This window comes from Lithobates pipiens, unplaced genomic scaffold, assembly GCF_037356315.1.
Source record: "Lithobates pipiens isolate NorthernLeopardFrog02 unplaced genomic scaffold, aLitPip1_a1.2 Scaffold_19, whole genome shotgun sequence".
NCBI lineage: Eukaryota > Metazoa > Chordata > Amphibia > Anura > Ranidae > Lithobates > Lithobates pipiens.
This window is the reverse complement of record NW_027507764.1, coordinates 535,477,916-535,622,094: the sequence shown is the minus strand read 5'-3', so window position 1 is coordinate 535,622,094 and position 144,179 is coordinate 535,477,916. Positions and strand designations below refer to the sequence as shown.

The following is a 144,179-nucleotide window of genomic DNA, read 5'->3' as shown; positions in this document are numbered from 1 at the left end:
CTGAGGGTTGTGATCTGGTTCTAGCACACACCGAAACCCATCTCCACCATCAGGAGCTCTGGTGAAGACTGGTTCATGCTTAGACCCCTTGCCTCAGGTAAGCCTGTGTCATCCACCAGGGGCACCTGCTTTTGCATTTAACCTTCTGGTTTTTATGTGAACCTTTCCATTGCTATACTGGTACTGGCCTCCAAGACTGACTCCTAAACATAACATATGGAACAGATTGATTCTCACTTTTCAGCGTTGTCACTTTGACAAAAAAAGCAATCTGGTCTTTGCTGGAAGTGCAGGTGTAAAGGAAGGAGAAAGGAAATTTCAAATCTGCCAACCTCTGGATTGGATACAGGATGCTGACAGCTCAGCAACCCCAAAGGTACAGCAAGTACAGCAGGGTCTGGTGGTTATTCACCTTTATATATTTTTCGGTAAAGATGAACACTTTAAAGGACATAATAGTGAGATGGAGATTGGTGAGAGGGGCCAGTAAGTACAGAAGGGGACAAAGGAGGTCAAAGCTTCCAGAAAGCTGTGAAGGGTTCCCAGTGGACTTCAGCAGGAGATTTTTCAAAATGGAGGAACATTATGGGGGCATGACCAGTGGGAGAGGTAAATATTAATTTGCATCTTTTGCAGGTATGTCAATATCCCATTAATATAATTTATTTCTCTATTTAATTTCAGGGATATTAACATTCAGTGATGATCTCTTTTTCCATATATATATATATATATATATATATATATATATATATATATATATAAAATCACTGAAAAGTTATTACTTTGAAAGGCTTTGCTGATTCCACATCTTTCTACATCATCAGCAATATGCCACAACAGATCTTAGGAACTCTATCCAAGTTATAATATGATTTTTTGAACAATGTCTTTCCATCTCAGGGCATAAAGTAATGTAAGCCGTAAGGGACTTCATCTAGCTTATAATGCAGACCTTGGGCAGTCACTGTTTTGTCATTTTGTGTCTGTCTCATTCTTCTGATGCAGTAAATGTCTGGGGGACAGAAAAGAGTAAATCTGCCTGTTATATAGTTTATAAAGATGGATTCAGCTGGCCAGTCTTCAGCCTTGTTGGAGATGACCCATAACTGCCCCCTAAACCACTGAAGCATTGAGTTATAAAATAGAATCAGGATGAAGGAAAAAGGCAATCAATAAATAAACATAGATTTGAACTACTAGAGCAGGGGTAGTGAATTAAAATTCACGGGCATCTGGTCAAAAAAAATTCTTATAGAGGAGGTCCGAGTTTCATATCGGTGCTATGACGCCACATGATATCCTCCACATCGCCTATCACGCCTCCAACTAATCTTCTACCACTTCAATCAGCTCATTCCCCACAGTTACAACCTTTTGTACCACCTGCCCCACCCTATTAGATTATGAGCGCTTTCCTAGCAGGGCCCTCTTAATACTCCTGTATTTTATTGTATTACAACTATATTGTCTCCTTTTTATATTGTAAAGCGATGCGTAAACTGTTGGCGCTATATAAATCCTTTATAATGATAATAATAACATTGCAGCTTCCTGTGCATGTCGCAGACTGGCCCCCCATCACAGGCTGACCCCCCCGATCACAGACTGACCCCCATCACAGACTGACCCCGCCATTGCAGACTGACCCCCCAATCACAGGCTGACCCCCCCCCATTACAGACAACCCTCGATAGTAGACTCCAGTCCTGCACAGCACTCCCCCCTCCCCACAGAGTCCTACCTTATTAACCCAAGATGCAGCAGCCTTGGACAATGGGTGTGACTTTTCACATTAAAGTGATTGATTGCTGGGACCACCCGCTGTGTAGCAACCAATCACCCGCTTTTAACTTAAAAAGTCCCACCCTGTTCGACCATGTCCTTGAGGGTAATACCTTCCCGGAGGACATGCTGTTAGCGAATATGTCTCTGATCCCTAAGCCTAATAAGGATCACACTCTCCCACAGAATTATAGGCCGATTTCGGTTATAAACACTGACCTTAAGATTTTTGGGCGCATTTTAGCCGACAGGCTCTCTAAAATAATCACCTCTCTAGTCTCCCCAGACCAAACGGGATTTATACCGACCAGACAGATCATGGATAATATCTGGCTTGCCTCTAATGTCATACAGGATGCTGATCTATTTTCCCGTAGAGTTTTACTGTTGGGCCTTGATATCCACAAGGCGTTCGATAGTGTGTTATGGTCCTATCTAGAAATGGCTTTGGAGAAATTTGGCTTTTCTGGAGCCTTTGTTCACGGTTTCAGGGCACTTTACCACCACCCTCGCACCAGAATTAAGCTGCCAGGCTGTAACTCAGACTATTTTACTCTGGGTCGTGGAACCAGGCAGGGGTGCCCATTATCGCCCTTTCTATTTGCCCTGGCCATAGAACCTCTGGCCCGGGCGATTAACCTCAACCCCAATATTAGGGGCTATGTTAAGGGGGATCAGGAGTTTAAGCTGAGCATGTACGCGGACGATGTGCTCCTGTTTCTGACGGACCCCATTGTCTCCATACCTAACCTAGTTTCCATCCTGCATTATTTTCCGGGGTCTGTCTGGTCTGGGTGTTAACCTCGCGAAATGTTCGGCTCTACCGATTAATTTTCACCAACAGACTGCAGCACAGATTCAAGCGAATTTTGGCTTTCCTATGGATGGTCAGACCTTCTCCTATTTGGGGATTAAACCAGCAGCTTCTAGCCATAAAATATACCTCACTAATTACCCGGCTATGTTTTCCCGCGTTAGACAACTGTTACACACCTGGGACTCTTACCATATTTCATTTCTGGGCAGGGTTCAGGCAGTTAAGATGTCGATCCTCCCTAAACTTTTATTTCTATTCAGATCCCTACCCAACTATATCTCCCGCCTGACCCTGGAATCCTTACAAAGTGATATTAATAAGTTCGTCTGGCACAACAAAAAGCCCCGTTTAGGCAAGCATATGGTATACAGGAGCAGAGACAGGGGGGGTCTGAGTCTGCCGAACATCTGGTTATATTACCTTTCAGCCAGATTCCTCCAACTAGCCCAATGGCACTATTCCCCGAGGACAGTACCCTGGTTGCGCTTCGAGCGCTCCTCGGTGGCCCCCTATTACCTCCCCGGCCTTCTTTGGAATAAATCTCTACACATAAAAGAGATCTCGGCCCTGAACTCAGTTGTGAGTCAGTCACTTCGCCTGTGGTCCTTGTACAGTGGGAAATTCTCACTTCGTCCCCCCAACCCGAAGATGGCCTCATTTATCGGGAATCCTGAGTTCCCGGCTGCCCTCCATGATCACAATGGTTTTGCATTATGGACTAGGGGGGATCTTTTAACCTACGGTTCCCTGCATGTCAGGGGGACTTTTCGGTCTTTCGGATCTCTCCGGTCCTCCCACGCCCTGCCTAATTCAGAATTTTTTCGCTACCTGCAAATTAGACATTTTTATAATACTTACTTCCCAAAGGCCACCTAGGGGGCAGACACCTTTTTTGAGAGACTCTGTGGCCCAGAGTCTAGAGATGGGGGCGGTATCTCAATTATATACTTATCCCTTGCAGACGTGGGCCTCTCTGAGAAATCTGCGGCCATACTTAAGTGGGAGCTAGAGACTGGAGAGGAGGTCTCCCCGGAGGAGTGGACTCGTAGGATTTCTAATATGCATAAGTGCACCAGGTCCGAGGCGGTGAAGGAAACGGTGATGAAGCTACATACCAGGTGGTATTACACCCCTGCGAAAATACATACCTTCTTCCCCACCGTTTCTGGATCTTGTTTTCGGGGTTGCCCTGACTCAGGTACTCATCTCCATATATTTTGGAGCTGCCCGGCTCTCAGGACCCTCTGGCAGAAAGTACAGGATAGGGTATCGGGGATCATTGGCACTCCTATCACGCTTACCTTCCAAATGTGCCTCTTCTTTGCTGATATCCCTGGTTCTACCCCCCCTGAACAAAAACTTTCCCATACCCTCTTTAGTGCAGTACACTGGTCGATAGCCTTATTCTGGCGATCGCCTATGGTTGCATGGGATCAGGTGCTTAAGAGGATGGCTGCAATACAGTTAATGGAGAGGATTTCCCATACAATTTTGGACACCATGCAGGTATACGACCTTAAGTGGAAGTCTTGGACCCCCTGAGGCCTTGTGCCTTTGGGCTGGGACAGTCTGGGAGTCTGCTCGCCCCTAAACAGGGTACCGACCTAGTTCGAGGATCTTTGAGTCCCGTACCTTTTGGAGCACTTATTTAGTTATTACAGTTTAGTTTATGTTTTGTGCTATTTTTCTTGTCTTTCTTAGGTTTTCAATGGCATATCCATACTTATTCTTATTTGGCGTTACAGTCGCTACTCCAGTGCTTGGTATAGTGGGGGATGCTCTGACCCTGATTGATTCCTTGCTTTCCATACCCCCCACGAGCGATGACTAATAGGTTGGGTGGCAGGTACTTTTCAGACAATCTTCTGTTATGCAATAGAAAGCCTGTTACTCCATTAACGCAATCATTGTACTGTTGTCACTCTGTTTCTTGTGATATGATGCTCATGTTCAGGAGCAATCAGTCGCTTAATGTATGTGTCTATTTTTTTCTTTCTGTCTCAATAAAAGTTCGTATTAAAAAAAATAAAGTCCTTTCTTTTATTTTTTTAACCAAAACTTGTTGGATGTTATGCCACATCAACAAAATGTGCTTCACTCAGTATTGCAAGAGGAATATATTCTGGAGGAGTTGAAGTTTTGGCAAACTGCTGCAGCTTGGTTATTTATTTTCATGCACTGAGACATTCTGTATAAGGAAGCCCCTTCACACTACTCACATTGTGCTACCACAATATTGGAGGTGTGAAGAAGGCCTTGGGGGAGCCCCTTTGTGCTGCATCTGAGCTTAGTACATTAATGATGTGTGGACCTGGAGGACGCACAGGACATTATCAGCTGACAAGAACTCTGGAAGAGTCAACAGGTATTTCTGAGCACTTACCAAACAGATACCCCAGAAAGCTTTCAATGGTGTGCTGGATTTAACAGGCCAAAATAGATCAAATAGGAGAAGTGTATTGGCAAGGTTTACATTTCCTTCAAGTGGCTCAGCATTTTGGCAAAGCCATAAACAAAGCCGTCCCTGTTGGGAGAAGACCGTGATTATTGCTAGTGGTTACACCATCTCGGACGATTGATTCAAACCTTCTATTGCTGGTCTTAAAATTTTTTTATGTTCCCTGAGGTGCTCTGTATCTTTGAGAGCATGTAAGGGAACCATGGCTTATGCTCTAAAACGTACAGTCTTCTGCTGGACACGCTCATATTGTTGCTTTCCATATATTCTCTGCTGTAACTGTTCTACACAATATAGTACTTATATGTGGCTGTTTAAATGTTAGAATGGGCTGGAACAACAGGAAGAACAGAATTTCACCACTTTACCTAACTGGAACACCATAGCTCAACAGTCTATGTTCAGCTAGTGTAAATTTTACTTAACAGTGGATTCTGAAGGTCCTAAACGTGTGCTCCAAATGACCAATGACCACGAAAGTGATCGGAAGCTGACTTGAAAATGTTTGACTTGATTGTGAAAGTCTAGCCTGGTTCTCATCTAAGCCATCCTCTTGGTCAACAAGACTACACTTTTCGTTAAAGGACTAAAAGGGTGGGATAAAAACTAGGGGAGTGAAGAAGAGTAAACTCATCCAAGTTTGTAATATTTTGCTTCCTTGTGTGGGTTTTGGATTTGAGTTTGCTAAATACACTATATTATCAAAAGTATTGAGACACCTGCCTACACGCATATGAACTTTAATGGCACCCCAGTCTTAGTCCGTGGGGTTCAATGTTGAGTTGGCCCACCTTTTGCAGCTATAACAGCTTCAACTTTTCTGGGAAGGCTGTCCACAAGTTCTAGGAGTGTGTCTATGGGAATGTTTGACCATTCTCCCAGAAGTGCATTTGTGAGGTCAGGCACTGATGTGGACAAGAATGCCTGGCCTCGCAGTATACACTCTAATTCATCAGAAGATGTTCTATTGGGTTGAGGTCAGGACTCTGTGCAGGCCAGCAAAGTTCCTTCACCCCAAACTCACTCATCCATGTCTTTATGGAGCTTGCTTTGTGAACTGGTCCAAATCATTTAGTGGAGGGGGGGATTATGGTGTGGGTTTGTTTTTCAAGGGTTGGGCTTGGCCCCTTAGTTCCACTGAAGGGAACTTTTAAGGCGTCAGCATACCAAGAGAATTTGGACAATTTCAACTTACCAACTTTGTCGGAACAGTTTGGGGAAGGCTCCTTCCTGTTCCAACATGGCTGTGCACCAGTACACAAAGCAATGTCTATAAAGACATGGATGAGTGAGTTTGGGGGGGAGGAACTTGACTGGCCTGCATAGAGTCCTGACCTCAACCTGATAGAACACCTATGAGTTGATTTAGAGCAGAGACTGTGAGCTAGGCCTTCTTCTTGTCAATATCAGTGCCTGACCTTACAAATGCGCTTCTGGAAAATGCTCAAATATTCCCATAGACACCCATCTAAAACTTATAGACACCCTGCCCAGAAGAGTTGAAGCTGTTATAGCTGCAATGGGTGGGCAAACTCAATATTGATCCCCACGGATGTCATTAAAGTTCATGTACCTGTAAAGGCAGGCATCCCAATACTTTTGGTAATATAGTGTATGTTGTTTGTAGGCAGCTAAAGTCCATTTTTACATCTGCCCAATATACTGTCTGTTTTTTTTTCCCATTAACTTTTTGTATTCAGTAATGATTCTGTAGGCAGTTATGGGTTATTGACTTGATAATTACTCTAATTAGCCAATTGTGGTTAAGAAAAGCGCAATTTAAATGAATCCTTAGGTTAGTAATAATTGGAGAGAAGCCATGCAGTTCTAGAGGAGGGCAGGAAGTGTGATCACATGGACTACACACCAGAGAGAGAAAAAAACAGCAGAGAACTTGTGTTCAATTTATTAGAAAGAAAATACATACTTTCAGCTATGACTGGACTAAAGTTTTTAACGAGCAAAATGACAAGCAAGGAAATCTATTAGAGTCAGTACAAAAACAGTTTAAATAATCAAGGTAATCTGAATTGAAAAAGCTGTGTGGTTCAGTTCACAGTCATCACTAACAATGCAAATCTGCAAGACTTATTTACAGGCCAAATCCAACCAGCATTAATTTTGTTGGCTAGAATGTGGCATGGCTCAGCTCCTTTTCACAATTGTATAATATCCTAGTTGGTGAGATGGACAATTACGTATATTGGGAACTAATGGACCAGTACATCACGCAAAATAGAAGTATTGTTTGAGTGGTAGTGTGTTTCTTTGGTGGAGGTGATGAGAGGTATTCATCTACAATGGGTGTCACAATATTTGTGTATTTTCAATAAAGATCATCTTGGGTGTAATAATAAATAGTTGTGTTGAAAATGTTTTAGACATTTACACTATGGAAGTCTTAAAAATGTGCAGAATCTCTCGTATAAACCATTAAGTTAGCTTCTATTGACCTTGCAAAAATTCAGTTATGAATTTAGCAATTGAAGAAGAACTTCTAAGGCATTGTTGTAGAAAAAAATCTATGCAAACATTGTACAATTGTTCATAGGCAGATCAAATTTGTGTCCCTACCACCAAGGATGCCTCCACCACTTCATAAAAAAAAAAAAAATCTCGCTATATATTATTGCGCAGCTTTATCATATGTATTCCAGACTCAACTCTTCAGTAGGTTTTTAGTACAATTGCAAATATATTTGATTATAGAACCTAACATTAGTTTTATCAGAAAGCATATACTATATTTATTGGTATATAACGCTCGCTCACTTTTTCAAATAGTGTGTGCATGTTATACGCCGATACTTGCATTTGGACTGCCTTGGAGGGGACGGGGGGATGTGGGGGGGGGGGCTTTAAGAGCGCCATCAGATTACATAGAGCGAGAATCTCCTGTTTACTCAGCAGTAGCTGTAATACGTAGTCACATCTCTTGGACTAGTGTTCTGTCAAAATAGCCAATTCATCGAGATCTCCAATTACATCAGTTCCAGTTACTGTATGCCATCAATAATTGGAGATTTCAATAAATTGCTGTTTTTACACAATACCGGCAACTGTGTACACTCAGGCACACGATATGAGCGGACATTGTTAGTGCGCTCTGATACAAACCAACAAAATGGCCGCCTCTGATGCTATGACAACTTTTTTCTCCTTACCCACTATTCTGTCAAAATGCTAAATCTTCGTGTGCACCGTTGCCGGTGTTGCGTAAAAACCGAAATTAATTGAAATCTCCAATTTCTGATGGTTTACAGTAACCGGAAGTGACGTGGTTGGAGATCTCGATGAATTGGCTATTTTGATAGAACACCAGCATTGTACCAGTGTTCTGTCTATCATAGGAGGTGGGACTTCGTATTAAAGAGGCCGCTGAGTAAAGAGTAGATCCTCGCTCTATGTAATCTGATGGCGCTCATCCCACCCCCTCGCGCCTTCCTCCCCGTTCCCTCCGAGGTAGCAGTAATCTGACGTGAGGCTGCAGATGGGCAATGGTGAGGCTACAGATGGGCACTGAGAAAGAGAAAACAAACTGTTCCTTAAGCTAAGGAACCTAGTAGGCTAAAATAGTGACAGAACAGTGTGGACAGCAAGTGCAAGATATTGTAATTTGTTTATTCAAGGTCAAGAACATACCAACTAAAACCATCAAAGTGCAAAACACCAAGGTTGGGTAGACCTAAAACCGCTATTGCATGGCATGACAAGCATGATCTAGGGACAAAAACATAGACAGATACACAAAACACATAAGAGACAGGTCGTCCGCATGCCAAGTCTACTGACCCATGTCTCAGGCATTTGCATAGCTTTGTCAGGACATCAGGTGGTTATTCAAGGGCTCCTTTTCCATGTATTAATAATGCATTCATAATTACAGATATACAGTACATCCATTTGTGTCTTTCAAATCTGCCTAGAATTTAGCTGCATTATAAATGTTATAGAAATGCAAGATACGCATTATTCCCATTTACAAAAAGGTGGACTTACAGATGTTTATTTTCCTTTCCTTTGTGATTTACTTGCTCTAAACTTCTACTGTGAACCAAAAATATAATCATATTGTTGCACTTCTAAAGGTAATGAATTGACTAGTTGTGCTTAGACATACATATAATACTGAAAGCAATTTCAATATAAATCTCGTTTACTTACAACGAAGTGACAGTGTGTTGACAAGTCTCAACTGTGTTGATTTTTATATTCAGAATCTGTGCAGGGGGAAAATAGGCAGAAAATCCTGCTTTTATTCTGAAAAATAACACATTATGACCTAGCGTGTTAATGTTTCCCGGGGTTAGGTTTGACATCATCTGAAAACTAGAACAGTTCCTTCAATCCAGGCTTTTTTCTTTTCATCTTTTTCATAAATGTATTCAACGTGATTTTTTTTTTTTTGTTTGGTTTGCGCTGCTTTACAATATTATTCAAGATATTTTATTTTAGCAGAAACTCAATTATATCTTGTTAGAGAAGTCATTATGGTGCGGTCTCTCTTTAAGCTCATTCTTCATTTTGCTGTTTATAGCATAGCACATGGTAGTTGGGCAATATGTGGCTGAAAAGGCCTCATAGGTGTATGTAAATATATTAGGGGTTGCTGACAAAAAAATGGAAGATTACGGGGCCCAAAAATCCATTTTTATTTAGAAACACTCAAACAATCCACAAAACAATTTCCAGATCTGTGTGGTCCCTAAAGGGTTGTAGTCCATAGTGGTTTTCACTAAATATGGGGGGTTATTTACGAAAGGATAATCCACTTTGCACTACAAGTGCACTTGGAAGTGCAGTCGCTGTAGATCCGAGGGGGGCATGCAAGGAAAATAAAAAAAACTCAATTTTAGCTTGCACGTGATTGGATGATAAAATCAGCAGAGCTTCCCCTCATTTCAGATCTACCCCTCAGATTTACAGCGACTGCACTTTCATTGCACTTGTAGTGCAAAGTGGACTTGCCTTTTGTAAATAACCCCCATAGTGTTTCACAACATTTCAGGAGCTATCGCAATAAGGACCCTAGTGGTCTATGGTTCAGAGGGAGGCATTGTAAAGTGGAGTTACCCTTTAACTTTTTTATCAGTGATTTATAGGGGAATTACCGTATATTTAATTCAATAGAAAATATATTATATTTATATATTTTTCCATATAGTTTTTTTATTGTACTTGAGATACAGATTTATGTGTTTCTTTGGTATTTTCTGCCATTTCCTTTTCATATATTTGTTTAATATATATACTTTTTTTTACATGTACTGTATGTGAGTTTTTACATATATGTATTTTTTATTTAGTTTTACTACGGGAACGGTTGCAGGTCCATATATTCCCATTTTTTTGTATTTTATTATGTAATGTATTTTCTTATTTTATTGTACTGGTTAAATATGAATAAATTATAGGTGTTAGGTATTCATTCAATAATGAAATCCGCAATAATATAGCCAGAAATGCATAATGTACATACACACACACACACATATATAATAACTCTTGAAATTTTCCACATTTTGTCATGTTACAACCAAATATCTAAATGTATTTTATTAGGCGAAGCCAGGGACAACACCACCAAGACCATACACCTTTTAGCTTATGCTCGACGTGATGCAGAGTGATGCAGAGAAGGCCTTTGACAGGGTCAGCTGGCCCTTTCTCCAAACCACCATCTGCCAGATTGGAGTAGGTCCAAACATGTTCTCACGTATTATGTCCCTGTACTCCAAACCCTCTGTTACAATCTTAGTAAACAGAACCCAATAAGAAAAGCTCATGACCACCAACGGCACCAGGAAGGGTTGCTCCCTCTCACCGCTTTTGTTCTCCCTGGTAATTGAACACCTAGACCAAGCCATTAGAGCACATCCAAACATCCATGGTATACAAACCCCCCTCTGCTCAATGTAAACTCTCCCTGTACGCAGATGACCTTCTCCTCTACCTGACTCAACCCCATATTAGCATTCCATCCATACTTGCAGAGATTCACTGGTTCGGCCATTTCAGCAATTATAAGCTGAACATCTCCAAAACGGAAACATCGAACCTCTCTTTAACACAATCTACCCCCTCCTCTCTAAAAACCAATTTCTCTTTTCAATGGCAAACGAAATCCATATCATACCTTGGAACAGCTATCCCAATGCATACAACAGATATATATGCACTTAACTTTAGCCCTTTACTCACAAAACTTAGACGCCTCTCAGAAGGCAGAATGGACCTTCCAATGTCATGGTTTGGTCGCTAAAAACGGACATACTCCCCAAACTGTTGTATTCATTTCAAGTCCTACCGATTGATTTCCCATCTGCTTTCTTCCGCACTCTTCGGTCCATGGCCATCAAATTTGGATGGAAGGGTAACCACCCAAGACTGAAACATAAGCTCTTATTCACTCCCACTTCTAAAGGCGGGATTGGCCTTCCAGATTTTGAGCTCTATCCCACATCGGCAGTAGTCTCCCGAGTCCTGGAGTGGTTCCCCCGTCCTCTGATCAAAGCCACCACCTTGTTGGAACAAGATTTGTCATCAGTCGACCTTCGAGCATCTCTCTGGGGTCACAACTGCATCTACAAATCTATTCCAATGCTGCCCCCCCACGAAAGATGCCTTAGCAATCTGGTACCACAAAAAAAGAGAACTAGTCGTTATCCACAGAACCCGAGGCCACTCACTCCTCTATTTGAAAACCCAGCTCTCCCAGAGGGTAGGTCAACCCAAACTATATACAATTATAACAGATTCTCCTGGCCTACAGCACAACAATTTGTTCACGATACCCTGGGTACATATGTGACGAACCACACTACTACACCCTTCAACATAACATGGCTTACTCGTTTACATTTGTCCCTAAATTGTAAGAAACTTCATGACTCCAAACAGATTCACAGACCCCTGACTAGCTTTGAGAAATTATGCACAATCCCAGAAACCCCTAGACACACTCTTTCACTGATTTACAAAATGATACTAGACCACACTCATAGTACTCTACCCAAATACACAAAAGTTTGGTCGGAGGAGCTGGGGAGAGACATATCAGAGACGGAATGGAGTAAATCCTTTCTCTTTACGCACAAATCATCTATCTCGAGTTACACTCGGGAAAAAAACTACAAACTGGTAGATTGTATTGTGTGCCAACCAACCTCAAGATCATGTTCCCATCGGTCACCGACATCTGTTGGAGATGTAATTCTACACCACATCTGGTAGGAATGCGATAAGATCCAACCGTTTTGGGCGCAAATCTTCCAAGTTTATACTAAAATATACAACAAACCACTCATTCCCTCTCCTTGCATTGCCCTCCTATCCTTACTACCTGGTACTGTAAAATCTCAAAAGCACAACCTCTTAAAATGTTTCCTCAGTGCACGTCGGCATTACTCTACCTCTGATAAACTGAAGCACAGACTCTCAATGGCAAGCACCCCTTGAGACACTAACTAACCTCAAAAATGTGTTCCCATTCCCTGGACTGGCAAAACCTCAGTAGAATGAAGCTTGCTGTCTCCCTACTCCCCCCTCCCTCCCCTCCTACCTCTACAACCTTCCTTTTCCTTAACTAATATGCCCCCCCCCCCCTTCTTCTATCACTTCTATCCTTTACCTACAGGTATATTTACAGCTATGAATAGCCATATTACAAAATCACTTGTATTCAGGCTCTCAAATATGAGCACTTAAATTGGTCATGAGACTTGAAAGTACACATGCGGCTTTGTACAGACAAACTCCCAATGTTCCTCTCAAACACTTTGATTTCCTAGGCCTCTGGGTGCAGCAGGCTCCCATAGGGGCACCCAAGCCAATGGAAATCACACTTACACGAATGTCAGTACACTGTTTAATATCCTACTTCAATGATGCATCTTCAGGTTACCTATATAAATTACATATATATATATATATTTTGTATAATTCAAATATGTTATACCAGAACACCTTATGTTAAGTACCTGGCCCTGTTCTTGTTTCTTTCTGTTTAAATTTATGCTGAAAACAATAAAAAATTATTTAACCTAAAAAATATCCCAAGCTTTGAACATCTCATGGAGCACTCTTCAATCCATCATCTGAAAATGGAGAGAGTATGGCACAACTGCAAACCTACCAAGACATGGCCGTCCACCTAAACTGACAGGCCAGGCAAGGAGAGCATTAATCAGGCAAGCAGCCAAGAGGCCCATGGTAACTCTGGAGGGGCTGCAGAGATCCACAGCTCAGGTGGGAGAATCTGTCCACAGGACAACTATTAGTCGTGTACTCCACAAAGTTGGCCTTAATAGAAGAGTGGCAAGAAGGAAGCCACTGGTGAAAGAAAGCCATAAGGAGTTCCGTTTGCAGTTTGTAAGAAGCCATGTGGGGGACACAGCAAACATGTGGAAGAAGGTGCTCTGGTCAGATGAGACCAAAATTGAACTTTTATGTTTAAAAGCAAAACGCTATGTGTGGCAGAAAACTAACACTGTACATCTCCCTGACCACACAGAAAACCTGTTAGAATCTGCAAAAGACTTGAGACTGAGGCAGAGGTTCACCTTCCAGCAGGACAACATACAGCCAGAGCTACAATGGAATGGTTTAGATCAAAGCATATTCATGTGTTAGAATTGCCCAGTCAAAGTACAGACCTAAATGCAATTGAAAATCCATGGCAAGACTTGCTGTTACAGAAGCTCTCCATCCAATCTGACAGAGCTTGAGCTATTTTGCAAAGAATGGGCAAAAATGTCAATCTCTAGATGTGCAAAGCTAGAAGAGACATCCCAAAAAAAGACTTGCAGCTGTAATTGTAGCAAAAGGTGGTTATACAAAGTATTGACTCAGGGGGCTGAACAGGGGCGTAACTATAGGGGGTGCAGCAGTCGCGACCGCAACTGGGCCCTGTGATGCAGGGGGCCCATGCAGCCCCCTCTACATATGGCCGGCAGCAGCATAGGCAGCTAGGGGTACCAGTGCACCATGCACACGGGTGACTGGAGGTGGAGGGTGACTAGCAGAGCTCCATGCTCGACTATCGCACTGGCTGCTCTTTAGTTGTGCATTCCTCGCATGACCTGTGTCCTCAGCCGACTCCTCAGAGTACCCTTCTCCTGCTCCATGCATTGCCGCTCAGTCCGATGTCTGTTCTCCCCAGCCAGAGTCCCGCCCCCCCCCTGAGTCCGGCCCACACTGCACTGCATACTTCTCCCGGGTAAACAAACTTTAAGCACACAGATGCAGTGCAGCCCTATGAGAGCTCCCCGGAGGACACTGCAGGCTTGTCTGCCAGCCCCCCTCCTCCCCCGTCATACACAGATGATGAAAGGTCTTTCTGGGAGATATGCTGATCGCCCATCCAGCACACTGGATGGAGCCCAGGCCAACATGGATGAGTGCGCGGCCTGCAGCTTGGTCATGGTGAGTGAGAGAACCCCATCCCCCACACACCATTGCATACCCCCTCCATCTCCCCCTGGGGACAGGGACTCCCACCTCCCCTGGGGACAGGGACCCCTTCTCACCTGGGGGCAGTAACTTCATCTGCCCTGGAGAAAAGGACCTCATCTCTTCTGGGGACAGGGACCCCATCCTGCTTAGGGGCAGGAATGGGGCACCATAAAAAATAAAAATAAAAAAAAATACTGACACCAGTGGTGGAACTACGGGGCTCACAATGGTCATACCTGTCACCACGCCCAGGAGTTCCACCGCCGGACTCGGAGGGAAGGGCCCTGGCCGGGGTTAAGGGGGGCCCTTCATGGTTTCTTGCATCGGGGCCCTGAAGGTTCTAGTTACGCCACTGGGGCTGAATACAAATGCCCCCCACACTTTTCACATATTTATTTGTAAAACGTTTTGAAAACCATTTATAATTTTCCTTCCACTTCACAATTATGTGCCACTTTGTGTTGGTCTATCACATAAAATAAATTTACGTTTTTGGCTGTAACATGACATAATGTGGAAAATTTTAAAGGGTATGAACACTTATTCAAGGCACTGTGTGTGTGTGTATATATATATATATATATATATATATATATATATATATATATATATAAATCTAGTATTAGAGATAGACAAGCCGCGAGTAGAGGAGAGCCGATCAGCTGCTCTCCTGACAGGGGGGGTTTGCACTGATAATCAGCACATTGATTAGCAGCACAGAACAATCAAGGGTGCCCACTAGAGTCCACAAGGGATGCCAATCAGTGCCCACTAGAAAGACCAGTCTATGCCCATCAGTGAAGACTGTCTGTCAGTGCCTGCTCATGCCGCCTATGAGTGCCCATCAGTGCTGCATATCAATGCCAACTGTCAGTGCTACCTATCAGCACCCATCAGTGCTGCATATAACTGCCTCATCATCAGTGTCCATCAGTGAAGGAGAAAATGTACTTATTTACAAAGTTTTATAACCAAAACAAAGAACATTTTTGTTTTTTTATTTGTAGCTCAAAAAATAAAAAACCCAGTGGTGATCAAATACCACCAAAAGAAAGCTCTATTTGTGGGGAAAAACATGCCAAATATTTAATTTGGGTAGTGTGTTGCATAACTGAGCAATTATCATTCAAAATGAGACAGCGCAATCCAGTCTTGATAATACACAAAAAGATACGATTCTGATACTTTCTCACGTTAACTCCCTTTCTTCAAGAATAGAGGAAATGAACTATAAATTGCTTGTTAGGTGGTACTGTACACCTGTTAAGTTGCAATACTTTTCTAATTCTCCTTTATGTTGGAGAGAATGTGGAGGCTGCGATGCCCACAGTCATATTTGGTGGTCCTGCCTTTTTATTCAAAAATACTGGCAGACAGTTATTAATATGGCGTCTATAATAAAAAACATATAATCCAGTTTGATCCTTGGATTTTTTTTTTTCACCTTATTTCAAAAACCCTGCATTTGTTCAACACGGCAAAATCCTTAATACCTATGTATTGGAAGCAAAAGTCTATACTGAACTATGCTCAATGGTTACGAAACCATTTTATTATATTATTATATGATATTAGATCCCTGATATTATAGTATTTTAATGATATATAGTTGGGATTAGACGATTTAATATATGTTATTTGGATAGATATGGTGCAATAGAAGTTCAATACTGATGTTATTTGTATCCCAGGTCCCAGGTCTGGAATTAGGCGCAGTGCAGTGCATTTTTTATTTTTTTTCCCTTCTCTCCCTTCCTCCTTCCTCCTTCCTTATTCCTATTCTTTTCCCTTCTTTTTCTTTTCCCTTCTTCCCCTTGTTTTTGTTTTTGTTGTTTTGGTAAAAATGAAAAATTGCTCTATAAACAGAGATATTAATATTTAAATAACATATTTGTTGTTTGTTTAAATTGTTCAATTTCTTACCCTTTTTTCTAAGAGCTAAAATGCCTGATTATATTTTATGTTCTTTTTGTATTGGTGTTTGAAATGGCAAGAAAAAGTAATTAAATACAAAAAAAAAAAGAGAGAGAGTGCTGAAACCTAAAAATTGGCTCTGGACAGGAAGGGGTGAAATAATAAAATATTAACTTGTGCTCCACTTGTTATTTTTCTTTTACTTCTCTCTCTTGTTTGGCTTTTTTTTTTCCCTCTGGTGATTCTATTCAGTTCCTTAACTTTCTGTTCTGGGGCAACAATGCTCCTTGAGCTGCTATCTTAGTGGAAACAATGATAAAACCCTAGAATGGGCTGTAATTCTCATGTACAGGTTGATTGCTTTCTTGGAGCTTTAGTGCCACCTACAACCCTGGTGATCAACAGGCAATCCCGAGGTTCTATTTGCTGCACACGGCTAACCACATCAAGAAGCAGTCATAACAAGGGTGTCCAAACTTTCTAAACAAAGGGTCAGTTTATTGTCCTTCAGACTTTAGGGGGGCCAAAATAGGGCCATTGGGAGTAGAAAATGTCCAGGTGTCCTGTGGGAGTAAACAATACCATATCTTTGGTGTCAGTGGGAGGACTAGTGCCCCATCATTGGTGTCAATGGAAGTAATTTTGCCCTTTTGATGGTGTCAGTTGGAGGAATAGTGCCCCATTGTTGGTTTCAGCAACAAGACTGATTCCCCATGGTTGGTGTCAGTGGATGGAATAGTGTCCCGAGGGCCAGATAAAGGCAAGCTAAGGGCCCCATCTGGCCCCAGGACCAATTTGGAGACCCCTGTCATAGAAGGCAGAAGTGGTAGGAGGGAATGAGGTGGAGGTGCACATGGAATTTACAAGAGAAAAAGGAAAGTTAAAAAAACACATCTATATATAATTTTACTAGTTGCCACTGCATAAATCTCCAAGAGAAAATAGGCCTCAATGCTCAGCAAAGCATGAAGTACAGGCATACTCCACTTTTAAGTACACAATGGGGTTTATATACTAAAGCTGGAAAGTGCAAAATCAGGCTCACTTCTGCATAAAAACCAATGAGCTTCCAGATTTTATTACCAAAGCTTAATTGAACAAGCTGGGGTTAGAAGCTCATTGGTTTCTATGCAGAAGTGAGCCTGGTTTTGAACTATTCAGCTTTAGTAAATGTAGCACTAACCCCCGAAGGAGCTGCTGGTTATTTTTGGGCTTACCGTTACCTTCCACTTCTTCTTGTTGCACTTCTAGGGGATGTCCCGTGGTAGATGGCCCAGTAACTCAAGACTGACAATAGATCCAATTGAATGGATTTTATTTGCAAACGTCAACCATTGAACAGTCTTTTAACTTGGGATCAGAGGGTTGGAAAGGAAAGTTCAGGTACTCTCAATGTCAAAGTCTATAAACGTTAAGGAACTTGCTTATTTTGACTGCATCCAGAGAATAGCCATTCGCAGCTGGATGAGCATTCAAGTTGGACAGTCCCTCTCTCACAAGGCCTAGCAGCCAACAAGGTGCTTACTCAGGAACAAAGTCTTTTATCACTGACGTTGTTGCAGAACACGTAGGGAAACTAAGCGGTAGAACACTTGTAGGATACCTGGATCTTTCAGCCCACTTGGCGATATCCCCAAGACCGGATTCTCTTGGTTACTTCAGCCCTTCCAGGCTCTTGTTAAGAAAACCAACCTCACGCGTGGTGTTCTTCTAAAGGGCCCACCCCTGGAATGCTTGAAGTACACTGGGTCTCTCCCAGACCGGAGACGGCACCCATCCACCTTGGAATCTTTCCTTAGTTCCCTTGCCTTGGGCTAGCCAGCCCAGAGGCATCAAAGTCAGATGGAACCACACCCCAGGCCATAGCCTTCCCCGGGGCTGGTCAGGAGGACCAGGACCATATACTCAGCACAGCAAACTGGACCGGAACCCAGAACCACGTGACGTCCATGTCTCAAATACCCTCTCCCAGAGGGCACAGCAGGAGGGCCACTCCCACTGACCTGACTCCAAGAGGGAATAATTCAAGCGCCTAACCAGACCATAGTTCCACGCCTGCCAACAGAGACGATGCCCCCTGTGGCCAGGCTGAACACCTCACAGTCCAGTCAGACTGACACAGAAGCCAAATTTAGTCAAATAGGCCCAAACCAAACTGTAGTTTGGGTAAAGCTTTTAATTTTGAAAAACATAGTGTGTTCTCTTCAAGAGCCAGCCGCTACACAAATAAACCCTATTGTGTACTTAAAAGTGGGGTATGTCTGTAAATATGATCCAAAAAAGAAAAGGAGGCATTCACATGGCTTAAGGCTGGGTTCACACATATGCATATTGGATGTGGGTTTCCCTGCATCCAATTTGCATGAAAGGCAAGTGTGACTGGCTCTCAATGAAGCCGGTTCACACATGTCTGTGGCGGCTGCGATCCAGATTGAAAAAGGGCCCGGTGCATGTTTGGGTCTGTTTCAGGTGCGAATTTAGGAACAAATTTGGACCTAAATCGCACCTGAACTGGTGAACAGACACGCACCTGACCCCAGGAACAAAAATGCGTGAACCCGGCCTAAAAGGTGTGCACTGGGTCATGAAGTTTATTTTAATGCGTCAACTAGGCATACGCTTGAGGAAGAAGGGACTAATCAAGATGGGTTTAACTTAACAGGGTCGTTATAGCTCAGGGCTCCCAGATCTCACCCAGGGATTAGAGGTGCCCTGGCCAGGAGTCGAGAGACAGGAGGTCTCACCCAGGGGTCAGAGTTGCCCAAGCTAGTAGCCAAGAGATAGGAGGACTCACCCAGGGGTCAGAGGTGCCCCAGCCAGCACCCAGAAGACGAGGAGGTCTCATTCCAGGAGTCAGATGGGCTCCTACCGGGGTTTCAAGAGAACCCTTATCCAGAGGCTGATTGGTCTGTGTTAGGTCACTGAGACTAAAGGCTAAGTGAGCCAAGTGAACCAGTAGAGCTGGGCAACACAGTCATAGGGACTGGTAAGATGAGCAGAAGTGCTGCCAACAAGGGAGCCAGGTGGCTTTGTATTTTTGTTTGACTGTTCATATTGATATGGAAGAACCCCTGCATGGGCAACTGATGTCTATATTAACTTTTTGTTTTATTTAAAAAATAGTGGGCTGGCATGCCCTAAAATACAGTTTGATCTCATCGACGCATTGTTAATATCTAAATAATTGTACCAATGTGTTTTTTAAAACCTTGTTCCTATGTATATTTTGCAATTGCAGTCAAATTTACCTATTCTATACATTGCTTCTGCCTTATGCTTTGCAGTGCTCCACAATTTATGTGCTTTACTGTTCCTCATCACACAGCAAATCTAACAGTAAGCTGAATTATTCAAAACAATTCACTTCCTTTGGTGGCTGATGGGTTATCTAAACCTCTGAGCCATTGAGAACTTCCTCTTCTGACCGATTTACAAATCTCAATATCTAAAACAGTAAAACTAATATGGAAGAGCATGATTGCCAAAATCATAGTAAAATTACTTCTAGGTACACTCACTGAAAATACGGTACATCATATTTCCCTTTTTTTTAAATGCCCAAAGAGTCCTTGAAACCTGTACTTGCTTGTGTGCACCAGCTTTCCACACATTTGGTCAATAAGGTATCCGATTATAATGATTGGTTGGTAGCCCTGGCATTTGGATGTAGAAGGGACAATTGAAGCCATTGTAGGTACAGTCGGTGCATGCACACTTTGGATACAATATTTTTTTGATAAGCCAAGCATTTGAATGCAAATACAGTCCACCTTTAAAGTGGAACCTAGAACCAGCTTAAAAAAAGTTTGCCATGGTTCCACCAGCATGGCATATCACTGCACTTAAAGTGGTTGTAAACCCACATGAAAAAAAAAAAGACCTGCAAGACAAAGGCGTAATGAGCTATATGCATAGCATACTAGCTCATTATGTAATACACACCTGAGATCGAAGCCCCCGCTGCAGTGCCTGTACACAGCACCAGCCGGCGACATTTATCCCTGGAGTTACTTCCTGGTATTGGCCGCATTCGTACAGGATCCGCCGGTAACGGCACACTCACTGAAGCAAAAGGCACGTACGCGTTGTTGCTTCAGTGTTCATGTGCCGATGACATCTGGGGTAGCTACAGGTAAGCCCTATTATAGGCTTACCTGTAGCAAAAAGTGGATTGTAAGGGTTTACAACCACTTTAACACCTGCCTCTCCTGCTCTATGGGAGACCAGAAATTCTCCCATGACCACATTCCCCCATGACCACACAGTAAAATGGCCAGTGTTAAAATCCAGTTTACCCTAAACAGTTAAGTTGTTTAGGGTAAAGTGTTAATATTATGATGTTGAATTAGAGGGAATTAACACTATTTGTGTAAGCATTGCTCTCTATCCAGTGAAAATACAGTGTTAAACAACTTTTGTGTTAATATACAGTGGTGTGAAAAAGTGTTTGCCCCCTTCCTCATTTCCTGTTCCTTTGCATGTTTGTCACACTTAAGTGTTTCGAAACATCAAACCAATTTAAACAATAGTCAAGGACAACACAAGTAAACACAAAATGCAATTTGTAAATGAAGGTGCTTATTATTAAAGGTGAAAAAAAATCCAAACCATCATGGCCCTGTGTGAAAAAGTGATTGCCCCCTAAACCTAATAACTGGTTGGGCCACCCTTAGCAGCAACAACTGCAACCAAGCGTTTGCGATAACGTGCAATGAGGCTTTTACAGTGTCCTGGAGGAATTTTGGCCCACTCATCTTTGCAGAATTGTCCTAATTCAGTTACATTAGAGGGTTTTCGAGCATGAACGGCCTTTTTAAGGTCATACCACAACATCTCAATAGGATTCAGGTCAGGACTTTGGCTAGGCCACTCCAAAGTCTTCATTTTGTTTTTCTTCAGCCATTCGGTGGTGGACTTGCTGGTGTGTTTAGGATCATTGTCCTGCTGCAGAACCCAAGTTCGTTTCAGCTTGAGTACACGAACAGATGGTCGGACATTCTCCTTCAGGATCTCTTGGTAGACAGCAGAATTCATAGTTCCTTTTATCACGGCAAGTCTTCCAGGTCCTGAAGCAGCAAAACAGCCCCAGACCATCACACTACCACCACCATATTTTACTGTTGGTATAATGTTCTTTTTGTGAAATGCAGTGTTCCTTCTACGCCAGATATACTTGGACACACACCTTCCAAAGAGTTCCACTTTTGTCTCATCGGTCCACAGAATGTTGTCCCAAAAGTCTTGGGGATCATCAAGATGTGTTGTGGAGAAATTGAGACGAGCTTTGATGTTCTTTTTGCTCAGCAGTGGTTTTCTCCTTGGAACTCTGCCATGCAGGCCATTTTTGCCCAGTCTTTTCCTGATGGTGGAGACATGAACGCTGACCTTAACTGAGGCAAGTGAGACCTGCAGTTCCTTGGACGTTGTTGTGGGGTCTTTTGTGACCTCTTGGATGAGTCGTCGCTGCGCTCTTGGGGTAATTTTGGGCGGCCGGCCACTCCTGGGAAGGTTCACCACTGTTCCATGTCTTCGCCATTTGTGGATAATGGCTCTCACTGTGGTTCGCTGGATTCCCAAAGCTTTGGAAATGGCTTTATAACCCTTTGCAGACTGATAGATCTCAATTACTTTCTTTCTCAATTGTTCCTGAATTTCTTTGGGTCTCGGCATGATGTGTAGCTTTTAAGGATTTTCTGGTGGACCTTACTGTGTCAAGCAGCTCCTATTTAAGTGATGCCTTGATTGTGAACAGGTGTGGCAATAATCAGGCCTGGGTGTGGCTAGAGAAATTGAACTCAGGTGTGGACAACCACAGTTATAATATGTTTTAACAAGGGGGGCAATCACTTTTTCACACAGGACCATGATGGTTTGGATTTTTTTTCACCTTTAATAATAAACACCTTCATTTACAAATTGCATTTTGTGTTTACTTGTGTTGTCCTTGACTATTGTTTAAATTGGTTTGATGTTCCGAAACACTAAAGTGTGACAAACATGCAAAGGAACAGGAAATGAGGAAGGGGGCAAACACTTTTTCACACCACTGTAAGTCTGAACAGTGGGGATTATATAAACACCAGGAAAGTGTTTATATAATCCCACAAAGTTCAATTTAACACTGCCGATTGTACTGTGCACCTAATCCCGACTCACCCCTTACATTTATATGGCATAGCTTTACTTACATAGTTAGGTTGAAAAAAAGACACAAGTCCATCTAGTTAAATCCCAAAAAATAAAATAAAATCATACAGTCCCATATAAACAATCCTTCATCCACAGTTGATCCAGAGGAAGGTGAAAAACCCTAGCAAAGCATGATCCAATTTGCTACAGCGTGGGAAAAAAATTCCTTCCTGATCCCCTGAGAAGCAATTGGATTTTCTTCGGATCAACTTTACCTATAAATGTCAGTACCCAGTTATATTATGTACATTTAGGAAATGCACAAAAAAGGTGTTATTTGTATTATATTTTTTATTTTTACTTTAAATAATTAGGCGGGTTTGCCCGCAAATTCAATTAATAACAGGTGAGCGCCGTAACTACCACCCTAGCATCTATTTACATTTAGGAAATAATCCAGGCCTTTCCTAAAGCAATCTACTGAGCTGGCCAGAACCACCTCTGCAGGGAGTCTATTCCACATTTTCACAGCTCTTACTGTGAAGAAACCTTTCTGTGCTTGGAGATTAAATCTATTTTGCTCTAAATGTAGAGTGCCCCCTTGTCCTCTGTGATGACCTTAAAGTGAATAACTCAACACCAAGATCACAATATGGACCACTTATGTATTTGTACATGTTGATCATATACCCCCTTATGCCGCGTACACATGATCGGTTTTCCCGTCAGAATAAACTCTGAAGGTTTTTCCGACGGAGTTCCGACGAAACTGTCTTGCGTACACATGATCACACCAAAGTCCGATCATCAAGAACACGGTGACATACAACACGTACGACGGGATTAGAAAATGGAAGTTCAATAGCCAGTAGCCAGTAGCTTCCATCTCGTACTTGCTTCAGAGCATGCGTCATTTTTACGATGAAACGCTTCTGTCTGACTTTTTCTGTCTGAAATTCCGCTCACGTGTACATGGCATTAATCTCTTTTTCTCGAGAGGGAATAGATTCAGTTCCTCTTATCTTTCCTCGTAGCTGAACATCTGGTCAAGACATTTCCCAAAGTAAAAGTAATATATTTTTAGGATCAACTTTAGCTTGCCATTGAATTCACTCATGTAAGAAGTGGGAACCTTTTAGTTACATAATGCAGCCTATTTTTAGTGTAATTGAGATGTTCCTTTGCATTGATGAGTAATTTCTGGTATATATAATGATTTACAATTGAACTATTAATATCGTTGATGTTCCTCTATAAAGTTCTTCCCAGAAACATTTTTTCTGTCCTTTATACAATTTTCTAACATACAAAACACAGCAGACAGGAACTGCCCTTATTGTAAAAGATAATGGATGACTCCCATTAGCCTGTGATCTTTTCATGTAGCGAGTAAAGCCCTGTACACACGGTATGATTGTTGGCCAACCATGCGTCTGATTTTTGTCAAAAGGGTGTATGCCAGAATCTTGACTTGCATACTAACAGTATACAATTGTCATGCAACAAACACAAATGTATTGATGTACTATGAGGAATTTCAGCTCTTGAGCGCCACCCTTTGGGCCTCTTCTGCTAATTCTGTGTTTGGTGATCATTAGGGATGAGCCGAACACCCCCCTTGTTCGGATCGCATCCAGAACATGCGAACAGACGAAAAATTTGTTCGAACATGCGGACATCGTTAAAGTCTATGGGACACCCACATGAATAATCAAAAGTGATCATTTTAAAGGCTTATATGCATGGTATTGTCATAAAAAAGTGTTTGGGGATCCGGGTCCTGCCCCAAGGGACATGTATCAATGCAAAAAAAGTATTAAAAACAGTTGTTTTTTCAGGAGCCGTGATTTTAATAATGCTTAAAGTGAAACAATAAACGTGTAATATTCCTTTAAATTTCATACCTGGGGGTGTCTATAGTATACCTGTAAAGGGGCGCATGTTTCCCGTTTTTAGAACAGTTTGACAGCAAAATGACATTTCTAAAGGAAAAAAAGTAATTTAAATCTACTTGCGGCTACAATGAATTGTCGGTCCACAATACACATAAATGTTCATTAATAAAAACGGCATGGGGATTTCCCCACAGGGGAACCTCAAACCAAAATTTAAAAAAAAAAATGCATGGGGGTCCCCCTAAATTCCATACCAGGCCCTTGAGGTCTGGTATGGATATTAAGGGGGACCCGCACCAATTTTTTTTTTTTAAATGGCGTGGTGGTCCTCCTCAAAATCCATACCAGACCCTTCAGGTCTGGTATGGATTTTAAGGGGAACACCACACCAAAATTTAAAAATAAATGGCATTGGGTCCGCCCCAAAAATCCATACCAGACCCTTATCCAAGCATGCAACTTGGCAGGCCGCAGGAAAAGAACGGGGAATGAGAGAGCGCCCCCCCTCCTGAACCGTACCGGGCCACATGCCCTCAACATTGGGAGGGTGCTTTGGGGTAGCGGCCCCTCCAAAGCACCTTGTCCCCATGTTGATGGGAGAAGGGCCTTATCCCCACAACCCTTGCCCGATGGTTGTGGGGGTCTGTGGGCGGGGGCTTATCGGAAACTGGAAGCCTCCTTTAACAAAGGGACCCCCAGATCCCGCCCCCTGTGTGAATTGGTAATGTGGTACAAATGTACCCCTACCATTTCACAAAAAAGTGCCAAAAGGGTTAAAAAACACAATAGACAGTTTTTGACAAGTCCTTTATTAATTTCTTCTTCTTTCCTCTTCTTCATCCATCTTCTTTCTTCTGGTCTTCCTTCGGTGTTCTTCTTTCCGGGTGTGATAGTGGTCTGTGAGCCTGTGGAACACAGCTGGAGCGCACGCTGCAAATGAGACATACCATGGGTCTGAAGCTGTAATTTCTCCCATAGTTGTAGGACTTTGTGAGGAGTTTCCATAGTATGGAACATTTGTTTTTATGTTTTACTTTTTTTGTCTCTCTTTTTTTACGGTTTTAATTTTGGAATAAAAACATTTCCTTATTTAAATACTACACTATGGGAGCCCATATCTAATTTTTTGCATGAAAACCTTATCTATATGGGATATTGGAGAGAGCATTAGGAGAGGAGCACAGTTGGTTGATCTGGGCTTGGAGAGAGAGATCTTTTGCACACTTAATTCGGTCCAGCTGCAGGATATCCTTGGAAAGTTCATAGGAGCTGGATACTCGTTGGAAAGGTTGGAGCCTGGCTGCATGATCTATCTTGGGTAACAGTATCGGTACATCAAGCCTATATGCTATGCAAGATAACCCTGTAGGGATTATTGGAGCTGGTGAGTGGGGACCCAAGAGGGGGAGCACTTAAAAGTCACCTGGATTTTGTGCCTGTGTTTATCATCACCAAGCACTTAATTATCACATAAGACTTTGGTTGGATTGATTTTTTTTATGTATTTTTTGACTTGGCACGCTAATTTTTCATTTTTTGGGGGGGTCGTTTTATATAATTTCAACTATTTTTTATCATTTAATATTTGTCTTACACTTTTGGGACTATTTTTATATATACATTTATTTTTTATATACTTGCATTTTTGTTATTGGAGTATCACAGTTTATGTATCAATTTTAAACATTTTATTTATATCAAGTTCATATTTATTTCACAACTTATTGAGGTTTGCACCACTGGTATATGCACATTGGTAATTTATTAGGATTGCACTATTGGTATATGTACTTTTATTAATCACTATAGAGGCACATAGCACCTAACAAGTAAACAGGGTATGTCACCTTTCATTATTTAGGTAGCGCCATTTACCCTTATACTTGCACTATTATCATTCTAGTCCCCTATTGGGGACCAAGCAGGGTAGGCTGCACACCTTATTTCCCCTTTGGCCTAAGCGCGGATACATTATTTTATTTATCATTGATTCTAAAAGCTGCAAGGACACCTTGAGATATTTATCACAGCAAATGACATCTATAAACAAAGTGCTGCGCTACCACAATTAATAAAAAAAAGTCTTTAAAATAAAAGACTTCTACAACCAGTTTTTTGTGCTTTAGAATAACACTCACATTACTTACAAACACGCATTCACAGTATGAATTCCCGTGCTTGCGTCATTGCCTCAACCGGAAGTGATGGTAAACGCCATTGTTACCAGCTGGAAATTCATACTGTGAATGTGCATTTGTTTTTAACTACTTCCAGTCTGGGCTTTTCCTGGCACTTTTTGTTCACATCTAACAATTAGTATTTTTTACTAGAAAATTGGGTTGGGTTTTGCAATTTTTTATGTCACACATTATCTGTGCAGTGGTTTTTCAAACGCAATTTTTTGGGAAAAAATACACTTTTTTTAAAGTCTAATGCAAAAAAAAAAAAAAAAAAAAAACACAATACATAACCCATTTAAAAAAATAAAAATAAATAAAAGATAAAGTTACGCTGAGTAAATAGATACCAAGCATGTCATGCTTTAAAATTGCGCACCCCTGAGCAATGGTGACAAACAACGTACATTTTACAATCCATAGCAATGCTTTAAAAGCCTTCACAGGTTTTTACTTTAGATTTACAGAGGAGGTCTAGTGCTAGAATTACTGCCCATGATCTGTCGTTCGCAGTGATACCTTATGTGTGTTGGATGATAGCTGTTTGCGTGCGTACTGGACCTAAGCATGCATTTGCCTTCGTGCGCAAGCATGGGAGGACAGGAGCACTTTAGTTGTTTTTTTAGATATTTTATCACTTTTATTGCTGTCACAAAGAAGGTAAACATCCTTGTGACGGCAATAGGCACGTGACAGGTCATCTTTATGGAGAGATCTTGTGTCTATAAGACCCTAAATCCCTCCTCTGTAATTAAAAGCATTCATAAACACCAAGATCAGTGTTTCTGAATGCTTTAGATTTTTAAGAAATGGCGCCAATGGTTTCCGAATAAACTGGAAGTGATGTCATGTCATCGCCTCTGGGTTTCTAATACGACCAGCTGATCAAAGCCAATTCTGGCTCTGAAAAAACGATACTGGGGGTGATGTCTGCAGATGCAGGCATCTTCCCCGTATAACCACAGACGGGACAGGAAGTGGCGAAGTAATTTAAGTGTTATTTTAAATCACAATAAAGTGGTTTTAAAAAGTTTCACACTATATAGCGTGTCTTTCCCTATATGCATATATTTGATTATACAGAATAATCCATTGTCTACCTGATGTCGATTAGGAACACGGAGGGTTTGGAGAATCATGTGTAAAATGGCCTGTTTTACCTTTCATTTATAAGTAGGTCCTTGCCATAAGGTAAGCGCACATCTCTCCTTTTCGGTGGTGGTCTGTTTCAAGAGGTGCCGGCTTTGATTTATCACATTTCCATCTGCTCAAATGAAAACGTGGGACTTTCTTCATTTGAAAATAATTTTTCACACATGGATGGCTTTATTTTAATAACTTTATTTATTAATTGTGGTAGGGCAGTACTTTGTTTCTAGAAAAATAAATTTAAAAGGACTATAAATTCCAAGGTGATGTTGGAAATCCTGCAAGGTAAACAGCGGTCAGTGAACATTTCCAATGTCACATGGGTCTTTCATGAACACACCACCATTTCCCTAGCTGCCTATAACATGCAATACATAGTGTACGGAGGATACACCAAACCGGTAATGTAATAGATTTTTTTACGTAAAAGTCAAGGATGTAAGTGATGTATCTTGGAAGCTCTAAAAGTAGCATAGTTCCTAGGTCACGACTCCGGATTATTTGATTATCCAGTACATCTAGTCATTTAGCTCTGTTTATTGTCAATGGAGAGATCACTTGGTGACATGTGAATGGACACTTAAGGACTACTGAGAGCTTTTCAGAACCAGAAAAATATGAAACCAGTCACAGCTAGCATCTGTGGTTCTTTAGTAAATTCCCTGAAGAAAACAGACGTGTTTTCCTTAATTACATTTAACAATCAGAGCTCTCCAACTTCTGCCACTTCAGAAAGGCACTTTACTTACAATCAGTGATACAGATGAAAACTGGGAACACATAGTCTGCCTTTATTAGGCTACATACACAATCAGTGCATCAATGCATTAATCAGGCTATAATTACAGATTGGGCAGTTACCAGGACAATAATCTGACCACAAACATAGGACTGCAAGAGGCACCCCTCGTGTAGCATGGCTATCATTACCTGCATTCAGAAGACACTGTGTAGCATCCCTGCTGTGAAGCTATTTTTTCATAGTGTTCATCCTGGACTCTGCTTTTTCACTTCCTGGATATAGAGTGACTGAGCTCCAAGACTAAAGCAAAGCATCTTGGGATGTATAGTCCAGGGAGTCAAGATTTGCTTTCAGCTGAACTGTTTTGAACTGCAAATACCAGCCAACTGGGTGAGAAGAATAGGATGCTGGGAGAGGAGATAAAAGGCTTGTGAGCGGGCAGGATCTCTCTCTTGCGACCCCGGTCTGGATCTGCAAGCAAGGACTCTGTATCGGCAGTGCTGTGGCTGTGTTGCAGTCTGTGCAAGAGAGAGAGAGGGTCATAGCATGTGCATTCAGGGGGCATTCATTGCCAGCTTAATCTGGTTGCTCGGCAGCAGCCTGTTCCATCCAAACCAGATCCAGCTGGGCCACGGCGCAACACAGGGTCGAGCACCATCCCCTGAGCCAGGACCCTGAGGGAGTCTCTGTAAAGCCTTCACACCTTGTCTTCAACACCACCAGTCACAGGGATCGATGAGTGGGCACCTGCCCATCCTCTCCTGATAGAGACACTGCATGCACACCTGCAGAACTCTGTACCACACTTACTGTACACATGGTCAAGCAGCTACAGTGTTCATCTTGTGTCAGAATATCACAGACATCCCCTGCCTGCTTGGATATATCAGCCTAAGTTTCTTTACTCTGCTGTTCAGGACATCCTCAGACATAAATCACCTCAAGTGCTAGCTGAAGATTCAAGGATTTCACTTCTTCAAAGGGACTACACCTAACCTCACTTACAAGGGAATGATAGTTGTAGTGCCAGAAAGGCGGTGTTTTATCTGGTATCTACCTCTTAAAGGAACAGGTAAAATTTTTACAAGTTGAGCTGTTTGGGTTGGATTGCATACAATATTATATTTTATCTGGACCCATGAGTTGAGGTACAGGAGGGAGTGGTCTGACATAGCTAAAGGTCATTCCTCTGCCCTCCTTCTGCCTGTTCCCGTAGGTTTAATTTGTCTAATCAGGGTTTTGACTATATATCTAATTGCTCTTTATATTCTGCCGTCCGTTATTTTTTGCTGCTATTATTGTCTTTGTCCTCAGCAGTACTTTTCAAGAGGTACTGTTATAAGAAACAAGCTTATGTCATTTAACTTTAATGTCTTCATTGCTTCAGTAAACAAAGTTCAACTGTTTTACCTGATTTGTGTGTGTGCTTCTAATTTTCTTGGTTACTGCTAAAAATGTCTGAACCCAGTGTGTCAGAGGTGTTGGAGGACTTGCAAGTTTGGGGTAATCAGTTGGGTACTGATTCAACAAGTGGCCCTCATGGGTCGGGTAGCGCTACACTTGTGAATAGGGTGCAGTTCCACTCAAAATTGGTATTGTTTTTGACAGCTACCATTCCCCACTCTTGTGCCTTGGCCCCGTATCCTGGAAGTTCGGCCTCTCCTCCTTCCTCCGCCGCTGGACCAGTTAGAAAGTGCAGCACGCTTCGCACATGTGTAGTAGGGTACCTGCTGTGAAGCTGAAAGACTTCACTGCCTAGTTCCCTTACCAGGAATGGCGGCGGCTGCCGCCGATCCGAAGATCAGCCGGGGTACCGACATCGCAGTCTCCTTGGACAGGTAAGTGTCCATATATTAAAAGTCAGCAGCTACAGTATTTGTAGCTGCTGGCTTTAAATTTTGTGTGTGTGTGGAGGGGTCTGGACCGTCTCTTTAACTAAGCTCTGAGGGAAATTCCCTTGCAAAGTGCAACTCCCCCTACAAAGTGAACAGCCTATTTGCCTTTATTAACTCAACCCCATATAGTTTCTCCTAGAGAAGAATCAATTATTATATTGGTTCTCATACAGTATACATTTTTACAGAATTAAATACAACCCAAAACAATGGTGTTTCTATATTTTATTACACAGCACAAACATAAAAATTCCAGGCCTCATGAAAGAGAAGTATAAGCATCGGCTCTGTAGATTGTAGAATCGCATCAAGTCACAACTCTGTATGTTACAATATAGAGGAACAATTTATATGGAACATCACAGATTATCACCTTTGAACAGTTTCTCCACCCAGACATGTATATTTTTTGATGTGACAAGATCATACATACATACAGTACAAAGGAGGTGCAGATACCATTCAGAATGAATCTTTGTTTGTTCAAGCTGCTCTAAACTCATAAAACGTGACATCTGATTGGCTGCTATAGTTTACTTCATATACTGTAGGTTTATGTTCTTTGCATCATTAAAGCATTAAATGAGCCATTTATTATAGAATAAACAGGAGCAGCAGGTAATGTATTCAGTATGCAATTACATTTTAATTTACAGCATGGTTCTCTTCATTGACATTACAGTGGAAGAGGCTAGGAATTCAACCTTAATGTGTTTTATTACTTTTATATTGGTATTTACTCAGTTCCTTGGTTTCCCTATCATTGTTTGTGCCACCCATCATTGTAATTGTTGGGGGCAGTTCTAGAGGTGAGATTAGAAAAACTAATGAGGAACCATACAACATAATATCTCAAGCCCCTAATGCTGCGTACACGCGATCGGAAAATTCTCGTCGGAAAAAGCTCTGATGGTTTTCCAGTTGGAATTCTGACGGAATTTCGCTCATACTGTCTTGCCTACATACGGTCACACCAAATTCCGACAGTCAATAACACTGCAACGTACAACACATTCAACGGCACTATAAAAAGGGAAGTTTAATGCTTCCGAGCATGTGTCAAATTGTTTACGAGCATGCGTTGGAATTTTGCGTGTCGGAATTGCATATACATGATCGAAAATCCGATAGAAAGGTTTTCCATCTGGAAAAATTTAAGAGCAGGCTCTCAATCTAAAGTCCATCAGAAATGCCAACAGAAAAAGACCGATGGGCATACACATGGTCGGAAAATCTGATGAAAAGCTCCCATCGAACTGCTTCCATTAGAAATTCCAGCCGTGTGTATGCAGCATTACTGCTACGTTACCAAAATTTGGCAAATAGCAAGTTTCTGTTTTACACTTAAAGAGACCCTGCCACAGAATTAAATATTGGAAGGAAAGGCTACAATTTAAAGATACAGTCTACACTCTCTTTATGAGCTGTGGTGCTCTTCTTCTGAAAAACTTCAATAAATATCAGATTCCAGGTCAAGTGCTGGGGTTCCACCTGCCAGCCCCAAGTCACTATTGTTTTTTTTTTACATTTATATAGGGGCCCTTGGAAGCATCCACAGTGCTCAGCAGAGGACCAGGCATCCAACACACTCAGGGGTGCTTCACATGAAGTGGTTTTAGCACATACTGCATCAGGGTCGCTTTAAGCATTTTGAAAATGAAGCACTAATTGCTAATTCACATGCATCTTCATCTCCGTTTTCTCTACATTTCCAGTAAACTTATTGCGCTTTAGAGACAGGGTTACAGACCGCAAATATTTAATCCCTCTTGGTAAGGTAAAGTGTCAGTAAATTTTTTTTAATGAAAATACTTACTTAATTGCCAGCCTGAGATTTATTTTATTTGCTACCTGAAAACCTTCCTCTGTCCTAGCAGTAGCTCTGACCCAGCATGGTGGGTGAGGTAAATTCATGATGGCAATGTCCCATTCTGACAGATTGATGCCCAGGCCCCCTAAATGAGTTATGCTTCTCCTATTCTGATGGAGGCTCATGGCAGGACCCTACCTTAATAGCTTAGTGGACACGGCACATTAGTGGGGAGAACATTTGTATGGGACAGCTCTAATGTGCTTGAGGCGATTTGAGCCATATTAGTGCACTTGCAACAAAAATAATTGAGTACCGTCCATGATTTTTTTTTTTTTTTTGCACTAACTTCCAGATTTTCAAGACAAGCTTTCAGGCTGTACCCCCTTCTTCAAGGTCCCATCACTACTCAACATGAGTAATTAAGTACTGCTTTGACCTTAACCTCTTCCGGACCACCCACCGTCGTTATAGGGTGGCTGTTTGAAGAGGAATATTGTTGTTATGGCAGCAGCTAGCTGCCATAACCCTGTTATCCTCTTCTTCAGTGAGCGGTCCGGTTTACGATAAAAGTGCTCTCTGCAGAGGATTCGCCGCAAGATCACTTTTATTGGCGGGGAGAGGGGGGCCACCCCCCTCCCGCTGTGCTCTGGTGTCCTCCGCCACTTACCAGAGCCATCGGCAGCGGCAGAGGTGATTGGATCTTCACCCTTGCGGGGCAAGGAGATGGGTGAGGGGAAGATGGCCCCCTACCCATCACCATAACAATGCAGGTCGGAAGGGACATCAAAATGTCCCTTCTGCCCACAGCTTCTTTTTTTTTTTATTAAAATTTTTTAAATTTATTTTTAATTGCATTTTAGTCTAAATATGAGATCTGAGGTCTTTTAAACATGGCCCGTCCCTACGAACTAGCATGCAGAGGCGAACGCATACAGGAGTAGCGCCCACATATGAAAACGGTGTTCAAACCACACATGTGAGGTATCGCTGCAATTGGTAGAGCGTGACCAATAATTTTAGCCCTAGACCTCCTCTGTAACTCAAAACATCCAACCTGTAAAAAATTTTAAACGTTGCCTATGGAGATTTTTAAGGGTTTGTCGTCATTCCACGAGCTGGCGCAATTTTGAAGCGTGACATGTTGGGTATCAATTTACTCAGCATAATATTATCTTTCACAATATAAAAAAATGGGCTAACTTTACCGTTGTCTTATTTTTTAATTCAAAAAAGTATAAAGACCGCTTCGCAAATACTGTGTGACAAAAAGTATTGCAATGGCCGCCATTTTATTCTCTAGGGTGTTTGGGGGTTCTAAGTAATTTTTTTAATTACTTTCTAAGTAAGTCATTTTGCAAAAAAAAAAAAGTTTTTAACTTGTAAACAACAAATCTCAAAAAGAGGCTCAGTCCTTAAGTGGGTAAAGAAGGGGGTACACTCCAAAAGCTTCCAACTTCTAACATCCAAAATATAGATGTTAGTGCAAATAATAAAAAAAAACACATCACAGGCAGTTCTCAATTGTTTTTGGAACAGCTCTAACAATTCTGGATCCAAAAATTCAAAAAAGCCAGACACTATGTGCAGCACAAGAAAAACACCGCTCTGAAGAGTGTAGCTGTTAGTAGGATAATGAACGGCACACCTAGTCCATGTGCTCTGGTTTAGGATTTTCTTTCAGCATCCTAAACAGAAGTAATGAAATCAAAGCATAAAGGACCTGGTACTTCTGGAGATGAAGTTTTGACAATCTGTGACAAACGGTGAAGACTAATGCATTTCGGCAGGAGCCTTGTTCACAGCACAACACACAGTATAAAACTACTCATGTTTCCCATGTTATCTCGATTGATGATTTTGGTAAAACAAACCGCAATAAGCGTTTATTGATTGGTTTGCGCAAAAGTTATAGCGTCTACAAAATAGGGGATAGTTATATGGCATTTTTTATTAATAATAATTATTTTTATTTTTTTTACTATTAATGACTGCGACATTATGGTGGTCAGATCGGACACTTTTGATATGATTTTGGGACCATTCACATTTATACAGCAATCAGGGCAATTAAAAATGAAAATTAAAAAGTGAAGCAGTTAATCACTAGGTGGCGCTGTAGGGGTTAAGTGTGTCCTAGGGGGTGATTCTAATGGGGGGGGGCTGTGTGTGACACGACACTGATCACCGCTCCCGATTACAGGGAGTTGTGATCAGTGTCAGTGTCATTAGGCAGAACGGGGAAATGCTTGTTTACATTAGCATTTCCCCACTCTTCCTCTCCGTGAGAAGATCGTGGGTATCCCCATGGACATTGGGATCCACGATCACACTCACGGAGGCAAACTGCTTCTTAAAGGGCAACGTACAGGTGCTTTAGTCTGCCTGTATGTGACCTTCAGCTGATGTATATTGACGCGAGCCAGTCGGCAAACAGTAAATTGCATATGTATATACTGTATATGTCTAGTTTTATACTGTGTGTTGTGTTGTGAACAAGGCTCTTGGCAAAACGCAGTAGCCTTCACCATTGTTTTACATGGTCTTACTGGAATAAAGATTGTCAAGCCTTCATCTCCAGAAGTGCTGGCTCCTTTATGCTTTTATTTCAAAGCCAGACAGTATTTTCCTATTGTAGCCAAATGCTTCAGCAACTTTGTAACCCACTACAAATGTCCAGAGAAAATAAGGGGTGAGATTTGTAGCTGCTACAAAGTTGTTAGTGTTGCATGAGCTAAGGATGACAAGTCACTCTAATGCCGTGTACACACGACCGGACTTTCCGGCAGAAAAGGTCCGACAGTCTTCCCGACGGAGTTCCAAACGAATGTACTTGCCTTGTCACACCAAAGTCTGTTTGTTTTGAACATGGTGACGTACGACAGGACTAGAAAAGGAAGTTCAATAGCCAGTAGCCAATAGCTGCCCTTACATCATATTTGGTCCGTCAGACCAGCACACAGATGAACAGTTTTCCCGATAGAAATTGATTCCGTCGGACAGATTTGAAACATGTTCTATTCTAGGCCCCTCTGAATTTTTGAAGAAAAAGAAAAAAAAGGGGGTCCATAACTATGTGTTAAAATGGCTGCTGCCAGAGGAAGTTGAAGTGTTTGTTACCCCAGCATTTCATATTCTTGATATGTGCCTGTTGTGCCATGTAGTTGTATGAGAAAGTGTCCTATCCTCTTTGTATTGCTTCCTTTATGTGAAATCCCAGGTGTTCCTGCCAATCCCTCGGCCTTCCTATTAAAAACCGACCACACTAAGCAGGAGAAAACACCGTGGTCAGTTCTCTATCTGTGCTGGGAACTCAGTGTACTCTCTTCCAATAATTAGACTTGTCCTGACACCCCCACCCCCTGCACGGCCATTCACTTATGGGGAAAAAAGGTATTTATAATGTTTTTTTTTATATCTATACAAAAATAGTTTTAAACTGAATGGGTTGTTTTACAAGGTGATTACTTACAAACACTTTAAATATACCGTAATGTACTTATAGACTTATACTTAAAGTAGAACTAAAAGGAAAAATATGTTTAATTTTGGATAGAAAAGGGGAGAGTTATAACCCCTGGCAGTTTTTTATTTATTAATTTTTTTCCGTCTGTGTCCCATTAAGGAGATTTCCTTTTACTTCCTGCCCCATAGTCAAAACTGGAAGTGAGAGGAAATCCCTCCGTATTGAAGGAATCCCTGGTTGTCATCAGGGTCACCAGAACTAGTGTCCCCATTGGAAGATTTCCACTTTATTCCATTTCTAGGGACAAATCAAAATTTGGGATTTTCTTTTACTTTCCCTGTTGGTGATAACAGGTGAGTCAGGGAGGTAAATCTTCAAACTGGGACACGACACAGACAGCAATAAAACCTGACAGGTGTTCTACTTCTGCTCCACTATCCAAAACTAAAAACATTGGGGTTGATTTGCTAAAACTGGAGAGTGTAAAATCTGGTGCAGATGTGCTTGGTAGCCAATCAGCTTCTAACTTCAGCTTGTTCAATCAAGCTTTGACAAAAAAGCCTGGAAGCTGATTGGCTTCTATGCAGAGCTGCACCAGATTTTTCACTCTCCAGTATTGGTAAATCCACCCCATTGCCATGACTTTAGTTATACTTTACTGAGGACCCCCCCCACCTCGTGACCTCGATGTATGATTACAATATAGGTAGTACTCCTGGCATTTGTTGCTTGGGATATTGAAATGAGAGAGAGGGATTAACTCTTATTTATCCTCTAAGCCATGGTGGTAGTACATTATATCTAAACCCAAAAACAAAAATGTAATAAATTGCAGCTTATGTGTTCTTGAAGTGGTGACTGCGTTTGGTTTCTTTTCTGTTTTCAGGCTAAATACACTTTCAGCAAGTACAGAAAATATCTGTTGATCTTGTGTCCTTGTCACTTCCTGTGCACTGAATTTAAATCTCACTCAAACAATGTTATCTCCTTTGCAAGCTATCTTCTGCAAAATAACATCTCACCATTCCCCATGTAATAAAAAGGAAGTGAGGAGGATATATTTGTAGTCCAAATCTCGAGAGCAGACTATGCTGCTCCTCCATAGATACAGTGGAGGAATGGGTGTTGTCACCCTAGTATAGGAAATGCACTCATCGGCCACTTTATTAGGTATACCTGCTCAGTTGGTACCACAAATTGCTAATTAGCCAATCACATGGCAGCAACACAATGCATTTAGGCATCTAAATGTGGTGAAGATGATTTGCCAAAGTTCAAACTGAGCATCAGAATAGGAAAGAAAGGGGATTTAAGTGACTCAACATGGCATGGTTGCTGGTGCCAGACGGGTTGGTCTGAGTATTTAAAAAAACGCTGATCTATTGGGATTTCCACGCACCACTATCGCTAGGGTTTACAGAGAATGGTTCAAAAAAGAGAAAATATCCAGTGAGTGGCAGTTGTGTTGATTAAAATGCCTTTTTGATGTCAAAGGAGAATAGGCAAACTGGTTTGAAGGTATAGAAAGGCAACAGTAACTCAAATAATCACTCATTAACAATTCACACAGGCTCAACAAAATTGGACAATAGAAGATTGGAAAAACATTGCCGGGTCTCGATTTCAGCTGCAACATTCAGATGGTAGGTTCAGAATTTGGCATAAACAACATGAAAGCATGGATCCATCCCGACTTGTATCAATGGTTCAGGCTGCTGGTGGTGGTGTAATGGTGTGGGGTTTTTATTTTTCCGACACACTTTGGGCCCCTTAGTACCAATTGAGCAACCTTTCAATGCCATGCCTACCTGAGTATTGTTGCTGACCACGTCCATCCCTTTATGACTACAGTGTACCCATCTTCTGATGGCTCCTTCCAGCAGGATAATGCACCATGCCACAAAGCTCCAATCATCTCACCACTGGTTTCTTGAACATGACAATGAGGTCACTGTACTCCAATGTCCTCCACACTCACCAGATCTCAATCTAATAGAGCAGCATTGGGAATGTTGTGGAACAGGAGATACTCATCATGGATGTGCAGCTGACAAATCTGCAGCAACTGTGTGATGTTATCATGTCACTATGGACCAAAATCTCTAAGGAATGTCTCCATCACCTTGTTAAATCTATGCCACAAGGAATAAAGGCAGTTCTGAAGACAAAAGGGGGTCCAACCCGGTACCAGCAAGGTGTACCTAATAAAGTGGCTGGTGAGTGTATGTTACTGAAAGGATTACTGGGTGAAAAGCAAGAAAAACACGAAAAAAGAGCCAATGCAGCCAACACATCAAAGGACAGGTAAGCTGCAATATATTCAATTTTTGTTGGGTTTGAATGCACTTTAACCTCCTATCCAAATGGGACCTCTTTGAGCTTTTAGTGATACCATGTCCCGTATTTGTAATTCTGGCTTGAAACTTATTTTCCAGGTATTTACAAAAGCAGAAAATAGAACAACATTTATCATAAAAATATTTTGAAGCATTTAAAGGCAGGTAAATGAGGTAACATTGCTTAGACATAAAAAGAAACATCAAACAACCTGCTGTTGATTTACTAAATACAATTATTTTCACTGGCAAAATGTTCTATTCACAAATAAATTGCACCAAAAAGCAAATAGTATCATTACAAAGTAATCACAGCTGATGATAAAAGCATATTTTTTTTCCCCCCAGAAATACTCTGACAAAAATAAAAATGACATGACCAATAGGTAATAATAACCACAGAACTATAAAAACAAGCCAGTATATTTCATAGCACTTATCACACTTATGCATAAATAAAAATTCATACATCTATTTAGATACTCAGTAAACTCCAAGTATATGTGTGTATGTAGCATACACATCTTTTGTACTGTTTTAAATCAGTTTGTTTCAGTGGCGAACACAGTGTTCTTAAAAAAAAAAAACACTTTTAGCCTAGGTTCACATTGGTCCGATTTGGCATGCGATTTGACATGACAAATTGGCGGCTGTTGCCGGCAATGGTACCGCCCGAATTGGTGCGGCGCCGCACCGATTCCCAAAAGTAGTTCCTGTACTACTTTTGATGACTTCAGGGGGGTGATTTGTATAGACATCTGTGTCAGGAACCCACACAGCTGCCTTTAAATCGCTCATGAAGTCGGACTGCATTGCCGGGTTGCAATCGTGTGAGTTCAGCTGACCTCACACGAATTCTAACCCGCAGCAATGTGAACCTGGGCTCAAGCCTACTCCATAAGGCATTGCTATGATAATGTGCAAAAGATGATTGTCATATTATTGGTGGTTGCTGAGGGTTTCTGCACAATGCTCTTTGGGTTATTGTTATAATTGTTATTATATAATTGTTATTATATAATTGTTATTATAATTGTTATGTTGTTATTGTTATACATGACAAAAAGCCCATTGTAGCTTTTTGCCATGCTCCTCTACTGATGAAAACTGTTATATCTTGCCATCAAAGCCTCCACTGAACTCACTATTGTTTAGGTAATATTGTCAGAAGCCAGAGCAACCTAAAATGTTGCCATCCTGCAGATTTTGCAATTGAAAAAAAATCAAGACAATAACTAAAATTGTGAATTAATAATGCCATAGAGAAATATTTGCTTTAAAACTGAAAAAAAAGGAAAAGTCTACTTATGCGTTCATTAAAGCCCAATTTCATTTCAATCAGCTGAATATGTTCCAGATGGAGAAAAACAAAAGGTGAACAAAGCTGTCTTTGTTTTTCTTTTCAGAAAACAGCCACAGCCTTGGTAGAAAAGCCTGGGCACTGCCAGCATGCTGTAGAGAAGAACTCTTGATCTCTGTGTGGAAGCAACAGAATCTTTGCCGATGTTGCACATGCCCCCTTCCATGTGGAGTGTGCTCAACTTCTGAAAAGGGAACACTTTGCAAAGGTCCTTCTCCATAGCATTCTGGCAGGGGACAGGCTTTTATCCTCAAGATGTGGTTGCTTTCTTAGCAAAATCAATAGTAAGCCCTTGTACACACGGTCGGACATTCCGACAACAAAATCCGTCGGATTTTGTCCGAAACTGGTGTTGCATACACACGGTCGGACAAAGTTGTCGGAAAATCCGATCGTTCAGAACGTGGTGACGTTATTTCATTACGACGGGACTATGTTCAGGCTAGTAGCCAATAGCTTTGGTCTAGGAATTTGATCTGAGCATGCGTGGCACTTTGTCCGATCGGAATTCTCTACAAACGATAGGACAAAGTCCGATCGGATCATGTTGTCGGAAAATTTTATAGCCCAGCTCTAAAACTTTGTCGGTCGGATATTCAGACGGAAACAGTCCGATGGAGCCCACACACAGTCGGATTATCCAATAACACGCTCCGATCGGACATTTTCCGTCGGAATGTCCGACCGTGTGTACAAGGGCTAAGACTGCACAGTGCACATATTTTGTTTTGATGGCCCTGGAATGTATTTAGAGTTTTGTTGGTCTTTAAATGTCTTTTTGAGGTTCAAGCACTTCCATTTTTTTACAGGAAAACTATAAGGCAGGCTTGGTTCACATCCATGTGTGTGCGGTTGATGTTTTTTTATGTTTTTGATGCGTTTTCATGCTGCTGCATTTTTTTGTAGGAGGAGACTGGTGATTAAACACAAGGCCCTACCACAATGAATGTACATGCAATTTTGATGTGGTTCCATTGAAGTCTATGGAGTCAGAAATGCACTGTGCTGCATGTAAAAAAAAAAAAAAAAAAGTCTCTGCGACTATTCCAAAAACACACTGCAGGAAACTGCATAGATGTGAACAGGACCCATAGGAAATAATGTTAAATGGATTGTGGTGCTTTATTGCAGATCTGCAAAAGCACTAAAAACTGCACAGATGTGAACCTAGCCTAAAGGATTCGGGTAAATTCAGCTATTCCTTAAGAATAACAAAGGGGAGGAGTCTGCAACAAAGTTTGTTAAAACCACTGCAATATACATCAATCACCCAACGGGGAATATTTATTTCTCAACATAAGTGAAGTTACTCTGACCGTCAAGAATGAGGTGACGTACAACACATACGATGGGACTAGAAAAAGTAAGTTTAATAGCCAGTAGCCAATAGCTTCCGTCTCGTAGTTGAATCTGAGCAAGCGTGAGTTTTTGCCCGTCGGAATTGCATTTTCGGATAGGAACTTTCTCCGACCGAAAAATTGAGAACATGCTCGAAATTCGGGCAGCAAAAGTCCGATGGAGCATACACACAATCGCATTTTCCGAGCTAAAGCTCTCATCGGTCTTTTGCTGGCTGAATTTCCGATCGTGTGTATGGGGCTTTAGAAGTTCTGTTGAGTTCCAATTCATGTTGTGTACCCATTCAGGAGATATAACCTCACTATTTGTCATGAAGACCATTGTCACCTGGAGAAATTGAAGTATAATCCAAAATGTTACATTTGTCACCAAAACAGGAGTGGAAGGAATACAGATCTTCGAATAGGGACACCTGTTCTGGTGACATCTATCAAAACATTCACTATGGAGAGATTTACTCTCACTTCCTATTGTATTTTTTGGGGCAGGGAGGTCTCACTGATGAAGAAACAGAACAGAGATCAATAAATACCCGATAGGGGATCTAGCCCTTCTTTGATTCAAAACTAAAAAAAAGGAGGTTTCACTTGAGATACATCTGAAGGTTTGGTAGACCGTCTACCTTTTTTTACGTTCCTCCCAAGATACTGTGAAATTATTCATTTGTAATCTTCTAACGAACAAGCAAAATCTTTCTGTCCAGTGAAATAACATGACAAGATTATAATTTCCCTTGTATTAATCAATATCTGGCTATGATTTGCTGGCTACTGGCTATGACCTGCTATATGTGACATCAGCGGGTAGGCAGGTGTCATCAAAGGACATCTTTGTACCCGACAGGTAAGTATCAGTCACTGTGATGTCATCCAATTCAGTGCTGAAATGATCAGGGCTTCCTCCATTGCTCGACTCCTTGATAACGCTGTAATTAAGTGCCACTCCATAATTTGCTGGCTTCTCTGAACGCTTTTTGTTGCACTTGCAAAGTTTCCTGAAGGCGGCTCGGAATTTCTGTGACATGAGATTGTAGATGACTGGGTTGATGGCACTGTTTAGGTAAATGCAGATTCTGCAGAACAATACAAACCAGTTTTCAAGGTAGGGGTTGGACAGGAAGGAGTTCACAACCACCAGGGTCCTGTATGGCATCCAGAGGAAGGCGAACAGAACCACAACGACAGCCAACATTTTTGTAACCTGTATATATAAAACAAGGGGGAAAAAAAGGACTGTCAAGAACATAATTAAATAAAGCATGCTAGATACAGGTGAGTCTAAACCATACTAATATTTCAGTCTGGCACGAGTCAAGAAAGGCACACATGGTAAGATGTTCCACCTGGATTTCCAAATGCTACAGCCACTACATGGTTAAAAGTGAGGTCATGTTACCTGAGTACAATGCCCATAATGAAGAATAATCAATTGATTATGGATTCCAACTGCAAGAGAGTGGCCTAGTGGTAAGTGGTTCCCCATGACTAAGCTCCGAGGAGTGGAGTGAAATGCATTGGGGGCATGGCTTGGCTGAAGTCTAGGGACTGCATGGATGTGTAGCTATAGGGATCCTTTCTTTCTGTATAAGCCATAGCAGGAGCTGGGATGAGCTCCATCCCACGGCAGCACTTACTCCCAGCAGCCAATACTCAAAGATCTATACACACCCTGCTTCAACAGAGAGTAAGCTGCAAACTAAGTTTTCCTTAGGTCGCAGAGTAGACTAGTGGTAAGAAAAAATAAAAAACAGTCACTTCCAAAGTGAAGGTCAACAGGGACATCAGTATCCTAAGACGGGGTGGATGCTGCCTTCCTCAGATGGGGTGATCCGATGGAAACTACAAAAAAGACAAAATTAAAGGTGCACACACCTAGTGCATTACCAATAACAATTTATGAAATGATAAAATCCATAAAAAGTGGGTACCCACAAAAGAATACTCACACAGTGTATGGACATGTGCAGGACCATAACACGGGATACAGTTGATGATTTTCGGAGACACACCCCCTTCCTCAGAGCTAAGAGACTAATCAGGACCACCATAGGCAAGTGCTTTTAAATGAAATTTAAAATTTAAAAAGACCCCACCCCTCAGAAGAGGCGGGGAAAAAAATATACAAAGAATAAATGTTAAAAATAATAAAAAATATATAAAATAAATACATGAAATAAATGAATTGCATATCATTTTTCATATAAATCAATCAGAAAAGCACAAATAAAAAGTCACATCTAATCATGAATGTTAATATTAGGAATGAAAAATGTATTGGGAGAGACATAGGCGATAATTGATATCTCACCCCTCATATGTGACAGCAGCGGAAAGTGGCCCCTGAAGGCATCCATCTGTCACGCAGGGAGATGAAAGGGCAACACATCCAACCCGGAAGTGGCAAAAATGAATGAACCTTTTACTAGATGCCATCGGAGACCCTCCCACTGTGGCGCGATAATCACAGGTGCCATAACAATGCCCAGGCAATGGGCCAAGACATCAACCTGTGCCCTTGTGGCCTTCTCTATGTGGACCATACAATACGACCCTACATATACGGTTTGGGGAGCACAAAAGGAATATCCTCAAAGGCTTTGACAAGCATTCATTACCTTTAAATTTTTTGGATAAACACGACCAAAACCCATCTGGTCTGAGGTTGGTTGGTTTGGAGGTTATGGGTGAAGATGCAGACACTTGGCAGTGGTTTCGGAGACTCTGTAGGAGAGAAACATTTTGGATACATCGGTTGGGAGCTCTGTCACCAAAGGGTAGGTTTAGATGTTCAGACTCTAATGTGCCCCCGTCTTTCTTGAACTTTCTTTCTTTTCTTCTTTCCCGTGTGTGGGGACCTCAGAATAGGAGTCTACCCCCTATTTTTCTCTTTGTTCTATGGTACAAATTTTATATTCCTATCAATTAGGATTTGTTTTTGTTATCATCCATGGCTTTTTTTTCCCCATCTACAGTTAATATCAACAATGTCCTTTTTCATTCAAGTATGTTGCTTTTTAATCAATGTTAATTATTTCATTTTTTTCTTTGATGTCTATTTTTATTTTTAATATTATCATTGTTGTATGCATTATTAGGCATTTAGTATACCTTTAGAAACATTTTTCTTTGTTTATCTACATTTCTCTCCATATATATATATATATATATATATATATATATATATATATATACGGTACATATTTTAGAAAAAATGTTATATATATTTTTGAATGATATCTTCTTAACATATGCAGTTTCAGCTTTATTTTTGATTTCATCCCTATGGGGACACCACTGTGCCGTTTCTGCTGCGGGCGTGACTTATTTGCCGCTTCCGGCACCACTCAGGAGGATGCCATCTCCCTGGCATTGCACTACATTCTATGTACCGGGTTGATGTCTCGGTCCGCTGCCTGGACATTGTTATGGCACTTGTGACTAGCGCACCACATTGGGAGGGTCTCCGGTGGCGTCTGGTAAAAGGTTCATTAATTTCTGGCACTTCTGGGTTGTATGCGTTGCCCTTTTATCTCCCTGTGTGACACATGGATGCCTTCAGGGGCCATTTTCGCTGCTGTCAGTTGCACATATGAGGGGTGAGATATCAATTATCTCCTATGTCTCTCCCAATATATTTTTCATTCATAATATTAATACTCTTGATTAGATGTGACTTTTTTGTTTGTGATTTTCTGATTGATTTATATGGAACATTATATGCAATTCATTTTTTTTTAAATTTTATTTGTTTATTTTATTATTATTTTTATAATTTATTATATATTTTCTTCCCCACCTCTTCCAGGGGTGGGGCCTTTTAATTTTTTTTTACATTTTCCATTTCATTTAAAAGCGCTTGTCTATGGTGGTGTTCCTGATTAGCATTAGCCTAGCTCTGAGGAAGGGACTGTGCCCCTGAAACTTGTCAGCTTTACCCCGTGTTATGGTCCTGCACATGTGGCTCAATTCAGAGTTGCCGTTTGTGAGTACCCACTTTTTATGGATTTTATCATGTAATAAATTATCATTGGTAATGTACTAGGTGTGTGCGCCTTCTATTTTTTCTTTTTTGTAGAGAAGTGGTAAGGTAAGAGCAATACTGCCAGACTTTGCGTTCACTTAAAAGTTATGAGGAATCTCACCTTAAAGGCATGTACACACGATCTGACTTTTTGACAACAAACATGCAAATTAGCTGTTTTAAGGCAACATCCGACCGTGTGTACGCTCCATTGGACAAACTTTTTCGTTTTTCATCGGACAAATGTTGGCGGTTCGAACACACCTTAAAGGCCTGTACACACGATCTGACCTTTTTGACAACAAACATGCAAATTAGCTGTTTTAAGGCAACATCCAACCGTGTGAACACTCCATCGGACAAACTTTTTCGGTTTTCATCTGACAAATGTTAGCGGTTCGAACAGACAAACTTTTCAACAACATAAGTCAGATGGAGCAAAGTCTGATCGTGTGTACAGAAAACCATCGGATTTTACAAACACGCATGCTCAGAACCAATTCAAAAGATCAGACAACAATACAGAAGTTGACCAAAGGTGGCAGTAAAGAGCAGAAAAACCATGTGATTTGGTGAAAGTTGGCTGAAAAATTCAGATCGCGTGTATGCTTAACAAGTTCACGGCCAACACCCTTTGTACAGAAATCCACGGTAAAGTTTGTTTAAAGTCCAATTGTGTGTATGAGGCTCTAGAGTCTCAGTTATATCCCAGACAGCAAGGATAACTTGCCTCAAGTTTGTGGCAGTGTTAAATTGTAAGTCTGTTAACTTGCTGCACATTTTCAAGTGACAAGTTGTACACTTGCAGAGCACTTGAAACACAAGTTCTAATTGACACTTTTCCAATTTCCAATGTAAAATTTGCACTGCAAGTCTCTAGCAAGAGCAAATTTGCATTGGTTCATCTACAGCAAAAGCTTTGCAAGTTTACGGCATGAAACTTCAGCCACAGTGAGCCCTGTGGTGGGATGACTATCGCACTACATAATTGAACCAGAACTTGCAGCAGACTTGCAGAATGTTTGCAAAAAAAGTTTATCTGGAGTTATGAAAGGCAGACTTGCTGCAATTGTACAACAAACTTGTGAAGCCTGACAAGTCAAGCAATAGCGTAGCAAGTAATTTTCAAACTTGCAGCACAATTGCTTGCTATCTGGGATAAGGTTCAGGAGGGCCAAATCAACCCACCAAAACCAAATTCAAGGCTATGTAAAGCCTAAAATGAACTTCTATTATTTGGTCCATTTTGGTCTCTTGAATGTATTTTATAATTGAAATAATTTTGCTATATCTGTTCAAAAACTGGGAAAATGCCTTTTTATTCAGATATTTCTGAGGACTATGAAATCTGTCCCCTCTGTTTTATGAGGGAGAGGTCGAAGGTCTCTGTAGACCTTCCCTAGGGTAATAATCTGTTCCTCTGTAGATACAATTTGTTGAATGAGCGTTGTCACACTAATGCCGCATACACACGATCGGACTATCTGGTGGACTTAATCCCAGAAGAGTGGGACAAGACCCCGAAGTCGGAAGAAGGCCCCCAGACGGCGGAGGCGGCAACGATGAAGAAGAAAGCCGGGCTCCTCAGCTAGTAAAAGAGCTAGCAGAAGATAGTGCAGGAGTCCGGCAAGAAGACCTCCCAAGACGGAAGAAGAGAAGACCACCGGAGCTGTCTAATAAATTATTTTAAAAACTTGTGTTGTTTTTTTATTTACACAATTTTTCACCAGGTGAATGGGTAGGGGTGCATCATACTCCATACTCATTCACATAGGGTGGGGGGCCGGTTTCTGGGGGCCCCCTTATTAAAGGGGGCTTCCGGATTCCAATAAGCCCCCCGCCTGCAGACCCCGACAACCAACGGCCAGGGTTGTCGGGAAGAGGCCCTTGTCCTCATCAACATGGGGACAAAGTGCTCTAGGGTAGGGGACTGCAGGACCCCGTTCCCCAAAGCACACCCCATGTTGAGGGCACGTGGCCTGGTACAGCTCAGGAGGGGGGTCCTCACTCGCCCCCACCCCCTTTTCTGACTAGCCAGGCTGCGTGCTTGGATAAGGGTCTGCTATGGACTTTGGGGGGTCCCCCATGCCATTTTTCGGCGTAGGGCTTCCCCTTTTAAATCCATACCAGGTGACGGGGTTAGCGAGGTGTCAATCTTGCCAATTGAGGCGGCAACATTGACTTCCTTCGCTAGTCCCGGCTACCTGGAGCCACGTTCAAAATAAACAGACTTTTCTCCGTGTGGGCAAGTCTGTTCATTTCAAAAGTCTGGCGGACTAGCACACAGACGGGCGAATTTTGAGTCAAAACTTCTTTCTAAGTCTGCCGGATAGTCCGATCGTGTGTACGCTGCAGCAGACATTATTTTTGTGTTACTGGCAGATACACTAGGTAAAAATAAAAAGGAAAAGCTGTTCTTTCTTGTCGGCCATTATAGTTAGTGTGAGGTCTTCGTGACTGTAACCAAGTTGCAAAATGCAGAACGATGCCGGTGAATTTGTGGACTTGTACATCCCCCGTAAATGTTCTGTCAGCAACCGAATCATTGGAGCCAATGACCATGCTTCCATTCAGATCAATATTGCAAAGGTTGAAAAGACAACAGGCAGAGTAAATCGCCAGTACAAGATCTACGCTACCTGCGGCAGCATTTGTAGGATGGGTGAATCTGGCAATGCCATTCTCAGGCTGGCAAAATCTGATGGCTGATCTCTTGTTTCAAAGAACTTCTAAACAAAGAAACCTTTGAAATGAACCTTTTCTAAGGAAAAAGAAAATCTTGAGAAAAAAATAAAATGGGAAAGCTTGAAAAATAAAACATATGCAGCCACTCTTTTAGGCCATGCTACCCAAAATTGTTATTTCACTTTTGGTGCTAGAGAATTTAAGAGCCTATGTTTTTCATTAAAATGTAATGTTCCAATGAGAAACTGGTGCTTTAACTCTCCAGCTGTTTACATGAAATGGCTTTGATAGCAAGGAGACTGAAAGAATGACAAAACCTGGGCACTCCATGCTCTAGCAGGAGTGATATTGTGAAATGAGGAAAAACTAGAAGGAACAACTCACCGCGGAGGTACCCAAAAGATCAGCAGGTTATCCGGCATATCACATTTCATCAATAAATAAAATATCCTTTTCTGACATGCTGACCCTTTAAACATACTCAAGGCATGGTGTTGATGTGTAATGTATAGACTATAAGCCTGATTAAGGGGTGATGAACTTTTACGTTCAAATAAAAAGTGGACTTTTTATTTGAGATCCAATATCCAAGGTATACTGGCAAATGGAGCTGACATACAATAAGCTGGAGGTGCCTACTATGTGCTATGCACTGTGGATTATGTACATTGTTATTATCAGCTATGGATTAGGTACATTAATGTATTGTTATTAATATATTATTATTATTATACAGGATTTATACAGTGCCTTGAAAAAGTATTCACACCCTTTGCAATTTTCCACATTTTGTCATGTTGCAACAAAAAACATAAATGTATTTTATTGAGATTTTATATGATAGACCATCACAAAGTGGCACATAATTGTGAAGTGGAAGAAAAATTATAAATGTTTTTCAAAATTATTTAGAAGTAAATATGTGAAAAGTGTGGGATGCATTTGTATTCAGCCCCCCTGAGTCAATACTTGTGGAACCACCTTTCGTTAAAATTACAGCTGCAAGTCTTTTTGGGGATGTCTCTACCAGGTTTTCACATCTACATAGTGACATTTTGGCCCATTCTTCTTTGCAAAAAAGCTAAAGCTCTGTCTGATTGGATAGAGAGCGTCAAATCTTGCTACAGATTCTCAATTGGATTTAAGTCTGGACTTTGACTGGGCCATTCTAAAACATAAATGTGCTTTGATCGAAACCATTCCATTGTAGCTCTGGCTATATGTTTAGGGTTGTTGTCCTACTGGAAGGTGAACCTCTGCCCCAGTCTCAAGTCTTTTGCAGACTCTAACAGGTTTTTTTTTCAGGAAGCTTGTCCTGTATTTGGCTCCCTCCATCTTCCCATCAACTCTGACCAGCTTCCCTGTCCCTGCTGAAGAAAAGCATCCCCACAACATGATGCTGTCACCAATAGTTGTCCTGTGGACAGATTCTCCCATCTGCGCTGTGGATCTCTGCAGCTCCTCCAGAGTTACCATGGGCTTCTTGGCTGCTTCTCTGAATAATGCTCTCCTTGCCCAGTCTATCAGTTTAGGTGGATGGCCATGTCTTGGTAGGTTTGCAGTTGTGCCATACTCTTTCCATTTTCAGATGATGGATTGAACAGTGCTCTATGAGATGTTCAAAGCTTGGGATTTTTTTTATAACCTAACCCTGCTTTAGAGCCGGTTCACACAGGGCCAACACGACTTTCAACACGACTTTTGGAGACAACTTGAACACGACTTAAACACGACTTGGGGCGACTTACAACACGACTTTAAGTCGCCCCAGGCCAGGCGACTTTTGCCATGGCCAATCAGAGAATGAGCGTGGGTTCCCCCTCTGAGAGCATACCAGGCCCTTAGGTCTGGTATGGATTTTAAGGGCAACCCCCCTACGCCGAAAAAATTACGTGGGGGTCCCCCCCAGATCCATACCAGACCCTTATCCGAGCATGCAACCTGGCCGGCCAGGAAAGGGGGTGGGGATGAGCGAGTGCCCCCCCGATCCATACCAGGCCGCGTGCCCTCAACATGGGGGGTGCCTTGGGGAAGGGGGGTGCGGTCTTCTGTCGCCGCTGCGGCTGTCTTCTGTTCTTCTCTTCTTCTGTTCTTCTCTTCTGGAGATGTTGCCTCGTCGCTGTCTCCGGTCACAATGACAGGACGCACGGCGTGCAGCGACTTATATAGGGACATCGCCGGATGATGTCCCCGCCCATTATGATGTCACAGTCCCAGCATCCGACAGCAGAGAGATGGACTTTAAGTTGTTCAAACAGATCTGATCCAACCTCGATCTTCGGCTGAAGTCTCCGGAGAGGACAATGTACAGGGGGAATCGTGGTCAGCCAGACTGTGGGGATCCAGCAACTACTGCAGGTGCAGAAGAGGGTGGCTGAGGCCCGGAAACGAAAGAACAAGCATCTGAAACAGTCAAAGGAGGAGGCCCAGGCTGAGATTGAGCAATACAGGCTGCAGCGGGAGAAAGACTTCAAGGCCAAGGAGACAGCTGCTTTGGGCTCCCATGGAAGCTGCTCTGAAGAGGTGGAGAAGGAGACATCTGCAAAGATGTCCATAGTCAAAGAAAACTACACGCAGAATCAAAAACTTGTATTAAAGCAACTGCTGTCTCTTGTTTGCGAAATAAAACCCGAAATCCACGTCAACTATCGCTTCAATGGCTAGAGAGGACCCATGTGTGCAGATGGGTTGTTCCTGCCTCCTTTAATGCTATCCTGTTATTTATTGTGCCCTAGCCCATGATAAGCCATTTTCTTGAATCTAGCACTGCCCCTGTGTAGTCCCCCTCCTTGGTCTACATTCCTACAACTCATAGCCGACATTAGAAGACTGGAATACCTCACAACTACAGTAAACGATACCACCCCACAATTTAATAAAATATGGGAACCATGGGATCATTCGGAGTTTGGGTCTCCCCTCCCAAACTCTTTATATTAAAATAGATATCTGATAAACCTTTGAGTCTCTCTACAGACCTCACCCTTTCTGACTGCAGGAAACTGTTATCTTTTACATTTTGATACCTTGGATATTTTATACGTGCACTACTATTTTGATTACATTTGTCATCATTTGATTGTGACATTTTGATACCTTGGACAATTTATATGCACTACTATTTTGATTACAGTTGCCATCCTTTGTGATATAAATTGCTTCTTTTTGTTGTTAAAGAAAAAAATGAATAAAAATACAGTTTAAAAAAAAAAAGTTGTTCAGACTGGAGGTGTCCAGTGGGGGGAGTTTTTGAATATGGGGATAACCAGTGCATGTCAGAGTGGGGAGGAAAAGGTGGCAATGGAGAAGGAGGAATGAAGATGTGGGTTAGAGGGTGTAGGATAGAGCAGGAAGGGAACCATAGTAGTTGTGGGATGACAGGGTTCAGGGGACAGGTGGTGAGGTGGACCTCAGAATGGAGTCTGGCAATGTCCTCAGTGGTAAGAGGGTTAAAGGAAGAAAGCATTGAGAATGGTGTTGGTACCTGGTATGCTGGCTGGAGAAGAAAGCTGGATACTGAAGGTCTCACCACAAATTGCATTAATCTTGTTTTTGAAATGATTGGAAATCTCCTGGGCAGTAGGTAAGTTAGTAGGTGGAGGTAGCAGGGGGTTAAATAGAGAATTAAGGGTGGAAAGGAGTTGACGAGGATTGGATGCATGTTTGCTCTGGTGTACCATCTTGGCAAAGCACACCCATCTCAGAAAGTGGAGTGATAAGCAATTACTGATTCCCCAACGTGCACTGCTGTTGCACATAATTACAGTTTACTGTTATCAAACCTGCAAAAGCTAAGTCTTATGTGAAAGTTTTGGGCTTTCAGTCTAGCGTTAATGAAAATAGGCAGCTTTTAATAATCTAAGCAGTAAAGCCAACCACTTTCATCTCTTTATAGGCATCTTTAAATCACTTATAGTATGAATCTTCTGAAAGAATTCATTAGGCAAAGACGTACGGATCACTGGGATAGCTCCTTAAAACCAGCTAATCATCAAATCAGCAGAGGTAATCAAATGCTGGGGCATATGGTACAGTGTACAATAAAGTCTGCCTGTTTCCTTAACATACAGAGAGCTAATCATTGCTTGAGTAATTTGTGCATTTAGTGACTTTCAGCATCATACCCTGTCACAAGCTGAAATAATAAGCTTCCAGGGGTCATGTTTAAAAGACCAATTACTTGGATTTCGGAAGTACTGCATTACTGCAGTCAAATGCATAGTATTTACTGAGGAACTTCACTCTGGTTTAAAATAAAAAATAAAATACAAGTACTATAGCTGCTGACTTTGAAGAAACAGACACATACCTGCCCATGGAGTCCAGTTTTATCTTCCCCACAGTTTATTTTTCATTGGGTTTGCCATCTTGGATTTGGGACCTGGCTGTGACTTCATGATGTCTCACAGCCAGCTCCCTACTGTGTATGTGTGAGGCACCCCCTTCCCCAACTGAACTACTAAGGCAAGCCATAGATGATTTCCCCCATCAACACAGTACATGCTGATGGGGAAATCCCTCTGGCAGTGCTATTGTGTTCTGCTGCCAAGGAGACTTCCCTGCTGGCAGAACACAATGACTACGGCTGGCGGTTAGAGCAGTAATTGCATTCAAAAATCTGATAGGCTGGTTTACTGAAGTCAATATATATTGACTTCAGTACAACCATCCCGCCCGTGGATGGATCGAATCTTGTCCAGTCCCTGCTGAACCTATAGCCAGCTTAATATTTAACCTAAATCCCAAAATAGTGCTTAACTCCTATCCCCATCAACAATTACCACTTGTGGTACCTAACCTTTAACATTTTGCTGATAAAACAAACCACTAACCCCCTGACCCCAATTCTTAATCCCATGCTATTAAATTGTTTACTCATGCAGTGGGGTCCCCGCTATACTGCATGGATATAATGCTTGTTTGGGTAGGAGGAAGAAATATAAATGCTTTGGAATGTGGGTGGGCCCTCACCACCCTCCCATAAATAGCAGAACTGCTGGTCCTGCATGTTACTGGCCGGGCTGCGAAGTGAAGTGGTTTCAATAGACAGTGCAGAATGGAAACATTTGTTTCATTTCGTTTCTGATAGAATCATTATGTTACTAATTTTGTTTCGTTGATTCAATATGGAATTCATTTAGTTTCATTTCGCTATTTTCTAACAGGTTCCACATTTTTGGAACGTTTTGAGTTCGGATCAGTTGAAAAATGATTGGCCCATTCCAATTTTGTGTGAAGAATAGCTGGTTGTTAAGCATGCCTGGGGGGGGGGTGTCCTTAGTATGCCTGTAAAGTAGTGAATCTTTCCCATGTTCATAATAGTGCCACAGGAAAATTACATTTCTAAAGGAAAAAATTTAATTTAAAAATAATTTAAAATGATCACGGCTGTAATGAATTGTCAGATCTCAGCAATAGAGATAAAAATACCAAAAAAATGGCGTGATGTTCCCCCCCCCCCAAAAAAAAATCAATACCAGGCCCTCCAGGTCTGGTATGGATCTTAAGGGCAACCCTGCACCAAAATTTTACAAACAATGGGATGGGGGTCCCCCAGGCACTATATACTCTGAACAGCAGTATATATACTATACGACCTGCCCTATATACTCTGCAGAAAAACTGGGCCTTGGGTGGTGGTGGCGCCAGAACACTGTAAGCCCTCAGTTACTTTTGTTGTGCGAAGGAATGGGCCCTGCGTTGAAATATTATATCAAAAATTACATAACCCTGTTAAACAGGTGCAGAAAAATTGGGCCTTGGGTGGTGGGGGTGCCACAACACTGTAACCCCTCACAGATACTCTTGTTGGTTGCAGGAACAGGCCCTGCGGTGAAATATTATATCAAAAATTGCAATTACATGACCCTGTTAAACAGGGGCAGAAAAATTGGGCCTTGGGTGGTGGTGCCACCACACTGTAACCCCTCAGAGATACTCTTGTTGGGCACAGGAATGGGCCCTGCTGTGAAATATTAGATCAAAAATTGTAATTACATGCCTTTGTTAAACAGGGGCAGAAAAATTGGGCCTTGGGTGGTGGTGATGGTGGTGCCCTAAACCAAAAATATTGTTGGAAGCTAGTATCATCAAGCTTGAGAAGGAATAGTATAGTCTGCATGGGCAGTCTTCAAGGGATCCCAGATCCATAGAAAATTCAATCAGTTACATCAGTATCAGGTGTTTGATAGCTGCTGATCCAAGGCTGATTCATTTTTATGAATGTGAGCCTATCAACGGAGTCTGTGGACAAGCACACTCTGATCCGTTACAAACCCTCCAGCAGCACTAAATGTGCATTCAGAAAGCATGCTGGATGCAGGATAGTCCAGTAGCTCAATTGCATATCGAGCAAGTTCTGGCCAGTGGTCCATCCTCAAGACCTAATAACCCAGTGGATGCTCTGTTGGAAAGTTTCCAAGTCTACTCTTGCCCCTAGATATTCTTGCACCATATAATGCAGACGCTGGCGATGGTTGCTTGAACTGATCAGACCTTGGCGCTGAGGACTGAAAAATTGTTTAAAGGCATCGGTCAGCCAGCCACCTTCTGTACTGCTCTTCCTCTGACTGAATGAAGCCTCAACAACACGTTGTCCAGCACCAGGAAATGGTAACCTCTCAGGGTCTGGAAATGCATTGTACAAACCTTTCTTAAAGGCCTCCTGAAGATGTTTCATCCTCTGTTCCCTCTGTGAAGGCAGGATGAGTTCTGCATCCTTACCCTTGTAACGTGGATCAAGAAGGGTTGCCAGCCAGTAATGATCCCTCTCCTTGATACCACTGAACCTAGGGTCCTTTTGCAGGCTTTGCAGAATCAGGGAGGCCATGCAGCATAAGTTTGCAGAGGCATTCGATTCTGAGTCCTCTGGGTCCCTAAGGATCACATTATCCTTAACTATCTCCTCCCAGCCACGTACAACTCCTTGGGTTTCTGGGGGACTAAAAAACATCCCTTGAAGACTGATGCTGAGTGTTATCCTCTACATCCATGCTGACACAATCTTCTTCCTTCTCCCCTTCCTGTGTGTTTGATAGACCCATAGGAATGTTATCTGAATAAAGGGGGCGTAAGAGGAAAGGAAGTCCTCCTCTTCCTCCCGCTGTTCTGCCTCAAGTGCTCTGTTCATGATTCCACGAAGCATGTGCTCCAGCAGGGAGACTAGAGGGACAGTGTCACTGATGCATACATTGTCACTGCTCACCATCCTTGTGGCCTCCTCAAATGGTGACAGGACAGTGCATGCATCCTTGATCAGTAGTCACTCGCGTGGATAAAAAGAGGCCAAGCTCCCCGGACCCTGTCCTGGTGCCATACATACATCTCACAGGTACTCATTGAAATTACCACAGGCTTTTCTGGCCTGCCTCAGGAGATCTTGTAAGTCTGGGTACCTGCTCAAGAATTGCTGCACCACCAAATTGAGGATGTGTGCCAAACATGGAACATGGGTCAAGTGTCCCTGTCGGCGGGCGGAGAGAAGGTTGGTGCCATTGTCGCAAACAAGTATTCCTTGCTGAAGCTGCATGTGGTGTCAACCACCTCTGAGCCTGCCCCTGCAGAGCTGACAGAATCTCCGCCCCAGTGTGGCTCCTGTTCCCTAGGCAGACCAAGTCAAACACTGCATGGCATCTTTTAGCCTGACTGCTTGCATAGTCCCTTGAATGCTTACGGACAAATCTGCAGAAGAGGCCATAGAGGAAGAAGAAGAGGAGGGGGTGGAGGAGAGAGCTGTGGCAAAATCACCACTAGCATTTTGGAGGCGTGGTGGCAAAACAATCTCCAACAACACTGAACCCTGTCCTGCATCCTTCCCAGCTGCCAGCAGAGTTAGGCAGTGTGCCATGAAGGAAAGGTAACATCCCTGCCCTTGCCTGCTGAACCATGAGTCAGCTGTAATATGAACTTTACTGCTGACCGCCCTGTCCAACAAGACCAAAACATTGCCTTCCACATACCAGTAGAGAGCCGGAATGGCCTTCCGTGACAAGAAATGACATTTTGGAACCTGCCACTGAGGTACAGCACATTCCTCACATTCATGAAAGGGAGCAAAGTCTACTAGTTAAAAAGGCAGCAGTTGCAGTGCTAGCAATTTGGCCAAGCTAGCATTTAGATGCTGAGCATGTGGATGGCTGAGACAGAATTTATTTTTATGGTTCAGAAACTAGGGGAAAATAAATTTGCCTGCTAAAATCAATTAGTAATGTACTGCTAGCAGATTGACTGCAAGTACTTGGGACACCTATTGCTACACCTTCGTTCTTCTCAGTGCAGGTTTTTGAGAGGACTGGAGGTATAGTAGGGTTGGAGATCCCAGATGAGGAGCAAGGAGAAGTCTGCCTTATTCTTTGATGTTGATATTTCAAGTGCTGTTGCCAACGAACGCATGGCAGGTCATCATATTTCTGGTCAAGCATGTGGTGCCCAAGCGGCTACTATTCTGGTCAAGCTTTATCCGCTTCAGACATAGGTTGCAAACAGCAATGGTGCCATCTGCTGCACATGTGTCGAAAAAAGGCCAACATCAAGGAACTTTTAAAAGTCAGCGGGGAGTCAGCAGCACCCTGCACCTACGGAGATCTGCGCTGTGATGCAATAGGGTGGCTGCCCTTAAGCTGCCCCCTGGAGGACACCCTGCCTCATTGGAGTTGTGCCTCCTCCTCCTCCTCTTCCTCATTTTACTCCTCTCTTCTCTCAGGCTCCCAAGTACAGTCAGTGACCTCATCATCCCCTCCCTCCCTGTCACTGGAGAAAACTTGGCAGTATGCTGCAGCTGGGGGAACATGACTGACAGTTCCTTGTCCTTCTGTGGCACCCCCCTCTCTCTAGGCTCACGTTACTCCCTTCCTCAACCTGTAAACCAACATTGGAGCCTTCAAAGCATGCAGGTCAGGTGCATGCTTTGGCCAATCATCATACAGCAATGCACTGCGATCTTGAAATGCATTATGGGGCGTTCACTGGTGCTCAAATTTTCCGATGTTCAAGCCGAACATATGTTCAACCTGAACATCGAGCTCATCCCTACATAACATTACATCCAGAGTTCTGACAGTGATTCCAAGTCAGTACAGAATGCTATTCATCTGGATTCAGCCATTTTCCCACTCATAATAACATTTCATAATAAGCCCCACAGTCCTGGAGGCGGATATGGGAGGAGGTGATGAGGGAGCTAGAGAGCAAGAGGTCTTGGGAGGAACAAAGAGGGCGATTAGGTTGGTATTTTGAGACTAGGCTAGTGATGTAGCTGGAGGCAGAGTTGTGGATGGCTTTGTAACTTAATGTTAGTATTTTGAATTGAATCCGTTGGGCAAGTGGCAGCCAATGGAGGGATTGGCAAAGAGGGGTAGCAAACACTGAGCGGTTTGTAAGGTGGATGAGTCTGGCAGCAGCAATTTCTACCTAACATAGTGAAACTTTAGCACTAGGCAGAGTTAATGCCGCTATCATCCTTTTTTTCTTTGGCTGTATGTACACTTAGGTGTTTCATTTATATCACTAACCCAAAGAAATATAATTTCACAGATTTCACTGTAATTTTCAGGGAAAGAAACAGTCGCACTTATAATTATCCTTCAGTTGTAGAAAGCTGCAGATTCATAAAGGCTGCTACCTCGACAGTGTAAAAAGTGAGCCGATCCTATGCTCCCATGGGATACTTAAAGCCACAATGTCAACTGGGGAAGAAGAACCTGAAGCTGTAGTAAAGTAAAACTGTCATAAAAGAAACACAATAAAACCTTGGATTAAGAGTAACTCGCAGTTGATGATTAAAAGAGGCCTATCTAACTATGCAGAAGACCATCCTCCGCACCTCCATCAAGGTCATCCCTTCCCCACTGAGCTCCACAAGCGCTTCAAGCCTCACTTTCAGATCATTCTACTGCAGGGTAGTCTTCCCAGTCCCAATTGCAGACTGACAGCAGTGAGAGCCGGCAGTGCGGAGGATGATCTATGTGGACAGCGTTACCCTGGATGCCTGCATACTTAGATGGGCCTGTTTTAATCATCAACCATGTGAGTTGCTAAATGTTGTACCTTCATTAAATGTAACCATATTGATACACTTAAAGGCACCTCTCTTCTCTTTTATACTCTGGAGCTCCTGCTGGATTTTGTTTCTAAACCTCTTGTGGAGGCTGCAATTTGTGGATGGACATTTTATGGTTACACAACGTGGTAACATTGCTAGAATCTTTTTATATGGACTTTAAACTGAAGAACTCCTGAATAAATGGTTGTGGAACAAATCATCTGGGTTTCCATTATTTCTTATGGGGTAATTGGTTTTGATATATGAGTGCTTTGGATTACAAGCGTGTTTCAGGAACAAATTATGCTCGCAATCCAAAGTTTTACTGTACTGTATTTATCATAATGGCAAGAGTGGGCTAGTGTTTGGGCTTTAGGCTCAACAGTGGGCCAGTTCCTAAGGCAGTAGGATCAGCAGTAGGCCAGTGGCTAGGGCACTAGGATCAACAGTAGACCAGTCCCTTGGGCAGTAGGATCAACAGTAGGTATATAATGTGGAGAACAGCGGCGCTTATGAGTGCAGAATATTAAAATGATTAATGATGAATTTATTAAGATAAAAAATTAAAACAAGAATTAACTCACAGGGTAAGGGTTAATATACTGCACTCAGATGAGCGATGCTGTTCTCCACATTCTGTATCTACAGAACTGCTTCCTCTTCCACAGCTGGCTGCACCTCTAGAGCACTATATAGATCTTTAACCCACTCGTTCCTAACCCATTCAAGCCTGAACTTAACTTTCCAGGGTCCAAGCTACCCCCAACCACTTGATATTATTATCATCATAATCACCTTTACTTATAGTTTAAGGATGTGCTCCCTCGTGTTTGCATGCTCCGTGTGCAGAGCCCGCCAGGAAGTCGGCGCAGCACTGCACATGCAGTGAGACATTGCCCCAATGCGCAGCTGCAGAGATCGGGCAATGTCTCGCTGCCTGTGATTAGCACAGCGCTGACTTCCTGGCGGGCTCTGCACGTGGAGCATGCAAACACACTGGAGCTTATCCTTACTGTAGCTTTGTTTCCCACCCATCTATCTCTCTACAAGTGCCATTATACCCCCCCCCCCCCCTCCACATCAACAGTAGGACAGTGCCTAGGGCAGTGGGATCAACAGTAGACCAGTGCCTAGGGCAGTAGGATCAACAGTGGGCCAGTGCCTGGGGCAGTAGGATCAACAGTGGGGCAGTAAGATTAACAGTGGGCCAGTGCCTAGGGCAGTTGGATCAACAGAAGGCCAGTGCCTAGGGAAATAGGATCAACAGTGGAGCACTGCCTAGGGCAGTAGGATTAACAGTGAGCCAGTGCCCTGGGCAGTAGGATCAACAGTGGGCCAGTACCTAGGGCAGTAGGATCAACAGTGGGCCAGTGCCTAGGGCAGTTTGATCTACAGCAGGCCAGTGCCAAGGGCAATAGGATTAACAGTAGGCCAGTGCTTAGAGCAATAGGATCAACAATAGGCCAGTACCCAAGGCAGTAGGATCAACAGTGGACCAGTGCCTAGGGCAGTAGTGTCAACAGTAGGCCAGTGTCTAGCACAGATGGATTAATGGTGGGCCAGTGCCTAGCGCAGATAGATCAGAGGGACCAGCACTGAGAATCAAAATTTTAATATATGTCTCCCTTATTTTATTTATTTCTTCTCCCCATGTCTGGACATTCACAGTAGGGATGCAGGTGATGGTGAGAGAAGTCAGATGGCTCGTTAAAGTTCATAAAAATTTAAATTATATTTGATTTCTGTTGTCAATGGTCTGTACAGTTTAAAAGTATTTCAGATTCCCTGACTCAGAGGACTGAAGTAAGCAATAGCAATCAAGCAACCAGTGACAGAACAAGGTGTTCTGGCATCCAAGGCAAGCATGTAAAACTGCACCCCCCCCCCCCCCCCCACATAAGATTTTTATTTTCACAAAAAACAAATAAATACAAACTTAAAATACTTAGGGCTCGTTCACACCATTCAGTGTGTGTTATGATGCATATAATGTGTGCGCTGCTGTGAGGTGTGAACGTGTGTTGCTGTGGCTTGCAGAGTGTTAATGTTAAAATGCTTATTTTTTTTTCTTTCTGTGCGGTAAAAATAGAACATATCTTATTTTATTCTCAGCACACCTCTAATGCAGCCAGTTGGTGTGAACTGAAGCCATAGACATAGGGAAAGAATTGCGACTGCTTTGGGCAACACAGCTCAACAGGGCAGGTTTGAAAGAGCATTTACATGCTAAAGGTAAAAAAAAGAAAAAAGAAAAAAAAGAAAAGGGGGATGAAGGAGTAAAAAAATGAAAAACATTGGGATTTACTAAAATTTTAATTTGAACTATAACCCAGTGTTCGGCACTCACCCACTCTGCCACATGAGGTTGCTGTCCGTACAGTCATAGGCCTCCTTAGCTTCAGGGGATGCTGGACAGCATGAGGTGTGCAGGTGATGGTGAGCAGGGTAAGAGGATAGTTGGAGGGGGAGTAGAGTAATAGGAAAAAGTGGAGTACTGTTCTAAGAGAATGATGGGGCAGTGAAAGGAGAGAGGCCCCATAGTATGATATGGTGTCCTTGGTGCATAGGGTTGCCACATCATCCCTTTAATCCAGGACACATATGAATTACTCAGGTCCTAAAGCTGATTTAATGCAGATAAGGCACCGATTAAGTTTAATTACCATCTTAATCAGCCACAGAACCTGTGTAATGCATGTGTGTCCTGGATTAAAGGGATGATGTGGCAACCCTACTGTAGCGGGGACCGGGGTCCTACTTTATAGTCATACAAGATGGGGTCTCACAGTGTAATGGAATGGGATGAGCCTCTATAGTATAGTACACACAGCAGTGCAGGGTCTCTCACCTCCTCAAGTGTCTCTACTTTGAATAATTTAAGTGTCAAGGGATAGAACTCCTCCAGGCTGAACCCCCAGCACTGCTCCATATTGAGCTGTCCAGCTTATTCCTCCACTAACTTCCTCCTTCTCCTGTCCTTTCCGGTGGTGACTCTTTCTCCTGATAGGGGTTCAGTGTCAGCTCATCTGAGTCCACCTCTAGCCTCTCTACATTGTCCAGTGTTTCCGTCCTCTCCCAGCCAAATCCCAACTTCTGGCTGTCAGAGACAGGCCAGTGGGGGTTCAGGGTGAGGTGCCAGAGACAGAAGAGGTCCTGCTCTAACTTCACCCATGCAGCATGACACTGTAGATCAGGGGTCTCAAACTGGCGGCCCTCCATCTGTTGCAAAACTACAAGGCCCATCATGCCTCTGCCTGTTGGAGTCATGCTTGTAACTGTCAGCCTTGCAATACGTCATGGGATTTGTAGTTTTGCAACAGCTGGAGGGCCGCCGGTTTGAGACCCCTGCTGTAGACAGATGTTTCTCCTGCTGTGGCCTGGCCCTGCATGCAACCTGTTTTTCCCAGTGTTATCCACTACAGCAATAAACATTCATGTTGAACTCTAGGCAGATAATAAAATACTTAATAAGCCTTAAATGTACAGTATGTTTGAATTAACCTAGTATAAGCCTCTGAATTTTTACTTAAACTAGCTTCATGCACAGTAAAATAGAGAGCCAAATATGGTATCATTGTGCTTCACAGTGATACCAATCTAAGGCCCCTTTCACACGGGCGGATAGAATTGTGCCTTTAGCTGTGGACAGATGACGTTATCTACCGCAGCTAAATGCACACAATGCTTTCCTATGGCCCCATTCACACACTGCGTTTAGTGATGGTTTTGTTACATGCGGTTTTGTGCAGATAGAAAAAATAAAGTTGACTGCGTCCAGGAACGATTTACTACAGCTATCTGCACATAACTGCAGGTAATCGCAGTGTACTATTTCTCCTGCGGATAGCAGCGGCAACAAGGAAAGAAAGACAATAGGAAGCATATCAGAAATGGCAAGAATTTTCCAAACGCAGCTAAACGCAGACGTAGCTAAATGCAGCTAAACGCAGCTAAACACAGCTAATTGCAATGTACAACTGAAGGTGAATGCTGTGCCAGGATTCCATGAATTTCAAAATAACAAAACATGCTTTTAACAGCGGCAGAACAGCCGCCCGTGTGAAAGGGGCCTTACACTGGTAGTTTGCTGACAAGAAAAGAGAGTAGAGTAATGACATCATCAGTGTGGTTATGGTCCTGCATTGTACAATCAGCAGGTTGTTGTTGGGTTGGTTACTAAACTGCAATGCTTAACTGCAGCGTTAAAACATGAACTTACTGATCTGGCCATGTTGTCTGGCAGGGTTGTCTAGTAAAATGTTCAGACCATGTGAGTGATTACTGGGGAAGGGGGGACTGATGAACATAATGCTCCTAGATTGCACCTCTCAGGCTCAGCCCACATGATTAGAGCACAAAAGCTTTTTATACAGAAGCTTTTTTTTTAGTTCTAATGTACACATAAAGTGATAACATTTAACAATTCAATTAAAGTTGAAATCAAAGTATGACCAAGAAATGAAACACCCCCAAATTAGAGTGAGTATGGCTTTAAAAAATGTAATGAAATGAAATATCTGAACATGATATTCAAGTCATCCTCCCCAGAATTTCTCTTTATATACTTCTTATAATTTTTTTTGTTTGTAGTGATCTCAGATTGAATCCAAGCAGAGACGTTAAGAGGATACTCTGAGCCACCAGCACATTGGAGTTAGACCCCCACCATGGTGCAGGCTCTGGGAGTATATAAACTTTAGCAAAGCCCTTATGAATAGTGGGGTTGGTAACTTATGGGGGCACTTCAAGAAGTCCCTTTGACGGCTTTGTTAGTGGAAGCTGATAGCTAGATACAGTATCTCACAAAAGTGAGTATACCCGTCACATTTTTGTGAATTATTTATTCTATCTACTGAAGAAATTACATTTTGCTCCGATGTAATTTTGTGAGTGTACAGCTTGTATAACAGTGTAAATGTGCTGTCCCTTCAAAATAACTCAACACACAGCCATTAATGTCTAAACCGCTGCCAACAAAAGTAAGTACACCCTTAAGTGAAAATGTCCAAATTGGGCCCAAAGTGTCAATATATTGTGTGGCCACCATTATTTTCCAGGACTGCCTTAACCCTCTTAGGCATGGAGTTCACCAGAGCTTCCCAGGTTGCCACTGGAGTCCTCTTCCACTCCTTCATGACGACATCACGGTGCTGGTTGATGTAAGAGACCTTGCGCTCCTCCATTTGAGGATGCCCCACAGATACTCAATAGGGTTTAGAGCTGGAGATATGCTTGGCCAGTCCATCACATTTACCCTTCTTTCTTTAGCTTCTTTAGCAAGGCAGTGGTCGTCTTGGAGGTGAGTTTGGGTCGCTATCATGTTAGAATACTGCTCTGCGACCAAGTCTCTGAAGGGAGGGGATCATGCTCTGCTTCAGTATGTCACAGTACCTGTTGGCATTCATGGTTCCCTCAATGAACTGTAGCTCCCCAGTGCCGGCAGCACTCATGCAGCCCCAGACCATGACACTCCAACCACCATGTTTGACTATAAGCAAGACACACTTGTCTTGGTACTCCTCACCTGGTTGCGCCCCACACACGTTTGACAACATCTAAACCAAATAAATGTATCTTTGTCTCATCAGACCACAGGACATGGTTCCAGTAATCCATGTCCTTAGTCTGCTTGTCTTCAGCAAACTATTTGTGGACTTTTTTGTGCATCATCTTTAGCAGAGGCTTCCTTTTGAGACAACAGCAATGCAGACCAATTTGATGCAGTGTGCGGCGTATGGTCTGAGCACTGACAGGCTGACCCCCTTCAACCTCTGCAGCAATGCTGGCAGCACTCATACATCTATTTCCGAGAGACAACCTCTGGATAGGACACTGAGGATGTGCACTCAACTTCTTTGGTCGACCATGGTGAATCCTGTTCTGAGTGGCACCTGCCCTGTTAAGCCACTGTATGGTCTTGGCCACCATTCTGCAGCTCAGTTTCAGGGTCTTGGCAATCTCCTTATAGCCTAGGCCAGTGATGGCGAACCTTGGCACTCCAGATGTTTTGGAACTACATTTACCATGATGCTCATGCACTCTGCGGTGTAGTGGAGCATCATGGGAAATGTAGTTCCAAAACATCTGGGGTACCAAGGTTCGCCATCACTGGCCTAGGCCATCTTTATGTAGAGCAACAATTCATTTTTCAGATCCTCAAAGAGTTCTTTGTCATGAGGTGCCATGTTGAACTTCCAGTGACCAGTATGAGAGAGTGAGAGTGATAACGTTAAATTTAACACACCTGCTCCCCATTCACACCTGAGACCTTGTAACATTAACGAGTCACATGACACCGGGGAGAGAAAATCACTAATTGGACCCAGTTTGGACAATTTCACTTAGGAGTGTACTCACTTTCGTTGTCAGCGGTTTAGACATTAATGGCTGTGTGTTAAGTTATTTTGAGGGGGCAGCAAATTGACATTGACATTTATACAAGCTGTACACTCACTACTTTACATTGTAGCAAAGTGTAATTTCTTCTGTGTTTTCACATGAAAAGATAGAATAAAATATTCACATAAATGTGAGGGGTGTACTCACTTTTGTGAGATACTGTAGGCTAAAGAAGAGTACCAATAATCCGGCTGGTAGAAGACCAGGGCCAGTGTCATATACAGCAAGATGGCATTGGTGCCATAGGGTGAGATGGTAGTGTTATTGAGAAGTATAGCCACAGTTCTTTGTTATGGGTATCCATCAAACTTGAAAACCAGAATAAGAGTATACACATGGTCTCTTATCACAAAAGGCAGCGGGGCGGGTTGAGCATAAGAGAGGTCAGGAAAAGCAACAACGGCAACTAAGTCTAAAAAAAGTCGCACTCCCAATAAAAATTCATGACCATAAAGACCATAAAGATTGTCATGAGTAGTCTTATCAGAAGCTGCAGCTGCAGCTAGTTGAGCATGCTCAGTCACACCTCTGTGGCTGGAGTTCATAAAGAGGATGCTAGTTCAGGCATGTAAATAGTGATGATTGAGATTAGGAGTTTTAATTCCCCAAAATTGTACTTACCTGAACCCGATCGTTCCAGCAATGGGAATGAGCACAGCAGCTCCAGCCGCTGTCTTGGGTCCTCAATGGATAGATTGATGGCAGCCCAGCCATTGGCTCCTGCTGCTGTCAATCAAATCCAGTGACATGGGTGCTGGGGCTGAGTCCTGTACAAGTGCCCCCATGAAATGCGGCTCTTCGTGGGGGCACTCGAGAAGAGGAGGAGCACCGCTGAGGGACCCCAAAAGAGGAGGATCGGGGCCACTCTGTGCAAAACCCTTGCACAGAGGAGGTAAGTATGACATGTTTGTTATTTAAAAAACAAAACAAAAAAAAACCTTTACAACCCCTTTAAGTTCATCTTTAGGAGCAGGTTACATGTTACACTCATTCTTAGGGTTTAACATGTAACATGCTCCTATGCACCCACCTTCCGCCACCAGCACTCCCCACTCTTCTCTCGGCACCTGCTGTCACTTTTTGAAGACATTTCATTATTTCACACAGTTCTGCAAATGAAAAAAGTACCATCTGCCACCATGGCAAACATACTTTTAGTCTTAATGGGCTGTGAGCGTACTGCTCAATACACTCATAGTGCATTCATTCTCTAGCTTTGTAACAGAAAACAGGTATGGTGATATGGCCACAAAGTTAGAGGAAGATTGTGCAGGAGCCTGCCACTGCACCTGCTGTCTGCTGATCACGGGTGCAATGCTCTGCAGGCTCCAGTAAAAAAGAAATGCACTCATATGCTAAAATATGTGCAATTTTGTATTGAACTGTACTATAATTGTGTTGTGTCTCTCCCCCCCCCCCCCCCATACATTGTAAAGAGCTCCGCGAACTGTTGGCGCTATATAAATCGTGTATAATAATAATATTTTTTTTTTTGTAAAAGTAAACTTATCTTTTAACCACTTCAATACAGGGGACTTTCATCCCTTTCCTGCCCAGGCCAATTTTCAACATTCAGCGCTCATGCAATGCTGTACCCAAAGGACATTTTTATATATATTTTTGAGACAGATAGAGATTTCTTTTGGTGGCATTTAATCACCATTGGGGTTTTTTATTTTTTGCTAAACAAGCTAGGAAAAAAAAAGTTTTCTTAGTTTCTGTTAACTTTTTTTGTAAATAAGTAATTTTTCTCCTTTTACTGGTGTGCGCTGATGAGGCTGCACTGACGGACACTGATAGGCATCACTGATGAGGAGGCACTAATATGCAACACTGATGAGCACTATATGTAGCATTGATAGGCGGCACTGATTGTCAGCAATGATGGGCACTGATAGGCGGCACTGATGGTCATTAAAATGCAGCACTGATGGGCACTGATTGACATCACTGGTGGGCACTGATGGCCATCATTGGTGGGGCTGCACTGATCATCATTGCACTGATTATTAGAGGAGATCTCCCCTGTAAGGAAAGCCGCTTATCGGCTCTCCTCTCCTCACTTGTCAGTGTGAGGAGAGGAATGCTGATAACCCCCACTGACACTGGACACAGCTATGTCATGGACTCTTTACTGTGATCGGAGATGTGGTGTGTCCCATCACTGATCAATGCGCTGGGTGCGCACGAGTGACTTGTTCTTAAGGACATCATATGACATCCACTCAGAACAATGATGAAAACCCCTCACAGCCACCAATCTGCTATAGGCCGGGCAGGACGTGCTTAACTCTGTCAAGAAAGAAGTGTTGGGTGTAGTATTGCTGGCTTTCTTCTCAGAATTATGATTGCCTGGCCTTGTCTTGCTCCAATGCATTGAGTCATTGCCCTGCAACATTCATGCTGTAATCGAGCATCAGAAATCCAAATGTGATTGCTTTTTTTCAAATCTGTTGTTCACTCAGAGCATGTGTAAGCATAATAGCCAGGCAACTGGTATTCTCAGTAGAGGGCCAGCAATAGCAGACTTCATACTTCTCTCATGACAGAGTCCTAATTCAATGGGCTTAAAATGGTTCCTAATGCTGCGTACACACGATCAGACTATCCTTAGTCCTGCGGACAACCTGCCACACTTTGCAACGGAGGTCCGACGGACTTTCCGAACGAGCGGACCTGATTGTCTGCTGGCAGACTAGGTCCGGCAGACAATCCGCCGGACTAAGGCGGGAGTCCGCTAGACTTTTGAAATGAATGGACTTGCCCACACACGGAGTAAAGTCGGTTCATTTTGAACGTGGCTCCAGGGAGACGGGATTAGCAAAGGAAGTCGATGTCACCGCCTCCACCGGCGAGATTACACCTCTCAAGCCCCATCACCTGGTATGTATGTAAAGGGGAAGCCCTACTCAGAAAAAATGGAGTGGGGGTCCCCCAAAGCCCATAGTAGACCCTTATCCAAGCATGCAGCACGGCCGGTCAGGAAAGGGGGTGGGGATGAGCGAGCGCCTCCCCTCCTGAGCCGTACCAGGCCGTGTGCCCTCAACATAGGGGGGTGCTTTGGGGAAGGGGGGCTCTGTGCCCCCCACCCCAAAGCCCCCTGCCCGCAGACCCCGACAACCAATGGCCTGGGTTGTCCCGGTCTGCAGGCGGGGGACTTATATTAATAAGGGGGTCCCCAGATTCCGGCCCCCTACCCTTTGTGAATGAGTATGGGGTATGATGTACCCCTACCCATTCACCTGGGGAAAAAAGTGTACATAAAAAAACACAACACAGGTTTTTAAAATACTCAGGGGGTCTTCTCTTCTTCCGTCTTTAGGGGTCTTCTTGCCAGACTCCTCCGCTATCTTCTGCTCTTTTACAGCTAGCTCTTTTATTAGTGGAGGAGCTTTCTCCTTTGTCGCCACCGCCATCCGGGGATCTACAGTGGTGTGAAAAAGTGTTTGCCCCCTTCCTCATTTCCTGTTCCTTTGCATGTTTGTCACACTTAAGTGTTTCGGAACATCAAACCAATTTAAACAATAGTCAAGGACAACACAAGTAAACACAAAATGCAATTTGTAAATGAAGGTGTTTATTATTAAAGGTGAAAAAAAATCCAAACCATCATGGCCCTGTGTGAAAAAGTGATTGCCCCCCTTGTTAAAACATACTATAACTGTGGTTGTCCACACCTGAGTTCAATTTCTCTAGCCACACCCAGGCCTGATTATTGCCACACCTGTTCACAATCAAGGCATCACTTAAATAGGAGCTGCTTGACACAGTAAGGTCCACCAGAAGATCCTTAAAAGCTACACATCATGCCGAGACCCAAAGAAATTCAGGAACAATTGAGAAAGAAAGTAATTGAGATCTATGAGTCTGGAAAGGGTTATAAAGCCATTTCCAAAGCTTTGGGAATCCAGCGAACCAGAGTGAGAGCCATTATCCACAAATGGAGAAGACATGGAACAGTGGTGAACCTTCCCAGGAGTGGCCGGCCGCCCAAAATTACCCCAAGAGCGCAGCGACGACTCATCCAAGAGATCACAAAAGACCCCACAACAACGTCCAAGGAACTGCAGGCCTCACTTGCCTCAGTTAAGGTCAGCGTTCATGCCTCCACCATCAGGAAAAGACTGGGCAAAAATGGCCTGCATGGCAGAGTTCCAAGGAGAAAACCACTGCTGAGCAAAAAGAACATCAAAGCTCGTCTCAATTTCTCCACAACACATCTTGATGATCCCCAAGACTTTTGGGACAACATTCTGTGGACCGATGAGACAAAAGTGGAACTCTTTGGAAGGTGTGTGTCCAAGTATATCTGGCGTAGAAGGAACACTGCATTTCATAAAAAGAACATTATACCAACAGTAAAATATGGTGGTGGTAGTGTGATGGTCTGGGGCTGTTTTGCTGCTTCAGGACCTGGAAGACTTGCCGTGATAAAAGGAACTATGAATTCTGCTGTCTACCAAGAGATCCTGAAGGAGAATGTCCGACCATCTGTTCGTGTACTCAAGCTGAAACGAACTTGGGTTCTGCAGCAGGACAATGATCCTAAACACACCAGCAAGTCCACCACCGAATGGCTGAAGAAAAACAAAATGAAGACTTTGGAGTGGCCTAGCCAAAGTCCTGACCTGAATCCTATTGAGATGTTGTGGTATGACCTTAAAAAGGCCGTTCATGCTCGAAAACCCTCTAATGTAACTGAATTAGGACAATTCTGCAAAGATGAGTGGGCCAAAATTCCTCCAGGACGCTGTAAAAGCCTCATTGCACGTTATCGCAAACGCTTGGTTGCAGTTGTTGCTGCTAAGGGTGGCCCAACCAGTTATTAGGTTTAGGGGGCAATCACTTTTTCACACAGGGCCATGATGGTTTGGATTTTTTTTCACCTTTAATAATAAACACCTTCATTTTCAAATTGCATTTTGTGTTTACTTGTGTTGTCCTTGACTATTGTTTAAATTGGTTTGATGTTTCGAAACACTTAAGTGTGACAAACATGCAAAGGAACAGGAAATGAGGAAGGGAGCAAACACTTTTTCACACCACTGTACTTCCGACTTCGGGGGTCTTGTCCCGCTCTTCGGGGGTCTTGTCCCGCTCTTCAGTTCTTCTTGCCGGGCCTCCGCTTTCTTCTTCCAGATCTTTTACTAGCATTGGCCCGGTCTTCTGTCTCTGTCGCCTCCGCCTTCCACTTCTTCTGATTCTGCTTCTTCTTCTTCCGATGTTGACACAGTGCTCTCTCTCCGGCCGTAATGCTGGGGACGTGTTGTGTGGCGACTTATATAGGAACAAGGGGTGGGGTCAACGGGTGATTTCACATGGTGATCCCTTCCCTTATGACGTCACAGTCCCAGAGGATGCTGGGGCTGTGACATCATAAGGGGCGGGGTCACCGTGTGACATCATACAGTGAACCCGCCCCTTATCCCTATATAAGTCGCCACACAACACGTCCCCAGCATTATGGCGTCGTGAGAGCGTCGTGTCAACATCGGAAGAAGAGAAGAAGAAGACACAGAAGCAGAAGGCGGTGACAGCGACAGAAGACCGGGCCAACGCTAGTAAAAGAGCTGGAAGAATAAAGCGGAGGCCTAGCAAGAAGAACCAAAGAGCGGGACAAGACGCCCGAAGTCGGAAGAAGACCCCCGGATGGCGACGGCGACAAGGGAGAAAGCCTGCTAGTAAAAGAGCTAGCGGTAAAAGAGCAGAAGATAGCGGAGGAGTCCGGCGAGAAGACCCCCAAAGATGGAAGGAGAGATGACCCCCGGAGCTGTCTAATAAAGTATTTAAAAAAACCTGTGTTGTGTTTTTTTATGTACACTTTTTCTCTCAGGTGAATGGGTAGGGGTACATCGTACCCCATACTCATTCACATAGGGTAGGGGGCTGGAATCTGAGGCTCCCGGGTTCTGATAAGCCCCCCGCCCGCAGCCTCTGGCAATCAATGGCCAGGGTTGTTGGGAAGAAGCCCTTGTCCTCATCAACATGGGGACAAGGTGCTTTGGGGTGGAGGGCCACAGGGCACGCGGCCTGGTACGGCTCAGGAGGGATGGGGCGCTCGCTTGTCCCCACCCCCTTTCCTGACCGGCCGGGCTACATGCTCGGATAAGGGTCTGATTTGGACTTTGGGGGACCCCCACACCAAATAGTCCACTGGAGCCCACACAAGTCCGCCGGATAATCCGATCGTGTGTACGCGGCATAAGGTTTACAGAAGCTCCTTGCATCTATTCATATAACCCCTAATTAGCCATCATGTTTTTGTTTTTTTTTACATAGAAATAAACATAAAAAGTAAAAAGCAAAAAAAAAGACATGAAATTATCTAAACTAAGTGAAATACACCCTTCCCTAAAATATACAACCTAAATAAAGAAAAAAAAAGTAGACTGATTTTCATTTTCAAGCAGATTTCACCCAAACAGCTGAATGAATGGACCAAGTTTCTGCTTTGACATTTTTTTTCCAACTGCAAATTCTGGAATTTTACTAAAAAACGATTTTGACAAAATGTCTCTGCTCTTCTTTATGTGTGAATCCTGGAAGGCAGTTAGTAGTTTGGGAGGACCAAGAACAGAGGAAGCTGAGAAGAAAATATGCACAGAAAGGAGAACAAAGACTTAGCGTGGCAATCAGAAACCATCTGGCTGGAAGAGCTCTCATTGTTATTTATATCATGTTCCTTGTTAGAAAAAGCACATAAATAACTTATTATTATATATATATAGCGCCACCCCCGAAGGAGCCGCTTGGGGATTTTGGGTTCTCTGTTCTTTGCCTCAACTCCAAGAATGGCCATAGCCCCTCTGGCACACCTGGTTAGATATAAAAGTTCTGCAAACACTTTCAAGAACGCAAGTAAAGAAAATACCAATATCCTGGCTGTAGATTGATACCAGAAAGAAACAGACACAATTGGTAGTGATAAATAAGCTAAATATATTATCACAAAAAGAATACTTGGAAACTTACAGAACTGTTGAACCTTACTGCTGAGTATCAATACAATAGAAATGTCAATCTCTAATATTTTAGCAATGGTAAATATAGAAAACAAAGCATAATAATCTATATGTCCATTGCACAGGCGCTGAGAGGGAGGAAAGAAGGTCTATCAACTTTTTTAGCTCCTTCTGGGCCACAAACACCATTTAAAGTAACAATACAAAAAGAAGAAATGGGTTAACAGGTACAGTAAACACAGTTCTGTAATGTCACAGGTCCTGAGTTGAAGGGGAGGGTACTAGTGTCTTCTGCTAGCAAACGTTGGGGCCCTTTGTAAAGAGAGAAGGTTTAATCAAACAAAAGTGAGACAGTAATCCTTTAGGAATTCCTGTTAGATAGTGGTTTGTAAGAACAAAATGGATAAAAATGGCATCTCCAAACAAGCATCCTCTGACAGTAGAAAGGGGAATAGGTGTCTGCATGCAGTGTCTGTACTGTACTAACAAAGATGTTGGGTTTACACTCGCTCACCAATCCTCTGGGTGATGACACAACGGAAGTCCCAAACGGTGGTTCAGGCTCCTGGCAATGTTGTAAGGCACTGGATCACCTCCTGTCAGCCAATCAGGATAGCTGGTAGCTGAACTGGCAGGGTAATCGGACAATGGCCAACAGGACACCTGGATAGGTCTTGTGATTGAAAGGATCATGTAAAAAGCCCCTTGTGTTTTGTAATCTAATACACGAACTGTGCCTTTTGTAATAATATGAATGAACCATCATGACTCCATTTTGTATACCCCCACCATTTTCTATGAAACTTGTGTAAGAATGCTTGAACAGCACCCCCCCTGTATTTGCTTACTACGTTCAAACCTGTTCCTCAGAATGTATATCCTGTTTAGCCTTAGACAATCAGCAACCACTACCTAAAATGTCCTATTTAACCCCTGATATATATATCAGGTAACAAACTTGCATAACTCTAGATACGTATGCATTAAACTAACCGCTCCCCCTCCTTTATTCTATAATGAATATAACTTACTTTTACGATCAATAAACTCAGACATTTTGAATACACAACCTGCTTTTCGTTCATAAAGTGTCTCCGGATATCTGAGGGCCCTGTTGGTGTACCTACAAGAAGGGTGGTCATCCAGAATACCTACTATTTCCTTTCAGTGCTCCCCAAAGCAGGGCATGGGTTGTCTCTGCTGGGCTAGATGGCGCTGAGTTGCTGAGCAGGGTCCCTGGGCTCAATGGTGTAGGACTGTGTGGGTGACACTGTTCCTGGCTTCTTTATCCTCAGTCTCCTGGCTGCAGTCTCTGGAAAAGCGTGTATCTCTCTCACAGATGCTGGTAGACAGTGTGGCTCTCTCTCTCTTAGGTGGAGTTCCACCACACAGTCCGGTCACCTCACCACTCCTGTCCTCTATCCCCTCTCCTCACGGTAACTCTCCCCGGTAGTCTCAAGAGAAATGTGGCTTTCTCTCCCTCTGTTGGGTCACACAGTCTCTGGTGTCAGCCAGAAAAAAATGCCCCTTTTTCCCAGTGTGCTTTGTGTCTCTGAGTTTTCTGGAAGGACAAGTTAACATCTCTCTGTCTCCATTGTGTGGCTAATGCCCCATACACACTATCAGTTTTTCTGCTGGGTTTTTCCTTCAGATTTACCAAAACCATATAATATGAGGTCAAACCTTAGGAGTTTCAATGTGTATGCAATCAGGCAGGCCCTTGGTTTTGGTAAACCTGAAGGAAAAAGGCCTACATGGTTTTGGTAAACCTGAAGGAAAAACTCAGCAGAAAAACTGATAGTGTGTATGGGGCTTAAAAGAAGAAATTGAATTACAACATGCCTGCTACATATATATTATAGATAACTAATGAAAAATGTAACTCTCAAACAAATGTCTACAACAGTTTTCCCCCACAAGGGTCGTCTTTATTTTCTGTTTAACCGTATTGTTATGGCTTTTGAATTTTAAAGCTTCAACACGATATAAAATAACATGCTTAACCTCCTCGCGCCCGCCCTATAGCCGAATTACGGCCGTAGAGCAGGCGCGTTCGTCCGGGCGGTCGTCCCTGGACGGCTTGATGTTTACTTCCGCAATGCGCGCCGCCGCGGGCGCGCATCGCGGAAGTTCTGTGTTCGCCGTGTCCCCCGGGGACAGGCAAACACAGATCGCTGTAAACGGCCAATCACAGCGGCCGTTTACAGCGTGATCGGCGTGTCCAATGGGAGATGATCTCATATGTAAACATATGAGATCATCTCGCAGCGCCGCTCTCCTTCCTCGCACAGACAGTGCGAGAGGGGAGAGATGAACGGCTGCAGCGGCAGCCGTTCTGATTGTGGAAAAAAAAATTTAAAAAAATGAAATAAAAAGTGCCATCCGCCCCCAGCAGTGCCATCCGCCCCCAGCAGTGCCATCCGCCCCAGTGCCATCCACCCCAGTGCTACCTGCCCCCAGTGCCATCCACCCCAGTGCTACCTGCCCCCAGTGCCATCCACCCCAGTGCTACCTGCCCCCAGTGCCATCCACCCCAGTGCTACCTGCCCCCAGTGCCATCCACCCCAGTGCTACCTGCCCCTAGTGCCATCCACCCCAGTGCTACCTGCCCCCAGTGCCATCCACCCCAGTGCTACCTGCCCCCAGTGCCATCCACCCCAGTGCTACCTGCCCCCAGTGCCATCCACCCCAGTGCCACCTGCCGTCAGTGCCACCTGCCCCCAGTGCCACCTGCCCCCAGTGCCACCTGCCGTCAGTGCCACATAGTGCCATCTGTCATCAGTGCCACGTATCAGTGCCATTTGTCATCAGTGCCACCTGTCAGTGTCACGTGCCATCTGTTGTCAGTGTCACGTGTCATCAATGCCACTTATCAGTGCCATCTGTCATCAGTGTCACGCGTCATCGGTGCCATGTATTAGTGCCATCTGTCATCGGTGGCACATATTAGTGCCACGTATTAGTGCCATCTGTCATCGGTGCCACGTTTCAGTGCCACGTGTCATCAGTGCCACGTATTAGTGCCACGTGTCATCAGTGCCACGTATAAGTGCCACGCGTCATCAGTGCCACATATTAGTGCCATCTGTCATCAGTGCCACATATTAGTGCCATCTGTCATCAGTGCCACCTGTCATCATTGCCACGTATCAGTGCCATCTGTCATCAGTGTCACGTGTCATTGTCCTGGTGCTTCAAAAGTGTAATAAATAGTCAACAAGTTAGATGTGTAACTTATGTTCCTAGAACACATGATGGCGCTACCTGCATGTTGGGCCTCTCTATGTGGCCAGGCTGTGAAAAAGTCCCACACATGTGGTATTGTAATACTCAGGAGGAGTAGCAGAATTTTTTGGGGGGTGTCATTTGTGGTATACACATGCCACGTGAGAGAAATAACCTATTACAATGACAATTTTGTGGAGAAAAAAAAAAAAATGAAAAATCTTAATTTTGCAAAGAATTGTGGGAAAAAAATGACAACATCAAAAAGCTCACTATACCTCTTACTAAATACCTTGGAATGTCTACTTTCCAAAAAGGGGTCATTTGGGGGGTATTTGTACTTTCCTGACTTGTTCGGGTCACAAGAAGCGAGATAGGCCACCAGTACATCAGATGTGATCAATTTTGTGCGATTCGCACCACAGCTTGTAGACTCTCTAACTTTCACAAAGACCAAATAATATCCACTAATTTGGGTTATTTTTACCAAAGACATGTAGCAGTATAAATTGTGACCAAAATTTATGAAGAAAAATTAATAATTTGCATAATTCTGTCACAGAAACAAAGAAATATGCGTTTTTTTTCAAAATTTTCGGTCTTTTTTCATTTATAGCGCAAAAAATAAAAACCCCAGAGGTGATCAAATACCACCAAAAGAAAGCTCTATTTGTGGGAAAAAAAGGACAAAAAATTCATTTGGGTACAGTGTTGCATGACTGAGTAATTGTCATTCAAATTGTGAGAGCACCGAAAGCTGAAAATTGGTCTGGGCAGGAAGGTGTTTAAGTGCCCTGTAAGCAAGTGGTTAATACAGTCCTCTTTTCTGACATGAGGCTCAATTCACAAAGCTATCACTCCAGGATAAGGATCCTAGTACAAAAAAGTGACAGTTATTTTCAGCTGAGTCTGATAAGATTTGAAAATTACATTAAGTCCCATGGCTGAAAACAATTATTCTCATCCTTGTGTTCCATCTTTGTGAATTGTCCTTTGGATCAGAAAAGCACAAGTTATAAAAGCACAATCTAGATATTTGCATTTTGATAGCTCATTGTAATCTTCAAATAACAGACAGTGTATTGTATTATGTTTAGCAAATGTACTGTAGTTGCAGTGTGTTTCAATAAAATATACTTTCCATTGTCATATGAGTAAACCATGTGATATATTACCTACTTAGCTGGTTGGTTACATCCAGAGCATAGAGCAGAGATAAGAGACAAAGATAAAAGTGCAATGGCAAAGAGAAAGATAAAAGAAGAATAAAGATAAGATTAAAAAGGTAGAGTTTGAAAATCTAGAAACAAACCTAAACCCCTGGGGAGAGATGACAAGTCTAGTATCGCTCAGGAACTGGTAATGAATGATCTTTATGAAACTGAAACCTATCTAATTTCTGGTATATTCATAGATAACATATTGAATCTCAGTAAAGGCAAATTACTAGCAGATTGTGGCGCAACTGAAAATTCTTTGTGGTAGTCTTCCCTGGAAAACATAGAAAATCAGCATGGGAACTTGTTAGCAGCCATGCAAAATTGAAATGCCAACCTTGGGAGTAGCAGTTGTTGAAATATGCACTCTAAACATTAAATGTTGCCTATAATTGTCTACTCGTTGAGTAACTCAAAGTTTCATTGTGACATTGATCTTTTTTTCTAGTGGCTCTCCTACTAACTGTACTTCCGTGATTGCTATTGTTTTTAAGTTCTGAATTGCTTTTGATGTAAGCCTGCTGTGTTTTTTTCCTTGGGTCTTCAGAATGCTCACTGACATTTTCAAAAAGGGTAAACAAAAGAAATATAGTCTGCATTCCCAACCTTTCACTAAATGCCTAGCAGCTGCATGAGTTAGAAACTGGACTAAAAAAAGACTTAAGACTAAAATATATATACATACTTCCCAACTTTTGAACTTGACAATGAGGGACACTTAAGGCCCGTACACACGATACAAAAATCGGAAGAAAGATTTTGTCCGAAGAACGATCTGACGTTTTTTTGGATCTTTATTATGGAGATCGCAGGATAGGACAGGGAGATCTCAGGATTGGAAGAGTAGAAAGCTGGAGAGAATGGAGAGGTCACAGGATGGGACAGGGAGATTGCAGGATTGGACGGGGAGATTGCAGGATGGCACGGGGAGATCGCAGGATGGCGTCAATCGGGTAAAGTGATACTAAAGTCTTGTTTTTTTTTGTTAAAAATAACATGCCATACTTACCTGCTCTGTGCAGTGGTTTTGCACAGTGCAGCCCAGATTTTCCTCTTCTCAGGTACCTCTTAGGAGCACCTGGAACCTCCCTGCTGTTGAGAGCCATCACAGCAAGCAGCTTGCTATGGGGCACCCAAACCAAGTCACAGCTCCCTGTATCCATTCAGACATGGAGCCGTGGCCCGACCCGTCCCCTTTCTCTCCTTATTGGCTGACTAACTTTAACAGAAGTGGGAGCCAATGGCGTCATGCTGATGTCTCAGCCAATGAGGAGGGGAGTCTCGTAGGGCCCAGACACTCCTGCAACATCTCTAAGATCTAGATGGGGCTCAGGTAAGTATTAGGGGGGCTGCTGCACACAGAAGGCTTTTTATCTTAATGCATGTTTGTTTTTTTAACAAAAAAGGCCATACACAGTTTGAATCTCAGCCAGTTCAGCGGGAACTGGCCGATGTTTGAACCATGTATGGGCAGGCTGAATGTACCACGTTGATCGATCATGTGGCTGGCATAGCTGCTAGTAATAAGCACTGTCATCTCACAGCGGGGGCAGCTTCCCCAAAACCCGTGGTTGCAGGGAAAAAATTTGGCTGGTCTAACCAGTCATCTAATTCAAACCTTCATCTAATCAAGTCACAGACAGTTCTGCTGCAGCTGTCCACAATTCAGTCTTGAAAAAGACATTGTGAAGCAGACAGTGACTTCTTCATAGCAGAGAAAGGTGACTTGTGGACAGTGGTCTGAGGATCTGAGAAGATGAAGACTTGAAGGACATGATTGGTTAACCTATAGGAGTTCAATACGGCTTGGAATATCCATTGTATCTTTACAATGAAAGATTCTCTCTTTTGTTTTGTATAAACTAATATTAGAGTATAACTAGGGGGGTGTAAGTGTAACTTAAAGCGGAGTTCCATCCATTTAAAAGTCAGCAGCTACAAAAAGTGTAGCTGCTGACTTTTAATAATCAGACACTCACCTGTCCCACGGTCAAGCAATGCAGGCATACAAAGCCTCACTCTTCTCCCCCTCCTCTCTGCGGCGCAGGCATTGTAACTGTGGATGCCTGGCTGTGGCTTCACAGCTGGGCAAGCACTGTGAATGCACAAAAAATGCTGCGCACTGTAAATGGCCAGGCAATCTTCTGGGACCTGTGATGTGTCCCAGAAGATTGCAGGGAGGGAGAGGGTAGAGATGAACTTCCTTCCGGTGCCACAGAGCCCTGGGAATAAGTGGGAGCTGGATGCCTCTGAAAATAAGGTATACGCTCCCACTACTCAAAAAAATGTCAGGGGGTCACCATCACTTAAAGCGGAAGTTCCATTTTTTGGGTGGAACTCCGCTTTAAAGAATATTATGAAAGTAAAGTTATCTTTTATATCCCTCTACAAGCTGACCTGTTTCCTTAGTTGATTTGTGGGTTGGCAATAGGGATGAGCCCGATGTTCAAGTCCATACCAGACTTGAAGGGCCTAGTATGGATTTTGGGGGGACCCCCAAGCATTTTTTTTTTTTATTTGGGTGTGGGATTTCCCTTAATATCCATACCAGACCTGGTAGTGGACTGGGGAGGGGTAACCCATGCCCTTATTTTCAATGATTTTCATCTATATTGCCGGAACCCGACAACACATTATAGCCGCAAGTAGTTTTAAATTACATTTTTTCCTTTAGAAATGTCATTTTGTTGTAGCACTGTTATAAACATTGGAAACATGTGCTACTTTACAGGCATACTAAGGACACCCCTCAGGCATGATATTTAAAGGAATATTTCATTTTTATTGTTTCAATTTAGGCATTATTAAAATCACTGCTCCCAAAAAAAGTCTGCTTTTAAACAGGAGCCACAACTTTTATGGCAATACCATGCATATAAGCCTTTAAAATGAGCACTTTTGATTTTTCATGTTCGTGTCCCATAGACTTTAACAGTGTTTGTACAAAAAAGGATAATTATGTTTTGGAAGCTTCTTGGATACACCAAACGGGTTTACTTTTATGGAGAATATTAAATGATGTCTTTACATCATGGGGAACAGAAACAGGAACAAGGAGGATACAAATACATGCTTAGAGGCAGACAACATCCTGTTATTACATTACCACAGAGAATAGATATGGAATGTGAAGGAAAATGGGGGTGCATCCGGTGACTATTATAATTACATTTTAGTCATTGGATGAACCCCCGTTTGTGTAATCTTCATTGTGATGTCTTCTACAATTTTTTGGGGGATCCCCACGTGTCCTTTGAGGTCACCCCCTTTGGTCCATCTGGAGGGCTTGTGGTGTGGCAGCGATAGTATTGTGTTGGCTGGGCAAGTTTGAGCCTGTTTAAACAAAGGGGGTTATTTACAAAAGGAAAATCCACTTTGCACTGAAAGTGCACTTGGAAGTAAAGTCGCTGTAGCTCCAACGGGGACATGTAAGGAAAATAAAAAACAGCATTTTATCTTGCACATGATTGGATGATAAAATCAGAAAAGCTTCCACTCATTTCAGATTTACCCCTTAGATTTAGAGCGACTGCACTTCAAAGTGTACTTTAAGTGTACTTTCAAGTGCACTTGCAGTGCAAAGTGGATTTGCCTTTTGTAAATAACCCCCTAAGTATGGTGAGTTAACATCAGAAGCATACAAAAATGCACTTTGATATTGTACATTGTCTATGTGAGATCTATATTGTTGGTATTTGTTTTTTAATAATAAAAAAAAAATTCTCTTAATTAAACATATGCTCCTGAGGAAGCGATAATATGCAAATCGCGAAACATGTCGAGCATCCATCTGTCTTTTAATCACTAGGACCTATGAACATCCCATCAACCTATGTCACACCCTAGTGGAGGTTTTCTTGATCCAATACCAATACCCCAGAGGAAGCATAATTAAGTGGCTTTACCTCTTTTTTGGGTTGATCAATGAGTCCTCTTTATTTTTCCAATCTTTCTTTTCGTTATTATTAATTTTGTATTGTCTAATTAATTTGTATTTTGATGTGTGTATTCTATATTGTGAATTATTAAAGAATTTTTGATATCTTTTTACATGTGCCTGAAAAGTAAATTTTTCCTTTCACATTCCAAGTCTAGTAATAGGATGTGGCACATTGGTTAATTAGGGTGTTCTGATTGCCACCCGAGGGCCAAGCAATCAACCTTCCTTGTACCACAGAGAATACACATTATACCACTGCAGAGCCACCTGCTGGGTAGAAGAAAGGTATAATGTGTGTATATATATATATATATATATATATATATATATATATATATATATATATATATATATATATATATATATATATATATATTGTCAGTTTATATAAGCGACTTTGCTGTTGGTAGTCGTTGAGTACAGAAAGTCAGTGAATACTGTATACAAGCTACTGAAAGATGGTAAGTGGTTCAGATGTGAAGTTTGCAATTGCAAAGCTGAACAATGCCAATTACCGGCTGTGGAAGTTTAAACTGGAAATAATTTTTTCCCATGGATGACTTGTGGCAAGTGCTGAATACAGACAGACCCACAGACAGAGAGATGGAGGAATGGGATACACGGATAAAAATTATTCTGTTAGCTTGTAATCTTAACATAAACATTTTATAATTTTCAACATAAAAAGAAATGTTACATAGTTAGTAAGGTTGAATAAAGACACCACTCCATCCTGAGTGTCTACAATTGTCCCTATTTCAGTACATTGCACACTCACATCAGTCCCTACCCTCAAGGAGCCCACAATCCAAGGTCCCCCTTCACATACTAGTGCATTGTTGGTTCACTTACCTTTTCCTTCGATTTCCCTTCTAAATGTTTTTTTTCTTCGTCTGAATTTCTCACTTCATGTTTCTCCTCGGTACACTTCACACCATCATCCGAGCGGTGTTTAGTCAGCCAGAACAGCTAACTGAACAGCTTACTGAGGAGGAACAGGAAGTGAGAAATTCAGACAAAAAAAAAAAAAAAACATTTAGAAGGAAAATCAAAGCAAAAGGTAAGTGAACCAACAATGCAATAGCTTAAAGGAACCTATTTTTCGAAAATAAAAAACAAACCTTTACAACCCCTTTAAGCCCTTGTACACACGGTCGGAGATTCCGACGGGATGTGTCCTATCGGACCGTTTTGTCGGATATTCCGACTGTGTGTAATCTCCATCGGACTGTTTCTGTCGGAATATCCGACGGACCAACTTTTCCAACTTGCCGGTAAAAATTTCGGACAAAATGCTCTGATTGGACATACTCCGATCATGTGTAGCCTACTCCGATGGACAAGTGCCACGCATGCTCAGATCAAATTCCTAGACCAAAGCTATTGGCTACTAGCCTGAACGTAGTCCCGTCATAACAAAATAACGTCATCACGTTATGTACAATCGGATTTTCCGACAACTTTGTCCGACCGTGTGTATGCAACATCACTTCTGGACCTCTTCCGGAATGAATCCGTCGGAATTACTCAGACGGATTTGGTTGTTGGAATCTCCGACCGTGTGTACAAGGGCTTAGAGGTAAGAGTGAACATTGAACAAATTATCGTTCACATGCTTTAAATGTTGCTTAACATACCATCCAAAATGTTTATTTTATTTGCAGATTAATATATTTATAATAAATGGACATACGTTCGTTGTATACACTTACTGAGATAAATTACTTGTGCGCACGCAAAGTTTGCGCTTACTACATACGGCAGGACGCAACCAAGATGCAGGATGAGGGACCGCCAGCTGCTTAAAAACGATTTTGTGCCACAAAAATAAATGTTTCAGCCGGTTCGGTTTTTGAGATATCGGAATTCAAATTCAGATTAGGTAACATCAAGCCCTTTGCATCCAATGTTAAAAAAAAAAGTGTGGAGTACTGTATACAGAAAAAAATGATTAAAAACAACGATAGCATTCATTTGCACTGCATCTGTGCCGATTTGTGCTGCAAAAACAAACCTATGTGCTGGTTTGGTTTCAGAGATATTGCTCATTATAGTTATTATTATTATTAATATACAGGATTTATATAGCGCCGACAGTTTACGCAGCGCTTTACAACATTAGGGTAGACATTAAAATACAATACAATTCAAGACAGGGGCAATCAGAGGGCCCTGCTAGTTAGAACTTACAATCTAGGAGGGAGGGTCAAGTTATACAAAAGGGCAATAGCTGTGGGGGATGAGCTAATGGATAAAATAGTGCAGTTGTTAGATGGAGGCAGGATAGGCTTCTCTGAAGAGGAAAGTTTTCAGGGATCGCCTAAAAGTGGATAAATTTGGAGACAGTCTGACAGATCGGGGTAGTGAGTTCCAGAGGATGGGCGAGGCTCGGGAGAAGTCCTGGAGGCGGATATGGGAGGAGGTGATGAAGGAGCTAGAGAGCAGGAGGTCTAGGGACTAACAAAGTGGGCGATTAGGTTGGTATTTTGAAACTAGGCTAGTGATGTAGCTGGGGGCAGAATTGTGGATGGCTTTGTAAGTAAGTGTTAGTATTTTGAATTTAATTTGTTGGGCAAGTGGCAGCCAATGGAGGGATTGGCAGAGAGGGGTAGCAGACACTGTGCGGTTTGTAAGGTGTACGAGTCTGGCAGCAGCATTCATGATGGACTGAAGGGGGGATAGTCTATTTAAAGGTGAGCCAATGAGGAGGGAGTTGCAGTAGTCAAGGCGAGAGATAACCAGGGAGTGAATCAGGAGCTTTGTGGTTTCATTGGTTAGAAAGGGACGTAGTTTAGAGATGTTTCGGAGGTTGAGGCGGCAAGCTTTGGAAAGTGATTGGATGTGGGGCTGAAAGGAGAGTCCAGAGTCCAGGATAACACCTAGCACCCTGACATGTGGGGATGGGTTGATGAATCTTCTCCCACTTTGCACCACATGTTATTACATTTTAAAAACAATTATAAAAATTTTTTGTGCTGATTTGTGGCGAAAACAAAAAATTCAGTTTTTTAGATATTGGACATTCAACATTAGATTATGTAACCTAAATCCCCGCCCACTTAGCGCTATGTTATTATATTTCAAAAACAAATATACCATATTTATACTGCATTGGTAGGAAAATTAAGCATATTGGTATAGTGTATTTTTTTTCATATATCACTCTCATTTTGTGTCAGAAAGAATGATTATGATTTATTATTTTAGCCTGAGCTACCCTGAAAACCTAAAATATACAATATAGGAATCTGCCTATGCAAACAAGGTGATTCCCCATTCTGCCAGATAACATCATAGATCTTCTGTTCCCAGTGACTGGGAACAGCTATCTCTGTCATCTCCCTGGTAGCCCATACCCACTACAGTTAGAACACACCCAGGAAACACACTTAACCCCCTTGATCGTCCCCTAGTGTTAACCCCTTCCCTGCCAGTGTCATCTATACATTGATCAGTGCATTTTTTATAGCACTGATCAATGTAATAAAAATCACAGATCACCACTACTATCAGTAAAAACAATAATAAAAAAAAAAGTTCCTAAATCTATCCAATAGTTTGTAGACACGATAACTTTTGCGCAAACCATCAATATAAGCCTATTGGAATTTTTTTTTATATAAGAATATATATCAGCCTAAACGGATGAATACATTTTTTTTATATATATTTTTTTGGGATATGTATTATAGCAGAATGTAAAAAAATGATTTTTTCCAAATTGTTGGTCTATTTTTGTTTATAGCACAAAAAATTAAAACCGCAGAGGTGATCAAATACCACCAAAAGAAATCTCTATTTCTGGGAAAAAAAGGATGTTAATTTGTTTTTGGGCACAGCGTTGCATGTCCGCGCAATTGTAAGTTAAATTGACGCAGTGCCGTATCGCAAAAAATGGCATGGCCATTAAGGGGGCAAATCATTCCAGGGCTGAAGTGGTTAAAGTGCAAATTACTAAGTTAAAACATTCTGTATTCTATGTTCTTTACAGATACATTGTATATACATGTGTGTGTTTCAGTTTGATTTGTTAGCTGAGAAAGAGGCTTTTTTTTCTTTTCTTTTTTGAAATGTTTACATTTACTTTTGATGCTGCTTTAATAATATTACATTTATAACACTTTGTAAATAATAAATGTTAATTTGTTTTGAAAGCCTGTTTCGTGAGACTATTCCTTTTTTAAAAAAAAACATATTATTGTATTATTTTTATATAAAAACCTTCAAACATATATCAAATACATTTGGAAAATATGAGTAAGTTACAAGTTAATATCACTTAAAATGAAGTGGAAAATTGAGTTGGCTTTACTTAAACCTATGGTCTATAAACTGGAAAAATTGAGTTGGCTTTACTTAAACATACGGTGGCGCCTTCCCAAGAATTGGCCTTGCTGTAAAAAATTGTAATGATACGCACGTGTCAAACAGGTGCAGAAAAATTGGTCTTTGGGTGTCAGGGGTGCCGTCCCATCATAATGCTATAGAGGTACTCTTGATGAAAGCAAGAATTGGCCTTGCTGTAAAAAATTGCAATGATATGCACCTGTCAAACAGGGGCTGAAACCTAGGTCTTTGGGTGTTAATTGTGCCCATGAAACCTATACCAAAAACATTCTTCCAGATGAAATGATTGAACACCCTCAAAGCTAGGCAGCCTTGAAGTCCTGCAGAGATTACACATCCCAAAAAGACTTAATCAGTGACATCGGCATCAGGGGCTTCATAGCTGGTAATCCCGGACTGATTCATTTTTAAAAAAATGTCTAACGGTCCATGGAGTCTGTGGACAGACGCGTTCTATGATCAGTGACAAATCCTCCTGCAATACTGAATGCCAGTTCTGAAAGCACGCTGGAAACAGGGTAGCCCAACAACTCAATAGCATACTGGGCAAGTTCTGGCCAGTGGTCTATTCTCATGACCCAGTAAGTCAGTGGATTGTCAGCTGGAAAGCTCTCCATCTCTGTTTTGGCCCAAGGTCATCGTCCACTACGCTGCCCATGGGATGTGGACCAAATGTTGCCAACCAGTAATCATCCTTCTCCTTTATGCCATGTATTCTTGGGTCTTTTTGCAGGCTTTGAAGCATGAGGTTGCCCATGTACCTCAAATTTGCAGAGGCTTGAGAATCAGACTCCTCTGGGTCACTCACCATGACACTCACCATCTGGAACTTCCTCCTCCCAGCCACGTACTACTCCCAAGGGTCCTGGGGTTGGAAAGCCATCGCTTAAAGATTGATGCATGTCTTCCTCTTCTTCAAAGCCTATGAAAGTGCCAGAATCCTCCTCCCCTCACTCCTCCTCTGTGTTCTGTCACATTGGAATGATGATGTCTGGATAAAGTGGGCCTTGAGAAGAAAGAAAGTCCTCCTCTTTGTTCCTGCTGCTCTGCCTCCAGTGCCCTGTCCATAATGCCACACAGTGTCTGCTCCAACAGGAACACAACAGGGATTGTGTCACTGATGCATGGACTGTCACTGCTCACCATCCTTGTGGCCTCCTCAAATGGTGACAATACAGTGCATGCATCCTTAATGGTCAGCCATTGGCGTGGGGAAAAAAATCCGAGGTGGCCTGTGTCTGTCGTCATGCCATACTGGCACAGGTACTCGTTGAAGGCCCTCTGCTGCATGTATAGCCGTTGAGTTCAAACCTGGTGGGCACATGTGTCAACTTTCCTTTTCTAAGGGTGGACAGGAGGTTTGAGCCCTTATTGGACACCACCATTCCTGGCTATAGCTGGTGTGGTGTGAACCCCCTCTGGGCCTGTCCCTGCAGAGCTGCAAGAATCTCTGCTCCAGTGTGGTTCCTGTCCCCTAAACACACCAGCTGAACCACTTGAATGAATGAATGAATGAAATACTTGTATAGCGCACAATGCGAACTGAATCGCCTCTAGGCGCTGCTTCATGGCACCTTTTAGCCTGACTCTGGGAATAGCCCTTTGAACGCTTAGGGGGTACCTGATGTTCATAGGACAATTTTGCAGAGGAGGGCATGAAGGTGGAGGAGGAGGAGAAGGAGGTTGTAGAGCTCACAGGTTTGGCATCATCGCTACCAGCTGTATGGAGCTGTATGGAGACGTGAGGGCACAACAAGCTGCACCACCAAGCCCTGTCCTGCATCCTTTTGAGTTGCAAGCAGCGTTAGCCAGTGTGCTGTGAACAAAATATATCGTACCTGCCCATGCTTGCTGGACCAAGTGTCAGCAGTAAGGGGATTTTACGACTGACTACCTTGCCCAATGATGCCAGAACATTCCCGTTCATGTGATGGTAGAGAGATGGAACGGCCTTATTTGAAAAGTAGTAGCGATTGGGAACCTGCCACTGTGGTACAGCACATTGTGCAAATTCATGGAAGGGGGCAGAATTCATCAGGCTGAAAGGCAGAAGTTGGAGAGCCAACAACTTTGGCAAGCTTGCATTCAGATGCTGGGCATGTGGGTGGCAGGGACTGTATTTGTTTTTCCGCTGCAGCATATGGGGCAGAGAAATTTGCCAGCTACAGTATACAGCTGCTGTACCATCACCTATGTCAGTGGAGGCTGCTGAGAGGTAATGACTCGGTATTGCAGGGGCAGACAGGTGAAGTGGGTAAGGAGGAGTAGGAGGGACAGATTTGTGTCCCTTTTGTGTGGCTTTTAGGTGCTCTTGCCAACGGGCTGAGTAGTTGGATGTTAAATGCCTTGTTAAGCATGTGGTACCCCAATGGTTGGTGTTTTTGCCACGTTTGATGTGCCTGAGACACATTTGCTGCAAATTTGCTAAAAAAGGGCCAGACAGCTGAGCTTTGGGGAGTGGGCTGTGAGATAGCAGCTGCAGAATGTGATGGAATAGGGTGGCTGCTCTTTACTCTTTCTCTCTGCTCGATGGCACCCAAGTCGCCTCAGTGACGTCATCATCATCTCCATCTCCGCCATCTTCATCATTACCACTGGAGACAACTTGGCAATACTCTGCGGCTTGGGGAACATGAATGCCAATTTGTCTATCAGTATTTCTCCCTCTCTCTAGGTTCATGTTCCTGTTATCCTCAACCTCAGAACCAACATCTGAATCCAGTAATGGCTGGGCATCATCAAGGTGCAAGTGGCTGATGCTGTGGTCAAAGAACTCAGCTGACTCCTCAATGGCTGATGTTGGGGCTATGGCAGGAATATATGTGGACAAGGAGGCAGGTTTATCCACTCTGGCAACTGCAGGGGACTGCACACGTGTCTCTGCTTGTGTGAAAGAGGATGAGGAGGATGAGGAAGGTTTAGTAAGCCAGTCCACCACCTCCTCTGCATGCTGTGGCTGGATAACATGGGCAAACTCACTAAACAGAGAAAATTATGCCCTGCCTGAGGACTGACTGACTGACTTTCTGGCCCCCTTACAGTGCCAAGGGAATGTCTGCCTCTCTGTTGTCCTCCCAGACATTATTGGGAGGGAGGGGGTGGTGCTTATAAGCAAATGTAAAGAAGAAGTTGAAATCTGTATGTTGATGCACTTTAATCAATGTAAAGAGGTGTTTGGTGCACTTTAATTTGAGTGCTCATGCTACACAGACACACTCCACGGATACACTATAATATACGGCAATATAATGCGCCAAACATACAGTGATGCACATAACTATATGGCGTAAACTGGCAGTAAAGCAATCAAATAGACGTGTTCAACCGCCACTACACTGATGCTATCTGAACTGTCCCTACTCTAGCTATACACTAATGTAAAGATTACTGACATGGTCTCACTACACTACACTGAAACTATATAAGCTGTCCCTACTCTACACTAATGTATGTATGAATTACACGGCCTCACTACACTACAGTGAAACTATCTGAGCTGTCCCTACTCTAGCTGCACACTATGCAAAGCTGAATGATGGTCCTCCTCACTACACTCACATTATCCCTAGACTGACACTAAACTAATATTCTACACTGACAATTTAAGCAAAATATCAAAGTATAGCACACTAACTAATAGCACTGAATAGAGCCCTCTTCTATCTCTCTCAATGCCGAAATCACACTAAAAATGGCTGCCATTGAAAGAATACTTTTATATTGTGGGGCGGGAATGAGCCATGATTGGATAAAGTCATGATGACAGTGTCCAGTCATGACTCTGACAGTGCTCTGTGGCTTGATTGGTTGAAGCTTTCCCTGCTTCAACCAATCAGGGCTTGCAATGCACTGTCCAGTGCCGCAATGCATTGTGGTCGGTTCGGGGGGCCAAACAAATGGTTGAACTACTTATTTGTTTGGCTGTTCTCTGAATGTCTGAACACCGAAAGTTTGGCCCAAACTTATGCTCGGGCTGAACCGTTCACCCATCCCTAATTATAATCTTTTTACTGGAAGATGACCAGCTTATCCACATAAGAACAGAGAAAACAGCCAAAGGTATGTGGACTCCATTACAGAAACTGCCTGAGCGCTCAACAACAAATAGTTTTTGCTAAGAAAGCTTTACAAGATGAGACTACAAGAAGGCGAGCAAAGGTGTGACATAGAGCAGCTGTGTGCCATCGGAGAGCACATTAAAGATAACCATACTGTTCTACTTTTTCAACAAAGTGAACCTTCAAACATTTCTAGAAAGATATTTCTTTTTGTTCATGTATTTTTTCATCCTTTGGTTTCTCATCTATTATATACTTTTATATTCTTCATTAGAATGAACTGTTCCTCTTTTAAAACCCAAGCCCTCTGTCTTCCTCAGTTGTTCCTCATTTTGGTCTGAAATGTAGACCTCTATAAAAAATACCTATAAATAATTGCATTTAATGTTTTTATATTATTTTGAAAAGCCAGTCAGAAAAGGAAAAGAAGTGTTAAAAAAAACAAGAACTTGTGGATTTAACCAAAGTTTTTTGCATATTTATTTTTATTGGTCCACAGGGATGTGGTGAGAATGGGTCCATTGCCTACATAATTTGTGCTAAGAAGTGCCCCTCAAAAAGTTGGAAGGTATGTAGAAATATAATTTTAAATCATAAGCTGTAACCCCTTACAAAAATGTTTCTAAGTACTTATTAAGTTCTTGGATTTTCCGCATTTTACATCAGAGGGATCATCATACCCTACGGCACTTGTGTACTTTCAGCAGTATCTGGCAAAAACTATTAAATTTGAGCTATTTTGCTTACTTTGGGACATTTTCCAAAACTCATTCCAACACATCTGTATGTGTTTTTGCTTTGCTAGCCTCGGGCACTTGTCTGTATCTACCTGTTTAATGGTAAACAAGAGCATATCTCAAGTACTACGTAGAGAATTTCTTTCCATACTTACACACACTAAAAATATATTGGAAGCTGCAGAGCACTGCACTCGGTGCTGATGGCATAATTACATTTGTTCTGCTCAATGGAAGCCACATAACTATCGACAAGCGTATTCTCACTTCTTATTTGCAATTATAGTTGTGAATATTGGGTCTTCTGTTTTGCTTTTAGCTACCTTTATTCATATTTTAATTTTCCTATTCATACGAACTTGGTTCAGAAACAGGTTACTATGGAAATCCCAAATCAATTTTTTTTTCACGCTTTTCATTTTGCTCTACAAGAAATTGAAAAATATCTTATTAAAAAATGGCTTAGTATTAAGTACTGTAGATTAATTATTTGTAAAGATGTGACCATGGCTAACTCTGTTTTCTGGGCATTGTCTTTGCTAATGTAGCACCCTTTCCAGTGTAGAATGCTAGGTACTGTAAAGTTAGTTTTGGCTCCTTCTGCAATCAAGGGAGCAATGATCATTTGTCCTGATTTGTTTAGGGTTTTACAAGTTGGGAGTTTAATTGCTCCCCCCTGCCTCCAGAAGAAGCTTCCAGAACTTTGGGCCGGGAATTAAAAATAACCAGCCAGAATATTTATCAGGTTACAGCTAATCCCTGGAGAGGAGTTTCCAGAAGGGGACTGGAATGGTGATAAATTGTCTGAAGTATTGAAAAGAGGTGTTCCTTCTCCCTAGGAAGGTTCCAGAACTGGAGAGGCTGCTATCCTCAGGCCGCCCATGGACTGGACAGCTGCTCTAGAGGGCTGAGGACGTGGATGGAGTTTGCTAAGAGCCTCACTTACTGGACTGTGACGAGAGGAAGCTGGAAGGTAGCAGCTGTCCTGGGAACTTGTGCATAAATACCCTAAACTGAACTCTGTGAGTGTGCAGTGTTCTGGAGATTGCACTGGGTACCAGCAGTTGTGCATCAGTACAAGGTAATCAGATGCCAAAGAGACTTGCCTCATTGTCTCCAGCTGTGAAGCATTAGACTTCACAGTCTAATGGTCCCTATAGCTCCAAATGTTGCTAGGGGCTCCTTCAGCAATTTCTGCCTTTCAGATAAGTTACCACTGACACCAGTGATCTTTCCTGAAGGCTCCATGGCAGCACAAATGGCTACAGTCATCCACAGGTGATGCCGCTATCTTTCTTTGGGAATGCTGGTCTTTTGAGGGGGTTGGCACAATGGCACAATAGTTCTTCCTTTATCCAAGTGAATGCTGCATTGTATGCGCCTATCCATACAGCAAATGATGAAGTAGATTGCTACTGTATGGATTTTTACCAATAAAGATATTATCGTTGGAGTGCGGCCATCCAGATTCAATTTTTCTTTGTATGCCACTTGCATACTGAGCCAGCACCTGCACATAACGGGGGAGGAGATTTTGTGGATCAGACCTGGAGCGGGGTTTTCCTGCCTGTAGGTTTGTGTGCTTACCTATACATATTTTGATGCTGCTGTCTCTTGGGTTAGGAAGTATGGTAAGGGATCCCTTATTTCAAAATCCAATGTTGAATCGACATTCCGGCTGCTGCCGGTACATCATCAAAATTTTTGCTTGTTAGGGCGTTGTTGGCAAGGATCTTACATTGTAGATCATTGCCTACCGATGGGCTGTTCCATCTCCTGTGCCCTTTTTGAAACCTTTAGTTCATTTCTGGAATGGGCCATTAGGGAGGTAGCAGGGGTGAACGTGGTTCTGCTGGAGCTGTTTCCCATAGTTCTGTCAGTGGAGCTTTGGAGAGAACAAGAAAGTGTGTTTCAGTTGTGATAACATGGGGGTATTCGCAATTAACATCGATTAACAGCATATCGGCTTCTTCTCCTCCTGTAGTTCAATTGTTACATTATTTAGTGTTAAGTCTTTTGAGGATGAATACTTTTATTTTTGTGGTGCATATCCCAGAGGCTAGCAACAAATTATCAGATGCTCTGTCTTGTTTTCAATGGAACGATTTCCCTGCTCTAGCGCAGGAGGTGGAATGGTTGTTGTCCTCAACAGTTGTGGAACATTACGTTGGACTCGCTCCTGGATTGATACAGGATTCGCTCAGTGGTGGAACTTGGGCGGCGTATTTCAAGGTTTGACAAGAATGGTTCTTTTTGCTGGAGGAGGTAAAAAAGGTTTGTTCCTCAGGCTTTGAGTGGATTCTGTTCCAGGCAGCCTTTTTGTTGGCTTTCTTTCAGGATCAGTGAACTAGTTTCCCCTTCAAAACGGGTGGTGCCGGGCCCTAGGTTGGGGGACTTTCAGTGTTGTGACTCATTGGTCAAGATTTGGATCAGCGATCCAAGACGGATCAGTTGGGAAGAGGGGTGCAAGTGTAATTGTTCAAGGGCAACTGCACTCAATTCTGTCCAGTAACAGCATTGGGGCAGTTTCTGCACGTTCGGCCCGAAGGTGGGGGGTGTGCTATTCATTCACCTGGATGGCTCATTTCTATCCAAGTTCCAATTCACAGCGTTTTTTTGCAAATGCTTAGGGGCGGGGGGATTGGTCCCAGGCAATTATGCGGCACATTCCTTTCGCATAGGAGCAGCCACTGAGGTGGTTCGGTGGGACCTTCCTGAGGAAGTGTTAAAGCTCATTGGTAGATGGTAATCCACTAGATATCATATATATGTTCGTCCCCACTTGTTGTGAATTTTCTACCACATCTGTGTGTTTTGTCTTTCTGGTATTTATGTTTCTCTCTGTGCAAGGTTCTTATTGTGTCTTTTCAGATTCCCCAGGATGTCTCATCTAGATATTGGGACATTCATATGTTTTTTCAGAGCTAAGAGGGCCGAAGTCAGGCCAGAGGGCAGGCAGCTGGGTGTGGTAAGAGGGAGGGTAGGGTTAGATGGATTGGTGTGCCCGGGATGATGTGGCACAGAGTTATACCAGAGATCCATAGTTTTTCACATCTGGACCAGCCACCAGACATTTTGGTCCTACACATGGGAGGCAATGATTTGGGACTACATCCTATGAGGCAGGTCTTTAAGGACATCCGGTGTGATTTCCTTTGATTGAGGTCCTCTTTTCCTGACATGATTATTGTGTGGTGAGACATTGTGGCCTGCACGTCATAGAGAGGGCCCAATTGATTGAAAAGGCCTGTATAAAGGTGAATAAGGAGGTGGGCAGGTTTATTACCTGTAATAGTGGGGTGGTTGTCAGGCATTTAGAGCTGGAGATCGATACATAGAGGTACCTGAGAGGGGATAGAGTGCACCTCAATGCAGTTGGGATCAACCTATTGGCTTTGGGCTTGCAGGATGGTATCCAGAGGGCATTTCTTGTGTGGCGGTGGGCACAAGCGTAAGGTGTCACACTTGTGCCACTGTGGTGGTTGGGTCCTTGACGGTGGGTATACAACATGAGGTATTTGAGTAAACGGTGGGACTCATCTCAGGTGTGGGGTCTGCCTGGTTGGTCTGGTTCAATCTAGAGTACAGGGTAGTAAGGTGGTAGGGGTCTGTGGTCAGTTAGCGACTCATCGGGTGGTATTTGGCAGCTGGGGACAGAACCTAACTTAGAGGTACCACAGATTCCAAAGTTGGGAAGATGGGGTCATCAGGGACCTGCAACAAGTTATTGGGATTAGAGCTGGAGTATTAAATAATGTTGATATTTTGTTTTGGTTTTGAGTTAATAAAGGTCGACTGGGTCATTTAAATCCATTACAGTGTCAGGGTCCTTATTTAGTAATAAGTGGGAGTGGTAGGTACAATTTTGAGTTGGGGTAGTAAGTTATCTGGATTCTGAACTACCTTAGTCAAGACATGTACGGAGCTGGAAAGAAATGTAAGCGCAGGACATACATGACTGTGTGGAAGTAACTACCAGACGGAAATAGGTTAAGTCAGGTGCTGGTCAGATAAAAAAAACTTTCTCTTACTGGATTGGAGTCATGGGAAGAAGGGGGGAGCTCTGTGACTGTAGTGTGGGGGTGGAGCAGAGGCACATCAGTTGGAGGTAGAAATCGTAGTGGAAGGTCCCTCCCTCCCGCCCTAGTGGAAGTGGTTTGGCTGTGGTGAAGAAGACGGTCATCTGCGGTTGGGTCCTTGATGATGGGTATACAACATGAGGTATTTGAGAAAAGGGTAGGACCCATCCCAGGTATGGAGCCCTCCCGGCTGCTCTGGTTCAGTCTAGACTACCGGGAAGTAAGGTGGTAGGGGTCTGTGGTCAGTTAGCGAGTCCTCAAGGTGGTATTTGGCGGCTGGGGACAGAACCTAATTTAGAGGTACCACATATTCCAAAGTTGGGAAGATGGGGTCCTCAGGGACCAGCAACCAGTTATTCGGATTAGAGCTGGAGCATTTAATAATGTTTACATATTATTTTGGTTTTGAGTTAATAAAGGCCAAACTGGCCATTTAAATCCAATACAGTGTCAGTGTCCTTATTTAGTAATAAATGTGAGTGGTAGGTACAATTGTGAGTTGGGATAATAAGTTATCTGAACTACCCCAGTCTTGTGCATTGCCTATTTTTGACAATTGCCACAATTAGCCCTGCCTTTGACTCTGCACCTGGCCTACCCCATTAAAAGTGGGTGTGCTCAGTAGTCCCTGGATTTCAGTTAGAAAATCTAGTCACCTTAAACTAGGAGCACACTGGATTTGTGACAGATCAAGAATTTCTCTTTCAATTATTTTAATATTAAGGGCTGAACATGGAAGAATGTGCAGGTACCCAAGAGATGTATTGGATATGTTTTTCTTGGTTTTACTTTGACCAGATATATACTTTACCATTCAACTTTTAGTTTTTTTGTGATAATTGTTTTTTTGCAGGCAGCGATTTTGTTTTTGACTTTTTTCTCTAATCAGACAATATTAACTTGCAAATACAAAGTCCTTGCCAGTCCTAGAGACCACTGTTGTTGACTGATGAATACAGACCATGCTGTGTATTTTTCCAAAGATTTTACACAAAGGTAAACACTCTTGTATAGTTTTTTTTTTTCCAATTTAGCCACTGGTGGGTGAGAAATTTAATTAAGCACAATGTTCACTGAAGATATTCACCTATATGAAAAATCAATTTTTTGTGGTTATGCTGGCTTCATACTCTTGATGTGGATTCAATTTAGGAAGTCACATGCATAAGCAAGTATTAAAACAAATCTAATGCTTCTAAAAATGTAATATTTTGCATCTCACCAGTCTGTAGATCTAGAGACTGTATTGATTTTTTCAGGCTTTTATTCTCTCATTTTTAAACTTTTGATCCTGCCAGTAACACACCTTTTGTTCTAGGTTGACAGCACACTTTCACTGTACTGTATATTTCGAAGAGTAGCTTTGTCACCCTAGGATGGTACTACAGAACAATACGTGCACTCCTCTTCACAGTGAAATATGGGAAGGTGTTCTATGGTCCATAGAAATAGCTGAAGACAATGCAAACTGATGATAATGTGACACAGGCAGAGAACACAGGAAGTTAACAGATTAGAAGTTTTTCATCATCAAATTATGTGCAAGAAAATGCTTTTTTTCTTATTTTGCTTGGACCTGATTGGGTATTCCTTACAAAGTAAAGCTTTACCACATTGACATTTACTAAGACATAAGTGTGCAACTATTTGCCCTTAGTAAATCCAACTCAATATGTATAGGAACAGGTTCACAAGTCATGATGATGTTGAAGAGAAGGTTGCCTATTCAATGGTTCCACAAAAAAGCTCACATTATCTGCAGGTCTATAGCACCAGTGTCACTGTTCCTGCCTCTTGGTGTTCTGATATCATTGGAGACTGCATGATGGAAACTCGTGGGCAACAAGTTGAAACCGGACACATCAGACAAAGATCTACTCCCCCACTGAATAATTTGTCTATTAAATGTTCTTTGTCATCATGTGAGCTCAATAACAGAATTTACTCTTATTGGTATTTATATAAAGCCAACAATTTAGACAGCCCCTTACGAATTTTTGGTTATTCACATCAGTCCAGCCCTCAAGTAGCTTACGGTCTAAGGTCCCTATCTCACATACACATGCATATTAAAAGCTATGTTCACCTTTGCAGGCAGAATTTCACTTTTCATATTGCATAGAAGCCTTTTCCAGGCAGAATTGCACTTTTAATATTGCATAGAAGCCTTTTCTAATGTCTTTTCTGCCCAAGCCATCTCAACGTGCTTATCTCACACTTACCTAGCCTATGGCAGACTTCAGTTTGCACTTCTCTGTTCAAAATGTAAAAAATGCACTCTGAGCCCTGACTTCCTGTAGCATCATGTGACCATCCAGAAAACGTTGTATCCTATCATGCACTGCATACTGCATCACAGAATAGAATGTGTTTTACCCAAGGCTTTTTTTCTCAGGAATAGGTACAGGAACTCCCCCTTTCTGTGTCATCCCTTGTCTCCGCCTCTACCCACCTGTGAGCACCATTCCTTGGTTCCAACCCATAACCACCTCCCAGTACTGAGGAGGGGAATTGGGACTTTGAATGAGGCACATAAAGGAACTGGATGTAGAAGTAAAAACATTTAATAGACAATTGTATACACAACATGGTATATCCAATAATGAATTTTACAATGTAAGTGTTATATTGATGAAATGACTATGAAACAATGCATGACATCTGATATAGCATGGTATATATGATACTGGATAGTGAATACTATCACATGCCAATGTTTCTCCATATATAGTATCATGTAATACATAATTGCAAAGCATAAATTTCAAGCCATATACATATGCATCTTGAAAAGCTCTACGTGTTTCAGGGGATTATACTGCCTCATCAGGAGCAGATGCACAAGACAATTGTAGAAAAAAATATGTATATAAAATGATGATCGTATATTAACCCCAGTGCCTCCGAAAGTAAGGAAGAAGGAGCAAAAAGAGGAAAAGTAGGAGGGAAAATATCCATCCCCCTACTTACATAATAGTTCAGAATGCCAGAGCAGGGTACTGGACAGCTGGAGAACATCAGGAATGTCTGTACCGGGAGCTGAGGTGGTAAGGGACCCCAGGACAGGGCAAGCCCACAATTTCCCACAGGGATAAGAAAGTCAATGGTGTCTTGCTTAGTGGTGCCTAGTAATAGCTCCAAAGTGTCTGTGAAAAATAAATATGTAACTGAAGTGAGATAAATGGTTATGACCATACTGGAGTAAATCCATGATAAATAGTGACAACCACTAGGGAGCAAGTGTGATAGGAGAATTATGGGTGTGTGATAGCCACAGGGTGAACAACGCAACTGAGTGCAAAGGGATTAGAAAGGTAAGGAAGATGCATGTGCATATAGATACCCAGAGAGATCAAAACTAGGAGCAAGGTAAGTAGTGTGAAGCAAGAACAACAGAGAAGTGCCTGCAAACAACAATGGAGACCGAACGCCACAAGGAGTGTACCTATGTGATTCCAAAGGGAAATTGGGAAAAGTGAAAAGCTGCAGCGACTCACAGGTAGTGATGGACGAACGTTTCGCCCGGCGGTCGTTTCGCGGCGAATTTCCGACATTCGCGGTCCGCACGTTCGAACGCCTTTTTCCGTCGTTCGCCGCGGCGGACTTACGTGTTTAATGTATACAAGAACTTTAACCTTTGGTGACACGTTTATCATGTGATACAGGACAGCCAATTGAGACATGACAGCACATGGACACTTGGACATTCCCCCTAACCTATAAATACACCCGATCCGGTGGCCATTTTACATTCTTTCTTCTGTTACGATAGGGACAGGTTCCTGTGTGGAGTAGGGAGAGATAAACCACTAGCTATTTGGTACACAAAAGTTCTTTTCAGGACTGGTATAGGTGTTAGGTGTTGATAGGTTTGCTGTGCTGCTGATTCTTGCAGCAGCCTGAGTGTCTTTTGTTAGTTTAGAGAAAGGGAAAGGACGGTGTATGCTACAGGGACAGCCAGATTAGTCTTTCATCATCATCATCATCATCATCATCATTAGCTGTTACTATCAAGGTCCACAAAAGAGCTGTTCCAGTAACCACTAATCGTTCTCTTTTTTTGCCAATTTGTATAGGGACAGGAAGGAAGCAGTGTTGTCAGGCAGTGAGGGTAATTTTAAAGACTTGCTGTTATTATTAGTTCCACAAAGGTTCTTTTCAGGACTGGTATCAGTGGTACAGTAATAGGCTTGTACATGTATAATATTCTTTCTTCCAAATATAGAAAGGATATTATACTTGACTGCTGCCCTTCTGCTGCAGTCTGCTAAACATTCACAACTCACTTGTTCCACAAAAGTTCTTATAAGGACTGGTAACTTGGTATAGGGTGCTACGGTACATAGGCTTGAGTGCGGTACAGTCTGCTGTTCTGTAAGGACCGCTATCGGTCCACAATAGATAGGGTTGACGTGCACCACTGCTGACCGCTGCCCTATACTGCAGCAGTCCTTCAGCGGTATAGGGACTGACGTACAGTCTGCTAATCACTAACACACAACCTGCTTGTTCCACAAAAGTTCTTATAAGGACTGGTAACTTGGTATAGGGTGCTACGGTACATAGGCTTGAGTGCGGTACAGTCTGCTGTTCTGTAAGGACCGCTATCGGTCCACAATAGATAGGGTTGACGTGCACCACTGCTGACCGCTGCCCTATACTGCAGCAGTCCTTCAGCGGTATAGGGACTGACGTACAGTCTGCTAAACACTAATACACAACCTGCTTGGTCCACAAAAGTTCTTATAAGGACTGGTAACTTGGTATAGGGTGCTACGGTACATAGGCTTGAGTGCGGTACAGTCTGCTGTTCTGTAAGGACCGCTATCGGTCCACAATAGATAGGGTTGACGTGCACCACTGCTGACCGCTGCCCTATACTGCAGCAGTCCTTCAGCGGTATAGGGACTGACGTACAGTCTGCTAAACACTAATACACAACCTGCTTGGTCCACAAAAGTTCTTATAAGGACTGGTAACTTGGTATAGGGTGCTACGGTACATAGGCTTGAGTGCGGTACAGTCTGCTGTTCTGTAAGGACCGCTATAGGTCCACAATAGATAGGGTTGACGTGCACCACTGCTGACCGCTGCCCTATACTGCAGCAGTCCTTCAGCGGTATAGGGACTGACGTACAGTCTGCTAAACACTAATACACAACCTGCTTGGTCCACAAAAGTTCTTATAAGGACTGGTAACTTGGTATAGGGTGCTACGGTACATAGGCTTGAGTGCGGTACAGTCTGCTGTTCTGTAAGGACCGCTATAGGTCCACAATAGATAGGGTTGACGTGCACCACTGCTGACCGCTCACCTATACTGCAGCAGTCCTTCAGCGGTATAGGGACTGACGTACAGTCTGCTAATCACTAACACACAACCTGCTTGTTCCACAAAAGTTCTTATAAGGACTGGTAACTTGGTATAGGGTGCTACGGTACATAGGCTTGAGTGCGGTACAGTCTGCTGTTCTGTAAGGACCGCTATCGGTCCACAATAGATAGGGTTGACGTGCACCACTGCTGACCGCTGCCCTATACTGCAGCAGTCCTTCAGCGGTATAGGGACTGACGTACAGTCTGCTAAACACTAATACACAACCTGCTTGGTCCACAAAAGTTCTTATAAGGACTGGTAACTTGGTATAGGGTGCTACGGTACATAGGCTTGAGTGCGGTACAGTCTGCTGTTCTGTAAGGACCGCTATCGGTCCACAATAGATAGGGTTGACGTGCACCACTGCTGACTGCTGCCCTATACTGCAGCAGTCCTTCATCGGTATAGGGACTAAGAGTTTTGTCACAGGGTCATTTAAAAAATGACAGGCAGAGGAAGAGGCAGGCCCTTCCGCAGGGGTGGTAGGGGTAGGGCAGGAGCAACAGGCTTGAGCCAAAGTGGGAAGTTGCAGAAGGTGCGTTCAATTACTTTAAAGGATGCACCAGACTTGGTTGAGTGGCTCGCTCAGCCTTACTCTTCTGCACCCTCCTCATCCTCTCGATCTGCACCCTCTTCTTCACTCTCTGCTATGTGCACCCCCAAAGACACTACCACCAACAACACGACCACCACCACCACCACCACATACCTTCCGCTTGAGTCACTGGAATTATTTTCCGATCCATATCAAGAGGACATTTCTGATGCGCAGCCACTCTTGGTATTGGATCAGGAAGAGGAGGTAGCAACAAGCGCTACTCAGCAGTCTGACGACAGTACCCAGATCAGCCCAAGGAGGAGGTTGGTCCCCGGTGTTGCTGCCTACTCCGAGATCTCTACTTATAGCGGTGGGGAAGGTGACGTTGATGATGACGTGTCTAGTGATGTCACGTGGGTGCCCACAAGAGAGGAAGAGGAGGGGAGTTCAGAGGGAGATATGGACCAGCAGATAGGGAGGAGAAGCAGCAATGACTTACATTGCACAGCAGGGACAAAGCAGACTGCAAATGTATCAGGAGCGAGTCATCGACCATGTACGGTCACATCTGGCGCTCCCAGGACACCGGCACATGGCTCCGCAGTGTGGGCTTTTTTTAACGTGTCCGCTGCTGACAATAGCGTTGCCATCTGCAATCTTTGCAGTCAACGCGTTAGTCGCGGTAAGCCCAATACTCACCTAGGGACGACCGCCTTAAGAAGGCACATGAGCAGCCATCACCGAGCCCAGTGGGAGCAACGGAACACACAAAGCCACACTGCAGGCTCTCACCGTCCAGCCTCGTCTTCTACTTCTCCTTCTCCTCTCTCCTCACAATTGTCCTCCACTCCACCTTCCATCACGCCAAGCTCACATTTTTCTGCAAAAAGGCAGGCTTCCGTGGGCCTAATGTTTGAGCGTAAAAAAATGATGACGCCGGATAACCCTCTTGCCCAACGGTTGGCGGCTGGCTTGTCAGAACTCATAGCCCGCCAACTACTGCCATATAAACTGGTGGACTCGGAGGCCTTTCGCAAATTTGTGGCCATTGGAACACCACAATGGAAGGTCCCAGGAAGGAAGTATTTCTCAGAGAAGGGCATCCCAGAGCTATATGGCCATGTTCAGCGGCAAGTGAATGTATCTCTGGCACACAGTGTCGGTGCCAAGATACATCTGACCACAGACACGTGGTCTAGCAAACACGGGCAGGGAAGGTATATCAGTTTTACTGCCCACTGGGTGAACCTTCTGACGGCCGTCAAGCATGTAACCCGTGGCACCCGTGTAGATTTGGTTTTACCGCCACGGATTGCATGCAGGCCTGACTCTTCTTCTCCTCCTCCTACTCCATCCTCCTCCCTCTCCTCCTCAGCTGCCTCCTCCTTTTCCGCTGCTAGCGTCTCTTCCACTGCACCGCCCAAGCTCCCCAGAACCTATTCCACATGCCAGGTGAGACGTTGCCATGCCGTGCTGCGTCTGTTGTGCCTGGAAGCAAAGAGCCACACTGGCCCGGCACTCCTTTCAGCTTTGCGTTCACAGGCAGATGAGTGGCTAACACCGCTCAATTTGACAGTTGGTAAAGTGGTGTGTGACAACGGTGCCAATCTGCTTAGCGCATTGAAACAGGGCAAAATCACGCACGTGCCGTGCATGGCACACGTCTTAAACTTGGTCGTGCAGCGATTCCTTGTCAAATACCCTGGGGTCCAGGACATCTTGCGGCAGGCAAGGAAAATCTCGGCCCATTTCAGAAGATCTTACACGGCCATGGCTCGCCTTGCTGACATTCAGCGGCGACACCATCTGCCGGTCAGACGTCTTATTTGCGATTGCCCGACGCGATGGAACTCAACCTTCTATATGCTTGATAGGCTGCTCCAGCAGAAACGTGCAGTTAACGTCTACCTGTATGAACTCTGCGAAAGAAACGGTTCTGGGGAGCTGGGTTTTTTTTCACCGCGCCAGTGGCTGCTCATGCGCGACACATGCAGACTTCTGCGGCCATTTGAGGAGATCACCAAACTGGTCAGTCGCAGCCATGGCGCCATCAGTGACATGGTACCTTATGCCTTCTTTCTGGAGCGTGCATTGCGTCGTGTCATTGATCAGGCTGTGGAGGAGCAGGAGCGGGAAGATGAGGAAGTCGCAATGCTGGATGAATTCCCAGGGGGGGCTACTCTATCTGAGACAAGTCAACAACAGGAGTCTGATGAGGAGTCAGAGGAGGATGGTGCCGGGGCGGATGAGCAGGAGCAAGAAGAGCATGCTTTAAACCTTTCTGGGATCCCTGTTGTGCGAGGATGGGGAGAGGAGAATGAAGAGGACGACATTATCCTGGATGATGAGCAGGAGCCAGGCCACCACACCGCTTCCACTTTAGTGCAAATGGGGGCCTTCATGCTCCAGTGTTTTAATAGGGACCCCCGTATAAAAAGCATGAGGGTCAAGGACCAGTACTGGGTGGCAACGTACTTAGACCCCCGGTACAAACACAAAATGGCGGAAATGTTACCGCCGTCGCAGAGGGCTGTCAGAATGCAGCACTTCCAGGCCTTGCTTCGAGAAATGCTGCATTCTGCTTTTGCGTGCGCTGGCAGAGGAGCAATTCCCACTCCCAGAGAAGGATTTGCGGGTACCAATCCAACAGCGCCTGCAAGAAGAGGCCGGTTTGAAGATGTGTTGGTGACTTCGGATATGAGGTCATTCTTTCAGCCGACCCATCGACAGGTGTCATCCGGATCCAGCATCAGGGAACGCCTAGACCGTCAGGTGTCCGACTACATTGGGTTAACGGCCGATGTGGACGCTCTGAGGAGTGATGAACCCCTAGACTACTGGGTGGGCAGGCTTGACCTCTGGCCAGAGCTTGCCCAATTTGCAATCGAACTGTTGGCTTGCCCCTCATCCAGTGTCCTGTCCGAAAGGACGTTCAGCGCAGCAGGGGGGATTGTGACCGATAAGCGTACTCGCCTAGCTCACGACAGTGTTAACTACCTCACATTTCTAAAAATGAATGAGGCATGGATCTCGGAGGAATTCAACACATGTGACCAGTAGACCATGTATATGTCTATAAACTATTTTTTTAATCAAGCACACAGACCTTCTTAATTCATTTGGCTCACTTCCTTGACCCAAAAAAGCACACCGTACTATATGCCCCTACCCTCCTCTTTGAAGAGGTTGAGCGGTGTCATATTTCTACTGGGGCTGCTTATGATATCCCTGTGCTGTGCTGACTTCCTCCTGGGGGTTCTTATTATGAAGGGATCACACTATCCCTGTGCTGTGCTGACTTCCTCCTGGGGGTTCTTATTATGAGGGGATCACACCATCCCTGTGCTGTGCTGACTTCCTCCTGGGGCTGCTTACGGTGCTGCTGTCAGTGCTGTATGTCACGGTGCTGCTGTCAGCGCTGTATGTCACGGTGCTGCTGTCAGCGCTGTATGTCACGGTGCTGCTGTCAGCGCTGTATGTCACGGTGCTGCTGTCAGCGCTGTATGTCACGGTGCTGCTGTCAGCGCTGTATGTCACGGTGCTGCTGTCAGCGCTGTATGTCACGGTGCTGCTGTCAGCGCTGTATGTCACGGTGCTGCTGTCAGCGCTGTATGTCACGGTGCTGCTGTCAGCGCTGTATGTCACGGTGCTGCTGTCAGCGCTGTATGTCACGGTGCTGCTGTCAGTGCTCTGTATTACGGTGCTGCTGTCAGATGCCTCTATCACGGTGCATGTGTCATTCCGGTATGTCACGCTGCTGGTGATCATCTCCTGCACCCTCTTCTTTGCCTACCCTGGTCCCTGACCTTCCCTCTCCTCCATTGCCTTCATTAGCTCCATAGTCCTGAATTGTTAGAACAATTTCCCAAATAAAATAAAAATGCTTGTAGTTATCGATCCCAAATTCACCTCATACATGTATTATGTCATTGTCCAGATGGTGGGACTACGTTTTACCCCCTAATAATTACCACGTGGCCACAAATTCGACATGAAGGTTTGCAAAGTTCGCCTCCCATTGAAGTCAATGGGGCCCGCGGCGAACGTTCGGGTCCGTTCGCATTTCGCTTTCGCGAAACGTCCCGTCGGAAGTTCGTCCATCACTACTCACAGGCAGCATCCAACAAACAGCTGAACTAACTGATCCAAAGGGGGATATTTGTAGGCAAAAGACCTCCTGAAGGTCCACCCTCCAGCTTCATGCTAGCGTGGCTCAATGGGTGGAACACTTCCGCCAGAGCGACAGCCGCGACCCATGATGGTGCGCGAAAGCTACTCGCGAGCCAGCCACATGATGGAAGAGATACGCTGGTACTGCGGTGCATCAGAAGGGTGTCACAAGTCCGGCCTGATGAGTGGCGCCGTTGTGCAATAGGACAAGTCTACCTTGTATCCCACGTGTCCATGACAATGAGGGGGGGAGGGAGGGCACCAAGAGCGCACCGCAGCTCCCGGACCAACTAGACACGGGGACAGCCCCAGATCTGTCAATCCCACTGCAGATGGCATGGGCACATAGAGGGTTGGTGAAAATATGTTAGTAGAAGGATATAGCCCAATAATTAGATGCAGGCTGGAATCAGGTCTAGCTATTAAAGAAAACGACACACAACAAAGCCCCAAGGGGAAACAGGAGTTCTGGTGTGATAGCTACATTCCGGACCTTCATGTGCCTCCATCCCTGGTACATAGTATAAAAGGAAAAATTAGACTTTATTTGAGACACTTCAGGAAAAGGAAAGGCGCCTCCATCCCTATATCAGGTACTGAGGAGGGGAATTGGGACTTTGAATGAGGCACATAAAGGAACCAGATGTGGAAGCAAAAACATTTAATAGACTATTGTATAGGCAATATGGTAAATCCAATAATGAATTTTACAATGTAAGTGTTATATTGATGAAATGACCATGAAACAATGCATGACATCTGATATAGCATGGTATATATGATACTGGATAGTGTATACTATCATAAGCCAATGTTGCTCCATATATAGTATCATATAATACATAATTGCAAAGCATAAACTCATCATGGATCAAGCCATATACGTATGCATCTTGAAAAGCTTGATGCTTTTCGGGGGATTATACCGCTTCTTCTGGAGCAGATGCACAAGACACTTCTGTAGAAAAAAAATATGTATATAAAATGATGATCGTATTTAACCCCAGTGTCTGGGAAAGTAAGAAAGAAAGAGCAAAAAGAAGAACAGTAGGAGGGAAGATATCCATCCCCCTACTTATACAGTATACTTAGTTCAGAATGCCAGAGCAGGGTACTGGACAGCTGGAGAACATCACAAATGCCTGGAGCTGAGGTGGTAAGGTTCCCCAGGAACACCTAAGGGTACCTCCCAGTACTGCCCCTATTAGAGTATACAGAACGAAGTAACATTTGTGGTACGAAGTAATGTATATGGAACAAAAACAAGAAAAACAAAAAATAGATCCCCTGCAGCCTGCAACCCCCCCCCCCCCCCACAACAACGGACCACCCACAGCAAAATACTTATCCAGCTACAAACAGATCTCATGCAGCCAGCATCAATAGACCCCTATCTCAACAGTAGATCCTTCCCAGCATCAACTCATCCCCCCAGCAACAAAAGACCCACCCCAGCAACAAAAGATTCCCCCACCAGCAACTTATACCAGGAAGTCATGATGGAGTTTTTAGCAGAAGAGACTGGAGACCTGGACTGGACTGGAGACCTGCCCTAGAATATAGGGAACCATTATATTCTATGCAACAGAGGTATCAATGGTATATTAGTACATAGGGAAGTTGTACAAAAAAAAGAAAAAATAATATAAACTTAACCTTTAAAGTAAAATGATATGCAAAACTTTTTTTTTTCATTTTTGATAGAGTAAGGTAGGGGAATAACCTCTGTCAGATTTATTTTTTTCATCATCTGTGTTCCATTGCGGATATTTTTCTTCACTTCCTGTGCCATAGCCAAACAGGAAGTGAAAAGAAATCCCAACAAATTAATGGAATTCCTTGGGGACCCCCTGGGTCACCAGAAATAGTGTACCCATTGGAATATTTCCCCTCTATTACTTTTCTGGGGACAACCCCAAATTTGGGATTTCCTTTCACTTTCAATGATAATGGTAAACAGGGTGATTACAGAGAGCGAATCCCCTTAACGTGCGCACAGAGAGCAATAAAAACTGTCAGGGGTTCTAATCCATCTCCACTCTATCCAAAACTATATATAAAAAAAAAACTTTTACCTTCAGTTATACTTTAAGGCCAATTTACCTCCTATTTTGTCTTTGGAGGAAACCCATACAAGCACAGGAGAACATGCAAACTCCATGCAGGTAGTGTCATGGCTTGGATTCAAACTAAAGCCCTAGTGCTGCTAGGCAGGATTGCTAACCACTAAGCCTCTGTTTTGCCTTGCTGATGATTGTCTCTGATTTCAGAGATACGCAAACATTTCTCAGTCCACAGTTATGCCGCGTACACACGATCGGAATTCTCGTCTGAAAAAGCTATGATGGTTTTTCCGACGGAATTCCACTCAAGCTTGGCTTGCATACACACGGTCACACAAAAGTTCGCTGAACTTTTGACCGTCAAGAACGCGGTGGCGTACAACACTACAACAAGCCGAGGAAATGAAGTTCAATGCTTCCGAGCATGCGTCAAATTGTTTCCGAGCATGCATAGGGATTTTGCCCGTCGGAATTGCTACAGACGATTGGAATTTCTGCTCTAAACTTTTTCCGTCTGAAAAATTGAGAACATGCTCTCAATCTTTTGCTGGCGGAAATTCGGCCAGCAAAATTCCTATGGAGCATACACACAGTCGCACTTTCCGACAAAAAGCTCTTTTGCTGGCCGAATTTCCGATCGCGTTTACGCGGCATTAGTTGTATCTGTGCCGAGTGAGCAGTCACATGCAGTAGACTCCAAAGATCTGTAAAATAATTCTTCCTTTCTGTGTCTCCTCATCCTTGGCTTATGTAGCTAGTTGAGGATATTGATGCTGCTCCGCGGTTTTGCAGCCACACTCCAGGATATAATTATAGCTACAAAAGTTATTTTCTTGTCTTATCCTTTTTCATCAGTCTTCCTGAGGCTTCTGTTGGAAGTTCATGATATTCTCCTGTTGTGCTCCTATACCTATGACAGAATTTTTTTGTTTTTGTTTTAAAGCGGTATTAAAACTAAAACCAAAAATGTATTATATTGCAGCTTACCAATCCTTAGATGTGGTGGTGGCTGCATCCGTTTTCTTTTTTTTTTAGGCCTTTTTCCCTTCTGTTCTTACCTGGTGATCTGCCAGTAGCGCACCTCCTGTATTAGCCCTTGTACACACGGTCAGACATTCCAACAACCAAATCCGTTGGATTTTGTCCAAAACTGTTGCATACACACAGTCGGACAAAGTTGTCAGAAAATCCGATTGTACTTAACGTGATGACGATATTTCGTTAGGACGGGACTACGTTCAGGCTAGTAGCCAATAGCTTTGGTCTAGGAATTTGATCTGAACATGCATGGCGCTTTGTCCGATCGGAATTCTCTACACATGATCGGACAAAATCCGATCAGATCATGTCGTCGGAAAATTTTATAGCCCAGCTAGAAAACTTGGTCCGTCGGATACTCCGACGGAAACAGTCCGATGGAACCCACACACTGTCGGATTATCCGACAACAAGGTCCTATCGGACATTGTCCATCGGGATGTCCAATTGTGTGTACAAGGGCTTACAGAGCTCCCACTGTGGATAAAGGAGCACAGGCGGCACCTTTGGACAACAGCTTTGTCAGTCTGTGAGAAGGGGAATGCTAGATTTGCTAGCAGATTTATATACACTAACAAATTGAAGCTGAACTCCAGCTAACACTTTATAAGCAGTCACAGCAAACATTTTTTTTCCTTTCGGGATAAAGGCTTTTCATAAGTAAATACTCATAAATAAAAAATCATTGTAAGTACCTCTGTCAGTGTTAAATGGTTTGTCTCAACCCTGTAACTGCTATACCTGCAGAACATGTTCTTTTGAAAATCAACAGACTTACTGCTGGATCACAAGGTGAAAATAAAGAAAAGAAAACTAATGCAGCCACCACATCTAATAATGGGTAAGCTGCAATATAATAAATGTTTGCTTTTGGGTTTAAAACCGCTTTAACATATTTCTTCATTGTCACCCTCAGGCTCATTGCCTGGCCTTCCTGTGTATTCATGTCAAATGGGTGAAATACGGGTGTCATGTTTATCTTTTGTTGTCCAGGAGAAAAAGACATGTTAACCCAGTAAAAACCTATGGTGGGGGAATAACCAAGAGGGATGTTTATACTGCAGCACCCTGGTGTTTAGGCAGGGTTGCTCCTAAATTTACCTGCCAGGTATAGCTGCCTTGGCCAATTGTTGAGGATCAATTGATCTCACTCTAAGCCCTTGTATACACGGTCGGACATTCCGATGGACAATGTCCGATCGGACCGTGTTGTCGGATAATCCGACAGTGTGTGGGCTCCATCGGACTGTTTCCGTCGGAGTATCCGACGGACCAAGTTTTCTAGCTGGGCTATAAAATTTTCCGACAACATGATCTGATCGGACTTTGTCCGATCATGTCTAGAGAATTCGGATCGGACAAAGTGCCACGCATGCTCAGATCAAATTCCTAGACCAAAGCTATTGGCTACTAGCCTGAACGTAGTCCCGTCCTAATGAAATAATGTCATCACGTTGAGTACGATCAGATTTTCTGACAACTTTGTCCGACTGTGTGTATGCAACAGTTTCGGACAAAATCCGTCGGACAAAATCCGTCGGACAAAATCCGACGGATTTGGTTGTCGGAATTTCCGACCGTGTGTACAAGGGCTAAGTCTGTAATTACTGCACTTCTCTCTTTTGCTGCTAGGTGGCTGGGTACCTGGTGGCATTGGATATGAGAAGGGCAATGCAAGGTCAGATTATGGGTATATGGGGTATCCCAGCCAATGGGCAGGGGTTTTCTTAAATCCTTTGGCCTGCTGGGAGAACCTATATATTTAGGTGGAGTCCGGTGATCAGTGTTCTCTGCGAATGAGACAGCTGTCTGGGTTGGACATGTGTTGTATTGCCCAGCCTTCTAGGCCAAAGATTGGGCATATCCCGGGCACATCTGGCTGCTAGGCTGTCTGAGGGCCTATCCAGAAGCAAGAGAGTAGCACAGTGTTGGGATTGCAGTCCAACCAGAACCAGTGACGATTCTGCCGGCCGGTGAACCTGTCGTGGTCAGAGGTACAGGGGAAGCTGTCGCCAGTAAGGGACCATCCGCCTTTTTACAAGGGACCACAGTGAGTAACTGAAGCAAGTCCAGGAGCAGTTTTCTCACCAACCAGGGACGATGTTGAATTGGGAAACTTCAGTGGGTATCAAACCAGGGACCCAGCCAATGGAGGTGATGCTTGCAGAGCAGCCTTGTGTGTCAAGCCAGGGACCCAGCAGAGAAGCAGGGGGTGACGCTTGAGGAAGATGCTACCGTGAAGATTGGAGGAGCTCAAGTGATTTGGTGGCAATGAATCATCTAGTCATTTGAGAGGCTGGGAGCTTAGTGAGCTGGAGAACTACAAGAAGTGATTGTAGTGAAAGCGAAGGAACTGTTACACTTTGTGTTAGGAACTGTTAAAGACTAGGAGACAGCATTCCTGCACATGCAGATGTGACGTGTTGCTGGATGCCTTTCCCTGCATGGCTGTCCCCCTGTTGAAGTCTCGGAGTCTGTTAATTGATCTTGCAACTACCTAAGGGTGTCATGGTCCTAACCTTCTCTCTCAAAGTTCTGTTAAGAGAAATAAAAATCTCTTTTGCATTCAAGAAGTGTCTGGTGCCCAATCAATCTACCTTGCATTACACCCATTATGCCATACAACCCACCATATACCGAAGGATGTCAGTTATCTCTGGCCCTGGAGGTTCTCATTGGATCCAAGGAGGCATGGGACCATGCTACAATACCATAAACCACAACTCTATCTAAGACTAGAAGAAGTTTCATGATTTCTATTAAACATCATACATTTTTCCAGTTTTCTATTAGGGATTGTTAGCGCCACATGCTACATACTGTAAACTGGTTGCATCACTTCAGAAACCCTTATACAATCCTTATATGGAATATATAGATTGCTAATTCATAAAGTGGACCCCACATTAAATATTTTATTGCCATTTTAAAATAGTTTATAATTGTATAACATCAGCATTGTAATAACAATACAAATAATAGTTATTATTGACAATCGATACAAGAGTACTTCAAAAAATATTCTTTCATGTTGTGATGGCTGCTGTCTGCTGGCCATCTCTTCCCACAACTTGGGAATTCCCTGTATGATTTTCAGCTTCTCTTCTGCTGTTTACATTCAATTTCTAAGGACAACATATCCCATGGTACCATGCTGCCTCCAAGCATTGATTCCTCTACTGACTTTACCTCCTAAACCTTCTCCTTTCAGCTCCTCTGTAGTTCAGAAGGCAGGCTCTGTGAAATGTGTGACATAGAAGTGCCTCCTCACAGTACATAATGATTGCCTGACACAGAATACAAGATAGTAAATGTGTGGGGCTCTTCACAAAACCCTCAGTTTTTAATGCAAACTGTTAAGCCCGGTACACACCCAGCGGGTTCAATGAAAAAACTGTCAGCTCCGGTCAGAATCATCGTAATAACTATGTGAAGTACAATGATATCCCCTGCTGAGCTGTTGTGTTCTGACAGGGGGATGAACAACCAACCCCCCCTCCCCACCAGAACACTCCGATCAGCGCTTTCTGCCATTGGCTGAGAGAGCTAATCGGGAGTAAATCGGCTGCTGATTTTTCAGCATACTTCTGTCAGAAGCTTGGTCAGGGTGCTGTACACACGGGCCAATTGTTGGCCTTTTTTTAACCAGCCAATGTCTCCTAACATTCGGCCAGTGTGTATGGGGCTTTAGACAGGGCCAATTTGATTGTTTTGCAGGCTGACTGGTAAGTGTGCTGGGAAACTGTTTGTTTGTAATGTGCTTTGCCCTTCCATGTGCATCTTGCTGCAAAGGCTAAGTATAGATTGAGGGTGTTGCCATTTTTTTGTACAGTTGGTTGAATTGAGCACAGGGACACACTGGATGCCTTCGCTGCCATTGTGCTATTGCTGGGTGTCATGTGCATACTTGTTTGCAATGTGCTTTGAACTTCCATGTGCACCTTATGGCAAAGGCAAGTTATGGGTTGGGGTGGTTGCAATTTTTTTGTACAGTTGGTCTTCACAAAGTAAGTTACAAACTTAAAGATCATTCCGATTCATAGGAGTAAACTATAAATAATTGAAACACAATGTGGAAATGAATATATGTGTAGCGCCCTCTGCTTTTAGGTAGGTGCTTAGTGATGTGTTTTTTGACAGTATAGGATATAGAGACAGGTAAATTTAGCCAGGGTCCTACTCTTTAGTAGGCCTGGTTGTTTATTTAGGGATAAGAGTGTCAGGGTAGAAGGGGGTGTGGTCACCTACACTTGGGCTCAGGGATACCTCCTCTGCTTGACAGTAGATTCTGCTGGAAAGCGAGGGTGGGCTGAGACCTGAGTGGTAGGAAACCCATGTGAGAGAATTGACCAATGGTTAATTTCTGTGGTCAATGGGAGGTCTCTCATAAAAAGGGGGGGTCACATGCTCTGAGAGAGGGGTCCAAGCCTGAGGTCCAGAGGTTCAGGACCAGAGGCCTGGGGGTTCAGAGACCCCGGAACCTCTGGGAGGAGGCTGAGGCCCAGGAGTTCAGAGATCCCGGAGCCAGATAGCTGGAGGCAAGTCCAGGGAGGCCAATGTCTGGCCCCTGGAGGAGAAGTCAGCATGTAGCGCTGGAGGAAAACCGGGCGTCCCATGCGGGGATGTGCCGGACAGCGTGGAGGAGGAAGTAGAAACTAAGCGGAAGAAGAAAATTGGGAATCGACTTTCTGTGAGTAGAACATGGACTGTTGATTGGGAGAGAGCAACAGGAGTGCAACCCAGTAGAGCTACTTAGTCACTTCATACTGTGTATCTAAGGACTAGGGATGAGCTCCGGCGTGTTCGCACACTCCACGTGCAGAACCTGCGAGGAAGTCGGCGCAGCGATGCGCTAATCACAGGCAGTGAGACATTTCCCCATCTCTGCAGCCGCGCATTGGGGGAATGTCTCACAGCCTGTGATTAGCGCAGCGATGCGCCGACTTTCTGGCGGGCTCTGCGCGTGGAGTGTGCGAACACACCGGAGCTCATCCTTACTAAGGACCACAGTATCAATCACTATCCAGGATTGAGGGAAGTTTGACAACACAAGTCATGGAAATAGGCAGTGGGGCCTGTGATTTTGAAGTCAACAACCACAGCATTATTCAGAGTGATGCTTATCTGTTCACATTGGAAGTGCTACTTAAGAGACAATTGGAACCAGGAAAGGATCACTGGAAGGGACTTAATCAACAATACCACAGCTACAGATTAATATCCCTTTTCACTTCAAATATGGGGTTTTACAGGGCATCTCATATGCTTCATTGAATAGCCCTATAGTTCAATCCCCAAATAAGCAACATAACATTTCAGAACATTGAGTGTTGTGTCATGGAATTACATGGGGGGATCGGAACCGGAGTCGGCTGGTAAAAGGTAAATGAACAAACTCAGCAGTCCCCATGGGGGTACCGCTACATATGATTTTACATTTTGACAACAGATATACTTTAAGTGCACGCATGCTAAGCCAAGTGTAAGCGTAACACTTACAGGAGTTTATTGCCTCACACAGAGATCAGTGTACTCACCCTGACAATACAATCGTCTGCTTTTCTCTCAAGGATGCTGCCATCTTTATTCAGGCATTAACCAGGGTCCATGACTACTTTCTGTACTGTGAGGCTGCCTCAGAAATGACACAGCTGGTGTGTAGGTGTGACAGCATTGTACAATTAGGAGTGAGGTATTGATATAGTTGGATAAATTAGTCCTTCTTCACGGGGGCTGATGTGCAGTGAAGTTGCCATGTAGGTAGACCTTGTTCTGGTCTGGGGCTACTACCTCTTTGATGGTCTCTTAGAGAACACTCAGTGAATGGCAAAGCTCTGGGGTGTGTATTTAAGGAGCACCCAGTACAAAGGTTCACTGCATATATTCAACAGCACACCACAGATCACCCAATATCGTCTGAAAGGTTTATTAAAGAATGATCATATCACAAAGGACAAAGTGCAACATTTCGGAGGCACTCAGGGTCCCTTCATCAGGTCAAAAAAAATGTGGCACAAAAAGGTCAAATGGAAGTGTTTATTGAATAAAGGTATTAGATGAATCCAACATGTTTTGGGGCTTCCCTTTCCTTAGGGCTGAAATCGTAGGTATGACTGGACTCATGAGGAGACTACTGTCAAACCTGGATGTATTGGTATAGTTAGACATGTAACTATGCTGACAGTCTGAAGTCCAGGTTTAACATTTTGGATGAAGTCCTTACATAAGTCTCCAAACTGTGTTTCATCATGAGAAAGGGATAGGCATTTCCCCTGAAACATGTTGGCTTCATTAGATACCTTCATTCAATAAACACTTCTATTTGATTGAACTTTTTTACTGGATGCTCCTCAATATCCATCAAACAAAGTCATGTAAATCCAGGAGTGTGTGCAGTCTTTGGCTGTGTTCACAAATTCACAGCCTCTCACATTGTGACTTAATAGAGTTGCAATGCCGCAGTCTGATCACAGGGGAGAAGAAGACAAGGAAACACTTTCTCCTGCCTGCAGCTAACTGATGGAAACTTCACAGCTTGGGAACAGTCACTTGACTTGAAATCAAGGACTGGTTTTTACCTATAAAAGAAAGAGCTTTTTGAAAACATACTGTTCCTGTATATTGTGATTTGTCAGGGAACCATTCATGCAGAGTTGTAAAGTTACCAAAAGGTCCACTTTAAGGATTGGTGCTTAAAGCGGTAGTAAACTCAGCAGGTAAAATTAATGTCTCCTAAACATGCACTGTTTAGGAGATATTTGAGCATGCAGTAGCCCAGTGATATCACCTCCGCACGTGCTCTGAAGGAGTGGCATACCCGTGCCATTCCCTCAGAGCTGTGGGCCATGGCCGAGACTCGTCACCATCATCGTGGCTCAGCCATTCAAGCGGCTCCAGTACGGCAACCTGGAAAGAAGACCTGGTGAAGATGGAAGACCCTGCAGCGGTGTTAGCGTGACGCTGGAGGGCTTCTTTCAAGTTAAGTCTTTCATAATGTGCTAGTATGCCATGCAGTCTAGCACATTATGATATTGCCTTGCAAGAGGAAACATTTTTACTACCGCTTTAAAAAGTCCCATTCTTTATTAAATAAAGACCATTATTGTGTAATCTGTATGAGAATATGCAGGAATTGTCATAACTTTATGGTATATTGTCTAGTATTGATCTTTTTGTCTATCTTTGTGAAACTGTGGAAGCAAGCCATTTGAAGTACATTTCTCCCTACTGTTCAGCTTGGAACCGTTATATAAACACAGTCAATATAATATGGAAACTATTTACCTGTCTCCGGGAGGATATGGTATTATTAGAACACCTAGTAGACATTTTGGAGTTGTATGTCTTGTTCTGATTTGTTGATTCACCTCTCCCAGTTTTCAGGTTGTCTTTGGGGTCTGACGGTATAGGGTTCAAAAACAGAATTCTTGCAATAAGTCCATACAGGACAGTTGCTAATGTCATTGGTACAGCATAGAATACAGCAAAGTCTATTAAGTAGATTGGAGAGTAGTAACTCCTTTCAACCTTATAGCCACAGTAGACAACAGGGCCATCTTTGTAGACTGTGGTGTTGAGGTCAAGTAAGAAAAACCACATCATGCAATAGAGGGATGTGAAGACCCAGACAAACACAATGATTTTCTTTGCTCTGGAGATAGTGCACAGGAACTGGGCTTTGATTGGGTGACAAATTGCCAAGTACCTCTCAATCGTAAATGCAGTTATGGAACAAGATGAAGCATTGATTCCCAAATACTGAAGGTAAGTAATGCACAGGCATCCCATGTATCCATATACCCATGAGCCATAGAGACTGTCAGTTATGTTTGGAAGCCCTGCTGCCACCAGGACCATGAGATCGGCTATAGCAAGGCTAACGAGATAACAATTAGTTGGGGTTCTCATATGTTTAGTCCTTAGAACCACCAGAACCACCATAATGTTTCCAACTATACCAAGTCCACAGATTACAACCACCAAGAATATAGTGGCAACTTGATATTCCAGACCAATCCATTCTCTATCCTGGAGGGCTGTGTCATTGAGTGCAGCGGTGGTTTGGTTTTCCATGTTCACAGTGCTGGAGGTGCTTTTAGGTTAAAGACCATTCTTTGGTAAGTTATTTTATAAGGATGGTCCCTTTTTATCTCTTGTTCCCTCTAGGCTAAGTCAGAGGTAATGCCTGTGAAGCCAGCAACTTTTTCCCTGCTTCGTTAATTGTCCTCCTGTAGGGAAAAAGTAACCATGAATCAGTGACATAATTATAGAAAGCAAAGATATCAGTACACTTGCAGTTAAAGTATGCAAATCATGGACTAACTCAACTGATCTGAAACATTTCCTGAATCCTGACAGTACAGCTTCATGGATGCCATTGCACTGATGTGCTAAATGCCTGTTACCCTATTACCTTTGTGAGTACCAGTATCCATATTCTGCTTAAATGATCTAACCCTCTACACTCAGATTGGCTCCTGTGCTTTCTTCACAGTTATTCCTGAAACATACACTTCTTATTAAGCTGTTATATAATAATAAACCTAAGAGCCAAACACACATAAAATTTAATTATTATGCTATCTCACTGACACTTGGGTGATCAGATGTAAAAAAAAAAAAAAAGTAAAGCTACACTCTAGGCAGAGTTAAATAAAAAATGAAGTCCAATTATATATAATTAATCTAATGAGAGCTGCTGACACCTAACACATTCCTATATACAGTATCTCACAAAAGTGAGTACACCCCTCACAATTTTGCAAATATTTTATTATACCTTTTCATGTGACAACACTGAAGAAATGACACTTTGCTACAATGTAAAGTAATGAGTGAACAGCTTGTGTAACAGTGTAAATGTACTGTCCCCTCAAAATAACACCGCTAAGTGAAAATGTCCAAATTTGATCCAATTAGTCATTTTCCCTCCCCAGTATCATGTGACTCGTTAATGTTACAAGGTCTCAGGTGTGAATGGGGAGCAGGTGTGTTAAATTTGATGTTATTGCTCTCACTCTCTCATACTGGTCACTGAGGGTTCAACATGGACAAGAATTCTCTGAGGATCTCTCAGGATCTGAATTCTCTGAGGATCTGAAAAAAAAGAATATGCCGCACACTGCATTAAATTGGTCTGCATGGCTGTCATCCCAGAAGGAAGCCGCTTCTAAAAAGGATGTACAAGAAAGCCCGCAATCAGTTTGCTGAAGACAACGACAGACTAAGGACATAGATTACTGGAACCGTGTCCTGTGGTGTGATAAGACCAAGTTAAACTTATTTGGTTCAGATGTTGTCCATAGAGCAGGCCATAGATGGATTGAAATTTAGCCGGTTCAGCAGGAATTGGCGAAATTTCTATTTAAGAAATCTATTGAGCTATCGAACCAGATCTAATGATCTATGGAACCAGCCGCCAACAGCGACCAATGTATTCTGATGGTGGGGCTAACCTCCTGCTGTCAGAATAAAAAAATGCAGTAGAAGGGATTGTCCCATCAACACTGACTGTGTTGATGCGGGAATCACTCAATTTTCTTTCCTTCAACCAGTGGTTGAAGGTAAGAAAATTGCATAATTGCATCATTTATGGCCAGCCTAGGGTTCCTCCAGAGGTTGCTAAGGGTTCCTTGAACAAGTTAAGATACCATTGAACCCAATGACCTTTTTAGCTATCTATAAGGGGGAATCCTTCCCAATGATCACAAATGTAAGGAGCATTCTTCCCAGTAACCACCACACTAAGTACTGTGAGCTATAGATATCATAATTATTAGTAGGGGGTGCTTGAGACTGTAAAGTTATTTTGAAGGTTCCTAAAAAGGTTGAGAAAGCCTGGTTTAAGGTTTTTGCCTAGCTGTTTATATCCCCATATGGGAACTTTCTCCGTACTTACTGTGTATCTGACTGTCAGAAGAAAAGTGAAGGGAAATCTTAAAGGTGAACTCTGACCTTACCACCTTGTAAATTTCTACAGATTATTTATTTTATTTTTTTACAGAGTCCTAGCCCTTGTACACACAGTCGGAGATTCCGACGGAATGTGTCCGATCGGACCGTTTTTTCGGATATTCCGACTGTGTGTGGTCTCCATCGGACTGTTTCTGTCGGAGTATCCGACGGACCAAGTTTTCCAACTTGTTGGTAAAATTTTCTGACAAAATGCTCTGATCGGACATACTCCGATCATGTGTAGAGAATTCCGATCGGACCAAGTGCCACACATGCTCAGATCAAATTCCTACACCAAAGCTATTGGCTACTAGCCTGAATGTAGTCCCTTCGTAATGAAATAACGTCATCATGTTATGTGCAATCGGATTTACCAACAACTTTGTTCGACCGTGTGTATGCAACAGTTTCGGACAAAATCCATCGGACAAAATCCAACGGATTTGGTTGTCAGAATGTCCGACCATGTGTACAAGGGCTAAGACTTACACCACAGATGGGCAAGTGCAAAAAATAAATACATTAGATGTGTGTTGTCCAGACACTTCACACATTACACCAAAATCTAGAAAAATATGCACCTTGGAGATACAAAACATTTTTAAGGGAGAATAGAGGATGACTGTTACTTTGTGGATTACTGTGTAAACCTTGGCATGCTGCTGTATACTTAATTGGCTAATAACTCATATTTTAGTGGTGTTTGCCGGATAGGTAAATCTGCAGGTGATTTCGTTATATTCACAGGAATTCTGGTGGTAAGATGTCTAAACTTGAGTTCCTAGGTTTGTGGATCATGAGTAGATATTTGGGGGCCACGCACGAAAAGAGCTGGAAAATACTGAATAAGGCAAAGTTTCCAAAATAGAAAACTGTGGGCACCCCCAGGTGTGGGTACCCTCAGTAGTCACCCAGTAGCACACGGCGCCAACTCTTATTGGCCATTACCAGTGCTCAAATAAATGTCGTAAACTGTGCAATTATTACTAATATTTCTTGTTATGAAGACTCAGTCTGCCCAGGTGATATTTTATTTAGAGCTGGAACCTGATAGGCTATGTCAGTCACTGGCTTTTTATATGTCTTGGATAAGCCAACAGTGACATCTCCCTGACATAACCCTGTTCCTGTTCACCTCAGAGTTTTCAGTGTTCCTGCCCAACTTTACTTTTTCTAACACTTCCTGCCATATTCCATAAAACCAATAACTACTTTAACTCCATCCATAGAATCCACAGCAGGTGTGCAGATCTGGGAACTCAGATCTCACCATTAGAGTCCCTAAGAGATATAAGGGACTGTCAGGCAACTTAGTTCTTAGGCATTTACAAAGAATTTAAGTATCAATTTTGATTGGACTTTTTAATGCAAGAAATTATAAACTTGCAGTGTTCCCTCCTTTAACCACTTGACCTCAGGTAGATTATACAGCCTTCATGACCAGACCATTTTTTGCTATTCAGCACTGCACAACTTTAACTGGCAATTGCACAGTCATGCAACACTGTACGAAATAAATTTTTAGCATTTCTTTCACACAAGTAGAGGTTTCTTTTGGTGGTATTTGATCACCACTGAGTGTTTTTTTTATTAAATAAACAAAAAAGTCAGAAAATATAAAAAAAAAAACAATATTTTCTAACCTTTGTTGGAAAACACATGCAATTAAAAAATGAGATTTCTTCATACACTGAGGCCAAAATATATTCTGCTATGTGTATATTAATTGGTTAGTGCGACAGTTATAGCTTTTACAAACAATGGTATATATATATACTGGAATTAAAAAAAATCTATAGATGCTATACTGTAATGGAGGTAAACAGCAACTTATAGTGTGACTGTGATAGGGTGGCGGCTAATCTGGCGCTAACAGTCACTATCTGGGATGGTCACTAACTGACACTGACATCGCTAACGAAACGAATACAGTGATAAATGATAATATTGTACACTGACACTGTACTAATGACACTGGCTGGAAAGGGGTTAACATCTAGGGGCAATCAGGTTCACTGTGTGCTTAACAATATGTAATGTGCGCTGCATTTACTTTTCTACCTGGCTGTTTAGCAGGGAGAAGAAACAGTCAGATTGCTGTTCCCTGTACACAGAGTTCTGTGTTTTGGTGATTGAACCAAGCCAATCAGTTGACTTCAGGCAAAATCATTGACTGAAATCAGCTGCCAGACTCATGCGGTATGCAATCACAGCACAAGTCACCAGGCAGCCCGTTCATGTGCACCGCCAAACACGGAACAATCAGCCAGCGTGCAGTTGCATGATTGTGCCTGAACCTACCGCCTGCTCACAGTATATTTACTGTGATTGGTCAGCAGCTGGTTAAAGAATAATTACTATCAAATTTCATATTTCTGATATGTGTCCACTGTCCTGTGTGTTTATTTATTTATTACTGGTATTGCTGGTACTTACTTACATAGCACCATCAATTTATGCAGCGCTTTAGATATACTGTATATTATACATTAATATCAGTCCCTACCCTCAAGGGGCTTACAATCTATGCTGTACTTGTATGAAAAAGTACTGCCACCTTTGTGTGATATACCTGGTGTTCCTGCCAGTCTGCTTTCCTATTTCAAACTGGCCATGCTTCGCATGAGAGCATATCTATCCCAGTGTGGTCAGTTTTCTGGCTGTGCCAAGAGTGCAGCCTTCCTGTCTTCCAATAATCAGAATTGTGCTCACACGCCTCCCCACCCCCCCACAGTCATTCACTGGGAAGAACAGTTTACTGCTGTTTCTCAACCCCCACCTCTCTAAGCCTCTTTTTCAGCTGAGAACAGAGATTATGTGATCACAGAAAAATATATTTATAATGTATATATATGTTTTGCCTTTCATTTATATTTCAAACTGAATAGGTTGTTTTACAAGATAAGAGCTCACATATTCACATATACTTTAAAGTGGCTCTAAAATCAGGGTTTTTTTTATCTTAAAGGGGTTGTAAACCCTCATGATTTTTCATCTTAATGCATCCTTTGCATTAAGGTGAAAACTTCTGACTTACTCACTTGAGTTTGTTTGTTCTCTCGGCAGAGACATGCTGTTCCTCTCTGCGTGGGGTTCTCGGTTCTTGATTAGATAGATTGATAGCAGTGCAGCCATTTGCTCCCACTGCTGTCAATCAAATCCAATGAAGCTGGCAATGGGGGGGCGGGGCCGAGTACGGCATTCTGTGTCTATGGACGCAAATGGTGTACTCGGGAGCGTGCCTGCAAGGTAACCTCCAGGGAGAGAGCTTCTCCTAGGGGGTTTACTGATGTGAGGAGGAGCCGCGAGCGTCGTTGGGGGACACCAGAAGAGGAGGATCGGGGCCACATTGTGCAAAATGAACTGCACAGTGGAAGTAAGTATGATATGTTTGTTATTTGGAAAAAAGACCAAAAACAAACAACCCCTTTAATGCATTCTATGCATTAAGATAAAAAAAAAAACTTCAGTCTACAGCAGCCCCAGCTTGGTTCTGTGATGTTGACTAGATGACTAGAGACTCGGCTGTCCGGGACTCTCCCTCCCGATTGGCTGAGACACAGAAGCAGGCGCCATTGGATCCCTGCTGCTGTCAAAGTCAGTGAGCCAATGAGGAGACAGAGAGGGTGGGCAGAGGCGCAGCTCCATGTCTGAATGGACACAGAGCAGCGACTCGGCTTGGGTGTCCCCATAGCAAGCTGTTTGCTGTGGGGGCACTGGTCAGGAGGGAGGAGCCAGGAGACTACTACACAGAGAAGGTAAGTATGACTTGTTTGTTATTTTTAAACAAATAAAAACAAGACTTTAGTATCATTTAAGCCTCACTGTTATTGTGAATTGCTGCACATCACTACTATAATTATTTGCTCTAAATAAGTCCCATAGCTTGTGGAACAACTTTTAGCAGATTCTTGAGCAGCCTTTCTCAACTTTGTTTCCTCCAGAGATTGCTAGAGGTTCCTCAGAATGGGCAATTTCTACCTCTCAGATAAGTAATCGTTGACACTAATTATCTTTTTATTTATTTGTAAAGGGGTGAGGGGATTATTGACACTGACCACTAGGCATGAGCTCAGGCATGTTTGCATGGTCCACGTGCAAAGCCTGTCAGGGCGCTAATCACAGACAGTGAGACATTGCCCAATCTCTGCAGCCGCGCATCGGGGCAATGTCTCACTGCCTGTGATTAGCTCAGTGCTGCGCCGAATTCCTGGCAGGCTCTGTACGTGGCCCATGCGAACACGCCTGAGCTCATCTTTATTGGCCACAAATGTAAGGAGCATTCTTACCACTGACCTTCATACTAATAATACGTGTAGATATTATCAGCAGGGTCTCCTTGGGACCAAAAAGTTATTTCAAGGGTTGCTCCACATTAAAAAGGTTGTTGAAAGACTGTTTTAGAGCAACTCTTAATGCCGTGTCCCACATGTTCCCTTGTCCAAATAAAAAGCATTAAATTGGTCTTCACAGACTACCAGTCACTGACAGTGAACAACAAGGTGGACTTCTTTGTTTGGTCTTGTTGCAATTAACAGGTTCTCTACTCCTCCTTCAGATTATAGTGTGGTTTAGCCATTATGCCTGCTCACATATGACACATTGGGGTTGATTTAATAAAACTGGAAAGAACAAAATCTGGTGCAGCTGTGCTTGATAGCCAATCCACTTCTAACTTCAGCTTGTTCAAGTAAGCTTTGACAAAAAAAAAAAAAAACCTAGAAGCTGATTGGCTTTTATGCACAGCTGCACCTGATTTTGCACTCTTCAGTTTTAGTAAATCAACCCCATTGGGATTCAATAATGACTAGCAGAGACTTTAAGTTAACGCTAATAGCTCAATATTGCTAAATTCTTTCTAATATCTCAATCTTTCTACTATAATCAGTTGCAGTTAGTCATTACAAAAAATGTATGACCACCACACCGATATAACTGCCCATTTTATAAGCTATGCAAATAGCATTATTAGCAATCTATTGCACACAATTGGAATATACCTAGTATGACAGTGTGAGATTGTAACTATTTTGCTATTTGCTACTTGCCCAATTTACACGATTGGTACCTATTTGCTACATCTGTGTAGTTATGGATTGCTACTACTAGCAATTTCAGTAGCACCGTTAAACTATTATAAATCCATTGAGTAGCTGTTGCCTCCTTCAGCTGTGTCTTCATACTCTTCCAGATTATTCATGCAAGGAGGATTTACAAAGCACATTATCTACCAATATGAAGGTGCCCACAAACAGTTCAGTCCAATTTCTCATTTTGATTTGTAAGAAAAACCGAAGCATGTTTGGGAATTGTTTTCAACTACTTTTGGTCAATTTGTAGGAAACAGACAGGTTGCATAATTCCTACACCCAAAGGAATGTACCGTGTGTACTATAAATAAATGATCACTTTGGTTTCTATTATTTGCAGTTTGGGAAATTGAACAAAAATAATGAAGGAACTGAAAAGACAATCTGTTTTCTATGGGCTTTCCTACAGGAGTTATGATCAAAGCAAACAAAAAGCATGTACCATCATCAAAAGAAACACCCCCAAATACAATTAGGCTGGCTTCAGACTTTTGCAGTCTGTTACAATGCATTAACACATATCTTGGATTAGATTACGTTATTTTACATTGGATGGACTTGCAATGCAGGGCAATTAGAGCAACAAGTGTTGACGACCCTTTCTTTTAACGTAGGGCACACTACTCACCACTACTCTATTTTTTGCTTTGGGTTACATTCTAAATGAACAGACCCATAGCGCAATGCACAAAGTGGCATGCGTTACAATAACACGTGATGCGGTGTTGATTTACTAAAGACAAATCCACTTTGCACTACGAGTGTACTACAAGTGCACTGCAAGTGCACTTGAAATTGCACTGCAAGTGCACTTGGAAGTGCAGTGGCTGTAGATCTAAGGGGAAGATCTGAAATTAGCGGAAGCTCTGCTGATTTTATCATCCAATCATATGCAAACTAAAATGCTGTTTTTTTTCCCCTTGCATGTCCCCCTCAGATCTATGACTACACCTCCAAGTTCACTTTCAAGTGCACTTGCAGTACACTTGTAGTGCAAAGTGGATTGGCCTTTATTAAATAACCTCCAATATGTGTGTTTCTACAACACATGAATCTGAATGAGCCCTCAAACTTTACTATTAAAAAAATAAGTAAGCCACCTTACAAAATTGATATAAAATTGTAAGCCACCTTACAGATTCGATATACAATTGATTGCTAAAGATTACTCCAATTTACATCTTATAAAAATATTTTATACACAGTATAAAAAGTAAGCCACCTTACAGATTTGATATAAAATTGTAAGCCACCTTACAGATTCGATATACAATTGATTGCTAAAGATTACTCCAATTTACATCTTATAAAAATATTTTATACATAGTATAAAAAGTAAGCCACCTTACAGATTTGATATAAAATTGTAAGCCACCTTACAGATTTGATATACAACTGATTTCTAAAGATTACTCCAATTTACATATTATACAAATATTTTATACATAGTGTAAAAAGTAAGCCACCTTTACAGATTTGATATAAAATTTAAATCTCATTGATTGCTAAAGATTACTCCAATTTAATTATTATAATTGAGTATATTTAACACATTTGTGCCCCTGGGGACCAGTCTAGGATAAATTCCAACACTAGTATTATTGGAACCAATGTCCCATTTTTTTTTAACTAAAGTTCAATTTACAGCTCTTATCCTGAATTTAAAAAGTTATAACCCCCCATTATCTATTTATTTTTTATCCATAGCTACGGTTTTACCTGCTCTCACTTAAAAGAGTTGAGTCTTACCTCTCCAAAGAGCTCAGCGGATTATTCGTCTCCTGGCAGACGCTCACTCCAGGGTTTCCCTTAGAAAGTAAGATAATTCACATGAATACAACTGCAGCGAGCATCAGGCATCCCCCCGACACAATGTAGTCTTTTAAATCCTTCCCAGCTCCATTATCTTCTACAAGCAGGAAAAGTACATCATTTGCAGGTAACAGTTACAAGAAACTAAGCCAACAGTTCACTGATCTTGCGATGACTCTTCATTGTCACAGAGTTCCTCTGAAGCGGAGATTGGAAATTACCCTTCAGCTCTCAGTTAAACAGCAGCAGCAGCTTATAGAATGCTAGTTGGCTTTCTGGCAGATCTTAAAAAGCTCTGTCATTTATTTGATCAGCACAGAGGCCAAAGGAAACAAACCCCATTGGCACAAGGCTGACAGTGATGAGGAATTGCAGCCTCCTCACCAACCCCTTTCCTCCCCACCTTCCTCTACAGCACTCACCAGCGAAATGAAGCTATATGATCAGGAAAGAGAGAAAACATCAGAACGTAGCTTTGTAAAACACTGCTTTGATTAATAACAGGTTTCATCTAAAAAAGAGGGGAAAAAAAAGATATTATTACCTAGAATAAAATGCAGTGTTTGCTATCGCTGGGAAGTAATCGGTGATGATAACCCACCCCCATCAAATCATTCCCCGCATCTATTACCTTTTGTACCTCCACCCCCTCCCTTTAGAATGTAAGCTCTACGAGCCGGGCCCTCCTGTCCCTTCTGTATAGAACTGTACTATAATTGTGCGGTCCCCCCTCTACATTGTAAAGCGCTGCATAAACTGTTGGCGCTCTATAAATCATCTGTAATAATAATAATAATAATAACATGCATATACAGAGTTATTATTATTATACATGATTTATAGAGCGCCAACAGTTTTTGCAGCGCTTTACAATGTAAAGGGGGGACCGCACAATTACAGTACAGTTCAATACAGAAGGGACCAGAGGGCCCTGCTCATAGAGCTTACATTCTATAATGTAATATATTATATGTTATATATTATATTATAATAATAATAATAATAATAATAATAATGATAACATGCATATACAGAGTTATTATTATTAGTATTATTACTACAATATAAAAATGAAGATTACTTCTTTGAATAATACCAGTGTTCATATGGAAGAACTGATCATGCCATTAGTAGATATTAATGGTTAGATTTAGGGTAGATGTGCTTGGGCTCTGCATTCAATGAATGAGAATGGGTCTACCCAGGGGTGTACACTTGGATTTAGTGAGCAAAATACTGTATCGGTCCTTTACAAACATACACTATACTGTGCTTTTACACACTCATGAACCATGAATATTTTGAATAAAACAAATAGGACAACAGATACAGTGGAACATTCTCAGCAGTGCCCATATACAATACAAATAATATCACAAGCAGCCTATTATTATAGTCTAGAGTGGTGTTACCTTGCCCCGGGGGCCCCGCCAATTTATGTCTAGGATTAGCAAGGTTAGTAGGCTGGGGTCCCGTTGGTAAAACGCTTATATCGTTTATACTATAGATGGGTTATTAATAGATAGCAAAAAATGAGGGGGGTGGGGTTGCCTCGCTTTCGGTTCAGTGTCTCCTCAGATTCTGATCATTCAACGCCTGACTCCAAACCTAGCCCAAACTCAAGCTCCTTTCCTTAACCCATGCTGCCCATATTTTTTCACATTTTTTGGGGCAATTGCATCCTGCATATGTTAATTTATGCAAGGGTAGATCTGCGTCTACCAAGGATCTCCATACACACATGAACGTTAATGGCATACCAGTCTTAGTCCATAGGGTTCAATATTGAGTTGGCCCACCCTTTGCAGCTATGAAAGCTTCAAGTCCTCTGCGAAGGCTGTCCACAAGGTTTGGGAGTGTGTCTATGGGTATGTTTGACCATTCTTCCAGAAGCGCATTTGTGAGGTCAGGCACTGATGTTGGAAATGCTTTGTGCATTGGTCAAAATCATTTGGTGGAGGGGGGATTATGCTGTGGGGCTGGGTTGGGTTGGGTTGGTTTCAGGGGTTGGGCTTGACCCCTTAGTTCCAGTGACGGGAACTCTTAAGGCATCAGCATACCAAGACATTTTTGGACAATTTCATGCTCCCAACTTTGTGGCAACAGTTTGGGGATGACCCTTTCCTGTTCCAACATGATTGTGCGCCAGTGCACAAAGCAAGGTCCATAAAGACATGGATGAGTGAGATTGAGGTGGAGGAACTAGACTGGCCTTCACAGAGCCCTGACCTCTACCTGATAGAACACCTTTGGGATAAATTAGAGCAGAGACTGTGAGCCAGGCCTTCTCGTTCAACATCAGTGCCTGACTTCACAAATGCGCTTCTGGAAGAATGGTCAAACATTCCCATAGACACACTCCTAATTGTGGACAGCCTTCCCAGAAAAGTTGAAGCTCTTATAGTTGCAAAGTGTGGGCCAACTCCATATTGAACCCTACCGACTAAGACTGGGATGTCATTAACCACTTCAGCACTGGAAGATTTGGCTGCTCAATGACCAGGCCATTTTTTGTGATACAGCACTGCGTCGCTTTAACTGACAATTGCGCGGCCGTGCGACGTTGTACCCAAACAAAATTAACATACTTTTTTTTCCACAAATAGAGCTTTCTTTTGGTGGTATTTGATCATCTCTGCAGTTTTTATTTTTTGCGCTATAAACAAAAAAGAGCGACAATTCTGATAAAAACACAATATTGTGTACTTTTTGCTATAATAAATAACTGCGGCGGCTGGTCAGGAAGGGGTTAAAGTTCATATGCATGTAAATGCAGGCATTCCAATATGTTTGACAATATAGTTTAGATACCCCTCACTCCTCCGATCAGTGGGTACAGGCTTCTGTTCACTAGCCACTTTGTGAACGCAATAGGAGTGATTTAGTAAAATCTGGTGCAGCTGTGCATGGTCGGCAGTCAGATTCTTTTCTTATCCAATAGTTTTTCGTAGGAAGTGTACACTGTAAGTACAAACTCTTGCAAAGTTGTAACAGCATTCTTTTAACCAAACATAAGCATTTATATCTACAATGGCAGATATGGTTGTCAACTATACAAAATTTTGCAGTCATAGTCAAAGTATAGCCAAGACAGGCAGGTTTCCCCCATTCCCTTACTGTTGTCTCGTTTTGTGGTGAGGCAGTGTTGGGTCCGGTGAGCATCTCCCTTCCAGTTTTACAGTTTAAAAACTTTTATACCATATGAACATTTCAATGGGGAAATTAGTATAATGGGCCTCGGAGGCCAATCAGCTTCTATTTTCGGCTTGTTCAATTAAGCTTTGGCAAAATAACCTGGAAGCTAATTTGTTTCTTTGCAGAGCTGCACCAGATTTTGCACTCCCAGTTTTAGTAAATAAACCCCAAGATCTGAACAGGAAAAAAAAGATCTGTACTCTGTTCTAAAAGCCTCATATAAAAGTATATTAAATCATCCAGTGTGTGGACTGTACCACCTGCTCCTCCAACCTATAACGTGATTCACTTTATCAAGTGCTAAATCGAATAGCTGTATATAGGCTACAATTATGCTCTTGATTAGGGATGAGCTTCGTGTTCGAGTCGAACGTACGTTCGACTCGAACATTGGCTGTTCGTCCGTTCGGCGAAATCCGAACTCTTGGTCCGTTCGCGTCAAAATTCGTGTGGCGCGCACGGCCCACAATGCACTGCGATGGCGCAGTGCATTGCTGGCTCATGATTGGCCAAGCATGCACTGTGACCCCGCATGCTTGGCCAATCGCAGCGCCAGCAGCGAGGAGAGCCATGATTGGCCACAGGCAGGATGCCTGTGGCCAATCATAGCTCAGGCTGTGTAGTGCACGCCCCACACTATATAAGGCCGCCTTTGAGGCGGCCTCGTGTAGTGTGTTGGCATCTGAAGCAGTGGGTGTTCTGCGTACCTTCAACACAGTTACACACCGATCGTTTTTGGCTGATTTCCTATCTTGCTCTTGTGTAGTGGTTATTGTCTGTGCCCTGACCGCAGTATACACCACTATATTCACCTCATCTATATAGCTAGTGATCTATCTTTAATAATAGAGCTTGCAGTCAGTAGTGTTAGGAGATAGTGCGTGCTGTCTGCGTGCTCTGTACCCAGTACATACCGCTATAATCCACCTACATAGCTGTTCTCTATTTGAGCCCAATTGCCATCTGCAGGAGTTATTGGAAGTTGTGTGTGCCTCCAGCACAGCACAGTATACATCTGTATATACCCTTTTATCGCTGCTGTTTTCTGGTTATTGTCTGCGTGCCCTGACCGCAGTATACACCGCGATATTCACCTGAGCCTAAGGCCCAATTTTTCTGCCCCTGTTTAACAGGGGCCTTTAAGTACAATTTTTGATGCAATGCTTTGCAGCAGGGCTAATTCCAGCAAAAAAACTAGAGTATATGGAAGAGGTTGCAGTGTGGTGGCACCAGCAGCAGTGCCTAAGGCCAAATTTTTCTGCCCCTGTTTAACAGGGACATGTAATTACAATTCTTGATATAATATTTCACAGGAGGGCCCCTTCCTGTGCCCACCCAGAGTAACGGTGAGGACTTATAGTGTTGTGGCACCAGCACCACAACCACCAAAGGTCAATTTTTCTACCACTGTTCAACAACGGCATGTAATTACAATTCTTGATATAATCGTTCACAGCAGGGCACTCCAGCGCCCACCAAGAGTCACTTTGAGGGCTTACAATGTTGTGGCAAAACCAACACCTTGTTCCGCCATTTCTGCAGAGCATATAGGGCAGGCCCCTACTTTCAAACATCCAACTTACAAACATCAGACAGCAGCAAGTGAGATGAAAAAAGAGGGACGACAAAACAAATTATACAGGGGTGATAACCCTTCCCTATGTTTTCCAAAAAGCTTAAAAATAGTTTTTTTGACTGGAGCTACACTTTAAAAATGTACCAGTTGAAAATTACAAACAGATTCAACTTAACACAACAAACCTACACAGTCCCTGTCTTGTTTGCACCGCCTGTATACTGCTGTTCTGAGTATATAGGGCCTGGGGGCCACACGCATTTCCTTTTTTTAATATGGGTACAGGGTTCCCCTTAATATGCGTACAAGACCCAAATAGGCTGGTAATGGGCAGGGAGGGCTACCCATGCCATTTTTCTCAAAGATTTTCAACCATATTGCAGGAACCAGATATAACATTAAAACCGCAAGCAGTTTTAAATGGTGTTATTTCCGTTTAATGTCATTTTGTGCAGGGACTGTTCTAAACACGGGAAACACGTGGCACTTCACAGGCATACTACAGACACCCCCCAGGCACCATATTTAAAGGAATATTTCACTTTTTTTTTTCACTTTAATCGTCATTAAAATCAGTGCTCCCGCCAAAACGGCCGTTTTGAAAACTTTTTTTTGCATTGACCCATGTCCCCTGAGGCAGGAGTCAGGTCCCCAAACCCTTTTTAGGACAGTATCTTGCATATTAGCCGTTACAATTAGCACTTTCCATTTCGAACGTTCGAGTCCCATAGACTTCAATGGGGTTCTAACGTTCGTAACGAACGTGGGGTCCGTTCGAAAGTTCTGGTGCGAACCGAACCGGGGGGTTTTCGGCTCATCCCTACTCTTGATAGAGTAAAATGCATTTGAGGTTGGTGGAGCAGGTGGAACAGTCCATGCACCAAGTTGTTTAAAGCTAAATTCCAGGTGTGGTGTATTTTTATATAGTTACAATGGTCCAGCTTGGACCAATGTAACTATGTATGTACCATACTCAGTGGTGTATTTAGGTTTTGTGCTGCCCTAGGCCTGACTAAACTTGTGCACCCCCTAATTTAAATATTACCCACCCCTTCCTGTTTAAGACCTGCCCTGTCATCTGTAAACCACACACCTTCCTCTTTAGGCTCCACCTTTTCATCTTAGTGCTCCACCTCTCTCTCTCTGTACATTGAAAGTGGGTACCAAGTGCAGCCTCATCAGTGCCCATCAATGCATCATTAGTGCCCATCAGTGTAGCATCACCATTGCCCATCAGTGCAGCGTCATCAGTGCCCATCCTTGCAGCCTGAGCAGTGCCCATCAATGCAGCCTGAGCAGTGCCCATCAGTGCAGCCTCATCAGTGCCCATCAGTGCAGCCTCATCAGTGCCCATCCGTGCAGACTCATTAGTGTCCATCAGTGCAGCCTCATCAGTGCCCATCAGTGCAGCCTCATCAATGCAGCATCATCAGTGGCCATCAGCGCAGCCTCATCAGTGCCCATCAATTTAGCATCAGTGCCCATCCTTGCAGCCTGAGCAGTGCCCATCAGTGCAGCCTCACCAGTGCCCATCAGTGCAGCCTCACCAGTGCCTCACCAGTGCCCATCAGTGCAGCCTTATCAGTGCCCATCAATGCAGCATCACCAGTGCCCATGAATGTAAACTCATCAGTGCCCATCAGGGCAGCCTCATCAGTAAGGGTCTACAATTACATGCTAATTATACCAAATTATGTGAGCAGACTGCAGTTTCTCTTTAAGCACCCATTCACGTTGGGACGATTTGGCATGCAATTTGACATGTCAAATCACATGCCAAATCAGTGGCTATTACCAGCAATGTCATCGGCTAAACTGGTGCAACGCCGACTTTGAATACACATATGTGCGCCAAATTGCCCCCCCCCCAAAGTCGGACTGCATTGCCGGTTTGAAATTGTGCGAGTTCAGCTGAACTTGCACGATTTCTAACCCACATCAGTTTGAACCTGGGCTCAATGTAGTCAGCAGGATGGATAATAAAATTCAGACTGATCTATGAGATTTACAGTCATTTCCAGTGTGAACAGAGCCTTACCTATACAGGTAGTTATGAAAAGTAACCACATATACAAGCAGACACCAAGTGTTAGAAGGTGTTCCAGAAGCACCAGCCTGCAGATATTGAGCTGTAAAGAGTTAACCATATATCAAAGCTGCCAACTGTCCCTGATTTTGAGGGACTGTCCCTGATTTGGAGCAATGTCCCTCTGTCCCTCTTTCCCCCTCATTTGTCCCTCATTTTGGTCTGATCTATATAGCTTTATATAAAATGCACTTTTTATCCATCAAAAAGTGTAACCCAGAGCTACACCTTTCATCCAAATTCTAAATGGCTGCATTTGTAAAATTTAAATGCCAATATAAAGGAATATTAGTGGTAAAAAAAGAGCCCTTGTGGATTTAAACTTTTGTTTGGTTAATTCTTCTTTAAGGGGGTGTGGCAGGGGTGTATGGCAGGGGGGCGTGTCCTATGTGCCTACATATGTTTGCTAGTAGGTGTCCCTCATTCCCATCTCAAAATGTTGGGAGGTACCATATATGTAAGCAGCAGTGTACATGTATCCATTGAAGCAGAGAAGAAAAGCACAGTCCTCCCCTAGCACCAAGGACACAGAGGGTTCATTATCAGAGAGTGGATCCTATTCAGATAACAGGGAGATAGGAACAACAAAGTTGGAAAGTTGGAGCACAGATAAGCTGCTCTGTGAGGTTTGCAAGGAGAGACAGTGAGGAGGATTGGTATCTTACTCTCACCGCTCCAGGATATACAGAATGTAGCTGGGTCTGCCAGCTGAAGCCACAATCTGACTGATCCTGGAATCACAACACAGGAGAAAAACATGACAAGTTCTCACTCTCTCTGCTCTCCTGTCTGTATGAAGTGGAGGGGAGGGGTATCTGTGAGCTCAGGCTCTGTTCCATGTGAGAGACACTGCAGCCAGCAACCTCTGGCAGTGAATGGACTCACTCAGGAGATGGAGGGGGGGGGCTCTTTTGGTGCGGGGGGGGGCTTCCCCCTGCAAAGTACCGCCATAGGTCTGGGCCTAGTCAGCCTAGGCCAAAATACAGCACTGACCATAACTGGTCAATGCCCCTGGAAGATGGAAATCACTAAAACACACACAGCTACTCCAGAGATCGCCACTTGCTTAAGTGTCCTGGGCTAAGCAGCTGGCATGATGCTTTCTGAACACAGGAGGTCGGCTGCTCAGCAGGGACGCCATTCAGAAAATACCTTGCATTTTCTGAATGAATGCAAAGCGTTCTTTGACTGGACAAGGTGAAGAGGTGGGGTGGTGACATCATTCTCTCCATTTAATACAATCAGAGACCAAGCTGGACCAATATAACTCTGTAAAAAATATCTATTCCAAGAATTCTTTACAAATCCTGGATTTAGTGATATATTGAGTGCAATGAAAAGCCTGTTTAGAAGTTTTCACGAGCACAAAAAAACACCCCAAGAATGTAGGTAGCTAATTTTTGTGGTTATTGTGGTTGCAATGGATGAGGATTTTATAGGGTTTATTAAAATGTAGGGGTTTATAGGGTTTGTTAAAATGTAGGAGTTTATAGGGTTTATTAAAATGTAGAGTAATCTTGGGGTTATATGTGTAAATACAAGAAAAGAGCATAAGACTAGCACATGCTATACAAAAATATGCACAATTTAATATAAACACTATAGAAGTAGAGCATACCGCTATATCAATGCCATGTTTAGGTATGTTTAGACAAATGAAGTACAGTTTGCACAGGAAACCATATACATATACAAATGTAAAAATACCATCAAAAGAAAGTCTACTCAAAAGCAAGGTACCCAAGAGGCCTCAAAACTATGTTTTAGGGAATCCCCCTTCTTCAGATGAGACCTAACATATTCATATATGCTCTTGAAAGAGAATGCTTCACGCTAGTAAGGTAAGTCAAGAGCTGAACTGGCTCCCCTTACTCCCTGAACTTCCAATCGATAAGTAAAGCAACTTAATACATTGACTGAGCAATAAGGCTACTGAAGGTGGTTGAGGGTGGGGTAGCTCCTGACTGTGGATGAGCGAATCTGCCTGGGTTCAGTTCGCAAACAGTTTCACAAACCTTGCTAGACGTTAGCAGACTTTTGGGTGAAATCAACTGAAGTCTATTAGAGTCAACTCTTGTTATTTAATTCTGGTAACTCTTATGGCGCGTACACGCGATCGAAATTCCGGCCAGAAAAAGACAGATGAGAGCTTTTCAACTGAAAATGCGACCGTGTGTATGCTCCATCGGAATTTAGCTGTCCGAATTTCCGCCAGCCAAAAATTGAAAGCATGCTCTCAATTTTCCAGACGGAAAAACTTTCTATCGGTAATTCCGATCGGGTGTATGCAATTCCGACACGCCAAAAATCAAGCATGCTCAGATTCAACTACGAGACAGAAGCTATTGGCTACTGGCTATTGAACTTCCTTTTTCTTGTCCCGTCGTACATGTTGTACGTCACCACGTTATAAACAATCGGAATTTGATGTGACCGTGTGTAGGCAAGACAACTTGAAAACCATCAGAGCTTTTTCCGACGAGAATTCCGATCGTGTGTACGCGCCATTAGGGCTAATAAAAAGATATTGTCAAACAAAGGATATGGGAAGACAGGCACTGCATTCTGGGACATGTACCAATGCCAAAATTAAAGTAGAGTTGCACCAAAAAAAATTAAAAATTCAAGAATGTTCCTAAAAAAAAAAAAACGTTTGGAATTTTTTTTTTTACTCACCTGTAAATGGCTGTTGCTAGGGGGTCCCTCGTAGTCTGCCTCCTTCAGTGCCTGGGCTTGTGACATCACTTCCCCTCAGCACAGGAAGGGCTCACCTCTGCCCCCTCTCTCTTGTCAATCATCTGGGACACGTGACAGGTCCCAGATGATTGCGCAGCCAATCACGGCACGCGGCACCGCTCACGCATGCACAGTGGGTGCCTGGCTAAGATGCCACAGCCAGGCGCCCACAGTTACAATGCCGTTGCTGCCGAACGGAGGGGGAGATGAGCGGGGCTTCGATCCCCCACATCGCTGGACCCTGGAACGGGGTAAGTGTCCAATTATTAAAAGTCAGCAGCTGCAGTATTCGTAGCTGCTGACTTTTAATCTTTTTAAGCTAGGTTTTATTGTCAAAGCTTAATTGAACAAGTTAGGCCAGTCACACATGGAGCGAAATTTGCTCGATTCCCCCATCAACACAGACAGTGTTGATGCGGTAATCCCTCCTGCTGGGCCATTGTCCTGGCGGGGGAGGATGGGGGAAGTCGTCCACGCCGGGGGAAGACAGTGATTTTTGCTAGTGGCTTTAGCAGCCACTAGTGATAATTGTGAGAGAATTTGGCAGACTGGTTATACCCAAGTTGATCAATCATTTAACTTGGTACATTTAGCCTGCCCATTAACAGTTCGAATCTCGATTTGAACTGTGTATGGGTGGCCTTAGAAGCTGTTTAGTTACTATGCACAGCTTCACCAGATTCTGTAGGCACCAGTTTAGTAAATCCCTCCTTTTGTCAAGAAATTCATATCTAACATTGAAGAGCCAAAGTGTATCAAGGCAACATAACCTCTCAGGCTTCATTGATAAAGGGCCAGCATTTGATTCAGAAAACTTTTTTTTTTTAGTAACAGTGGGGATTATTTATTATCATTCTGCCACAGCTCTCTCCTCCACCCCCTCCTCTATGGCCTCTTCTGCAGATTTGTCCTCTGAACCAGCGGTGCCCTGTAATCATTCATGGAGCTACACAAGCAGTCAGGCTAAAAGATGCCATGTGGTGCTTGAGTTGGTCTGCCTAGGGGACAGGAGCCACACTGGGGCAGAGATTCTGTCAGCTCTGCAGTGGCAGGATCAGACGTGGTTGAAGCCACGCCAGCTTCAGCCAGGAATGGTTGTATGCGACAATGGCACCAACTTTCTCTCTGCCCTCCAACAGGGGCACTTGACCCATGTTCAATGTTTGGCACACATGCTGAATTTGGTGGTGCAGCGGTTCTTGAGCAGGTACCCAGGCTTACAGGATCTCCTGAGGCAGGCCAGAAAAGTCTGTGGTAATTTCCGCCAGTAATACAATGCCAGTACTCGGCTGGCTGACATTCAAAGGTAATGCAACCTGCCCACCAACCGCCTCATTTGTGACATGCCCAACAGGTGGAACTCAACATTGGCAATGTTGCACACAGCAAAGGGCCATCAATGAGCACCTGTGCAAGTATGGCACCAGGACAGGGTCAGGGGAACTTGGCTTCTATTCACCATGCCAATGGCTACTGATCAAGGATGCATGCACTGTCCTGTCACCATTTGAGGAGTGCACAAGGATGGTGAACAGTGACAATGCATGCATCACCGTCCCGCTAGTCTTCCTGTTAGAGAACATTCTTTGTGGAATCATGGACAGGGCACTTGAGGCAAACAGCGGGAGGAAGAGGAGGACTTCCTTGACTCTCAAGGCCCCCTTTATCCAGATATCATTCCTGCGGGCCCATCAAACATACAGGAAGAAGAGGAGGAGGATTGTGTTAGCATGGGTGTAGAGGATAACACTCAGCAGCAGTCTTCAAGGCATGGTTTTCAGTCCCCAGAAACCCAAGGAGTTGTACGTGGCTGGGAGGGGGTAGTTACGGATCGTGTGATCCTTAGTGACCCAGAGGACTCAGAATCGAATGCCTCTGCAAACTTATGCTGCATGGCCTCCCTCATTCTGCAAAGCCTGCAAAAGGACCCTAGAATTTGTGGTATCAAGGAGAGGGATCATTACTGATGGGCAACCCTTCTTGATCCACGTTACAAGGGTAAGGTTGCAGAACTCATCCCGCCTTCGCAAGAAGGAGCAGAGGATAAAACATCTTCAGGAGGCCTTGAAGAAAGGTTTGTGCAATGCATTTCCAGACACTGGGAGGTTACAATTTCTGCTGGACAATGTGTTGCTGAGGCTAAGTTCAGTCAGAGGAAGAGCATTGGAGAAGGTGGTTGGCTGACCAATGCCTTTAAACAATTTTTCAGTCCTCAGCACCAAGGTCTGATTGGTTCAAGCAACTATTGCCCACATCTGTTTTACATGGTGCAGGAATATCTAGGGGCAAGAGCAGACTTGAAGAACTTTCCAACAGAGCATCCACTGGGTTACTGGGACTTGAGGATGGACCACTCGCCAGAACTTGCTCAATATGCATTTGAGCTACTGGCCTGTCCTGCATCCAGCATGATTTCTGAACACACATTCGCTATGGATGTAGGATCCCTTGAAGACTGCCTATGCTGACTATCCTATTCCTCCTCAATCTTGATGATGCTATCTTCCAACAATATTTTTGGTTTAGGGCACCACCACCACCACTCAAGACCCAATTTTTCTGACCCTATTTAACAGGGGCATATAATTGCAATTTTTGATCTAATATTTCACAGCAGGGTCCGTTTCTGCGCCCAACAAGAGTATCTGTGAGGGGTTAAAGTGTTGTGGCACCACCACCACCACCCAAGGCCAAATTTTCTGCCCCTGTTTAACAGGGGCATGCAATTACAAGTTTTGATATAATATTTCAACGCGGGTGTGAGAAACCATGAAATCAGACTGAGACAGAAGTACATTTACATAGTTACATAGTTACATAGTTAGCCGACAGCTGAGTGGCCAGCTCAGAGAAGGAAGGGCTGATCCCAGCCCTGACAGCAGGGCCCATTCCTGCGCCCAACAAGAGTTCTAATTATTTTTAGTAAGAATTTTCCTCTGGGGTAAAATGAGTGAGATAGAGTGTCAACTACTGTATGTGTCTGCTGGGGCTACTGACTTCACATTCAATATGGTGGTGCCCAGCACTCTCAAGGCTTTTGGATGTAAACATGACGGAGGCTTCAACAGGTAAATAACATACACAAAAGACACACAAATACACACATATAATTATATGGGAAGATTAAAATCAATGGTCTTGGGACAGGTTTCTTCTCTGTCATTGGAAAAAAAAATTCAAATAAAAAATAATAATATAGTATATACAATTGCGACTCAAGTCATATTGTAATTGAATATTAAAAATTACCTTTCCTTTTCAATCTGCACCTCGGTAATTTTCTGTAAAATGCAATTCAATGTGGCTACCTGGAGGTGTACTGTGCACAGACGCCCCCTCACAATCATTATTTCCTGCTTGTATGCTTGGCTGATTTTCCCAGAAGTCTGCACTAAGACACCAGTCTGATTTCAGGCATTCCCTGCAACAAAAATTTTATTTTTGGTGAGATACTGCCAGTAGGAAATCACATCTACACTATAAAGGGATGCAGATCCTGCAATGTTCCTCATTAGAGCTCTGCAGGTGCAGTAGCTGATTTATAATTATGAAACCACTCCCATTAGATACACTTGCCACATAGACACAGAAAAACACACAGTGATTTCTTCAGAATTACAAAAGGTGGGAATCTGGAGCAAACTTTGTTAAAATCCTTGTAATGTACATAGATCACCCAGAGGGGAATGTTTTTTTTTCTCAACAAAAGTGGAGTTACTCTTTAATTGAAGATAGAAGAGAGGGTAGGAAACTGAGCGGGTATGTATAAGCTAGTATCTAAAACTAGGAAGAGGATGAAAGCCTTGGGTAACGTTCTTAATTCTGTTCACAATATTTTTTCCTTTGTATTTTCAGTAGAAAATTAGGAAAGTAGGAGGATATTGCCTCTTTGAGCAAACTGGCAACATCCAACCTGCTTGGAGTCTCGCCAGTCCTTTGCTTTAGGTTAGTGTGAGGCCGCGTACACACGCGGGGACTGTTCGCTGAAACTGTCCGCTGAAACCAAGTTTCAGCGGACAGTCCGCTCGTGTGTGGGCTTTCAGCGGACAGTTTCAGCGAACAGTCCGCTGAACAAGGTTTTTCGGAAATTCCGAAAAACTGTCCGCTGAAACCTTGTTTCAGCGGACAGTCCCCGCGTGTGTAGGCTTGTTCGTCAAACAAAGTTGCGCGCATGCTCAGAAAGGATTTTCACGCCGAAAGTTATAATGCAGTGTATAGGACGTCGTATTTTTCGTCCCGTCGTACGTGCCGTTCACGTCATCGCGCACGGTTTCAGCAAACTGTTCGTCCGTCGTGTGTGGCCATGTCCGTCCATGCTAATTTTGAGCGGACTGTTTGCCGAAACTGTTTGACGGACAAAGTTGGGCGAACAGTCCCCGCGTGTGTACGCGGCCTGAAATCTGCTTATAATGGGTAGATAGCCTGTAGCTGCTTACCTTTGTTTAATGGGACACAGCTCATTGATTCCAGTGGGCTTTGAGGGTCCCTTACTGTCTGGCTGCCGTCCACAAGCTAATGTTTTGCCAGCTTTGCTGTGTACAAATGACACATACTAAATAATAAAAGAAGCTTGCATATTTTCTCTCACCGGCAAGGGTCAAGTCCTGGGGAAAAAAGTGTGGGAACTCCCACCCAAGATCCACTCCCCCACCCAAAAAATAAATAAAAAATGATACGCTCATATGCACGAACACTTCAAATGTGATATTTTTCATCCAATTTTCATATTGTGTGCATGAAGCTTAACTGTTAATACATAAAAAACAATCCTCAATAAACATAAATACAGTAATTCTCTGAATAATCAGCATTCATTCAATTGTGCTTCCATGCAACTGGGAACATCATGTTCTGATCTTTATTGAGGAATTTTATTTTGTATATAGAGTGGTGAGTTTACAATTTTCAGAGTTTGGATAACACAGGGTTAAATGGAAAGGTCATAAATTAACTGCACATTATCTGGACAGAATGCTTGGGGAGATAGTGATGTGTTCCTGCTTAGGAGATGTATGTTAGCTTGGGAGGCTGCAAACTCTGGAGGGCTCCAACACACACTCGCTGCTATTCCAACCCTTCACATATTTCCATATAAACTTCCCTCCTGGCATTAAACTTTGCCAGGTATTGTACTCAGCTTATCACCCCAAACTGATGTTCCTCCCTCAGCTCACCTCTCTCCCTGCATGTCATGTGAGCAGCTCCCATGCCACACAGCTCCCATACTTCAAAGTCTTGCAAGACACGACTGCTAATGGGAACTGAGTTCCTGTTGTGGAAAAAGCACAGGAACTCCGTTCCCATGCGTTCCCACAGGACTTGAGCCCTGCTCACCGGTCCCAATATTAGGTACATCTGCATGTTAAAGGGAAAATTGTGGCCAGGGAAATATGAAGGTTACTAACGCCTAACTATCATTCTGGGCACTAAGTCCAAAGTAAGTTTCCAAATAAAGATGTCTGTCTTTGACTTCACTGGCTGCATGCATGTTCCAGGACAGTGACACGGAAAGTATTAACCACTTTAAGACCAGCCACCGAAGTTATACTGCGGCAGGTTGGCGCTATTGCGCAAATTGCCATAGATGTACATGCAATAGGTACAGTGGGCATGCACCCGCGGCATGGCGCCAGAGCCAATGCGCGTGGCCAATGCCAGCCCCCTGCGATCAAGCCACAGAGAGCCAGAATGGGGATCTGTCAATGTAAACAGACATATTCCTGTTCTAACAGGGGAGTCGTCTGTTCCTAGTGATCAGGAACAGCGATCTCTCTCCTCCTCCAGTCAGTCTCCTCCCCCCAAAGTTAGAAACACCTCCCAGGGAACACATTTAACACCTTGATCACTACTAGTGTTAACCCCCTTTCCTGCCTGTGTAATTTATACAGTAATCAGTGCATTTTTATAGCGCTGATCGCTGTATAGATGTCACTGGTCCCAAAAAAGTGTCAAAAGTGTCCGATCTGTCCACCGCAATGTCACGGTCCTGCTAAAAATCGTTGATCACCGCCATTACTCTTTAAAAAAAGATAATAATAATAAAAATGGCATAAATCTATTCCCTATTTTGTAGACACTATGGGGCTGACTTACAAAAGGTTTGCGTCATGAGTTGCGGCACACGCCGATGCACAGCGGCCATTTTCATATTCACAAAGCATTTGCGCCTGTAACACATCGCAATTCCCCATTTACTAACATGCCGGCGCACGGGAGGCGGTGATTGGTGCACCGCTATAGACATGGCGCACGCATTATTCAACTCAGAAATAAAAGAAGTGCCAATATTATGGGGGTGATGTGGGGTGATGTGAGGAAGTATAGTTATAACTGTCCAAGTAACAAATATGCCCAAAATAGAATGGAAAAGTAACTTTCTCTGAGCAAGCTTGCTGCTCCTGCAAATACACTTGGAGCTGCGCGAGGTCAATTTATGCACTGTGCATGCGCAAGCGGCATTTGTGCACGTTCAAGTGCTTTGGTTCACTGTGCCAGCAAAATCTTAGTAAATGTCAAGCAACGTAGATGCATTTGCATAAGTTGAACAGGCACAACTCTCAAATTGACTTTTTTTTTTAATATGTTTATTGAGCTTATTCAGTCAAGAGTACATAAGTCAACAATGCAGAAAAAATTAACTGGAAAACAATTATACAAATAATATAGAATAGAGGGTAGGGTAACACTGCAGGATTTGGGGTCTTTGAACATTAAAGATACAGCTAGGAATGTTGTATCTGGTCTAACACAAGGAAGTTAGCTGAAGGCTCTGCCTAAGGAGTGGAAGCAAACATTTACTCGTATAGCGAATAGGGAGATCTCTGCCGTTATATGGAGAAGGTGTATGTATCAGGACAAAAGATGATAGAGAGCTTAAATAGGTAGATCAGGTGGAATGGTCGGGGGGGCATGTGGAGGTAGGGCAGTATAAGTAGGCTGGATCCGAAGTTTGCCCAATGTGTTGGCATGGTCTGCTCGCAGGTACCAGTCCATGTATCGGAAAGGGGTCATATGGGAAGAGATTTCTTCTGGAGAGAAGGAATGTTCCATATAGCATCGCCATCTTGCAATAAAGCGTTTCAGAGATGTGGACCATTGAGTAATGGTATCCAATTTTTCAATGTGGAAAAGTTTGTTTGATTCTAATCGCTCTCATGACCTTGAAGAGCCAGGAAAAGCTGATATTATCGAAAGCCTTCTCGGTGTCAAGCAATATAATGGCTATATCAAGGTCAGAGTGTCTCTTGGCGACATCAAGGGCTAAAAGGACCTTTCGGATATTGAGGGTGGCAGAGCGACCCGGGACAAATCCTGATTGGGCCTGGTGCAGGATTGTTGGAAGGATGCACGCTAGTCTGGATGCGACGGTTTTAGAGAGAATTTTCGTGTCAACATTAATTAGGGATATAGGCCTATACGAGCCCGGTGGGAGGGGGTCTTTTCCTTTTTTTTCAATTATTTGATGTGAGCTTGTGCACCCAAGGGAAGCTAAGGGCCATCAGCCCACATTTCTGTATAGACATGGGCGAGGGTCTAAGGTATGAAGTCAACTGTCATTTTAAAGAATTCCACAGAGAAGCCGTCCGGGCTGGGGGCTTTTCCACTAGACAAGGCTTTAATGGTAATGCAGATGTCTTCTTGGAAGATAGGGGCGTTTAGGATTTCCAATTGGTCAGGGGACAGAGTGGGAAGTTTAATTGATGCAAGTAGTTTGTTCGCCGCCTCTTTGTCTATGGGGTCTACTGAGTATAGGTTAGAGTAATATTGGGTTAGGATGTTGCTAATCTCAGCTGGCGCATTAGTAATGTCTCCATTAGGGGAGCGTAGAACTCCAATATGTGTTGGCCGGAAACGTCCCGAGCACAGCTTTGCTAAAAGCTTGCCTGCCTTGTTTCCGAATCTATGGAATTGGAGAGCCGAGTAAGATTGTCTAAGCCCTTGTACACACGGTCGGAGATTCCGACGGAATGTGTCCTATCGGACCGTTTTGTCGGATATTCCGACTGTGTGTGGTCTCCATTGGACTGTTTCCGTCGGAATATCCGACGGACCAACTTTTCCAACTTGCCGGTAAAATTTTCCGACAAAATGCTCCGATCGGACATACTCCGATCATGTGTAGCCTATTCCGATGGACAAAGTGCCACACATGCTCAGATCAAATTCCTAGACCAAAGCTATTGGCTACTAGCCTGAACGTAGTCCCGTCGTAACGAAATAACGTCATCATGTTATGTACAATCGGATTTTCCGACAACTTTGTCCGACAGTGTGTATGCAACAGTTTGGGACAAAATCCGTCAGACAAAATCCATCGGACAAAATCCAACGGATTTGGTTGTCAGAATGTCCGACCGTGTGTACAAGGGCTTATAGTTTCCTGTTGCGTGGACCAGTGGTCAAAGGCTCGCTTGGCTTCTTGCCATGCGATTTTGTTGGCTGTAGTGTAGCTTTGCATTAATAGTGTGCTTAGCGAAGGGATGTGCTGGCCTCCAGATATTGGAGACGCGTTTGTTTCTTAAATTGAGCTACATATCAAATAATGCGCCCCCTGAGAAAAGCTTTCCCCGTCTCCCAGAATAGATTTGGTGTAGAGAGGTGGGCTCCATTAGTTTCTGTAAATTCAGCCCAGGCAGTGCGGATAGTGAAGATATAATTCATGCGGGAAAATGATTCATGGGGGGGGGGGGAGGTAAATTCCCTCTCAGTGGGTTGCGAGACGTGCCAGGTGTCTGTAAGATGAAGCGAGGAGGTCGTTTGCGAGGCCTGGGGTACGGTCCTCGGTCATGCACATGACAGTATTAAAGTCCCCCCCCAATAATATGCTCGGGAATTTGAAAGACCCAGGAGGTAAAGTTATGAAAAAAGGGTTGTCCGGGGGAGTTAGGGGCATATATTTTAGAGACAGTGATGTCGCGTGAGGCAACCGTCAGGTGAAGGGTGATTCTGCGGCCCTCCGAGTCCGTCTCCACTGATCGAACAGTGTAGTGGAGATTTTTATGGAGCAAAATTTTTACCCCAGCCCTACGACCCACAGCTGGGGAACCAAAAGCCTCACCTACCCATAGCCTGCACATATGGGTGAGTTTGTCTGCGGTCAGATGGGTCTCCTGTAAAAGAGCGGCATCTGCTCGCAGGTGCTTGAGGTGTCTTAAAATTGGCATACGTTTATGAGGGGAGCTATCTATTCCACTATATCACCTTTAGGTTATTCCCATTATCCGAAGGAGCCATGGCTGAGGCAGTAATAGTTAGATGTGTGATGACCCGAAATCCCAGCATCCTCTGGGACTGTGACATCATAAGGGGATGGGGTCACCATGTGACGCCGCAAAACGCATCCCTGTCATTGCGGCCAGGGAGAGCTTTGCGTCAACATCTCCAGGAAGAAGAGAAGAAGAGAAGGCGGCGGCGGCGGAGACAAAAGACCGGGACACCGCTAGTAAAAGAGCTGAAAGAAAAAAGCAGAGGCCCAACAAGAAGAACTGAAGAGGGGGACAAGACCTCCGAAGTCGGAAGAAGAGGCGGCGACAGAAGACCGGGCCACCGCTAGTAAAAGAGCTATAAGAAGACAGCGGAGGCCCGACAAGAAGAACTGAAGAGGGGGACAAGACCCCCGAAGTTGGAAGAAGACCCCTGGACAATGGCGACGACAAAGAAGAAAGCAGGGCTCCTCCGCTAGTAAAAGAGCTAGCAAAAGAGCAGAAGATAGCGGAGGAGTCCGGTGAGAAGACCCCCCAAGATGGAAGACCACTGGAGCTGTCCAATAAATTATTTTAAAAACAATGTGTTGTGTTTTTTCTTTACACTTTTTTCACCAGATGAATGGGTAGGCCGGTATCTTATTAAAGTGGGCTCCCGGATTTCGATAAGCCCCCCTGCTCGCAGACCCTGACAACCAACGGCCAGGTTTGTCAAGAAGAGGCCTTTGGCCTCATCCACATGGGGACAAGGTGCTTTGGGGTGGGGGCCCCATGTTGAGGGCACGCGGCCTGGTACGGCTTAGGAGGGGGGCGCTCGCACGTCCCCACCCCCTTTCCTGACTGGCCGGGCTGCGTGCTCGGATAAGGGTCTGATATGGACTTTGGGGGGACCCCCACGCTGTTTTTTCGGCATAGGGCTTCCCCTTTAAGTCCATACCAGGTAATGGGACCAGCGAGGTGTCAATCTCGCCAATAGAGACAGCGACATTGACCTCCTTTGCTAGTCCCGGCTACCTGGAGTCGCGCTCAGAATGAACTGACTTTTCTCCGTGTGTGGGCAAGTCCGTTCATTTTAAAAGTCCGGTGGACTAGCACATAGACGGCCATAATTTTGAGTTTTTTGGAAAGAAAAAGTCAGCCAGAGCCCACACACGGGCGGATTGTCCACCGTATAGTCTGATCGTGTGTACGTGTCATTACTGTTTGTTTCTGTTAGCAGGAAGATAATCCCCTCCTGATAGTACAAAAATAAAAAAAAGTGCAGTGATGTATGTGATTTTGATGACGTTTCTGTCAGCAGGTCTATAACCCCCTCCTGACAGAACAAGTTGTACAGTGTGTAGATAGCTTGTAAGATTGGGATGTTGTTCCTTTTTGTCCTTTTCCCACAGGGCCTTTTTCCAGATTGGACGGCTGTTCATTCATCTCCGGCTGGATTTAAGTATTCTGCGAGCAGAATACTTCCCTCTAGGGGAGGTGCTCTGGCTAAAAAAAAATATGTGATGTGATATGTTGCTGTTAGCTACAGTGACCTGTAGTTAGGTGCAAGGCTATGTTGTATATTCTGTAAATACTCACAAAATACTATCTATTTTTGTACGTGTAGCACTGACCCCCAAAGGAGCGGCTGGTTTAATTGGGCTTACCATTACCGAAACTGACACTGGATCCACTTTTGGGATATTTATTTGACAACAGGTAGACAGAACAGTCTCTCAATAAAGGATACAGGGTTGGGTAGGAAGTTCAGGTACTCTTGGGACTGCAAAAGATAGGAAGTCTCTCACTATAGATATCCACAGCATTACTGCTCACAACTGGATTCTCACAGCTACTGGATAGACCTCCTCTCACTAGGCCTAGCAGCCGGTAGAGTGTTTGAGTAAAGCAAAGCCTCTGCCACAGACTTGCATATAGAACACTTGAACAAAGTCTCTGCCACAGACTTGGATGTAAAACACTTGTGAATAAAATCTCTGCCACAGACTTGAATGTAGAACACTTGTGAATAAAGCCTCTGCCACAGACTTGGATGTAACTGAAGGATGTAGACAAATTTAGAGAGCTATCATACGGTACCAGTATCTCGCAGCCAGTCCGGCGATACCGTATGAGTGTAGATTCACTTGGTGTCTTTCAACTGAGCCTCCAGGCTCTTTCTGAGAAGCCAGGCTTATGCGTGGCCTTCTCCTGAAGAGTCCTCCCCTGGTTGCTTCTTCAGTTGCTGGGCCTCTCCACAGATGAGACGGCACCAGACCACCTTTGAATCCTCCTCCCAGTTACTTTACCTCGGGCTAGCCAGCCCCGAGACTCGGAATTGGATGGATCTGCACCCCAGGCCATGAGGGCCATGGGGGCTGGTCAGGAGCACCAGGACCAAACAGACAGATCTTCTGGACCGGAACCCAGAAGCACCTGATGTCAGTACCTTAAGTACCCTCTCCCAGAATGCACAGCAAGATGACACTCCCACTGGGCTGGTTCTGAGAAAGAATGGCATTCAAGGCGCCTAGCTAAACTGCGTTATCCCACTTGCCAGTGGTGATAGCGACACTTGTTGCCAAGCAGAACCCATTGAAATCCAGCTAGACTAGTACTGAACCCACAATTTGGTATAATTGACCCTAAAACCCAACTGTGGCTTTAGGAATTTTAAATAGAAAGAACACATAGCACATGCTCTTCAGGAGCTGGCGCTACATACGTATTTAGTTGTGTATAGCCCCATCCTAGCTTCATCCCCTTTCCCCAACCAAAACTGTATTCTTATAGTATGTTTTTTCCAATGAAGGGACTGGCTGGGTGTTGTTGGGGGAGGGGGGTATAAGTGTAGTATCCTCTAGGTTTCTAGATGAGTGAATAGGTTTTTTTCTTGTGAGGATGTGTAA

General features: G+C 43.3%; 1 protein-coding gene and 2 pseudogenes across 1 annotated transcript; 2 read left to right on the top strand and 1 right to left on the bottom strand.

Moving 5' to 3' along the window:
- Window positions 1-30,626: 30,626 nt before the first annotated feature.
- Window positions 30,627-122,972, bottom strand: TRHR (thyrotropin releasing hormone receptor). The gene is made up of 3 exons (XM_077493221.1): window positions 122,433-122,972; window positions 112,924-113,867; window positions 30,627-41,945 (listed from the first exon to the last, which is right to left on the bottom strand). Exons 2-3 carry the CDS (start codon window positions 113,710-113,712, stop codon window positions 41,520-41,522), a joined length of 1,215 nt encoding a protein of 404 aa, XP_077349347.1. The 5' UTR covers window positions 113,713-113,867; window positions 122,433-122,972; the 3' UTR covers window positions 30,627-41,519.
- LOC143997554 (small ribosomal subunit protein eS21 pseudogene) lies at window positions 47,241-47,474 on the top strand (annotated as a pseudogene).
- On the top strand, window positions 48,055-50,114 carry LOC143997881 (V-type proton ATPase subunit G 1 pseudogene; annotated as a pseudogene).
- Window positions 122,973-144,179: the final 21,207 nt, after the last annotated feature.

Excerpts from the sequence above, each read along its gene's own strand:
- TRHR (XM_077493221.1), bottom strand. The coding sequence starts at position 113,712 with ATGGAAAACCAAACCACCGCTGCACTCAATGACACAGCCCTCCAGGAT. Across the intron at positions 41,946-112,923 it reads CCATATCCTCCCGGAGACAG|GTTACAAAAATGTTGGCTGT; the intron begins GTAAATAGTTTC and ends TTATATATACAG.